The following is a 144,179-nucleotide window of genomic DNA, read 5'->3' as shown; positions in this document are numbered from 1 at the left end:
TTACTTTCCATAGCTGTTATGTTAGCCAATCTGCTAGTTGTGAGGTGATACCTCAGAGTTGTTTTGATTTTCATCTCTCTGATTATGAGAGATGTAGAACACTTTTTCATGTGCTTATTAATAGTTTTGATTTCTTTGGCTGAGAACTGCCTGTTCATGTCCCTTGCCCATTTATCAATTGGTGAATGACTTGATTTTTTGTACAATTGATTTAGTTCTTTGTAAATTTGAGTAATTAAACCTTTTTCAGAGGTTTTAATGAAGATTGTTTCCCAATTTGTTGCTACCCTTCTGATTTTAGTTATATTGGTTTTGTTTGTACAAAACCTTTTTAATTTGATGTAGTCAAAATTATTTATTTTATATTTTGTGACTCTTTCTAAGTCTTGCTTGGTTTTAAAATCTTTCCCTTCCCAAAGGTCTGACAGGTATACTATTCTGTTTTCACCTAATTTGCTTATAGTTTCCTTCTTTATGTTCAAGTCATTCACCCATTCTGAATTTATCTTGGTGTAGGGTGTGAGGTGTTGATCCAAACCTAATCTCTCCCACACTGTCTTCCAATTTTCCCAGCAGTTTTTATCAAATAATGGATTTTTATCCCAAAAGCTGGGATCTTTGGGTTTGTCATATACTGTCTTGCTGAGATCATTTACGCCAAGTCTATTACACTGATCCTCCTTTCTGTCTCTTAGCCAGTACCAAATTGTTTTGATAACCACTGCTTTATAGTAGAGTTTGAGATCTGGGACTGCAAGTCCCTCCTTCCTTTGCATTTTTTTTTCATGATTTCCCTGGATATCCTTGATCTTTTGTTCTTCCAAATGAACTTAGTTATGTTTTTTTCTAATTCAGTAAAGAAGTTTTTTGGTAGTTCAATGGGTTCTGGCACTAAACAAGTAAATTAATTTGGGTAGGATTGTCATTTTTATTATGTTAGCTTGTCCCACCCATGAGCAATCAATGGTTTTCCAATTGTTTAGATCTAGTTTTAGCTGTGTGGAAAGTGTTTTATAGTTGTGTTCTGTATTTTAATTTAAAATCTAAGAATTTTGAATTTTTTGCTTGAGATTGTATTTTTACATAAAAATCAAGATTTGATTTTGTTCGAGAAAAGATCTTCAAGAAAGAAGCTTGAAACTTTTATATCCAGAGAATGAACTGTTGCAGAAAGATACCGGAAAACCTACACTTCATCAAGAAGATCAAGAATGAACTTTGGATATGATTGATTGAATTGAACTTTGATTGAACATTTATTGTAAATGTACACATTTATGCCAAAAGGGACTGCCCCTGATTTGGCTTTCTGTCAATACGCCCAGCAAAACATTGGTTTTGCTTTCTTTTCTTTTCTATTTCCTCCCTCACTATTCTAATTTCTCTTAGAAAATTGAATATTGTGTATATCTATAGTTAGAAGTGCATTTAGAACTACAAAATGATTGATTATGTTAAATGATCAATGGGGAGACTAGTCTCCCAATGATCATCAGGGGGGATTGTAAACCTTAAAATTTCCCAGACCCTACTTTATAAGATTGGATTAAGACCATTCCCCATTTGGGCAGTGAACTCTACTTAAAAAATTCCCTAGCAGGAATGTGAGAATTCTACTTTACCTACTTGGGTCTGCCCTAGGTGAAGATAAAGTTGTAAACTCTTTTCTGAACAATGAAAAGTACTTAAACCCATACTTTTCTTAAGCTAAGTACCTATAAAGGTCAAGCAACTTGTGAATTTACAAGGAACAAAGAAATGGAAAACTTACTCAGGGCTTTCCTGGTGTGAATTACTCAAAAATCCACACCTTCTTAGGTGTGGACTAAGAATGGGTGGTCCTTTAGAAACATCTACAGTGATTGGTAGATGTAAGGACTTAGGGGAGGTGACATTTTTGCCCTTAAAAATAAGAGCTCAGAGAAGAGCTGGAGCTGATTTCTGAGGGAGCTCATTTTGAGAAGACTCATTCAGGGATCTCGATTTCTGACTCTCATCCTGAAGGAGAGTTCTTTGAGGAGCTCCTCTGAGGGGCTCTGTCCCTCTGGGGTAGGAGCTCTGGAGGCTCTTGAGAGAGAGGCCCTTTGAAACAATCTCTGGCTGGAAGACTCTTTGAGGAAGGACGATGGCCTGGTGTCATTAGAATTCCTTACTTAGATCTTATGGTGAGTGATAAAAAAACTGACTTGATTTCTCTTTTAAGACTCAGGTCTAGGCCATATTGGCTTGAGGCCCTTCATACTTATTCCTTTCTTACTCTCTCTCTCTCTTTCTTTGATTATTCATTGTATTGTTAATTAAAATCTCTATAAAACCCAATTGACTTGGGTATTTGAATAATTGGGAATATTTCCCTGGCGACCACCTTATATTTGATTTTAAAACCCAAGACACTGCAGTGAAACATATTTCTGTGGTCAAATTTACTCACCCTCTCTTATATCTATCACAATTTATATCTTACACTATTTTAATCACTACAGTTTAAGACCTCAATCCAATTTTAAATCTCACATTTCATATAGTTCCTGTGTTTGTCTCGGCAGATAGATTCCTAAGTATTTTATATTGTCTAGGGTGATTTTGAATGGTATTTCGCTTTCTAATTCTTGCTGCTGAAATGGGTTAGAGATATATAGAAATGCTGATGGCTTATGCGGGTTTATTTTGTATCCTGCAACTTTGCTAAAGTTGTTGATTATTTCGAGTAACTTTTTGATTGATTCTCTAGGATTCCTTAAGTGAACCATCATATCATCTGCAAAGAGTGATAGCTTGGTCTCCTCATTGCCAATTTTAATACCTTCAATTTCTTTTTCTTCTCTAATTGCTACTGATAGTGTTTCTAGTACAATATTAAACAATAGAGGTGATAACGGGCATCCTTGTTTTACTCCTGATCTTATTGGGAAGGCTTCGAGTTTATCCCCATTGCAGATGATGTTTGCTGATGGTTTTAGATATATACTGTTTATTATTTTTAGGAAAGGCCCTTCTATTCCTATACTTTCTAGTGTTTTCAATAGGAATGGGTGTTGTATTTTATCAAAGGCTTTTTCTGCATCTATTGAGATAATCATGTGATTTTTGTCAGTTTGCTTAGGTCAATTATGTGGATGGTTTTCCTAATATTGAACCATCCTTGCATTCCTGGTATGAATCCTGCCTGGTCATAGTCCATGGATTTTTTCTTGGCAAAGATGCCAGAATAGTTTTCCACCTACAAATAAAACCTCATCTTTATTACTGATATTTTACCAATAGTATTATATGTTTTTGAGATTTGGAATACGATGATTTGGAAAGAATTAGAAGTGAATAACAGATGATAATGGAAGTATACATAATGAGTGTGAATAGGCTACAATATAGCTTAAAGAACTAATTTCCTAACTAGTAACTAAGTGACTAATAAGGAACTTTAAAGAATCACAGTAATGTTTTCAAGGAAAATTATGATTAAAAAATGATTAATTAGCAAGGGCAAGGGCTAATAGCTTCATTGTTCTATTGGAATCATAATAATAACAAGAGAAATCAAGAAAGGCTACCAGCATGATCTCCTATGGCAAATATATGAGGAACATATATGAGATTTGCATAGTATGGAGAGCCATGATTGCTTTAGAATCATATCATTAAAAGTAACATCCCAATTCATGAAATCAGCAATGTTTAAGTATCTACTCATTTTTAGTCTTTTAATTTGTAGTTTGTCCCCCTTTGCTCTAATAAGTCAACAACCAATTGTTTCCTATGTGATAAGATATAGTCAGTTTCATATCTTGTGTACCTCTTGACTCTCTTGAAGAAGTATTCATAATACATAGGCACAAGGCTTTGGGATAGTCTAAATTTTTTTACCTCTTTTATTTCTTTATCCTGTGCCACATTTATTTTTTGTGACACATTTTTTTTGTCTTAGAATCAACTCTGTGAATTGGTTCTAAGGCAGAAGAGTAGTAAGGGCTAGGCAATGGGGGTTAAGTGACTTGTCCAGGATCACACAGCTAGGAAATATCTGAGGTCACATTTGAACCTAGGACCTCCCATCTCTGGGCCTAGCTCTCAATCCACTTGCCCCCTGTGCCACATTTTCTAACATTTTTCACCATCTTCTCTTGTGCCCATCTTTGCATCCAAGTGCTTGTGTACTTAAAATAGAAATTCACTTAATTTGAACAATTTTTTAAAGTTTTCATAGACTATCTTCTAATTCTCTACAATATTAAATATTGGTCCATAAGCAGTATTTAGTGTCAGAGGTCTTTTTGTACATACTCATAATGAAACAATTATAAAGAAAAAATAATGTTTCTCGTTGCCTTTGGAAGCATATGTGGCTAACTCCTTTAGGAGAACCTGTGAGCTATTCTTCCTTTTTGTTTCATAGTTTCCTTATACCATCTAGTTTATGTTCTAGTAAGAATGTGATGATATGCTATCTTACACCTCTCAAACATATAACATCAGTAGAATGTTTCTACTAGATGGGCATTTGTTTCCATGGGAAGCTTGAAGTCCTTTAAGGAGTTTTGTAATTTCCTGAAGGCAATCCAGCCAACTCTTCTCTTGGACAATTCTAGGTCCAAGTCAGACTTCCTGTCTTAGACAATTCTATAGGGAATCCATGCAGGCCATAATTCAAATATAATATATATGTGACCAGGTACTCTTTCCTCTAATCATCTGTTCTGGTCCTTCCTTCTCCTGAGCTTGCCTTTTGTATCTTTCTTCTTCTATTTCCTTGGCTTTGGTCATTTCTTTTCTTTTCTTTTTTTTTTTATCATTATTTTATTTGGTCATTTCCGAGCATTATTCATTGGAGACAAAAATCATTTTCTCCCCCCTACCCCCCCCCCCCCCCCCCCCCCGCCTATCCGATAGCCGATGTGCAATTCCACTGGGTATCACAAGTGTTTTTGATTCGAACCTATTTCCATGTTTTTAGTATTTGCATTTAGAGAGTTCGTCAGTCATTGATTTTCAAAGCAGGATTTCTTGTGAAATGACTTACCATTAGGTAATACCTTAGGGTAGTATACCAGAAGCCACATTTCAGCCCAACATCATGTGGACAGGTAACATGCAATTGTCCCACTTACCAAAAAGAGTTACTAGTTAGGAAATTAGTTCTTTAGGCTATATTATACCATTATATTATACTATTTTAGACTACTCACACCCATTATACACATTTTATTATCATATTAGTTATTTCCAGTTCTTTCAGAATTATCCTATTCCAAATCTCAAAGACATACAATACTGCTATTAAAAAATATCAGTAGTAAGTAGAAGGGTCTTTATTTCTAGGTGGCAAACCACTCCACTGTCTTTACAAAGAAAACCCCAAGGACAAAAAGTCTAATAGTGTCATGCAGAATCAGACATAATTGAACTGAATAATAACAACATAGATATCTGCACAATAGTCTTATATAAATGAACCACTAAGAGATGAGACACTTTGGACATATTTGTACATTTTTATTATGCTTTTTCTCAGATTCTCTAAGTATTGTTCCCCTGGGCGGCTATTTTCTCTCTGGTCCTTTCATAACTATTTTCTCAAGTCTTTCTCCTGTTGTGGTGAAAATTTCGCCTTTTAAGATTGCTATAATATTGAACAATGGCTGCCAAGGAATTTACTTATGAAATTCCTAAAATGAAACACTCAAGTCAGAATGGAGTTTATGGAGGTTTAATCACAATGGGAGTAGGGAAAAGGAGAGGGAGAGAAGGAGAGAGGAGAAAAGGGAAAGGATGTTACTCAACCTCTGACCAAGGCAGAGGGAGTTTAGGCCCAAAGGCCAAGGTGGAAGGAATTAGTCCTTGATTCACATGACCGATCTGAAGGGAAGCTGTCTGCGGTCCTCCTCTCTGTTCAAGCTTCTAACACGAACTGCCGTCTAGCTCTCTCCACAGGAAGTGCGCTAATTCCAGCGGCTGTTCCCTACCTCACTTCCTGTGCCTCACAAGTGCCAATGGTGGCTCTAGCTTGGCTTAGGACAGCCCAGGTGGGCAGTTAGTTATTTCTGATTTGTCATTGACTAGCACATGCCCGTGTAGTGTGGGTGTGCACAATTTTTGGGTGCTAGACCAAGATGGAGACTTTTAAAATTCACACTCCCTAGAAGCTGCTTTTCTCAATATTTCTCATACAAGTGTACTTTCCCCTACTCCTTTTGATAAATAAAAATGTCCAAATAAGAAAGGTGCAGTAGACATTCTTTATAAAATTCTCTTCAAACTGTGGGAATAGAAACACAGAAGAAAAACAACTGCTTGAACATATGGGTTGATGGGGATATGATTTGGGATGTAGACTCTAAATGATCACCCTAGTGCAAATATTAATAATATGGAAATAGGTCTTGATCAATGACACATGTAAAATCCAGTGGAATTGAGTGTCAGCTACAGGAGGGGGTGCGGGTGGGGGGAAGGAAAGAACATGAATCTTGTAACCATGGAAAGATATTCTAAATTAATTAAATAAAATTTTCTCCAAAAAAAGTTTTATGGAAAAATGTAAACAATAATGAGGCAAGACAAAAAAACAAACAAAATTCTCTTCTAAGAGAGTTAATATTCTGGTGAAGGTTATTATTATTAAGATGATACCAGTAGGAAAATGAAGCTATTATCCCTTGACCTTGCCAGGTAGCCAATTAACTTTTTAAATCATAATTTTCCTTGAAGACATTACTCTAGTTCTTCTGAGTTCCTTATTAGGTATTAAATTACTAGGAAGGAAATTAGATCCTAAGGCTATTTTGTAGATTACTCAATCCACTCTTCTGGTGTAATATTCTGGCGATGACCCCTCAGTGTAACTATCAAACAGTAGTATCTGAAGAATGACACCACCCACAGGGAACCCATTTCTGACTTGGATTCATGGTAGTGAATTCCTGTAGTGAGTATTGAGCTCCTTGTTTTATGCCTTACCTTATGTTTATAGGTTAGATGGCTATTGAACAATGCTATTTCTGTCATATCTTTCCAGGAATCTTGAATGATTACATGTGCAATATATTCTCCACTGAATTAAAAATTCATATTAACCAGAAAGTAATGGAGAGGTGCATAGTGAGTGTGAGCTGTCTGCAATGTAAACCCAGGAAGAACTTTGAAAAACAAGAACAAAAGATGTCAGAAAGGAAATAGATGCTAGAAAGAGAAGATAAGCTGTTCATGTATTTGAGGGCAAAGGATGAAAGGTGTACACTCAGAATGCTTCCCTTAATGTCTGGAGAATGTGAGGAAGGCATCTGGCATATTGGATTCAGTCAACAATAAGCATTTATGCAGTGTTTAGGTAGTACAGTGGATGTTGGGCCAAATCCAACCTCAGACCCTTATTAGCTGTGTTATTAGGGCAAGTCACATAACCCTGTTTATCGCAGTTCCCTATCTGTAAAATGAGCTAGAGAAGGAAATGGCAAACCTCTCCATTATCTTTGCCAAGAAAACTAAAAAGGGGGTCATGAAGAGTTGGCCATGACTGGAAATTCAGTGTTTACTATAACCTGGCATTGCTAAGGAGTGAGGATACAATGAAAGCAAAAAACAAGGAGCTTTCAAGGAGCTCACATGAGACTATGACATTCACCATGTGGTGAGCATAAGACAGTACCCTCTGAACCCCTTAGAAGCAGAAGGAAGTCACACAGGTCTGAAGACCACCTTACATATTTTTCTTTGTTTTAGAGTGTCAGGTTCATATAGATACAGCTTGTGGCCAGGACATATGTGAAAATTTTCTTTATGATTTTTTTTATCTTGACAAATAGTAAGAAATATAATTGTTTTCATATCAAAAGAACAGAAAAGATATGACTAAAAAGCCATTTATCTCTATTATGTTGTATATATTGGGTTTTTTTTAAGAATATAATTAATTTAACTTAGTAGTCCCAAAGCTGTAAATCCCTTTGGTCTTCCTTCTTTCTCTCTTCTGTGTATTTTAAAAATATTTTATTGATGCTCTCTTCTTCCTTTTCTTATCTTTTTGACATTATTGTCCTTTATCTTGCCTAGACTATACACACACACACACACACACACACACACACACACACACAGAACCTTCCTTTGTAACAAGCAAGCAAGTCAAGCAAAAGGAATTTATACATTGATAAAATTACATTCATATAACATAATTTGTTCTTCAAATAAGGGGCATCTACTTTGTTTTCAGGTATATGCTACAACAAAAACTGCTGCTCTAAATATTTTTGTATGAATGGATCCGTTTCCTCTTTCCTTGACCTCTTTGGTTTATAATCCTATTAGTAATATTGCTAAATCAAATAATATGCACAGTTTAGTAAATTTGGGGATCATAGTTTCAAATTGCTTTCCAGAATGGCTGAACCAATTCACTTCTCTACATTAAATTGTCTAGCTTCCCTAATTTGAATTTCTCTTATTTCAGTAATTTGGAGCGTTTTTTCCTCATATACTTGTTGATAGCTTGGATTTTTTCATTTGAGAATTGCCTGTCAGATATGGTGACTATTCTAGGGAGTGGTTCTGGTTCTTATATATCTGAATCAGTTTTCTTTATAACTTGAATAGAAAGCTTTTATCAGAAATGATTGCTGCTAAGAATTTTTTTCCTGGTTAACTATTTTCCTTCTAATTTTACCCATACTGATATAGACTAAATGATCACCCTAGTGCAAATATCAATAATATGGAAATAGGTCTTGATCAATGACACATGTAAAACCCAGTGGAATTGCATGTCAGCTACGGGAGGGAGGTTGGGGAAAGGGAGGGAAAGAATATAAATCTTGTAACCATAGAAAAATGTTCTAAATTAATTAATTACATTAAATTTTCCAAAAAAGAATAATAATTTTACACATACTAATTTTTTGTATAAAAACGTTTCAATTTTATGTTCTCAGAATTGTCCATACCTGTAATCATATCTATCCTTTGTTCTGTCAAAAATTCTTCCCCTATTTGTCATTGTGAAAGTTACCACATTCTTGATACTTTTTTTATGATGTAAGATTCTTTAGGTTATAAACAAATTTGGAGCTTATTCATAGTAGATGGTATGTAATCTTGATCTAAGCTTAATTTCTGTCCAGCTTTTCAGTTTTTTAAGTAATACTTTTTCACCAATTTTTTGTCCTTGCCCATCTAGTTGATGTCCTTAGATTCGTTAAATTCTATGCTTCTCTTTGTTTCTTTGAACTAAATCTATTCATTCTCAACTGGTACTAAATTGTTTAATGATTAATGCTCCACACTATAGTTGGAGACATGGTACTGGTGGCTCCCTTTATTTTACATTTTGTTTTATTCCTCGACTTTCTTGGTCTTTGTTATTATTTCATCTGCTTCTTTTTTTGGTAATTTGATATGTTACTCAATATGTAAATCAGTTTAGGTAGTATTGACATTTTCATTTTATTGGTATGGTCCAGCCATGAGCAATTGATATCTCTCCATTTATTTAAGTTTGTCTATTTTTGCATTTCTTTATGAGGTTTTTATTCTATAGTAGATGGTCAATTTTGTAAATGTGCCATTTATAGCTTAGAAATATATTTTAATTTTCTTATTTAGCAATCACTAAAGATTTATCACTTCTAAATTTTCTAAAGCTCTATTTAGGTCCTTGACTTTTATTCTTCTTTATATTTTTGTTAGATTAGTCTAGGTCTGAATGTGGCACTTTCAGATTTTCTCCTTCCAACTTGCTTAACTTTTCCATTAGGTTTTAAAATGCCATGCCTTTTGATGCATATGTATTACATATTGATATTGTTTCATTTTCTATGGTGGTTTCAAACATTATGTATTCCTCTGCCTTTTGGTATATTCAGACCCATGAATAACTGAAATATGGAGACTTATCTGATAGAAACAGAGACAAAGAGGTACAGAAACAGAAATAAGGAAAGAGAGAGAAACAGAAGAATAAAGAGACAGAAAATATTAACATATGCTTTTTGGTATCCCAAACTCACTCAAATTAGAACTAATTCTATTTACCCCCAAACACACCACAACATTCTTCCTAACTTTTCTTTTCTGTTGAGAGCATCACTACCTTTTCAGTCACTTAGATCCTCAATCCCAGAGTCATCTTCCATTCTTCCATCTCCCTCACTGCCCACATGTCCGTTGCCAAATCTTGTCAATTTTTCCTCCTCAACATCTCTCATATCCATCCTCTTCAGCTGCAAAGTGTTCACCTTAACCCAGTCCATGATCACTTAAAGAAACCTTTTCACTCCCCTTTTCAGGAAGGTTCAAGAGCCTTCCATTGCTCCAGGTTGGTAGCAAGTGTCAGAAGAGAGGAGGGGACATTTGTCAGAAATAAAAGGAGACTTTATAATAATAATAACACCTAGCATTTACATAACACATTAAAATACTTTCAGAATATCATCTCATTTAAACATCACAACAATTCTGTATGACTATTCATTCTTATTTTAGAGATGAGGATAGCATCTGAAGCTGCATTTGAACTCAGTTCCTCCTGACTCCAGGTCCGATATACTTTATCCACCACACCGTCAAGCTTTCTACTGTGACATGTTCAGGATATTCACCCAATAATGAAATCTTGGATCAAAGAGTATTTTTTTGTAATTTATAATTTATTTTGTAATTTGTAGATTATTTTTGTAATTTTTGTTGTGTGTCAACAAACAGCTAGGGGATGTGGCAAATGAGCTCTAGGCTTAGAGTCAGAAACTCCCTATATTCAAAACCAGGCTCCAACACTTATTAGCCATTTGATCTTAGACAAGTCACCTAATTTCTCTATGCCTCAGTTCCTTAATGTGTACAGTGAGGGAAATAATAGCACTACCTCACAGGGTTGTTGTGAGGATAAAATGAGATAAAGTTTATAAAATGTTGTTATTGTTATTTGAATATTTGTTGTGTGCCAGGTTGTGGTAGGAATAAATTCCTACTGTCCACCACCTGCATACAAATCAGGCTAGTTTTTCCTTAGAAGGTATCAGAACCATCCCTGAGATTAGATTGGCTCAGGAGACCAAAGGCTTTGACTGTTGCCATTACTTCCTGGTCAACTGAAAATGAAACAAACACACAAATAACACCAGCCTTTTTTCAGTTCTTTACTGACAAACTGTGGTGTTGGGCTTAGTTCAGCTGAATCGACTCAATGTTCCAGATAGAATGTCCTTGTTGAATATCCTTCCCCTGCTATGGCTAAGTAAACCTCCTTTAAAAAAATATTAAATGATCTTCAAGTAATTTCAAATGACTTTCCCCCCAGTATTGAGCTTAAACTCACAAAGAACTAGCTTCAATCAGGATGAACCTAGAACACAAATACTATGCTAGGTCCTGAGGTTACAAGAACAAAATTGTAACCATCCCTACTCTCAAGGAATTTACATTCTAGCTAGAGGAGCCAGTGTGTATACAGAGAATCACACATATGTGCGCATGCATACACACACACACACACACACAATAGATACAGGATAACTTGATAATTTGTTGGGAAAGGCACCAGCAGCTCAGCAAATCAAAAAAGGCTCCAATAGAAGATGGCACCCAGGCAACAAACATTTTTAAGCTCTTACAATGTGCCAGACACTGTGCTAAGCATACAAATAAAAGCAACCCCCCCCCCAAACTATCACTACCCTCAAGGAGTTTACTTTCTTTTTTTTTCTTTGTTTTTTTAATCCTTACCTTCCGTCTTGGAGTCAATACTGTGTATTGGCTCCAAGGCAGAAGAATGGTAAGGGCTAGGCAATGGGGGTCAAGTGACTTGCCCAGGGTCACACAGCTAGAAAGTGTCTGAGACCAGATTTGAACCTAGGACCTCCCATCTCTAGGCCTGGTTCTCAATCCACTGAGTTATCCAGCTGCCCCCAAGGAGTTTACTTTCTAATGGAGGAAGATAACAATGCTGGGTGCAGGAGGAATGTACTTGCAGGGAGAGACTGAGTTGAGCCTTTGAAAGAAAATAGAAATCCTAAATGGTGGAGGTGGGGATGGAACACCACATGGGACAAGAGCCTATAAAGATGGAGATGGAGAGCACCAAGCCTGTAGTCAAGAAGACTCATTTTCCTGAGATGAAATCTGTCCTGAAACCCTTACTAGCTGTGTGAGCCTGAGCAAGTCACTTAACTCCGTTTCAGTTTCCTCATCTGTAAAATGAGCTGAAGAAAGAAACAGCAAACTACTTCAGTATCTTTGCTGAGATCATGAAAAGAAAAACACTACTGAAATGACTGAACAACAAAATAAGAAAGACAATTTGGGGACAATGTGCAATAAGGCTAACTAGGTTAAGAACAGGTTTTAAAGGGCTTTAAATTTGTGCTGCAAGGACACTCTTCAAAATGATTCCACAAACTTATAATTCCACCAGCCATAGATGAGTGTACCATCTTGCCAATGCTGAGTTTCATTGTCTTATTTTTCTTCATTTCAAGGATGTTAAATGGTAACTCACATTTCTTATTAGTGAGATTATGTATTTTTCTTTTTTTTATATTTGTATTATTTTTTCCAAATTACATGTCAATAACACTTTAATAATCATTTTCTGACATTTTGCAATCCATGTTCTCTCCCTCCCACCTTTCCCCAAGAAGGCAGGTAATATGATATAGGTTATACATATGTTACAATATAATAGATATTTCCATGTTTGTCATATGAAACAAAACACATATTACACTAGAGAAAAATTCATGGAGAAAATAAAGTGAAGAATGGTGGTTATGGATTTTTTTCAAGTGATTACAGTTTTTGTTTCTTCTGTGAAAATTGTTCATATTCTTTGATTGTGTCTGTGACTTTTAAAGTTAAGACATTTTAGATGTCTGGTTTTTCTATCTTTTTTTTTTTTAGTAGGCCTGTCATGGGTTTTGAGAGTTTCTGATGAGGAATTCCCTACTGATACTTTCTCTGAAATTTATAATATTAGAACATCATCTTGGGGCATTCAGGGACTTTTCCAGTGTCTATTTTATAGATCTCTTGACTCAGAGGCCAAATTTCTATCCTCCATATCATGCTAGCTCTTAGCATGTTGATCTTAAAATTTCCCCCAATCTCTTATTTTTCTTTTAATTTTAATTACATTGTGCTTTGATATATAGATATATCCGTGTATTCAAATAGAGCTACCTTGAAGTCCTTAATTCCTTCCATTAATTTTTCTAATCTCCTCTTTTTCATAATTGGTAACTAGTGAGGGGCAGTGGATAGAGCCCTGGACCTGAAGAGAGGAAGACCTGAATTTAAATTCAGTCTCAAACACTTACTAAGTGTCACCCTTGGAAAATCACTCAACCACTTTAATGTGTCTCAGTTACCCCATCTGTAAAAGATAGCATTTATAAAGCACTTGGCAAACATTAAATGTATAAACATAGTATATTCAGGCTTTAAAAATTGAAATAGATATCTCATGACATTTCTGTAGGATTTTTTCAAGAGTGACAGGGTTCATTGGTGTTTGTTTTTCTCTCTCATCTAGTTGAACAATCAGTGAAGTATATATGTTGGAAGATGTTAATCTAAACTCCTTTCTCATCAGATTGCCATCTCCAAATATACATTTCATAAAAAATGAACCTTTCCCTGCTTTTTCTTTTCTCTAGGTTTATCACTCACTATATATTCTCAGATGGATATCTGAGGCATCTGTTCTATTGCATTGATGTTTCTCCATTTTTTCTCCTCTATTTTATTGCCTTCTTGTTATTACTTTATGCATTCATGATGATTCTTTCTAGTCTCATGAGGAAGGTTCCTTGATATTTTGATTGTGATGCATTTTTACAGACACTTTTGATAAGATGATTTGACTGCTTATGACTGATACCTTGTGTTTGTCCTGAGCCTGTTTGCTCAGTAATAAGACCTAGTTAATTCTTCCAATGACAGATCTTTGATACTTTTCTCAAATCAACTACCTTGTTCATCCAACTGTGGAACAATGAAATCTTTGATAAGCTATGGTTCATCATCACCCTCTAACTATCTTCAGAGCCAAGGCATGGTCTGCCCAGGTTAAGTTAGAACTGTGCTGCCCTCTACTGGCCACTGGTTTTGATAGCAGCAAGAAATGATGGAATTGTGTAAATGCAGGCATATTTCCTTATCCGAGAAGTAATGTGGAAAATAGACTTAGTGTTTCCCAGTCTGGGCATTGAAGTTTAAAATATGATCTAATAGGTGTGTTACTGCCTTTCACAAATCATCATATGTGTTGGAGATTTTGTTCAGTTAAATTTTCAAATGCAAGCACATCCTCTGCTACTTCAATCACTCTATTGAGGAACTTTGATGGATCTTCCCCACTTGCCTGTCTCAATTTTTCAAATTGTCCCCATATCTGATCTTTTTAAAAAACTTTTCATTGCCTCTAATAGATCGTCTCTGACCTTTTTTTAGAGAACATAGGTTTGCATTATTAGATAACTCTAAGTCTGTTCCTTCCTCTGGCCATGATGTTAAATTTGGATTATTTCTAGTTTCATCAATGAATTGTTGTTTTTCCCTTTTTGTAAATAATTCTGAGAGAAGAATTTCAGTGTCCTGGAAATCTGGATCATAAAGTCTAATTGCTCTTTTAAATTCTTTCAAACATCTCACAGGTTCTGAAAACCAGGAAGGCATCCTTTTTTTTCAGACTTTCAAGGTCAGCTGTTATAAATGGTTTATATATTTTAATATGAATTATGCCACTGTCTGGTTGTAGGCTTGTTTGATCTCTTAGTGGCAATATTGGTATTCCATCTTCAGCCCCATCTATATTTTCTTCCTTAACTACATTGTTATTTTTAGGTATGTCATGTTGTGTGTTAATATATTTACCACTTTGTTTCTCCTCAGTCTTAATCATTTGCTTTAGTTACATTATCTCCTCCCTCATGGCTAAAATTATCACAGCCATTTTATTGTCTTTTTCTTTTTTCTCATAAATTAGATGTACACCTTTTTTTAGGGCATAGTATAATTGGATTAAGAAGAATAATGCTCCAGCATATGTGGGAATTAATGAAATCAAGTGATTTACACTTATATTCAGCCATTGCAAACTTTCATAGATGGTAAGCAGAAAATAAATATAATATGGAATCTTGACAAAAAGCAAGTTGTAAAACATATAAAAGAAATGTCCAATCAAGAAGAGATAAACCATGGCAAATAATAGTTTCTTTGCCATCTTGTATCTTCAAAAGCCTTTTGTAACAGTAAAAATGTTTTAAAGTCTGGCCCATTAAGAGTTGCCTCCTCCCTTCAGAAGGAGTGGTTTCTTTGGCTGTGGTGTTGCTAAGCAGATTAGTTGCACTCAACACTGCTCTCAAAATGGCTGCTTTCCACAGTCACACAGGTTTTTGAAATGTATGTAGGCCTGATATATCTGAAACTTCTCTGACAATTCCAACTGCCTTCTTTTTCCCAAATTCTTGACAAAGTCAGTTGGAAAACCTAGCCAGCTCTGCCAAAAACTAATATTTATAGGGAGAGATGAGTGTATATGAAGAACATGGGATATGGAAGGTTTGTAGCAGGGAATGGAGGAGTTGAAGGGAGGGTGGGAAAAGGAGAGAGATGCCCCCTGCCAAGAGGCTATATTTTGAACAAAATGGGGTGTCCAAGAAATGAGCCACTTATGATAGCCTGCAGGGATGTCTTCTCTATGGATTGATGCCGAAGATGCTCCAGAGCAGGTAAACACAGACCCTCCTGAGGGACAAGACTTTCCCCAGACTTTGGTTGCCCAGCAGGGGTCTGATAAGGACCTTTTGTAGTTGGATGACTGAACTGAGGTTCAGTTCCCTCTATGCCCCAGAAAAGATAGTCCTCTTATCTGACTGCAATATTCAAATAAGATAAATTTTAATAACCAGTTTGGATTGAAGAGGTATCAGGGAAAGGGGAAGAGGGATGTCCCTAAATAAAGTTGGAGTCTTTCTCAGCTTTGGAGCTGAGGCCAGACCTCACAGGCTGGTGGAGGGTTTCTCTTATTCCTGTCTACACTATATCTGTGCTAGTTTTCTTAATTTCAAAATCTTAGCACTAGACAGCAAGCAACAAGAAAAGTTCTGACCTTAAGAGCTGGTTAGGCCTGTCTCTTCGGGCTGAAGAAAATAGAGGCACTTCAATCCAGAGACTTGGAAGAAAAGCTCCTCCTACTTCCAAGGCCAGGAAGCAAGTGCTAGTCACAAGACCAACTGCCACTCCCAGTTGCCCTTCTCCCACCAACTGTCAGTCTTGTCAATTTCCTCTCTCTCTGATATTCCCACTGTTGCTTGTTCCAACACAGTGGCAGAAAGTCCAGAACTTGTTTTAGTTTCCTTTCCACAGAAGTAATTTGGAAAATAAGAAAGTAATAAGAAGGATCCCTGGACTTTGTGTCACTTTGACACTGCGGTTTAAATCCCTACACAAGATGTGTGATCAAGAAACTCATTAACTGAGCCAAGGCTCTGTTTTATCATCAGTATAATGGGATAGCAATACATGTACTCCTTTCCTCAGGGGGTCCTTGGGAGAAAAGTGTTTTTTATGTAAATCTTAAGGGCCTATATTCATGTGAGTGACGTTTATTTGTTTAAATTAAATTTATCGTTCTATTATGTACTGTATTTTAATATTCTTTAATTGTTTTTGAGTATAAGATTTGGCTTGCAGCTTTTGGGCTAAGATGGCTGCAGTGTAGAAGGAACTTCACGACTCTTCCTTCTATGATCACAACAAAGTATCTCAAAAGTACAAAAATCAAAATCAGACGAGGGAAGGAGCTCTGTCAAGGGGCACAGCCTTGAGGATAGGCAGAATTGGGCATTTCCATGCTATAAGGGGGTAAATTTACACCTACCAAAGTGTACATCACCTACCATGCCAGAGTCAGAGTGAGGGCCAAGGCAATCTCTAAATTCTCAGGGGCTGGCTGAGGGCACCACAGTCTTACCCCTGAGGACAGTGAAAAGCCGTGGCAGTGAGACTTGGGGCCCAAGAAGCACAGGAACAGAGATAGTGCCCTGAAAAAATAACTTCAGGGTAAAACCTACTCTGTAGCTCCCTATGTGGAGAGCTGCCTGCCCTCCTCAATCAGACTTCTGGCTGAGAAGGAAAGATGAAATTAACACAGCAATGGCCATCAACACCCAAGAACTACAATCCACAAGTACCAAAAAAAGTATGATATAACAGAGACAGCCTCTGACATTGGATAACTTCTATGGTGAAAAGGAGCAGAGTACAGAGGCAACAGCAAAGAGTGACAAACAGACAAACACATCCAAACTTTCCAAAAAAATGGAAATTGATCACAAGCTCTCCAGGAACTCAAATTGGAATTCAAGAATCAAGTAAAAAAGGGGGCAGCTGGGTGGCTCAGTTGATTGAGAGCCAAGCCTAGAGATAGAAGGTCCTAGGTTCAAATCTGGTCTCAGACACTTTCTAGCTGTGTGATCCTGGGCAAGTCACTTAACCTCCATTGCCTAGCCCTTACCACTCCTCTACCTTGGAGCCAATACACAGTATTGACTCCAAAATGGAAGGAAATGGTTAAAAAAAAGAATCAAGTAAGAAAGCTAGAAGAAACTTGGGAAGAAAGGTGGTAAATATCAATTTAAAAAGAAAATAACAGTTTAAAAGACAGAATCTCTCACTTGAAAAAGGAAGCATATAAATCACATGAAGTGATAAGCAAATTAGAGACAAGAACTGACCTGCTGGAAGCCATGAAAAGCAGGTTAGACTAAACCAAAAAGGAAAATCAAAAGATTATAGCTGAAAACCAGTTTTTAAAGACTAGAATTGGGCAAGTAGAAGCTTTTGATCTCACAAGACAGGAAGAATTAATAAAGCAAAATCAAAAGAATGAAAAAATGAAATATCTCATTGAAAAAAGCAAATGACCTGGAAAACAGGTCCAGGAGAGACAATTTGAGAATCATTGGTCTACCTGAAAAACCTAGAAAAAAACAGAAGCCTTGACTTTGTATTACAAGAGATTATCCAAGAGAATTTCCATGATATTCTTGAACAAGAGGGCATAATAGACATTGAAAGAGTCCATAGATCACCCTCTATATTAAATTCTCAAAAGACAACCCCTAGAAATGAAATTGTCAAATCCAAGAGTTTCCAAGCCAAGGAGAAAATATTTCAAGAAGCCAGAAAGAGACAATTCAGATATCAAGGAGCCCCAGTCAGGATTACACAGGATCTGGCAGCTTCTATGCTAAAGGATCACAAGACTCAGAATATGATATTCAAAAAGGCAAGAGAATTGGGTCTACAACCAAGGATCACCTACCCATCAAAACTGACTATATACTTCCAGGGGAAAATATGAGCATTTAACAAAAATAAAAGATTTCCAAGTATTTGTAAAGATTTGGCTTGCCAATATAGCTAAGCATCTTAGGGGACAAGGTATTGTATAATTTAGTTATTTTGCTATATGTTGAATCACCTATGGAACAGTAGGAGGAATATTTTTTAAATGTTTCAATAAACACTTGCTAAGTTGACTGAAATGTAGATAAGCTAGCTGTGGAAATTAGCATTTGTCAATAGCTACTAAAGTTTCTGAAATAGAAATCTAAAATCATATTATATGCCCATTTTTTCTAGTACTAGCCTAGCCTCTGTGGGCAGTTACAGGAACCAATGAGACTTTGAAATGAAGGAAAAGGAGTGCTTCTGCTGGGTCTGTATCCCAAAGAGATAATGGACACAAAGACTTGTACAAAAATATTCATAGCTGCGCTCTTTGTGGTGGCCCAAAACTGGAAAACGAGGGGATGCCCATCAATTGGGGAATGGCTGAACAAACTGTGGTATATGTTGGTGATGGAATACTATTGTGCTCAAAGGAATAATAAAGTGGAGAAGTTCCATGGAGACTGGAACAACCTCCAGGAAGTGATGCAGAGCGAGAGGAGCAGAACCAGGAGAACATTGTACACAGAGACTAATACACTGTGGTATAATCGAACGTAATGGACTTCTCCATTAGGGGCGGTGTAATGTCCCTGAACAACTTTCAGGGATCCAGGAGAAAAAAAACACCATTCATAAGCAAAGGATAAACTATGGGAGTGGAAACACCGAGAAAAAGCAACTGCCTGAATACAGAGGTTGAGGGGACATGACAGAGGATAGACTTTAAATGAACACTCTAATGCAAATACTATCAACAAAGCAATGGGTTCAAATCAAGAAAACATCTAATGCCCAGTGGACTTACGCGTCGGCTATGGGGGGTGGGGGGGAGGAAAAGAAAATGATCTATGTCTTTAACGAATAATGCTTGGAAATGATCAAATAAAATATATTTAAAAAAAAAAAAAGGAGTGCTTATACTGCTTATTTTTAAATAAAAGGAATGGGTTCAGGCCCATAGGAGAACTATACATTTCTATTCTCTCTTGTCTTTAGGACAGTAGAACAATCTTTTGTTTTTGCACAAATTGTTAAGATCAAAATAATGTAAATCAAGACACAGAGTTCCAAGCATGATCTATTTATTACTAAAGTATGAATTTGCCAATAAATAGGATATTGAGTTCCTCAGCAAAGCTAAGATCCCAGAGTAAGGAATGGCTCCACTTTTTAGTTTTTAGGGAAGAACAAAGAGCAGGACACCATAGACAGAGCACAAGCTATAATTGGTTAAAAGAATTTGACATCATAAGTGGTGAAGTCAATGATTCCAGAGCCGAGGCATGGAGGACAATATGATTGGTTGGAAATTAGGACAGAGAGGATAACAATTCCATCCTTCCCTCCTGTGACTAAGAAATGTTCATTGTTTGAGTCCACTGCATGGTTTTAGAAAGTGGGCCAGATTTTTCTGAATAACAAGCCAGACAATCTTGAAGGATAGCTTGGTTTTAGGTCAAACTCCCTGGGATCCATCTGCATCCCTCAAGGATAACACAATTCCTCGAGGCAAGAATAGAATAATGATTAGCAGTACTGGATTTCTAAACTTAACTCATTACAGATCAGCTGTATTTCATGATTTGGGCAATTACAGGACAAAATCAATTAACTATAAATAGGGTCAATTAAAAGATGATACAGGATCAGTCTGATTATTTCAAAAGTTAATGTTGTTAGTTTAGAAAGGAAAGAGAGAACTGGGGCTTGGGGGAGTGGGGAATCTTTGAAACAAGTTTCTCTGATAGAGAATGTATATCTAAAATACAGAAGGAACTCAATGTGTTGAGCCCCAAAAGAAAAACAGTCAAAGGATATGAAATGATATATACATTTTTAGACATGAGCAATGGAATTGTTTTACTGGGTGTGGCATGATTGTTATTTTTTAATTTAATTTTTTAGTTTGGATAGCAGTAAGATGGAGAGATCATAGAATGCTTATAAAATAAATTTCAACTGTTCATTGTTTGTTCATGATAATATTAGTTAAATAGGCATTCTGTGTATGTCTCCTATGTGCTGTTAAGTACATTTTTAGCATTCAATTAATGTCTTAGTGTAATCCCCTTTGCCATACTCATATATGGACTTTTCCAATAATAATAACAATTAGTGGTAATATGATGCTAAAGCACTTCATATACATTATCTCATTTTATCCTCCCAACAATCCTGGAAGATAAGTGATGTTGTTACCCTCATTTTATAAATGAGGAAACCAAAGCAGTGGTTTGACTTGCCCAGGGTCTTACTATCAGTATGTGTCTGAGGCAGGATTCTGAACTCCAAGTCCTTTAGTGCCAGGAACTGGAGGGATTCTTTATTGACAGAAGAAGCTGCTTTCCCCTATGTGTTTAGGGAAGGAGTAGGATAACCAAAGTCTCTCTCTGCTTCTAGATGCGGGTTTCTAGCTCACTTTTGATCAGTACTATAGGTTCATGTAACCAAAGTTTATGTTCTGACTGTTTCTGAATCCTCTTCCCCTGGCCATCTTCACATAAGCCTCTGTCTCCTTCCATAGCTTCTCCTGCAGCTGCCTGTGACGCTTTCTTCCCACAGTCTGTGACTGCACCAGCATCTTCAAGCTACTACTCGTAGGAAATCTGGGTAGTCTGCCCCAGGCTGATTATAAAGACCAGGGAACTAGGGAGTTCTTGGAAAACTGCCCCAAATAGCAGGCAAGTCATCCACCCAAGTCCTCAGTTTCCATGATGTCTATGGATTTAACAGATTAATTTACCAAACTACACCTGAATCCTTATATGTACCTTGCACAAAGGGGCCAAGTTACTGTTGCTGTGGAAACCACAGGTCTGAATTCCCTGATTATGAGAGTATGCAAATTCTCCCCCTCTATCAATGCATTAAAACCACTTATTAAATTTATTTTTGGAGACTCTTGGCTAAGATGGGTATGTGAAAGCTCTCCAATGTACACTCCAGCCAGTGTATCTAAAAGGATATCAGACAAAGCAATGCTCATTAACACTGAAGAGAAGCAGGGTGAGTCCCTTTATCTTCTCCTAGACTGTGCAAGATGACAACCACAAGTCTTCTTGTGCTTGAATTGCAAGATGGGAGAAAGAAGCCAACAAGAGTTTGAAGTGGGTTAAAGTCTGAGCACAGATGAGCCAAATCGGCCTGATTTCAGAACCCAAAGCCTATGTGTGCCCTTGAGTGAACACATCATTCAAACTCATATTGGCAAAATGAGTTCTTATACTCAGCTCAATCATACAGAGGCAAAGGCCTGTCTGTGCTATGAGTAGGAATGAACCAGGGGAACCTATAATAATAATAGCCAGAACTTACACAACCCTGGCATTTTAAGATTTGCAAAACACTTCACAAATGCCATCTCATTTGATCTTTATAACCACTCTGGGATAGTAGATGCTATTTACGCCCATTTTACAGATGAGGAATCTGAGGCAGATTGAGGTTAAGTGACCTGCCCATGGCTACACAATTGAGAAGTATTTAAGGCAGAATTCAAATTCAGGTCTTCTTGACCCCAGAAACTTGGTATTCCCCAAGTGAAGGCATTTGGGGGGGGGGGGAGAATTGTACTCAGTCCCCTCTCAAAGTCTGCAAATACACTGAGTAGGTACACAAGGGAGAGGATATTGACCCTAAATAGTTGGAACAGGGGACAAAGTCAGACCCCAAAAGGGAAGTACAGACCTTGAAGTATAGAGAGCTGTTGTTGCTGTTCGTCCTTGGTTTTGTGCTGATTAAAATAGTGGGAGTTATAAACTGTGGCAGATAAAAGAGTGGTTTGGCTTAAATTGTGACCGCAGAAATATGGTTTCAAGACAGTGTCAGGGGAAAATTCCCAAATATTAAATATACCCAAGTCAGCTGGGTTTTATAGAGATTTTAATTAATACAAATTAGGAATTAAAGAAAGAGAGAGAGAGAGAAAGGGAATAATGAGGAAAAAAAGCTAGGTCAGATTAGACCAGCCTTAAGAGAGAGAGAGATCAGTCAGTCTTCAATCCACTCACCACAAGATTTGTCCCAAGCTAGATTCTAGTGTTCAGAGAGACACCAGGCAGCTTTGGCCAGCTCCATCTCCAGAGAGAATTTTTCTGAGACAATCCCTCTCTCAACTTTTCATCTCCTTTTAAAGGGAATTTTCTCCTATGTCACCTCCCCTAAGTTCTCACATCTACCAATCACAGATCACAGTAGACGTTTTTCCAAAGGACAGACCACTCTTAATTCACACCTAAGTAGGCTTAAACTTTTGATTAAGTTCACACCTGAAAAAACCTCTGAGTAAGTTCTCACCTCTTTGCTCCTTGTAAATTCACAAGTTGCCTGACCTTTATAGGTACTTAGCACCCTTTTGTATTAGATCTAAAAATAGGCACAGCTTAAGAACTTTTGCCTTACTCTAAATATGGGTTTAAGTATTTTTCATTGTTCAGCAAGGAGTTTCTTCCCCTAAAGTATGAGGAATGTTCTTAACCAAACCTTATGAAGTAGGGTCTGAGAATTTTTTAAGGTTCACAGTTTTCAAAGAGGACCAATGACATCATAAGGGCAATGTCTTGATTTTCACTAGAATTGGATTTAAGTGAAGCAGAGTTGTACAAAATCAACCTTCCTCTATCTCCCAGAGTCATCAAAATATAGAGGCAAGAGAAAAGTCAGGATAACTGGCAATGACTTGGGATGCAGTGGGTGACCTTGGCATCTTTGATATAACAGATCAGTATGAAAAATGAACTCAACAACTGGTTGTACTCAACAAAAAAAGTATGCAGAAGTGAGACATTCTCTGATGTCCACTTGTGGCTTGTCAGGGCCACAACAGAGGAAAGGATCCTTGTTGTAAGGAAAGGACAGAGGGCTACAGAAGTCTAATTCCTGAACTGGGCTACTAGGAAAGGTAGCAGTGCCTGCTCCCACTCATGCCATCAAGAACTATACCTGCAATATCATTCAAAGTGTAAAGGAGACACAACCAGATAGGACTTGAGCATCCCATCGAAGGGAAGCACAAAGTCTTCCAAAGAAACTGAAGGTAATGATATGAGAAAACAAGAAAATTCTGAATTCAGTGAAACAAAACCATGGGTTAAAAGAATTCCAAGTGGTTCTCCTAGAAGAGGAGAGTAACTTCACAAAAAGCAATAAGCTAAGATTCAAAGAAAAGCATGGGTTGGCTCCAAGGACTCCAGAAGTGACTGAAAGAAAAAAAAATAAGGTTAAATAATGAAATTAATCTTGAAGGGGAAAAAGTAAGGCGAATAAGTAGATTAGAATGGAAGATGCTATAAAATTCTATCATTCTAAGAGCTTTGTAACTACTACGTGCTAATAAGCTATTATTGTCATTGTTATTATAATAATCACTCTGGGGCATAATTTGTCAAAGCCAGATTAAATGAGATGGGCATTAAGATTCAGCTCCAGGACTTCTGGGAAAGCATGGCGGCAGTCTAGACGCAGGACACTTCCTCTCCTCAGCGCCCATCGATATAGACTACCTCAAAAGACAAAAAAAAAAACCAAATTCATAAGAGTGAAGGGACTCTACAGCAGGGTGCAGGATTGAAGGTATGTGGGATTTGGGAATTTCCACACTATAGGGAGGTGAAAAAGCTCCCACCCAAATGTGAGCTGATCTACCCTCCCCCACCCCACCTATGGAGCCAGAGTCAGAGCCAGCACAGGCCAGAATCAGTGAGTGAGTGAGGGACACCTCTAGAGTGAGCAAGGTGCACCTCTAGGTCTTTGGGAGGTGACTAAGATGACCAAAGACCTACCCCTGAGAGCAGCTACACCTGAAACCCTGATGGGCTGGGGAGCACAGACCATGGGCACTCTCGGGAAGGTGGCACAGAGAAGGGAAGTGAACAGCAAAGGCTGTGGAGATTCAAGAGCCTGCCTCAGGCAAAATCCTTGCTCCTTAATTCAACTCCATACACAGAGAGCCTGCCCATCTCACTCAGATTTCTGACTAAAAAGGGAAGGAAAAGCCTCCAAAGAAATGGCAAGTTGTGCACAGGAGCAACAAATACCCCCCAAGGGAAAAAACAAAAAAGAGACATTGACCCTCGAAAATTTTTATGGAGGAAAAACCCAGGCTACAGAGGAAATACAGGAGGAAATTCAAATAAACTCAAAACCTTCCAAAAAATGAGAATTGTCCACAAGCTCTAGAAGAATTTAAATTGGAGCTTATCAAAAATATGGAAGCCTTCTGGCAAGAAAAGTGAGAAATAGTTCAAAGAGAAAACCAAAAGATTATAGCAGAAAATCAAAATATTAAAGCAGAAAACCAAAAGGTTAAAGCAGAAAACCAGGCCTTAAGGACCAGAATTGAGCAACTGGAAACCAATGATCTTGCAAAACAGCAAGAATTAATAAAGCAAAGTCAAAAAACTGACAAAATAGAAGAAAACATAACATATCTCACTGACAAGGTGACAGATCAGGAAAATGGAGGAAGGAGAGACAATTTGAGAATCATTGGTCTACCTGACAAGCCAGAAATAACAGAAATCTTGATATCATACTACAAGAAATCATCCAAGAAAACTGCCCTGATGTTCTTGAACAGGGGGGAAAAATAGACATTGAAAGAGTCCATAGAACACCCTCTACACTAAAACCTCAAAAGACAACTCCCAGGAATGTAATTGCCAATTTCCAAAGCTTTCAAGCTAAGGAAAAAGTTTTACAAGAAGCCAAAAAGAGACAATTCAGATACCAAGGAGCACCAATCAGGATCACACAAGACCTGGCAGCTTCCACTCTAAAGGACCGCAAGGCCTGAAACATGATATTCAGAAAGGCAAGAGAATTGGGTCTTCATCCAAGAATCACCTATCCATCAAAAATGACTATATACTTCCAGGGGAAAGTATGGGCTTTCAACAAAATAGAGGATTTCCAAGTACTTGTAAAGAAAAGACCAGAACTAAGTGGAAAGTTTGATATCCAAACACAAAGATCAAGAGAAACATGCAAAGGTAAATAAGAAAGAGAGGGAAAGGGGAAAATTTTTCTTTATTCAAACTCTCTTCTTTAAGGGCTACAATTAGATCAAATTATATACATTAATATATAGGGAAAATGTTATTTGTAACTCTCAAAAATTATATTCATTATTATAGTAATTAGAAGAATCACTCACAGGAAGAGATTGGGGCATTAAGGGCTATAAGATGATATGCAAAAAAACAAAGATTCAGTCCAAAATTGTGTGATTCACATGACACCATTTGCTACAAGAAACAGAATAAATCCTTATTTGTTCTTTTTGTCATAGCCTCAAAAAAAGATTATTATCATCTTTATTATTTATTGAGTCAACTTATTCTGGGATTTGGACTCCCCAACATTATTCTTATGGATTTTATGTCTCTCTTTTATATTCATTTTTTATTTCAAATTCCTGCTTTTATTAAAAGATTGAATGATATATGCCATTCCTAAATCTGAGCCCATCAGGGATCTCACTGAAGAATTACTAAGGTTTTTTATGTACCCTATCCTTTGCTTCACATCTCCTACAGAAATGTGAGCTCTCATCATCATTACTATCCTTAATTCAATATTCTCTACCAGGCTCCTCTGTCCAAGTTTTTGCCTTTATTTTACCTGCATATCACTATTCTGCCTCCTTCGTCATTTAGTCATTTCTTCTTAGAAGTGAAATCATAAGGTCTGGATCTTCTTTAAGAAAAGGAACTGCCAGGGTTCAAATTTACTAATTATACTTTAAATTGGTTAAGATAGTGTATCAGGGAGCAGCTAGGTAGCTCAGTGGATTGAGAGTCAGGCCTAGAGATCGGAAGTCCTAGGTTCAAATCTGGCCTCAGACACTTCCCAGTTGTGTGATCCTGGGCAAGTCATTTAATCCCCATTGCCCAGCCCTGACCACTCTTCTGCCTTGGAACCAATAAACAGTATTGATTCCAAGATGGAAGGTAAGGGTTAAAAAAAAAAAGACAGTGTATCATTGTTTTGATTTGATATAGATTATAGGCATAGATCAGGCATTCTTTAGCCTTAGTATTCTACCAACAATCATGTTCTTATTTTTTAAATTATTTTTTAAACCTTTACCTTCTGTTTTAGAATCAATATTGGGAATTGGTTCCAAAGCAGAAGAGCAATAAGGACTGGGCAATGGGGCTTAAGGGACTTGCCCAGGATTACACAGCTAGGAAGGGTCTGAGGTCAGATTTGAATCTAGAATTTCCCATCTCCAATCCTGGTTCTCAATCCACTGAGCCACCCAGCTGTCCCTGGTGGTACATTTTTAAATTTTATCTTAATGTTTTCAGAGGCATCAAACTAGTCATCTTGATCTCATTGAATAGTATCTGTTGGCAGTGGTTCCTAGTGGCTAGTAATCAGGCATATGAAGACTATGAAGACTCTGTGTTTTCTCTGGCATCTGTAACTCTGACCAGATAGGCCTGTTGTAATGGTATTACAGAAATTTTGGTCAATGGCTTTGTGTCACAGGAATTTCAAATTGAGTCAACTACTGAGCTAGATCTACCCTTTGTAAAATGCCCTGTTATAGCACTAGTGAATATTTGGCCATGTAGAATTATTAAATATAACAATTGTTTCAGAAGAGATCAGGTGAAGCTTCTTCAGACTTGAGGAAAGTGTGTTAGAAGCTGCCAGGGTTGCATTTTCCTTTGTAAAAAAGAATTGACAAAAATCCTTAGATGTGATCTTCTTGATGTGAGCCTTAATGGAATTTAGAAACTGTATAACAGTGCCAACTCAGAAAAAAGGTATTGTGCTGAATCCTCCGGGATACTACTTTCTGTAGAGTTTTTCCCTAGGCATGTGGAGAAACACCCTACTCCTCTGAGAAAAAATGAACTATTATTGGCTGTATTTGGTATAGTAATTCACTAAACAATTTGTGGTGCATGTGTGTAAGTATATGTATATGAGAGAGAGAGAGAGAGAGAGAGAGAGAGAGAGAGAGAGGATTATTCAGTCATTTTCAGTCATGTCCAACACTTTTGGATTCCAGATGAGGAAATTGAGGCAAAACAGGGTTAAGTGACTTGCCTAGTCACTAGTGACACAGCTAGTAAGTGTCTGAAGCCAGAGTTGAACTGAGGAAGGGGGAGGAAGGAAGGAAGGAAGCAAGGAAGGAAGCAAGGAAGGAAGGGAGAAAATAAATGGAGAAAATACATTAATAAACATGAAAAAATTAAGTAAATAAATTTAATTATAAATGAAGGGACAAAATGAAAAAATAAGCTAAATACAAATTAATAAAAATATAAATACAAATAAATTTATAAACAAATGTATATAAATGTACTTTTTAATAATTTTAAATATATGCCTAAAGAAAGAAATATCAATATTCATTCCTTTGTTGGTTTTTGGTTGGGACATGTGATTTCATTGGCATAGGGAATTCCCAATAAGGTTACTCCCTCAACTAATGCTGATCTACAATCATTCTGTAACTTATATTCTCAGAAAGGGAGGCAGTAACATAATGTGGTAAGTGTAATAGCCCAAGTCTTCCTAGGCTGTCTCTCTGTCTACTACATCACATTGTCCTTCATACAGTGAAAAGAAAAAAATACTAGATTTGAGGTGGAGAAACTGGGTTCAAATTCTGATTTTTCTTTTTGCCTGTTTGTGTAACTTGTATCATATCTCATTTATAAATATAATTCCAACTATCCCTTGCTCTCAACTCTTTTAATCTTTCTGCGGATTGAGTGGATTGAGCTGGCATTTTCCTTCTTTCTCAACACCTTCAGATGCACATGACTGGTCTTCTTGTTATATCCTTGCTTTCCTCCTCCATAAATTGAGGGGATTAGACTAAATGATATCCAAGGTCTATTCTGTCTGTACATCTAATCACTCTAGGCTCTGATAGGTGAGTTTTCATCTCATGCTACTAGGAACTGTATCCCATTATCTCCAACTCAAAGTTGGGTAGACATTGCCACCAATGAGGCTTCCAGCTCCCATTTTATGTGTTCCCATCCCCAGTTAGAATGTAATCTAGAGGGGCAGTTAAATGACTCAGTGGACAAAGTGCCAGACCTAGCGGTAGGAGTTCCTGGGTTCAAATCTGGCCTCAGACACTTCCTAGCTGGGTGACTCTGGACATGTCACTTAATCCCAGTTGTCTAGTCCTTACTGCCTTTCTTCCTTAGAACCAATTTTTAATATTGATTCTAAGACAGAAGGTAAGGGTTGTTTTTTTTTTTAATGCCAGCTACTTGTGGGCAAAGACTGCCTTTATCTTGTTTGCTTGTATTTGTATACTTAGCACTTAGCACAGTGCCTGATATATCATAGCAACTTAATAAAAACTTACTATCTCTTATGATGAGGTTACATTCAGAGCCCTAACTGGTGCCAGTGAGTAAATACAATACCACTAAGTACTTCTGTCTTCCTACTTGAAAGATACAAGAAGATATTGGCTGCTGGTCCAAGCTGTGGAAGCTGGAAGAGAAATGGTACCCATGGCTGATAGATTATCAATTCCTGAGGTCTCATCTGTGAGCAAGGGTCAACCCAATCAAAGAGCAACAGAGAGGCTGTATGTGAGATTCATTTAGTATAAGCACCTTCATTTGTCTGTTCCTGTTTGTCCCCCTGGCTTATGCATATGATCAAAACTCAGAAATGACTTTGGAGGGTGGGAACCAGGGTATTAATGTGTCAATGACTTTCAAGGGCCTGGCACCAGATGATGCCAGGTGAGAGAAGAATTTGAGCATCTAGAATACATCATGATAAACTTCCTTCCATTTGAATTAGAGTGAGAATTAAGGCATGTTCTTGGATTGGAGAGCAAGAGGGTAAATGGCACAGTTGAAAGAGTACCAGACCTGGAGTCAGGAAGACCTGAGTTCAAATACAGCCTCAGACACTAGTTATGTGATCTTGGTCAAGTCATTAATCCTTCTTGCCTCGGTTTTCTTGCCTGTAAAAAACAAACTAGACAAGAAAATATGGAACCATTCCAGTGTCTTTTCTAAGAAAACCACAAAAGAAACATGAAGAATTAGACAGGACTGAAAGCAATTAAACAATAATGTGTGTGTGTGTGTGTGTGTGTGTGTGTGTGTGTGTGTGAGAGAGAGAGAGAGACAGAGAGAGAGGAAGGAGGGAGGGAGGGAGGAGAGAGAGAGAGAGAGAGAGAGAGAGAGAGAGAGAGAGAGAGAGAGAGAGAGAGAGAGAGAGAGAGAGAGGAGGGAGAGAAGGAAAAAAATAAAGAAGGCAAGGGAGAAAGAGAAATGGGATAGGAAGTGGGGGAAGGAGAGGGAGATTCAAAGACAGAGAGAGAACTTCTTTGTCCTTTTTTCTTTCCATTCAATGACTATAGCATTTTTACAAACCTTTGCTTCTAAGATTGTTTAGATTTCTATTCATTTCTTCTTTGGCATTTTTTTTTACTGGGGAAGAAGGGGAAGTGAGACTTATAATGTAATATTGTAATGTACTGTAATAATGTAATACTGTAATGTTTTGGCATATTATTCCAGGATATTCTGATATAAGTGATATAAAGCTCAGGCCCCTGGTGGTCTATCAGTTTTTATTGTCTTCTGAGGGTATTCCAAAGAGAAGTTCCAGTTTCCAAACTTATTTCTTCCTTCTGTTGCCAAAGTGAGTGTCATATATTTATTTCTGTCACGATTTTCCCTGATCACTTAATATAGTGGGTACCCTCAGATTTTAATAATAGCACCAAAAATAGAATTGCTGACCATAAAGATAAAACTCAGGTACCTCATCTTTCCCTAATGGTCCTAAAAGATAACAAAAATTCATTTATTGAGAATGTTGATGATTCTGCCTGTCTGCCCCAGAAAGAGAAAAACTCTGATAAGAGCATCATTCTCCATCTTTTTGAAGAAGACTTTGAAAAAACTGACCTCCTGCTTTGGTTATCATGCCCATAACTTCCTGTAAGAGAACGAGTGTTCTGTTTATGAAGTTATAAGAAATGGGGCTTCTCTGTCTTGTGGATAAAAGAATAGTCTGTAGGGTATAATTCTAGGCAATAGTTAGGTGGTTCAGTGGATTGAGAGTCAGGTCTAGAGATGGGAGATACTGGGTTCAAATTTGGCCTATGTCACTTCCCAGCTGTATAACCCTGGGTAAGTCACCTAACTCCCATTGCTAGGTGTATTGATTCTAAGATGGAAGGTAAGGGTTTAAAAAAAAAGAAAAGAAGAAATGAAGCTGATTTATAGGGTATAATTCTAGGAATATTACTGTTATTTTTAACAAATCATAATAGCTAGCATTTATATAGAACTTTGAAGTTTGCAGAGCACTTTATAAATGAGTTCATTTTATCCTCAGAACAACCTTGAAATGTAGGTACTATTGATCTATTAGTTATATCTGACTCTTTATGACTCTAATTTGGCATTTTCTTGGCAAAGATACTAGAGTAGCTTGACATTTCATTTTCCAGCTCATTTTGTGAATGAGGAAACTGAGGCAAAAAGAGTTAAGTGACTTGTCCAGAGACACACAGCTAGTAAATGTCTGAGACTGGATTTGAATATAAGTTTTCCTGATTTCTTCTTGGCCCAAAACTCTATTACCTGTACTACCAGGAAAGTATAAGTATGGTGGAACACTACCACCCCTAAAAAAGTGAATTGTATTTGTCAGGAGGGGATTGTTAGTAATCTCTCTCTCTCTTTTCCCTTTGTGTCAGTGGAGCAGGCATGGATGGGAAGAAATGCAGCGTGTGGATGTTTTTGCCCCTTGTATTTACCCTATTTACTTCAGCGGGACTATGGATAGTGTAAGTAGTTTGCCATTCACTCAAGTATTGGGGAATACAGATACAAGGGTAAACATGGGAGAATGAGCATGTAAGCGTTCTCAATTCCATCGCATTGTACACTAATACTTTCTGTCTTTAAAAAAAACCAACCTTTTTTGGTTTAATAAGGTTATTCACTTACAAAAATAAACAATATGGAAATATGTTTTGCATGATAATACATATATATCCCAGATTGAATTGCTTACTACCTTTGGGGGAGGGGAGGGAAAGAGGGAGACAATTTGGATCATATAACTTAAGAAAAATTTATGTGGAAGCTGGTTATTACATGTAATTGGTAAAAGACAAAAATAAGTAAATAAAAACCCCTTATCTTCTATCTTAGAATTTATACAAGTATTGGTTCCAAGGCAAAAGAACAGTAAAGGCTAGGCAGTTGGAGTTAAGTGACTTGCCAAGGGTCATACAGCTAGGAAAAATGTGAGGTCATATTTGAACCCAGGACCTCCCATCTCCAGGCCTGGCTCTCTATCTACTGACCCACCTGCCTCCAACCCCTTCCACTGTATTTCATAGCCTCAGTCAGATTGAAAGGAACCTGAATGATCCCCTCACTAGAAAAAGCCCAGAGAATTATGAATAGCTTTGCAAAATAGACTCTTTATTCTTTGCTAAACTCCCTTATTAGGGGAGGGACAGGGGAAGAGGAAAAAAGTTACACAAGGCATCTAGTAATAAAAACTGATTATTTCTTTAACTTCATGTGTAATTACAAAACATTTTATGACCTGATTACATTCTTTAAATTGTCTTGCAGGTGTGGTGTTACTTCTCTGACATTGGAGGAACACAGACTTGTTCCATAGTTGCATTCCTAGCAAACTAGAACCCTCTAGCTAGTCGTCCACCCAGAGGGTAAATCCAGGGCATCGTGGGTTGTCACCAGAGCTTGTAGGGATCTCAGAGGCTCTCTGTTCCACTTACAGGAAAGATGAGGAAACTGAGGCCCAGAGAAATGAACATACTTGCCCAAGATCATATAGATAGTAAGTGACAAAGACAAGATTTGAACCCAAGGCTTCTGACTCCAAAGTCAGTGAGTGCTCTTTCCTTACACTATTACACATACACATGCCCATATGTTTATGTGTGTATATACATATATATTTCCACATACAATATTATAATAAAATCATGCATACAGAAAAATATGTTAAATACATTTGCACAAACATATCATCCAATAAACCAATGTCATTAGAGAATTTCTGGCTTAACTTTTATTGAAAAGGAATTTTAAGGGGGCAGCTGGGTGGCTCAGTGGCTTGAGATCAGGAGCTCCTGGGCTCAAATCCGGTCTCAGACACTTCCTAGCTGTGTGACCCTGGAAAAGTCCCTTAACCCCCACTGCCTAGCATTTACCACTCTTATGTGGTATTGATTCTAAGGTGAAAGGTAAAGGTTGAAAAAAAAGGAAAGTGAAAGTAGCCAACTCCATTTCATTCTATAATCATCCCTGCATGAACTGAAAGACCAATGACAACAGCTTCTTTGTTCCATTAATTTTGTTACAAAGAGACTTAATTGGTTTTCGAAAAGGGTGGATTTCAGTCTCTGCAAGGTCCCCTTCCCTTTTCTAGACTGTGGTATCAACAGGAATATCTCCTTTCTCTAATGATATACATTCTCCTTAGTAAACAAACTTGCCTTTTATTACTAGCTATACTATAATGAGCAACTATTTTTTCTTTATTACTTCTTCATGTAGAAGTACATATATATGTATATGCATACATATATAATAATATAAATATATAGTACATTTACACCCAATATTTAGAGCACTGTTTGTTTATTGTAGCAAAGAACTTGAAACAAGTAGAGGCCCCCCTCAATTGAAAAGTGATCAAAGAAGTTGTGATATGTGTATATACAATAGAAATATGTAACAAAATAATCAAAACTGAATTATAATTATATTTATAGTTTATATTATATTTATTAAATTATATTTATATATAATTATAATATAATACAAAACTATAATGACCAAGCTTGACTTTAAAGAAGAGATAGGAGAATGCACAGTTGTCCTCCCTTCTTGCAGAGGTGGGAAGCTATGGCACTATGAATGTGAAACACTACAATGTGTGGATTTGTATTTGCTGTATCCCACACACACACTCTTTTATATTCCTCATCATAAAAAATGGCTCTCCAGAAATCAGGAAAGGGGGATGGGAAATGTAGGGAATGTAAAAAAAGATAAGAGAAAATGTTAGCTATGCTCCTAGTTCCTTGGGAATGGCCACTAGATTTCAAGCAACATTAAAGATAAGAAAAGCTCAATTTAACCAAAGAATGTATGGCAGTTAACTGAACGTCTAATCCTGGTTTTGCCACTTGCCATCATGTGGTCTATTCTCTTCATATCTTTTCAATAAGATTGCTTGTCATCCAGGTCAGGACTGAGATATTAGTACCAGCTTTTGAGCTTCCACTGACTAAATGAAATCAAGTGATAGCAGTTGACAGATCAGTTGATTGGATAAAGATTTGCAGTCATTTTTCTAATAAAAGCATTCTTTTCTCTCTTTTTAAAAAAAAAATTCTCTCGTTTCTAGATATTTTATAGCTGTGGAAGATAACAAAATTTTCTCTTTAAATGCTCCCGAAAGGTAAAGTTTATCTCTACTGTTTCACTTTTGTTCAGTAAACTTAGCAAAAAATTCACCAGTGGGTGAAGTTCCACTGTGAACAAAAAAGTCAAACCTTTAATCTGTGTCTTCTTTGTTTTATGTTCTCTAGGAAACCTGGTCAAAAACATGCACCCTATATAAGGTAATTTGCTATTTCAAGTTGTGGGCTTTTGGGAAACTGGTAGGGAATCGGCCTGCCTATAGGGAAGGATAATTCTAGTTCAGTTCTAAGGAAACTTTTTTTTTTTAAAGTATTGCAGGTGATGAACCTCCTGCAAGTTGTGTGTTTAGTCAAGTCATGAACATGGCAGCATTTCTTGGTAAGAACAACATGGTAGAATGGTTTCTTTGTTTGTGGGAATATTTATCCTTTTTGAAAATTCTTCTAGGCCCAAATTAAGGAACATTTCATACTGCTGCTCTTTCAATAAGCTGAAATAGCCTTTTGGTCTAGTTTTGTTCTGCACAAAAATGCAATTTAATGTGAATGCAATTGCATTGCAAAGAATGTCATTTTTATTCTTTTCTCCTCCCGTTCCCTGTCATAAAGATGAAAACAGTTCCAGGGTTCTTCCCAATGTGGCAAATGAATTCAAGGGGAAAAAAGTGATTTGTATAGATATCATTAGTTCTTGGTTATTAACATTGGAGTGGCATCCCCTAAAATGGCCCAAGGCAAAGTAGCCAAAAATATTTTTTTTTGTTGTTCATCACTTTCTCTCTAATACCATCAGTCCTTCCTCTTTCCCAGAATCCAGTAATCCCACTGACTAATCGACCTTTATGACTAATGGAACCAGCAGGTGTCGCTATGGTGGGCAAAATTGGCAAACCAATATTCACCTTTTATGGAAAGGGGCAGAGGGAAATCCTGCCAGGCGGCGCTCCTTATTGGCCATGGACCAGCTCAGAGGGAGGACTTTCCCTTGTATTCTCCACCTTTTCTTCCCCTCCTCCCCCCCATCCCTTCCTAAAAGAGTAGAGAGAAGGTCTCCTGATCTCTGGCTTCCTTCACCCCTCTGCTTTCCTCCTTCTCTTTCCCAGGGGTCTGGGCTGAGGGACATTGAGATAGCCACACCTTGTCACAACACCGGGCACCCTCTGCTGAGTTTAGAGGCAAACTAAAACCTCAGACTCACTTAAACTCTGCTTATTGGGAAAGGAAGAGTGACTAAGCCCCCAGGAAGCCACTGACTGCCAGGCTGAGAAGGAAGTTTTCCTGGCCGGTGAAATTCTGCAGTCAAATAGTCAGCAATTTTCCAGGGAAGTTCGAACCTTCAAGACACAATTTTCATGGCCAGCCATGTGTTTTCCCTGAGGAAAAAGTAAAGTCACTCTAACAAAGATACAAATCATAAACTGGAGCCAGGTCGAAAACAAGCCTAGGAAAGGAGGACATGGCAAGAGAAACATTTCTGAAGCTCATAAGATCTCGAGATGGTATCCATCCCCTGAAGAAATACAATCAAAGACAGAAACTTTTGCAGCCAGAAGCACCCAAGCTTAGTCCATGCCAGACCCGCTCACAGGCCAAACCAGAGAGATCTTTTAAAATCTGCTATTGCTCAACCATATCCCTAAGGTGGTGAATGGCAGCTCCCAAAATGCTTAGCTAGAATCAGACACTGAACCTGTAGGACAATCAGCCCTAGGTCTGTTTACAAAAGCCTCTTATGCTCCCTACCTGATCTTAAAACCTGGGTTTCAGGGCTCATTCCTTTAAGCCGAAATTTCATTACACCTTCCACAGTGAGTATCACATTTGTAAAACACTTAGCGCTGTACTTGACACATTTTCCTTGTGGCCTTCCTCCTTCCTTCTTTCCTTCATTTCCTTCTTCCCTCCTTCCCACCATCGTTTCTTTCTTCCTTCATTTCTTCGTTCCTTCCACCCTGTCTTCCTTCTTTCCTTCCTTCCTCTTTCCTTCCTTCTCTAAGGGTAATGCTCTTTCCATGATAATATAAATGAACTTCCCCCTACTTCACAAAGTGGTCCAACTAGATACAAACTCAAATGCTGGACATTTGTAAAAGCTGCCTTATCTCAACTCTGTTTCAAGGATAATAATGAATATGTTGAAATCATAAACTGTTCCCTTCATAGTCTTAAAAATAGTTCCCATGGTCACTATTTTCCATTTTTTTCTTTAGTGTATTGTTTAAAAATCATAGTTTATAAGGGGCAGATGGGTAGCTCAGTGGATTGAGAGTCAGGCCTAGAGACAGGAGATCCTAGGTTCAAATCTGGCCTCAGACACTTTCTAGGTGTGACCCTGGGCAAGTCACTTAACCCTCATTGCCTAGCCCTTCCCACTCTTCTGCTTTGGAACCAATGATTCCAAGATGCAAGGTAAGGGTTTATTTTTTTTAAATCATAGTTTATAAACAATTCAACCAAATTACTAAAAAGTATTGCCAAAATTCCAATACCAAAGATATCCTTCACTTTCTTTTTTTTTTCAATCATTCTCTGCTTCCTTAAGAAGCAAATAATGTAGATTTGACTTTTCCTAACTTTAGCACTAAGGTGGCATTTGGTTTTTGTTTTATTCCTTTGTATCTTTCATGCTGAGTGCCAGAGGGTACATGCAGAACTCATCACAATGAGTATTTGGAGAGAATGGGACTCAAGGGTGGTGTATCTCTATTGATGTGGAATATAACTCTTCTCCAAATGATTTTCCTGCTCTAACTGCAAATAGTCTCCTGTCTCTGGTCATATCTCCCTTTTTTTTTTTAAACCCTTACCTTCCATGTTGGAATCAATACTGTGTATTGGTTCCAAGGCAGAAGAGTGGTAATGGCTAGGCAATGGGGGTCAAGTGACTTGCCCAGGGTCACACAGCTGGGAAGTATATGAGGCCAGATTTGAACCCAGGACCTCTCATCTTTAGGCCTGGCTCTCAATCCACTGAGCTACCCAGCTGCCCCTTCTGGTTTTATCTCTTACTTGGGATTATATCATGGATCCAGAGCAGAAAGTACCTCTGAGATCACCTAATCTAATAGAGTTGATCATTGAATCCAGTTACTGATGAGATCAAGTGAAATAGTGCAGGCAGAGGAGAGAAAAGGAGTGGGGGTGAAGCATGACCTGAATCTAATTATTAATATGTGAGTGCTTTTAAAAAAGGGAAAGTGGAGAAAAAAGACTTCGTGACTCTTTACAATCTCAGTCAAATCACCATTCCCTTAAAATACATTAAATTTAATATTTTAAAAATACCAGCTGTCTAGAGGACAAAAATATAAGTGACTTGCCCAAGATCATGCAAGTAGGAAGTGGAAGAGCTAAAATATGAACTCACATCCTGTACCTCTAAGCTTTCAAAGACCATTTCAGTTGGTCAGTCATTTTTCAGTTGTGTCTGACTCTTCTTGGACTCATTTGGAATCTTCTTAGCAAAGATACTGTAGTGGTTTGCCATTTGCTTATAGAGGAGAAACTGAGGCAAATAGGATTAAGCTGCAATAAAACGAAGTGAATGTCAGCATCAGGGGACAAGCATCTCCTGATCCTAGCTGTTCTGCACTGACCTTATTTTTGAGAACTCTGCAGATGTTATTATGCTATTCTTTCTTCCCTGCAATGCACAAACCAAGATACAATCAGATTTCCCAAAGGTGGATGAATGACTATTTAGTAATTCACCTCAAGCATCAAATGAAAAGTTCCTGAATAATTATCAGCTTCAATAGTATGATGAAAAGTATGCTGTATGACTTTTTCTGTTTTCTTTTATATGTGTTTGTTTTTATTTTTAGCCCTTGTGGTGGCAGTTCTACGCTTCATACAGCTGAAACCCAAAGTTTTAAACCCTTGGCTAAATGTGAGTGGATTGGTGGCACTATGCCTGGCTTCCTTTGGAATGACATTACTTGGTAATTTTCAGGTACTTCCTTTTCTGCTTTTTCTCCTACCCTGTACTAGTTGTGCTTCTGTCTTGCCTTTCCTTCCAGTAGAACCAATAGATTACTGCTTACTTAAGTGACAGTCAACCATTTCCTTTTCCAGTCTCTCTGTGAGTGTCTGGGATAAAGCTTAAGGATGCTAATGGAATCTCCCTTCCCCTCTCCAGTGGACTGAGAGGTCTGGAAGGAATTTTTGGTGGGGTGGAGGTGCTCTTTCATTCTGTTCTGTCTTTGTTATTTATGTGCAGTTCAGAACTAGCACTGGGCATAGGATGCCTCAGGGTCATCCAATCCAGCCCCTTCATTTGACAGCTAGGAAAACTATCAAATGGATCATATGGAATCATAGAGGTAAAGTCAATTTCAAAGCAACTTGCTACCAATAAGTTTCCGAGTTAGAATTTGAACTCAGGTCCTGTAATTCCAAATCCATGTTATACTAATATTGTACTGTATTAGTGATGTCAAACTCAAATAGAAATGGACCCCTGCTAACTGTATAATGACTTAGAAAACTATAAATGAGCACTATTTTTTAAATTTTGTTAACATTTCCCAATTATATTTTGACCCAGTTCAGGATGCATCCTGGAGTTTGGGGTCATGCAAGTCTGACACCTCTACACTACTCGACACTGGCTCATAATACAATGCACTTCCTGGAAGGTAGCTAAAAAACACCCATTATCAAAGGCAGCTAGCTGACTCAGTGGATAGAGAACTAGGCCTGGAGTTGGGAAGTCTTGAGTTCAAATGTGACCTTAGATACTTCCTAACTGTATGACCCTGGGCAAGTCACTTTAACCCTAATTGCCTAGCCCTTATAGCTTTTCTGTCTTAGAACTAATACCTAGTATTGATTCCAAGACAGAGTCATTGATTTATTTAAAAAAAAAAAAAGAATGGGTACCACCACCTTACTTTACTGTTACATGTTGATTTTTTAGAGTTACTTGCTTTCTAATTACAGCAGTTGGTAAAAAAAAAACCCAGTTTCTCAACAAAGATGGGACTTGCCAATTGGAAACAATCGTACTCCGCAATATTTATATTCATCTTCTATATTTTCCTAAAAAATGTAAAATATCCTCCAGAAGCATAGTGTAAAAATGGAGATTTGAACCCCAGACTTCAATTCCCAGAATTGGTACTTGGTACTTGGTACTTCCCAGAATTCCCTATAATCTCACCTGAGTCTCCAACTGGGCGAAATCACAATTTAGTATTTAACAAGCGCCTCTCTTCCTCTACTCGGACATTACAACATGTAGTAAGTAGGTTATGAATGGGCTAATCAGCCCTAGGCACATGGTTTATTATTTTGTATCCTTGATTTCTAATAATCTTTAATAAACCTCATAAAATATAACCTTTTATTACTAGAAACTAATTTAACTGTTACAATAGCCTTTATGGGTGAAAGGTTTGCAAAGTGCTTTACATATCTCATTTTAATCTCCCAGTCAATAGTTATTAAATGCCTACTATGTGCAGGGCACTGCTTGAAACACTCTAGATATAAAGCAAAGGAGAGTGGCACCTTGGGAGAAAGGTACTATTATTATAGCTGCTTTATAGTTGATGGGAACCAAGAGAATATTGTATATAGTAACAACAATGTTGTTCAAGAACTTCAAGCTATATGAACACTCAAATCAGCTACAAAGGATTCAGGAAGGAAAATGCTATCCACCACCAAAGGAGGAATTGATATATGTATTGTTTGGTTCCATTAACATATCTATATTGAATGTTGGCCTTCTCTAATTTGGAATTGGAAAGGTGATGGGAAGATAATTCAGGACCCAAAATATAACAAATAAATAAACATAAGATAATTTTTAAAATTGACTATGTTTTCTATTTAAGGAAGGAATATTGTTTAGGTTTTTTAATCAAGTGGCACCAAGAGATGACAGGACACTGTGATAATTTTTTTTTAATTTTACACAATGCATTGGAGGCCTTAATGCTACATGATTCCACAGACACCTCCAAGGTCTCCAAGTACATCTTCCTACCCAGTGCACATTTTTAATGTTGGCTAATGTTCTCCAAAAGAAAACAGGAGAACAGAGTCAGATTGAATCACTTGACTATGGAGATCTCTACTGAAGTTTGGAGGGCATAGTGAGTGATCAGTTCAAAGGAAGAAGAGACATGTAAAGCATGGAAAAATCTGGCATGTTATTCATCCCTAAAAAATTTAACTGAGATCTATACAAAACTTTAAAAATCAAGGGCATCCATGGTAAAGGTTCAGAGTAAACTGACCTTTGTAAGTGTTCTACAATGGACTGTATACTTACCATTTCACAATTGACAGAAGAATGTAGAAAATATAAGATCCAGCAATGCTTATGAAAGCATATTGATTATGAAAAATTATGAGTTGATTATGAAAAAAGCATTTGACTAGATTGAGAAAAATGCCATCTTATAGTCTTGTCTCCATCAAAATTAAGCTTCATCAAAATAATTCAAGAAAGATATGGTGCCAGAAATAATCCTGTTGGATGACTCTCTGACCATCAACATCTGGCAACAAGGCATAAGACATTGAAGTGTCTTCTTGCCACAGTTGTTCACTGTTGTGATGAAGGAGATCCAGTACAGTTTCAAAGCTGAAGAGAAGGATTCCTTGGGAATGTTGAAGCCCTCAAGAGGATTCCTGTTAGCAGATGGCTTTCTGTTGGAAAACTATAATTTCCTAGAAAGATAGATGCTCAAAACTCCTCAAAAGAGTTTTTGATTCAACCATCCATAGAGGAAAGATCAAGGAGATAAGGAATGTCAAATCCATGAAAAGGGAAGGACAACCTTATATGGCCTCTATTTTAGTATGTATATCTAGGACAAACAGGACAAATGGACAACATGGGCCCAAAACTCAATAGTAAGAAGAGAACATACCAGCTTGCCTTGGAGAAATATGCTCTAGGGGTTGTACTCTTCCTCTGGCTACCCAGCCCCCCACCATCATTGTACTTTTTCTTACATTAAATACTTGCTGACATCAGCAAGTCAACTAAGCCCTTGGGGACAGTTCATTTCCAAAGGAGGCAGGCTAAGGATCACTTTTTGTGTTTTGGTGGGAAATTGGGAGAGAAATAATTTCTTTCTCTTCCTTTCATCTTATTGGTTATGATGCCTAGAAGTGATTTGCCCAGAGGCTGATACCCTATCTGGCAATTAGAGAGTAGGTCTAAAAGTATTCTAAGCCCAGCCGAGGGACCAAGACCCACACTCCAGACAAGCATGGATACAGAGAGATAAGAAGCAGGACCTACAGCATCAGAGAAAAGAGCCAGCTCTGAACTCAAAAGAAAGCTAACCTTACCAACTAAAAGCTGGACAATAGAGAAGACTATCTGAGGAAATGTGTTTCCCATCAAAGCCCCTCAAGTTGTGTTCATTTTTTCCATGGATGCTATGTGAAGAATGCACACTTGGTGTCTAAGAAGGAATGTTTTTTAGTTAGATTTTCTATAGGTAATCTTAGTAAATATGTCTGCTAAAATCTAATTATATCCACTGACTGTTACTGGGAAGCCCATCAGCAGTGTCTCATGAGCCACAGGAACATTAGAAATGGGAAGCCATTGGAAGGTATTCTTAATCCAATCTCTAATGTGTTTTCTCATATTCCTGTTTCTTATTTCTCTTCTCTCATATTTTTCCTAATAATTTTCCCCCTCTCTGGGTGGGGTTGGATTGGGTAACACAAGAAGACTTTGTAATCATGAGAGATCTATATTTCTTTTTTTTTCTTTCTTTTGCAAACGAGCCTCCACATGCTATATTGTTTATTCTTCTCCAAGCTCACCAATGATGAAGAAATCCATAATGTAGGCACCTCCCTAACTTTTGGATTTGGTACACTGGCCTGCTGGATCCAGGCTGCTCTGACACTGAAAGTCAACATCAAGAATGAGGGTCGGAAGATTGGGATTCCGAGAGTGATTCTAGCAGCATCTGTTACTCTTTGTGTGGTCCTCTGTATCCTTTCAATATAAAAAGCTTTTGTTTCCTTTGGGAGGTTAGAATACAAAGCAGACATAGTTTGACTCTAGATATTAGGACTCTCCATCCACAACAGCCTAAGGGCTGCTATAAGACCAAATTATTGGGGGTACAACAAAGAAGAGGTTAGCTTTGTTTCTATTTTTTATCAGTAGCTTTATCAGGTCCAGAAGAATGATGAGTTAGAATATTGTCTGTGATGTTCCAAAATTGTTTTAGAGTTTATTTATGGGAATGGTTAATACCTTCCCCCCAAAACAAAAGATGACAGGTTTTTCCCCTTTGAAAAGCAAACCAAAAAAGGAAAATATCCTTAATCACAAAAATATTATAATTATTTTTTTCCTAAAAAATACTTCCATTGATTTACTAGTGGAGGATTCAGTTGTTTCATTTAATAAATTATCCACTATGAGGGTCAAAAGCAAGCAGATTTATATCTTTCAGGGGAAAGTGTGCTATTCTAGGAAATGAACTCAAGAAGCATCTGGTACATTTGGTCATCCCAGATAGAATGAACAATTAGTACTATACAGTATTTGTTATAGTAATTTGTTTAACAAAGACAACAAAGTCAGCTCTTCATTATTTGGAGGCTGATTTTTCCAGTTTGTGAGTTCTCCAAGCCTTTTAGTTCTCTTTTCTCAGACCACCTGCCCTTTGGTTATCCCACTAATTAATCATCAGCATCCTTTACTGGTCAAGTGGGACAAATGGATTAAAGGAGCTGAAACTCAAATCAGCTATTATTTGCCCCTTGTCTGATTGAATTGATTGATTGGAAATTTGATTGATTGAAAAAATAAGTTGGAGTTGAGAGGATAAAGGTTTTGCTACTTTCGTTTCAAGAGCTAAATAGGAGGAGAGGGGACAAAGGAAAGGATATATATGTTCCAGAGAGCCAATTGTTAAATCTTTAGTGTGAACATTTCTACCTGAGAAGTCAAAAAATGCTACAAATGATTTTTTTTTATTTTGATGACTGTCTAAACTGAAAAAAGTAATGGCAAAAACTTGAATAATGAAAATTAGGCTTAAAGGTGTATCACATTTTTCCAAGGGCTAAGTTGTCAAACATATACCAGTAAGTATATCCTTTGAAGAAAGGGCCAATCATAATTATTTGCAGATTTCTGTGATCTAAGCTACCCTGTGCCAAATTAGCAAAACAGTCTTAGCTATATTTATAACATCTGAACACTCCATCAGAAAAGTAGTGGGCAGGGTCCAGATGGCATTGAAATCATCCTAAATTCCATCTGAGTCCTAAGGAGCTGTTTATTAAAAGTTCCTCAGAACAACAGGAATCCCAAGGTGGATAGACCCAGATATGCCCACTTTGGTTAGGCTCAAGTGATTCCATCTGACATCTTTCTATTTAGGAATGCCACTGGAAACCCTTTTGGTACCCAGAACAGAGGAAAGGAAGAAGTACAGGGCCAGTGGCTTCCATCCCATTAAAATGTTGATATTAAATATAATCCTGGAGAAAGAGCAAAGTTCCAAAGTTCCTTAATTTAAAAAAATTTTACCTTCCTTGATTCTTTAATAGGAATCTGATGTGAACACACAAATGAATACCAATGACATTTGAGACCTTTAGTAAACCAAGTAATAGGTGGTACTGATTACTGCTGAGGAAACTCAAGGTACAACTGTCCTTTAAACAATCATTCTTTTTGATCCTTCTCCCTAAAAATCTCATCCTCAATAGATATTGGGGAAAGTAAATAAATAAGAAGTATTTTTTAAAAATAACAAATAATAATAATATAAATAAATAATATATTATAAATAAATATAATTTAATTTAATATAATAAATAAATATAAATAATATAAATAATAAAATAAGTAAATAAAATAAATAAGAAAGGGACAGGGTCTCAACCAATTTTTTTCCATAGTTCACTGCAAAAAAGGTTGAATGTGGCTCTTAAAGAATAAAGATATATTTTCTGCTTCTGATTAGGGGAGGGAGAGGGGCCATTCCTAACTCAGAGTATGACAGCTGATAGCATTTCCAGGTTTGACTTGTGAATCATTACACTCAAAGTAACTTCAGAAATGTCTTGTTTTTTCCTCTAGCTGTGTGACCCTTAATTTACGTCACTACTGCCCGCCTCAGCTTTTTTAACAGTAAAATGGAGCTAATAATTACTCCCTCCCTCCCAGAGTTGCTGCAAAGATCAAATGAGATGATATTTGTAAATCACTTAGTGCAGTGCCTAGCACATGGTAGATACTTAATAGTTATTCGCTCCCCTTCTTTTCCCCTGTTTGTTATTGATTTTAAGGAGTTCTTTGGGTACCATTCAGGGCAGTCTACCAAATCATAATGATGGTGGCTTTATTTTGAAAAGGGTAGTCAAACAATGCTGCCAGAGAAAGAACTGTTGGAGTCAGAATGCAGATGAAAACAGACGATTTTTCACTTGTTTATTTGGGTTTTTGTTTGGGGGGCTTTGGTTTTATAATATTACCCACTTACAAAAATGAACAATATGGAGATATGTTTTACATTATAATATATATATAACCCAGATGAAATCATCTGCCAGCACCAGGAGAGGGGAGGGAAGGGAAGGGAGGGAGATAAGTTCAATTATATAACTTGGGAAAACTTGTGTGGAAATTTATTACATTATAATTGGTAATATATGTATGTTGTGTATGTATGTATATGTATATGTATATATATATGTATATACATATATATATTTAAAGAAAACTCCAAATGGGGTCACAAAGAATCTGACATGACTGAAAATAAACTAAACAACCACAAAATACTATATAAATGCTAGCTATTGTTATGAAACTCTAATTAAAAATATATTTTTAAAAGCAGAAGTTCTTAATTTTAAAGTTAGAGAGAGGAAGGAAGGAAGGAAGGAAGGAAGGAAGGAAGGAAGGAAGGAAGGAAGGAAGGAAGGAAGGAAGGAAGGAAGGAAGGAAGGAAGGAAGGAAGGAAAAGAAAGAAAGAAAGAAAGAAAGAAAGAAAGAAAGAAAGAAAGAAAGAAAGAAAGAAAGAAAGAAAGAAAGAAAGAAAGAAAGAAAGAAAGAAAGAAAGAAAGAGAAAAGAAAAGGAAAGAAAGAGAAAAGAAAAGGAAAGAAAGAAAAGAAAGAAAGAAAGGAGGAAAGAAGGAAGAAAGGAAGAAAGAATGAAAGGAAGGAAGAAAGGGAGAAAGAGAGAGGAAGGAAGGAAGGAATAAAGGAAGAGAAAGAAAGGAAAGAAGGAAGGAAGAAATAATAAAAGAAAAAAAGGAAGGAAGAAAGAAAGTCACAACATGGCCAGTCTTTTAAGATGTGTGCTGGAAGTTCCAGGAGTGTTTTCCTTGACTTCCTCTTTTCCCCTAGATTTTATTCTCATGGCTCAAGAAATCCACATGTATGCAGCCCGGATTCAGTGGGGCCTAGTGATGTGCTTCCTGTGTTATTTTGGCACCTTTGCTGTGGAGTTCCGGCATTACCGTTATGAAATCATTTGCTCTGAGTACCAGGAGAATTTCCTGAGTTTCTCTGAAAGCCTATCAGAAGCATCTGAGTATCAAACTGACCAAGTGTAACTTGCCTCCCTTTAAAAGCTCATTGGCGGCAATGGGAGAGAAGGGTGAGGGACTGGCACAGGCACAGAATGTCACATATGACTTCACGACACACATACACACAAACATGTCTGTTCACAGCCACAATCACTAAAGGGGCCTCTTTACAGGGTAGATTGTTTCTTTAAAGGGGGGGGGGGGACACAATCTTACACAAGGATATTGAAACTCTTGCTCTTCAATACACACGTGGCAGACCCAGAAACTTTTGGGAGATCATGAGTGTTTCTCTCCTTGCCAGTCTCCTTTTTCCAGCCCTCCCCACTCTCCTGTCCTCCTCACCTTTTATGGTTGCATCATTCACACCCTTTCCTATTAAGCACGGTCAGTCAAATGGGGAATGGAGAAGGCACCAAATCTCTCAGTCTTTCTTCAGGTCTAAGGAGGAGTTGGAACAAGCCAGTCAGAATCTTCAGAGTTTAGATCCAGATGATTTTCAATCTTCATAATAGATGACCAAGTAACACTTGTCTGGATGGAAATTATACACAGACCAGTGTCCAAGCATTTGGGTGGGGGGTGGGTAGAGGAAGGAATTTCACAGGTGCTGAGCCTGTCAAAGGTAGGGTCACATGTTCTAATGAAAAATTATATTTACAAACTATAGAGAAAAAATCTACAAGGATGCTACCATTGATGTGGAACAAGATGAAGATGTGCTTCCATGTTTAAATGCACTTCAATTAGTCTATCCTGGATGGTATTTTGGGTTCATTTGTTTCTTGACTTCTGAAAAATAGCCTCTTTGGATTCATCTTGGATCGCATGGACAAAAAAGGGCTCTTAATATACAGATGTCTGACTTGTATTGGACTCAACCATAACGAGGTCAGATTTTTAATTCCCCGAAGGTTCAATTTACCAGTTTTTCACCCACATTAAAGGAAGCTAAGACGATTTCTAGGAAATTTATAGGATTTATAGGAAAAGTTAAGTTAGATTAAGGAAAAGGACCAAAAAGAGCTAAAGGCTATCTCAGATGAGCTGATTTACGAAAAGGCGAGTTGTCTTAGTCAAGTTTGAAAGCAAGTGTGCCACTCTTTCAAAGACGCCCCAATAATGAATGTTTATTCTTTTTATTCAGTTTATTCAGACTGTTTATTCTTTTTCTTGGTGCCCTCAAGAGATGGAGGAGGCCACAACTCAAACATACTGTCTAGAATCCCCTGGAGAGCTCATGGGAACTGTAGGATTTCACAGAATACAGTTTTTAAAACCCCTGTTTTGGATGCACTGAAAGGAAACATTACCAAAAATCACTTTAAAAAACAACAAACAATGAGAATTTTTATTTTAAGAATGGTGCAAAGGTCACTGTCACTGAGGTGCAGAAATAAAGTCAAACACAAAAGGTGTTTAGAGAAAAGTGAGTTTGGCTAAATATCAGCATAGACAGGAAAAATGTCAAACAAAGAATAGTCTTTTTGTTCAAAGGACATCTACTTGTAAATAGTCCAAGGTAACACTCTTTAAACAGGAAAAAAAAACTGCTTTTGTTTTTATCATTTTTATATTGTACAATTTTATCAAAGAGACAAATGAAGGTTTGTGACAGATTTCTTTTGCTTTCCACAAGTAAAATCAAACTTGACTTTGGGTGGTGGGGTATTGTGTTCCATGCTACAGAGTCTGTCTGATGGCTCCCTCTAGCAAAGCCAAGCAATTACCAATATCACACACAGGGTCATGACCACTAAATAAAGTGCTTTTATGATAAAGCAGGCTTTGTTTCTCCCTTCTCAAACATCCCACTAGTCACAGCACCTTCGGAAATGGGAGTGAGACCTGGGATGACACTGGGTAACAAAAGAAATTTCTGTGACACAAAGTTGACTCCAAGAGCAGACATCCCACATTTAGGAAGATAGACAATCTTGAGACAAGATAGAATCCACCAGCTAGGAAAAGGTCATAGTGCTCAACCAGGTCAGCCAAGACTCCTGATAGAAAGGGAACTAGGTGCTGCCTTACTCGGGAAAGAGATTTTACTCAAAATATTGCAGGATGTGGGGCAGCGAGAGGATGCAAGGTAGAGAAGACAGAATTTAGAAGCAGAAAAACCTGAGTTCAAATTTAGCGGAAGACCTAGCTCTGTGACCCACTCTGTCTGTTTTCTCATCTCTAAAATAATAATTGTAGCATATACCTCAGAGAGGATCAGAGGCACTGAAAACCTTAAAATGAATTACTATCATTTTAGCAATGGGGCTCCTTGTGATTTAGTGGACAAGTTCTAGGGAGTTGCTTGAGGCACACACAAAAAAAGACTTGGCTAGGATCATACAGCTATTATGTATCAAAGACTGAATTAGAATACAGTTCTTCCTGATTCCAAACCCTCCATTCTTCCCAAGTAATCTAGGCAACATGCTTAGTGGAGATTCATTTTTACCTTGAATGGCAAGTTTTCTTTTATGGTGCATTCAAAACCACCATTTATTATACCTTGAAACTGGAACTCAGTGAAATTTTTCACTTCAGTCATTTTAATACTCATTTGAAATTATTTTTATAAAATACCCCTTAATGGGGGCAGCTCAGTGGATTGAGAGCCAGGCCTAGAGACAGGAGGTCCTAGGTTCAAATCTGGCCTCAGATACTTCCCAGCTGTGTGACCCTGGGCAAGTCACTTAACCCCCACTGCCTAGCCCTTTCTAGGCAATGCCAATACACAGTATTGACTCCAAGATGGAAAGTAAGGGTTTTAAAAATAAATAAAATAAAATATCCCTTAAATATTAATTACATACTTATATTTAATAGTGGATAAAATTTTAATAATTAATAATAGTGTTTACTGTAGGGCAGCTAAGTGGTACAGTGGATAGAGCACCAAGCTTGGAATCAGGAAGATCTAAGTTCACATCTGACCTCAGACTGAGGGTCACACAGCAAGTCACTTAACCCCTATTTGCCTAAGTTCTTCATCTGTAAAATGGGGATCAATTGGAGAAGGAAATGGTAAAACACTCCAGCACCTCTTAATTATGTCTCTAGCACTGTGTGCGTAGTGCTTTGCAGCTATCTTATTTGGTTCTCACAACAATTCTGGGAGGCGAGTATTCTGTTGACTTACTTTGGCATCTTTGGAGGTGAAAAACAATGGTCTACTTTACCTTCCAGATCTGAAATATGTCCCCTTTGTGTTGTATTTGAGGATTTTGCATTTCTTTTATTTCTCTTTTTAATAAGTTGAATTCTGAATTGGGCTTGGCAAAAAGTACTTTGGACTCAACTAGGCTGCTTCCTACATCACAGTCTGAGGTGGGAATTCCATGGAAATGTTATAGAACCTGTTCTCAGACCAAAATGTGCAAGAGGAAGATAGGACAATTGTGGTGGAATGAACCCTGGTCAGGGAAGGCAAGAGACAAATGAAGCAAGAGATTTCCTAAGAAATGAAAGTATAAAGGAAATAAAAGTGCTAGAGGAAAATGGAATGTGAATAAATAGCTCGCAACAGAAGATGGAAAGCCTTACCCAAGTAGCAAATTGCATGAAAATTAGAATGGAGAAGTCAGAATTCAGTGATTCCAGAAGAAAACAAAATGTGTTAGAATGAATAATAATAATAGCTAACATAGGTGCCAGGCACATTTAAAGTCTTATAAGAAAAGCATGCTTTTATTGTAGAAATTAGAGAAGGAAAGAAGCATTTATTAAGCACCTATTATATATGATGGGCCAGTCACTGTGGTAAGTGCTCTACAATTATTTGATTCTCACAACCATCCTGGGAGGCAGATACTACTATCATCTCCATTTTTCAGATGAAGAAACTAGGACAAACAAGGTTAAGTGACTAGCTAGTAACAGAGATGAGATCTGAATCCAGGTCTGGGGAGGATTTTTTTCACTATAATGAGAAGAGGACAACTAGATGGCATTGGGGATAGAGAACCCGGCCTACAAAAGGGTGGTCCTGTGTTCAAATGTGGTCTCGGACACTTCCTAGAGCAGTGATGACAAGCCTTTTAGAGACCAAGTGACTAGACTACAACCCTCAGGCCGCATGGGAGTCTCCTCCTTACCCCAGACAGGGGAGGGAGGAAGCATTCCATTGCGCTGCTTGGCAGAAGGGCAGGTCATGTGAAAAATGTCCTCGGGTGCATGCAGAGAGGAGGAGGGGAGCAGCCCCCTCCAGCAGGCTCCAGAACCTGTGCCATAGACCCTGGGCAGGTCATTTAACTTCATTTGCCTAGCCCTTACCCCTCTTTACCTGATTCTAAGACAGAAGGTAAGGGCTTAAGGGAGGGAAAAAACCAAAGCAAGTCCCAAATGGGGTCAGAAAGAATCATCCTAGACTGAAAAGGCCACAGCCACCAAAATGATTAGAAGGGAAAAACAATAAAGCCATAGCTTTTCAGAAAGAGCCCTAGAACTAAATAGTCTTGACTCCTGGTTCTGTTACTAAGTACTTGGGTGATCTTAAGGAAGTAGGGTCAATGGGCATCCAACTCCTCCTGAGTCAAAGAGGCTAGTCCAAGAGTCACAGTCTCAGAGCCTAATCTTCCATCTAGGTTGGTGTGGTTTAACAGCCCTGGGTCCCTACCTCCGAGGTTACCTGCACTAGCACCCAGGGTAGGCCCTCCTTCCAGTGCCTGGAGGGCCTGGAGGGAGTCTGGATATCGGCTCTGTAAAGGTCCCTGAAGCTCTTGTGGGGCCCAAGCCTTGCCATGCAATCTGCAGTCCTGGTTGTGCTCCCAGCACCCAGGTACACTCTCTTGCCTGCCCACACATGCATGCATGCACATATTCCCCAGAGGCAAGCATGCACGCACACAATCCTCAGACATGCATCTGCATACACATTCTGCACTTATGAAGGAGGGAGAGGCCTAGCAACAAATACTTAGATGTTGGAGGCTTGGAGGCAATTCAAAGTTCACAAATGACTTCAGGTCTTTAAACACCAGTATTCCCAGTGGGCTGCTCAGGGGCAAACGGATGACCAGCCATATCACCAGCACACAGAGACCCTGCTGGTTGACTAGGACAGGGGTGTTCAGTGTCTTATAGCTCCTTGCCCCTAGAGCTTGAAGGCATCTCGAGCCTGGGTGTGGGGCCTGAACCCCTGAGGCGTGTCCCACCTGGGGACTGGCTAGCTGAGCCCCTGGAGCCTGTGGACTTCGACTCCTATTTCCACCATGCCAAGCTAACCAAGGCCCTATGCCTCCTGGGGGATGGAGGAGGGGCAGCCACCAATGGGGACCATCAGCTCCTGCTGGAGGCCCATGTGACATTAAGCCTGGAGCCTGCTGGAGAAGGGTGTGGCAAGAATCTGGAGGGACACTCCAATACCTTTTCTACAGGCCCCTTGCTGCCAGGGATTGTGGGTTTGAGTTCTATCTGGGGTGTCAATCTGTAATGATGGATAATTTGAGAGTGTATATTTGATTGATACTAAATGACTAATGGATCAAGGTTTTCCTACCCTCCTCCCTCCCATTTTCCTCCCTCTTCAGAAGCCTTTCAGCTCCCCCCCCCCCCTTTCTTCACTCACTCAGTGTGAGCTATGAGATTTCAGAGGAAATACTCTTTTCTCAAGTAAGGGTTTATTTGGGGAGGACAGGACAAGGGTAGAGGATAAGGTAAGAGGGATAGGATTTCCCTATTCTCTATAGAGAGTGTTAGATTGGAGGATATTGAGGGAAATGGCAATTGTCTCACAAGCATGAAATAGAGTCAGTCAGAGAGAGATAAAAGGACCACTGTCCTTCTTCCTCCGCCAATCAGCCAGGTCACCTCCAAATTGATTAACTCAAGTCCCAGAGATACAACTTAGCTTCTTTCTCCACCTCATCCAGAAGCCAAAAACCTTCAGCTTTAGTCACCACCATCAGCCAAAGACCGTTCAGCCCAGTTCAACAATTGGCTTGGCTCCAACTGTTTTTCTCGGTAACATTCCAAATGGAATTTTCATTTGATTGACAGATGATCCATCCTCAGCTTTCTGTCCTTTGCATGCATTGTAAATTCTCTCCTCCACAGGGTAAAGGTCCCCCAAAGGCAATGCCTGCCCTATATTGTGAGAAAAGGCCACTGTAGCTTCAAGTAAGACAGGAGGAACTTACCCCAAAGAGATAATAAGGAAAAAGACTTGTACAAGAATATTCATAGCTGCACTCTTTGTGGTGGCCAAAAATTGGAAAATGAGGGGATGCCCTTCAATTGGGGAATGACTGAACAAATTGTGGTATATGTTGGTGATGGAATACTATTGTGCTAAAAGGAACAATGAACTGGAGGAATTCCATGGAGTCTGAAACAACCTCCAGGAAGTGATACAGAGCGAAAGGAGCAGAACCAGGAAATCATTATACACAGAGACTGATACACTGTGGTACAATCGAAGGTAATGGACTTCTCCATTAGGGACAATGCAATGTCTGCAGGGATCTAAAAAACACTATCCACAAGCAGAGGATAAACTGTGGGAGTAAAAACACTGAGGAAAAGCAACTGCTTGACTACAGGGTTGGAGGGGAAATGACTGAGGAGAGACTCTAAATGAACACTCTAATGCAAATACCAACAACATGGAAATGGGTTCGAGTCAAGAACACATGTGATACCCAGTGGAATCATGCGTCAGCTTTGGGAGAGGTGGGGGGTGAGGGGGGAGAGGAAAAGAAAATGATTTTTGTTTTCAATGAATAATGTTTGGATTGTTTGGAATGTTTGGAAATGACCAAATAAAATAATGTTTATTAAAAAAAAAAAAGACAGGAGGAACCCCACACATACCCGTGGAGATAAACCTGCAATAAAGAGAAACTAAGACACAAGAAGACCAAGCATAATCTTAGAGCACCTACCAATAATAGAGGTCACTTCAGTGACCAGAGACAGAGAAGTTTTTGAAATGGAAAAGTGACTCAAATAGTCTAGTGGCGGTGATATGGTGTACCAAAATAGCTTAGTGATGGAAAACTAAACCAAGACTCTAATTGGTTCTTAGGCTCATAGACTTGTTAGGAGGGATTCTTCCAGGGTCCAGCAGAACAATGGGGCATAGAATTACTCATCATCCCCAGAACAGATTTTGTACCAGTGGAAACCAGCACTAGGAAAAACATCCATCTTCTTTTGATCTCTCCCAAGTGGCATTGTTCCTGTGTAATTAGAATCTGTTACCCTAAAAACTACAATTTCCAGTATCCTACTCTCCTCACATTCTGTGCTGACATAGGAAGGATACAAATTTGATGTAGCACTGCCTCTTGCTCTCTTCTCTTCCTGACACGGCTTTGGTGGAGTGGGGCTTTTAAGCAGGCAAGGAGAGCTTGGTTATGTAGTCTTATTTTGTTACATAATTACCTTATATTTCTTTACTTCTAGTGATTATTAATAAATTTTTGTGAAGTATAACACTTGGAGTATTGAACATTAATTTAAATACATTTATGGTGACTCTGGTGGGATTTATGGCGACCTGAAGTGGGGATTAGAACCCTTAATTCTCTCTCATTAAATAGACTGAAACCACATTTCTCCTGCCACGGTTTTTTGCCTCTTCCCTCTGGGGAGTAGTGGCATCTAGAACTTACCTGTCCTGTGGCTGCTACCACTACTGCTTATGCCTCCCTCATTAACTGTCTGGGGCGGGGTGGGGTGAGGGGTCCTTGTTGAACCTGCAAGTCCCTCCTACTGCTACTGCTTTCTGTTGCTGTTGCTGGTAAAATATTACCCCCACTTTCCCTCTTAACACCCCTGCCCATATGGCAGTGAAAGCAAGTGGCTCCCTAGCATCTTTGCTCCTGAGGGGAGGGGAAAGAAGATTACTCTTCCAAACCTCTTACCTTTACTCCTAGCCAGTACATACTAGAGTAGCGCCACTTACAAACAGGAAGTAGATTTGCAACCAGTTTAATAAGTAGAATTGCAAGCATGGCCTACTCTATGAAAGAGCAGTATATTATCAAAGTTTTAAGAATGTCTTTTCTTCCTACTGTTCCTGAGTGCACTTATGAATTTTAAAACTATTCCACCCTAATCAGACCGTACCTTAGAAGATCTGATTTAGCTATTTCCTAATCAATAACAATAGAGATACTTGGACTAACAGAATCAGGTCTTGGGAACCCTGCACCAAAACTCAAGATTTAATTATCTGAGGAAATGGCCTTCAACAGACATGTGCAGAAAAAGCGGACAGACCCCTGGGCTGTCCCAAGTCAAGCTAAGCTATCATTGGTACAGATGAGACGCAGGAAAGTGACATAAAATCATCTATATAAGGCATGTCGCTTCCTCTCTCTTTCTCTTTCCCTGGAGAGGTGACTCTGGCTGGCAGCTTGCTAGGCGTTCCGACAATCTTGGAGTGGTGGCAGTTATTTTGTCTGGGTTTGGTGGTGAGTTTGCCCTGGAACTGATTTCAGGTTCGGGCATCTTGGCTTAGCCCTTTCCTTTTTGGAGTTCAAGCTGACTCCTTCCTCCTTCATACTCCAAAACCTTATCTCCTAATCTCCCTGCTTGGTAATAGCCAAGCCTGGGGATGGGGGGGGGAGGGGGGAGGGGAGAAAACCTACTCCTTTCCTTTTTCCTTCTCCTTAATCTCCTCCACTATCAATTAAATCACCATAAAATTTCCAGCTGACTTGGGTGTTTCATTCGGATTTTATAAATAAAATCCTTGGCGACCAAAATAATTATTACATTCAGTCTCAACCATAATTTTAACCTTTACACACTTGTCCCTGCAATTAGCTTAAGTAATCCTGGGATTCAGAAGAAAGATTCATCTCCCTACACCCCCTTGACATTTTGGCCTGCCCAGGCTCTGCAACACATCCAATATGGGGTTTGTCTACACTATGCCCAGTATGGGTATGGAGAACCCCAGAGGTATGACCAAAGGAATCTAGATGGATGACGATACTCAGGAGGGGAAGGAACCTTTAAAGAATCTGGAGGTGAATTTTTAAACCTTTTCAGATTCCATTGCTTTCTTGATGTTAACTGTTCTAGTTTGTTCCTCTCCAAATAGTGAAGAAGTCTCTGTAATGCAGCTATTGAAATTGGAGAATAGGACTCTAATTCAGTGCCTGTATCATGTCATATATATTGTATTTGCTGATTATTTTAAGATTTAATTTTGTTTAAGTTCACATATTGATCTAATCTAATATGTTCTGTTACACTATGTCACTTTTTAAGTTACCGTGTTTTGGCTATTAGGTATATGTTCTGTAATACTTTTTTTCCATTTCTAAATTTACTTTTATTGTTCAGTTATTTCATTTATGATTGACTCTTCATGACCCCTTTTAGGGATATATTTTTTAATTGAAATTTTTATTTAATTAATTAATTTAGAATATTTTTCCATGGTTACATGATTCATGTTCATTTTGCATTAATATAAGTTTAAAAAATCCATTAGTCTTAATATTAATGCATACCCAAAAGCTTTAGGCTATGGAAACCTTCCATTGATTGTTAAATATTATCAGACTTTGATTAATGATTGTGTCTGATTCCAGAAGGGATCACAAAAGAGCCATTATACAGTGCCAAGGAAGCACAAAATTAATCTGCACAGTGCCTATGAGCACAAGGTCAAGGAGACCAACCAATCCCAGTGGGCTTGATGAGAATCTGCGCCAAGACAAAGGACTTGTTTTCAAGTTTGAGGAAGAGGCTGTTTGACAACATCAGACACAGGATTTCCTCGTGCCATATTCCGAAAAGTACCTCAGTTTGGCTAGAATATTGACTCCCCTATCCCTGAGAACAAAGGTAAGACCACAGAATGCTAATTCCCATATGCTACAAAAATCTAGTCCTTCTTCTGTATCTCATAAGTGTGGCAATTTTCCATTTCCTGGCTGCTGATTGGGTAAGTGCAATATTACTGCTTTTATCCTACAGACTTGTGGGATAGAAATCAGTTTATTGGGTCCTGATTCTAGAACCTGATATAGGCTTATTCTTGCCTACTCAGAATTTTTATATACTATTTAATTTTGATTTTTTTCTCTTCTATTTGTTTTTTTTTAATGCTTTTGACTTCCTTTTAACAATTGATTCACATACTTCATAACTGAATTTCAAAACTACTCCACCCTGTTCAGACCATTCTTTGGAGGATGGGATGTAGCTATTTCCTGATCAATGACAATGGAGATACTTGGAGTAACAGAGTCAGGTCTTGGAAACTGCAATCTCCACCCTACTCAGGTAAAGATTAGGAAGAGCTGCAGCAAAAAGCTCAAGATTTAATTATTTGAGAATATGGCCCTCAACAGACACGTGCAAAAAAGGACAGACCTCTGGGCAGTCCTAGGTCAAGCTAGAGCCACCATTGGCACTTGTGAGGCACAGGATGAGGTAGAGAACAGCCTCTGGAATTCGCTCACTTCCTGTGGACAGGGCGAGAGGCCAGTTCCTGCAAGGAGCTTGAGCAGAGAGGAGGCCCACAGACAGCTTCTTTCAGATCGGTCATGTCAGTCAAGGACTGATTCCCTTCTTTACCTTGGCCTTCAAGGCCTAAAAACTCCCTTTGACTCTATCAGAAGGTTGAGTTAACCTCTTTCCCTTTCCTCCTCTCTCCTTCTCTCCCTTTCCCTTTTCTTAGTCCCATTGTGATTAAACCACCATAAACTCCATTCCCACTTGAGTGTTTCATTTAGGGAATTACATAGCTGATTTCCCTGGCAACCATAAATTAATATTTTAACAACCTTTAAAGGTGATTTTCACCACAACATAACTCAGCCATGTATCCCTGGGTGATCCATGTGTTTATCAACACCCTTCTCAGAGAGATTGTATAATTAATTTAAATTATAGTTTTATGAAAAAAAATTTCTTGTTTGAGTGTAATTTTAGGATAAGAAACCTGCTACCTCCCTGAATCAAGAAAGTGAACTGCTGTTCTCCTCTCCACTTTTATTCTGGTGGCCGTTGGAAAATGGCGACTGTTGCGGAGCTCAAAGCAGTTTTCAAGGATACACTGGAAAAAAGAGGTGTATTGGGCCACTTAAGAGCAAAGATCCGAGCTGAAGCTTTTAATGTACTAGATGATCAAGGTGAAAAACCTCCACCACTGTCTCATGAAAACCTTCTAATTAATGAATTAATTAGAGAGTATTTGGAATTCAACAAATATAAGTATTCAGCATCTGTCCTTGCAGCTGAATCTGGTCAACCGGCAATGCCATTGGAAAGACAATTTCTCATTAAGGAATTAAATATATTTGAAGATTTGAACACAAAAACAACCTCTTTTATATGGAATTATATCTCATTTCTTACATGCAAGTAAAGATGGCATCCAAACCACTTTCATGAAAGGATCTTCACTTCAGCCTCCAAGATGAAACTTTGACAGGCAGTCCAATTAAAAAAACATGAGATGTGTATGGGCATTTAGAAAAGTGAAGGATAACAGGCACTAATACAGAAGATCATCATGTTTCTCAAGCTGTGAAGAAATGATAGCTTTCATTTGGTGCAAATACACATCTTTTAATTTCCCTGCATGTATATTAAATTGCTATTTATTGTCACAATATAACACTATACAAATAATATGTGTATTTTGTAGAAATGCAAGTTTTTGGAACACATTTAGCCATCTCATGTGTTTCTACATTTGTGAATAAAGGTTAACTAAGCTTAATGAATTTGAATTGAAAAAGATAAGCATTTTGTTTTTAAGCAATATTTTAGGATATTCCAAACTAGTAGAAAATGAAAATGCATTCATTTGCCATGAAACTCTCCTCTTTCCCTTTCTAATTCCTCCTGGAAAACCGAACTATATTATACATCACAGTGTGTTTTTCAGTGTACTTCATTCAGTATATTTATTCCTCCAACTAAAATTATGTTACATAGCAAAATTCATTTAAAATACATATAAATGTGGAACAAATTTGAAGTGCAAAGGTTACTTTAAAAATACATTAAAACAAGAAAAACTTTGGTTAATCAGTAATTTTTGAAATATATTATGATTTTCCAGGGAGCTGGTTTTTAATAGTTAAGGATTTTAAAATTCTTTGAATATGAATTTTTAATTACTCACCAATCTCTTTCCTTGAAAAGTTTATGCTTTTTTTCAAAAGGGTTAATCTAGAGATTGGACAAGAACTAGCTTTTTAAATTTCCATTAAGTAAAACAAAGGGCTATTTTGTAGTATGGAAAGTGTAGGCAATGAAGAGACAGGCTTTGGGTTAAAATACCAGGATGTGTCTACCTGTTAAAAAGATGGTACTATTTAGCCTTTATATAGCTAAATACCTCGATGATACATTTTAAAGATGAAATGTCCAAGTATCTACCCTGTATTCACAAACTTTAAAAGTTTTCATTAAAATTTATTTTGGCTTCAAAATAGGATACTTTGAAATTTTCTTGTAAACTCTTCTAAAATGTGCTTTCTCCCATATTTATTAGAGCAGTTATATACTTAATGTGGAATTAACATATTTTCCCAGTTGCTCTAAAACATGTATCTGATTATTACAGAATATGGCACCTGGCCAACAGAAGCTACATATGCAATCTAATAAAAGTAAAATTTTGAAAAGTATTTTTTTGTTATAGAGAACTTTTAGCCTTAACTGTAAACCCTTGTTTATTGGGAAAAATGTTAAGGGCTTTATTTAGTTCAAGCAAGACTCCAATTGAAAATACTTTGTACTGATTTTATATTTGGTGATAAGAGATATAATGTTTAGTGTTTTGAGATTAAAAGATCAAAAGTGTTACCAGAATACAAAAATAAATACTATCATTAGCCATCATCTTATAAGTCTTTAGATTTTAAGTAGATCAGTTTACTGAAAAGTTAGAGTTCATGTACAACTGATCTAATAAAACCATATAAATGCAAGAGTATCATAAGAACTAGTTTTAAAATAAAATTTGTAGTCTGATTATAATTATGAGTTGCGTTGTATGTGGGAATTTAAAATGTCTGGATTCTTCCCAGAAGATTAACTTCAGACTTCAAAGATGTTGGCAGTGAACATTGAATTTACCTCAGGATTTTCAATCATGTAAGATTATATATATTCAATCAAAATTGAGTACTGTAATTTTGGTACAGATGTCAAAACGGCAAAAGAGTAGCTAACTAGAATTGTGTTGAATAGAGACTAGTGCTTTTGGATGCAATGTTTTGTAATAATTTTTATACTAAGATGACTGATAATTTAAATGTATCTTTCAATAAATGAGGTTAAAGTACCTTTTTTTAATAATAAAAAAAAGAAAAAGAAAGTGAACTGCTTGGAGAAGGCACCATGGAGATGCCTGCAGAAACCATACACTGCACCAAAAGATCCAGAATGAACTTTGAGATGTAGTGAAATTGAACTGTGTGTGGGTGGGTGGGTGGATGGGGGTTGAATGCATTTATTTTGAATGTAAACTCTTATGATAGGACTGCTCCCTAATTGGCTTTTTGTCAATGTGCCTAGCAAACACTGGTTTTACTCTCTCTCTTCTATTTCCCTCTTATTTCTAGTTAGAAGATCTTTAGAGGTTTATACCACTAAAGTTATGTTTATACCTCTATAGTTATGTTTAAATGATCCATTGGGGAGACTAGTTTCCCAAAGGATGATGGGGGGGGCTGTGTAATTAGAATCTGTTACCCTAAAAACTACAATTCCCAGCACCCTACTCTCCTATTATGTGCTGACATAGAGAGGAAATAAATTTGGTGTAGCCCCACCTCTCACACTCTTCTCTTGTGATTGTAGCTTTGTTGGACAGTGGGGGGGCCTTTTGAAAACCAGGAGAACTTGCAAGTGGGCTTTTTTGTTAGATAATCAGGTTTTTATACTTCAATTTTTCTATTTATTCCTTCCACTTCAAGGGATTATTAATACATTTTACAAAATTAATACATGGAGTTGTTGGAAATTAATTAAAATCTTACATTCCTTAACAAGTTATATTCACCTCACAAGTATCCTAAGGCCTCCACAAAATTGCTCTGAATCTAAGCCTTGAGAAATTGGCTAGAATGGTAAATAATATAATATAATTATATATATATATATATGCATATATATAATAAAGCTCAACTATTAATCAATCAATAATCAATTTCACCCCCCCTACCCCAAGGTTGGGGCTGAGGAATAGCCATAGGGTCTCAGGTTAATTATGGTCTTCTTGGTCAAAGCAGTGGAGATGACTTCACAGAGGCAGGCAGAAATCACAGGAAAGCCTGGTTGTTTCATCTTCAATTGGATGGCCAAAGAACACAGCCTCAATCCAGACTGCACTGTCAATAGTGGGAGATTGTCCAGACAAACACATTCTCCTTGGGGCCTCAAAACCATCTTGACTCTTCCTAGGGTCTCCAGCTTAGAGGATGTGAAAGGCAACCAGGAGAGTGTTCCAGAAACAAATTGATTCCAGACTTCTAACTTGACAACAGAGGCAACATACCATCTCTTAAAGATTAAAGAATTAGAATGACTTTAATCTCCAACATAAAAAAATCAATCACTTTAATTAATGAGTAGACTTGAGCTTGTACTTATCCAGAGTACAAAGAATAGATTGGAATTTGAGAAATCTTAATCTGTAAACCCTGCAGTGAAGCTTGGGTGAAGGGAAGGGATGATTTTGTTTACAAATTCTTCCATATTAAGATGTACTTTGAAAAGGCCAGGGTGGCCCTATAGTTGGGAAGGAAGTTCTACCACAATGACTACCTTTCAGGGATTCAGTCAGCTTCAAAGTTGCGAATGAAGGGCCTATTTTAGACTTTGTTCAAATTTATCCTTCAGAAAAATGTGGAATTCAAAGTTTATTCAGGTATAAGCCTTTTTTTTTTGTTTTTCAGGCATGGAGGTAGGGGATTTTGTGACTTCTGAAAACTGATACAAACCAAACCAGGCCCAATCTCAACATCTTTTGTCCTTGGTGAAGTCGCATCTAAGAGGCCTTCACCTTAGGTTTACCAGTATTGGGGGAAGGAGAAGAAAATATTCTCATTTGGAGACCCTCCATTGAATTCAGCCAGTCCTCCATCTTTTCCTTCAACCCTTCCCTTTTCAAGACAATTGCACTCTGCTTGATGTCTCATATGGGCACTTGTTGCATTTTGAACTCAGGACCCTTGGACCTAGCTTTCTCTCTATCCAGATGAAACTATAAAATCTCAAGACAATTCAGAAGCCTGAGAAAGACTCTATTCCATTTCAGATATTTATTTAAAATATTAAAAAGAGAGCAGCTGAGTGGCTCAGTGGATTGAGAGCCAGGCCTAGAGATGGGAGGTCCTAGGTTCAAACCTGGCCTCAGACACTTCCCAGCTGTGTGACCCTGGGCAAGTCACTTAACCCCCATTGCCAAGCCCTTACCACTCTTATGCCTTGGAACACAGTATTGATTCCAAGACAGAAGGTAAGGGTTATTTAAAAAAAAAAATATATATATATATATATACATATATATATATACACACTGAAGTATAGAGAACATTTTATTAAGTGCATACTAGAGAGAATGTAATTGGTGTCCACCATTCCCCTTGTTTGGTACTGCTGTTTAGTGAACTGAAAGTGGATTTTAGTGCCAAAAACTATTTTGTTACTTTCGATAAACTTTGTAAAGTAGTGGAATTAAATCTTAAGTGAAATAATTACTGTGTTCATGTCCTAGGAAAAATATTTTTAAAGATTTCAAATACCAATTTAGGAAAAGTGCTGGTAGTGATCCAGTAAAAGAGCTTTCAGGACTCCTTTAGACATGCCAAGGAACTGACTCCCACACTGGAAAGAGGCTTAGACCCACGATAACGGTGCCATGGAACAATTTGCAAGACTTGTTTTATATTTTATATTTTATAGTAGGAACAAGACAGTAAGGTTGAGGTCCTTTTTAAAAGCAGGGCAAAAGACTATCTTTCACATTAGTGTATTTGCAGTTTTATTTGGGATTTGGGTTATTATGTATGAGTGTGCTCTTACAGCAAAGACCAATATGGAAATGGGTTTTGCATGGCAATAAAAATAAAATTAAAAAAATAAAAATAAAAGCAGGGCAAAGTAGCATAGGGCTATATATAGTTTTGTAGCTTTTTCTTGTCTTTGTCTGTCACACACACACACACACACACACACACACACACACACACACACACACACACACCTTTTCTCTTAGAGTTTAGATGTCCCTGTAATGTAAATTTGCTACTTGCCCAGGACTGTGAATAGGAGGCTCATGGCCTATAAAACCAGCAGTGCATATCACCCTGGAGCTTTCTGTGGAGGCTGATGGGACATCTGCAGCTTCTAAGCCATCCCTGAGCTATGGGGTACTTCCTTAGGGTGGAAATGCAGTTCCGCATTAGAAAAAGCAGGATTCTAATACACAAACTCTCCAAAGCAGGGTTAAGAGGATGGTGGCAGAACTTTACAAGAAAATTCACACTTCAAATATGTCTTTAGAGCTTTGCTCCCATAGTAATAAGAAACGCGTCCAGACAGTTCGCACATTTTACAATGTGAGCCATCTTAGAGATCCATCTTATTTGCAAACATTCCAGTCCTGCCTGGACAACAAGCTGTCTGCCAAGGGACCACTCACTGGAAGTTCAACCGAGAAATGGAACCAGTTCAGAGACGCAGTGAAGGAAACATCAAAGGCAGTCCTAGGCCCAAAACAACGCAACCACCAGGACTGGTTCGACGAGAACAACACTGCTATTGAAGACCTATTGAGCAAGAAGAACAAAGCCTTTATGGAGTGGCAAAATAACCCAAACTCTACTCCTAAAAAGGAGAGATTCAAGTCTCTCCAAGCCACGGTGCAGCGTGAGATCAGGAAGATGCAAGACTGATGGTGGAAAAAAAAGGCAGAAGAAATCCAGCGGTTTGCTGATACGAAAAACTACAAACAATTTTTCAGCTCCCTCAAGACTGTCTATGGGCCATTAAAACCCATCCCCATTCCCTTGCTATCCTCTGATGGTGACACTCTCATAAAAGATAAAAAAGGCATCAGCAACAGGTGGAAAGAACACTTCAGTCAGCTTCTCAACCAACCCTCTTCAGTCGACCAAAACGCCCTTGATCAGATCCCCCAAAACCATTCCATTGAACAACTTGACGTCCTTCCTTCAATAGAGGAAGTCCAAAAAGCCATTAAACAAATGAGTGCAGGCAAGGCACCTGGTAAAGATGGGATCCCAAGCGAGATGTACAAGGCCTTAAATGGAAAAGCAATCCAGGCATTCCACATAGTGCTGACCAGCATATGGGAAGAGGAAGACATGCCCCCAGAACTCAGAGATGCCTCCATCGTAGCCCTATACAAGAACAAAGGCTCACGAGCAGCCTGTGACAACTACAGAGGCATCTCACTACTCTCCACTGCTGGAAAGATCCTCGCCCATGTTATACTCAACAGACTCCTGTCATCTGTTTCAGAGCAGAACCTGCCTGAATCACAATGTGGCTTCCGATTAGATCGCAGCACCATCGACATGGTCTTCACAGTGAGGCAAATGCAAGAAAAATGCCTTGAGAACCTAAGTCTCTACATTGTCTTCATAGACCTGACAAAGGCATTCGACACAATGAATAGGGACTCATTGTGGGTGATCCTCAGCAAGCTCGGTTGCCCAGCAAAATTCGTCAAACTGATCCAGCTCTTTCATATCGACATGACAGGGGAAGTCCTATCTGGTGGAGAGACTTCCGATTGCTTCAACATCTCCAATGGCGTGAAACAAGGCTGTGTCCTCGCTCCAGAACTATTCAACCTATTTTTCACCCAAGTATTATGACATGCTGTGATGGATCTAGACTTGGGCGTCTACATCAAATACCGTCTGGATGGCTCACTATTCGACCTTTGCCACCTGACTGCAAAAGCAAAGACAACAGAGAGACACATCCTGGAAGCTCTCTTTGTAGATGACTGTGCTCTCATGGCCCACCAAGAAAATCATCTCCAAACCATTGTGGACAGGTTCTCCACCACAACAAAACTATTTGGTCTGACTATCAGCCTCAGCAAAACAGAAGTGCTGTTCCAACCTGCACCAGGGAGGCCAACGAACCAGCCGTGCATTACAATCGACGGCACGCAGCTTTCTAATGTCAACATTTTCAAGTACCTGGGCAGCACCATCGCCAACGACGGGTCCCTAGACCACGAGATTAATGCCAGGATCCAAAAGGCCAGCCAGGCACTCAGGAGGCTGCGCTGCAAAGTCCTCCAACACAGAGGTGTAAGCACTACGACAAAGCTCAAAGTGTATAACGCAGTGGTCCTCAGCTTGCTCCTGTACGGTTGTGAAATATGGAAACTGTACCGAAAGCACATGAAACAGCTGGAGCAATTCCACCAATGCTCTCTCCGGTCAATCATGAGGATCCGATGGCAGGACTGAATCACCAATCAGGAAGTCCTCGACAGAGCCAACTCCACCAGCATTGAAGTCATGGTCCTCAAAACCCAGCTACGATGGTCTGGACACGTCATCCGCATGGACCCACAGCGAATACCAAGACAGGTATTCTATGGTGAACTGTCAGCTGGACTCAGGAAACAAGGCCGACCAAAGAAAAGATTCAAGGATCAGCTAAAGTCCAACTTGAAGTGGGCTGGCATTACACCAAAGCAACTAGAACTCGCTGCCTCTGACAGAAGCAGCTGGCAAACCCATTAACCATGCCGCCGCCACCTTTGAAGATGAGCGACGTCGACATCTTGCCGCTGGAGTGAACGCTGACACCAGGCCACAACCGCACCTCCCGTAACAACTGGAGTCCCATGCCCCATGTGCCACAAACTGTGCGCCTCAGTCTTTGGACTCCAAAGCCACATGAGGGTACACCATAGATGAAACTGCACAAAGACAATAGTCATTCTCAATCACCAAGAGACTACCACTATACTATAATAAGAACACATGACTTTTACCTCTCTTCATCTTCTTCCATAGTCCCAGTTATGCTCTGATCCAGCCATAGCACTGCTGGGTTTGTACCCCAAAGAGATAATAAGGAAAAAGACTTGTACAAGAATATTCATAGCTGCTCTCTTTGTGGTGGCAAAAAGCTGGAAAATGAGGGGATGCCTTTCAATTAGGGAATGGCTAAACACATTGTGGTATATGTTGGTGATTGTGCTCAAAGGAATAATAGGAGGAATTCCATGGGAACTGAAACAACCTCCAGGAATTGATGCAGAGCAAAAGGAGCAGAATCAGGAAAATATTGTATACAGAGACTGATACACTGTGGTACAATCAAATGTAATGGACTTCTCCATTAGTGGCAATGCAGTGATCCTGAACAACTCGGAGGAATCTTCAAGAAAAAACATTATCCACATTCAGAGGAAAAACTGTGGGAGTAGAAACACCAAAGAAAAACAACTGCTTGATTACATGGGTCGAGGGGATATGATTGGGGATATAGACTCTAAATGATCATCCTAGTGCAAACACCAACAACATGGAAATGGGTTCTGATTAAGGACATATGTAATACCCAGTGGAATTGCATATTGGTTATGGGAAGGGGTGAGAGGAGAGGGAAGGAAAGAATATAATTCTCATAACCAAGGAATAATGTTCTAAGTTGACTAAATAAATTTTTCAAAAAAAAAAATAAAAATTTAATTGAAAAAAAGTATTTGCATCGTAGTCCCAGTTACGGACAGTCAGTAGGTATTGTTCCTTGGGTCTGTCAGCTGTGTATATCATGCATCAATCCCATCTTCTTTTTTATGTGATTTATATAGAAAGTAAATCTTTTTTGTTGTTCAGAAGCTTGGCTCTGCTAAGTCAGGTCCTTAACAGGTTTATTCATGTTAAAGCTCAATCCTGGAATAGGTTTAATGTCACTTATCCTGTTTGGAGTAGTTTTCTACGTCAAAGGTTTCAGGTCCTTGGTTATCCCACCTGTCATGGAACTGGACTACTGGAAAGGTGAACCTTCCATACCCCTTGGGGCTCAACTCACTGTATTTATCTCAATTCATATTAAACTTACAAACCTAAGAAAAAATAGCACCAGTTTTAAGTATTAACAGATTCTCTGTTTCAGCATGATATATCTCATTGTTGTCAAGTGTCACTTAAATACTTAGAAAAGAAAGGACACAGAAGTCTTGTCTACCATCTTTCATTTTGGTTTTCTCCAATGAAAAGCAAAAATTTAAATGGCAGACACCCTGAAGCCTAAAGGGTCAAAAAGTGGTTATCGTAACCCAATGAAAAAGTCAGAATGAGGAAAGCAGTTGTCCTTTCACTTAGCCCAGGCAAAGTTTATCTTCCATTCCTAATTTATTCAGCTCATAGTATTTTGGAAATGTGGTAACTCAATGAATTTCAGAGGACTGCTTTCTGTGTTTTAAGGGATGTAATTTGGGTGTTTACTTTAGGAACATTTTTTTACACACAAATTTCAACCAATATAGTCCAAAACACCTGAAGGCAATACCATGTCTAGAAATAGACCTGAAGATAAAAGCTTTTTCCTCTCCCTAAACCCTTACTTTCTGCCTGGGTAACAACTCTAAGACAGAAGTGCAAGAATTAAGCAAACAAGGTGTGACAATTAAAAATTCTGAGACTGACTTGCAGGTAAGAATATAAGTTTGATTAGGCTTACATTTAACCACAAATTAATGATCTATGAGCCTCTAAATAACCAAAGACCCCAAACTCTCCTCAAGAAGATCTATAGACAACTTTGGGAGCTCATTATTTAGCTCTCCCTTGGACATCCCAATACACCTCTAACTAGTGAGTAGCCAGTCTCATTGTTGTCCCCTAATTATTAGGTAGGTCAGTCACTTAAAGATCTCCTGTTGCTCAGCTACCCAGGAGAGAAATCCAATTCTACTCAGTCAAAACTGAGAAGCTGAAGGATCCATTTGGGCTATGTATGGAGACATCTAGCATCAGCTGGTTCTATTAACTGAATAAGCTAGACTCACAATCTCTTCTATAATCTTGTTTTTCTATACTATGATGGATAGTTCTTTGGGTAGGCATAAAGGAATAAATACCAAGGCTTATTTGAGTCTCTAATTCAAAACCCAAAGTTATCAAGTTTAACTGGCATGTGCAAGAGGAAAAAAGGTAATGAACTTAGAACAACAACTTTTGTTGTGATTGAGTTTAACAATTACCTTTATGGAAGAGCCTCCAAAGGATGGCCTCTTCCTCATCCATTCCCTCACTTAAGCTAAATTCTTTTTTTCCCATTAACTTTAGTGTCTTTATCTTCTTTCTTAAGCACATACTTCTTCCACCCCATCCAACCCAAGCCCTCCAACTTTCATGGTTAAAGATAGATTTACTTGATATTGAGGAAATGTTCATCACATTCACATATTATGAAATTAGCTTTGGCTTAATTGCATAATTACACATCTTAAGTTGGACTTGGGAGTTATCCATGTTCTATAGAGCCCATTGTTTCTTTGTGGGATGGAGGTGACTGAAACATATGCTGTGACAGGTCCACAAGACAGAGAAGCCCTAGCAGAAGGTTTGATGAAGGTTCTTAACTTGGGAGGTCATCAGACCCCTAGCCACAGGCTGGGGAATTTTCCTGCCATATCAATTGCTTAAGATCATTTAACTAAACAACCTTAAGGAGGAATAAAGTGAAATTCCACATTCCCAAAGCAGCTAAATATTTAATTTTTTTTTTATTTTAAAAAATGAGGAATTTTTCTCTTTTTGGTCCAGATCTATAGTTAGTGTAGGCAACTCTATTCAGAGAAACTCCCTCTGCCAAAGCAGATCAACAACTCATCTGTAACATAGAGTGTAAAGAGCTTCTTGTGGGGCTGCTTGGATACTGAATGGTGGCTTGGCTGATGCTACACGGCCAGTTTGTGTCAGAGGCCAGATCTGAACCCATGCCTCTCTGATCCCTGGGGCAGCTCTGTCATCATTCCATGCTGCCAATCCATTTAGATGTCTTCTTTGGGCACACGAAGGCAGATGCCTCCCATGATGAGCATTCAAGGAGTAAAGGTCAATGTCAACCAATCAGCTATTAAGGTGATAAATAACCAGGGGAAAATTGTTATTTTTATTAATGACAACATGAAATATTACATGAACATGTACCAGAACCAAAATGGGATAAATATTACTTATACAATTTACATTTCTTCTCTAACAATTCCAAGAGAAAAGAATACAAAGTTTTCTTGATCTTAGGGATAACATGCCAAGTACTTTAAGTCTAGGATAATACTGCTATGCATCATTAAGCTTTCTGATTATTAGAAGTTAATTTACAGGTTTGTTTTGCACCTTGATAACAGGTAAGGTTATTAAGGCCCACTGTCACAGCTGTGGAAATTACAAGCTCTATTCTAATGACATATCCACACTTGGTTAATCAGTCAAGCCTTGGGAGTGGTTTTCATTCCTAATTGTTTTCTTCTTTATTCAATGTGAACAGTAGACTTTGGCCCTGTATGTGAGACTGGCTACACTTTGGTCACATAAGTATTTGCTCCCTTCACCACAAAAAGAGAACAATGTAGAAAGGTTCTAAACTCATAGCAAGTTTCCAAGAAATAGTAAAGCTTTAGAATGATTTTTTTCCAAATTAGCTTTCCACTTGTTAAAGAACCAGATAAAATAAGCTAGGACATTTCTTCCTTTTTCCAATAATTTTACCCTTTGTGCTTAGCAATAGCCACCTCCCGTCCCTAAGAGAACAAATATAGCTTCTCAACAATTCCTATCTTCATTTTTTTTAATAGACTTTTGTTTCACTGAATTAAAATTCCCCTTTCCCTCTCCCTTAGGGACACCTGGGGAAGGAGATCTGAATATACAATTCTCTTTAGATGTGCTATTTTATCAGTAGAATAAAACTAGCAAATAAGAGCAGAGGTACACTTCCAAGGAATAGTTTTGATCTCCCCAAAATCAGGAAAACTTCTTCTAAGATGCTGCAGGTAAGAACAGTTCACTGAAAGAAGTGATGAGGTTGAAATATGATTTTTCATCATCTGTTAATCCTGCATTGCCAGGTCTCACTACCACCGCCACATGGACATCTGCCTCTTCTGCTGCGTGGGCCTCTGGGAAAACAAAAAGAAGTACATCTTCTGGAGGATGGATGAGCAGACAATAGAAATCACAGTCATGCCTGTGTAGAGTCACAATTTAGATGATGCTCTTTAGCATCATTAGGTAATTATAGTTTAGTTGTTAATATGGTCAATAATGTGAATGTTAAGTCAGCCTTGCATTCCTGCTATAAGTTCCACCTGGTCATAGTGAATAATCCTTGTGATGACTTGCTGTAGTCTCTTTGCAAATATTTTATTTAAGATTTTTGCATTTATATTCATTAAGGAGATGGGTCTATAGTTTTCTTTCTCTGTTTTAGGTCTTCCTGGCTTGGGAATCAGTGCCATATTTGTGTCGGAAAATGAATTTGGTAGAACTTCTTCTTTACTTATTTTGTCAAATAGTTTGTGTATATTTTTGTTAATCTAGGCATTTTACATTTTTGTAAATATTTACCCATTTCACCTACATTTTCATATTTATTGCCATATAATTGGATAAAATAGTTCTTAATAATTACCTTAATTTCCTCTTCATTAGGTGAGATCACCCTTTTCATTTTTGATACTGTTAATTTGATTCTCTTCCTTTTTTTTAAAATTAGATTTACCATGGGGACATTAATTCATTGCTGGTGGAGTTGTGAATTGATCTGCCCAAAGGGTGATAAAAGACTGTCTGCCCTTTGATCCAGCTATAGCACTGCTGGGTTTGTACCCCAAAGAGATATTAAGGAAAAAGCCTTGTACAAGAATATTCATAGCTGCACTCTTTGTGGTGGCCAAAAATTGGAAAACGAGGGGATGCCCATCAATTGGGGAATGGCTGAACAAATTGTGGTATATGTTGGTGATGGAATACTATTGTGCTAAAAGGAATAATAAAGTAGAGGAATTCCATGGAGACTGGAACAACCTCCAGGAAGTGATGCAGAGCGAAAGGAGCAGAACCAAAAAAACATTGTACACAGAGACTGATACATTGTGGTACAATAGAAGGTGATGGACTTCTCCATTAGTATCAATGCAATGTCCCTGAACAATCTGCAGGGATCTAAAAAATACTACCCACAAGCAGAGGATAAACTGTGGGAGTAAAAACACCGATGAAAAGCAACTGCTTGACGACAGGGTTGGAGGGGATAAGACTGAGGAGAGACTCTAAATGAACACTATAATACAAATTCCAACAACAGGGAAATGGGTTCGAGTCAAGAACACATGTGATAACCAGTGGAATCGTGTGTTGGCTATGGGTGAGGGAAAGGTGGGGGGGGGAGGGGAGGAAAAGAAAATGATCTTTGTTTCCAGTGAATAATGTATGAAAACGACCAACTAAAATAATGTTTAAAAATTAAAAAAAAATTAGATTTACCAGTTCTTTGTTGCTTACCACTATTTGTTTTTTTTCAAAGTACCAGCTACTAGTCTTATTTATTACTTCAATAGTTCTTTTACTTTCAATTTTATTAACTTCTTTAATTTTTAGGATTTCCGATTTAGTTTTTGTTCGGAGATTTTAAATTTGTTCTCTTTCTAGTTTTTTAACTTACAGGCCAAATTCATTAATTTCCTTTCTCTATTTTGTTGACATAGGCACTCAAAGATATAAATTTTCCCCTGAGTACTGCTTTGGCTGTATCCCATAGATTTTTTTTTTTCAAAACCCTTACCTTCTGTCTTGGAATCAATGCTATGTATTGATTCCAAGGCAGAAGAGTGGTAAGGGCTAGGCAATGGGGGTCTAAGTGACTTGCCCAGGGTCACACTGCTGGGAAGTGTCTGAGGCCAGATTTGAATCTAGGACCCCCTGTCTCTAGGCCTGGTTCTCAATCCACTGAGATACCCAGCTGCCCCCTATCCCATAGATTTTGATATACTCTCATTGTCATTCTCCTCAATTAAATCAGTAATTGTTTCTGTAGCAGTCCAGTCCATAGGTATTTTGGAGAGACAAGGATTGTGAATGGGCACATGGCCATTCTGCGCATGACAATGAACTCTGTTCCCAGTGTGGCTGGAGTTAGGGTACGAAACCTTGCTTCCCTTTGTCTCACTCACCTGAGGATAAAAACTCCACCTTCACCTTGTCGTAATTTGCAATTATCCAATGGCAATACACTATGTAACTCATCAATATGTATTGAGGCATTCTGTAACTTATCAATATGTATTGAGTTCATTTGCGTATCAAAGAGATTAAATTGGGAAGCCATGGCCAGTTCCTCTCTCCTTGGACAATCTCACAGGTTTGCTCAACACTGTCTTTCCACCTTTCTCTCTCCTCTCTATCTCTACCTGAGGCCTGGCCTTCGACCAGGTGTCTCTTTCTTTTCCAATGCTAATACCTAGCATTCTCTAATTCTCTCTATTAGTCTCTATTCATTCTCTTAGCCGAGTTATATCATCCTCTGACCAGTGAAGTGTTAAATTGGAATCTCTGGATGGAAATAGCCTTTCAGTGACATCCATTGATCGGAGCATGGCTGCGGCTCCAAAACTGATCTCTGACTCATTATTGACATCTCAAAGGTTGGCTCCTTCACGCCCTTTGCGGGATACAGAACTTCTATCCCTTTTCTATTTTCCTACCATAAGGCTTCCCGCTGGCAGGGAGGCTTTAGTTTCTATTATTTCTTTTTTGACCCACCAGTTTTGAAGAACTAGATTTTGTTTCCAATTAATTTTAAATTTGCCTCTCCATAATGCCATACTAATTATAATTTTTATTGAATATGATCTAAAAATTTGCATTTATTATTTCTACTTTTCTGCATTTGTTTGCAACATCTTTATGCCCCAGTACATGGTCAATCTTTGTATATTTGTACTATGTACTGCTGAAAAGAAGGCATCCCTTTTTATCCCTGTTCAGTTTTCTCCAGATATCTATTAACTCTGATTTTTCTAATATTTTATTCATTTCCCTTACTTCTCTCTTATTTATTTTTTTGGTTTGATTTATCTAGTTCTGATAGGGGAAAATTGAGGTTCCCCCACTAGAATGGTTTTACTATCCATTTCCATCATTAGATAATTATAAATGAACGAAAATGGGCCCTCTAAAATCCTGACAAATAAAAACATGTTTCCACTCTTCTTCCTGCTCATCTGAAATATAAAAATGCTGATAGGACATCTTAAATGGGTCTGGGACAAAAAAGGAAAAATTTTATTCAGGGAAACTTTGGCATAATGTGGAGGCATTTTGGTACTAAATCTTGTTCTACTATCTCTTATGCATCACATTCTTCCACAAATAAATGGGCTTCAGAGATCTCAAATCATGCCTTAGTATATCTCCACACCTATCACCAATCTAAAAACAAAACAAAAAATAACACTTCTTAGCTAACAAAAGCATTCTCAGGCTGGCACTACTAAATCAGAAGCTGTAACTGATTAAAAACTCAACTCATAACTTCTTTCACCCAAACTTGGTATAACCATGGAAAACTTCTAAAAAATCTATGGGCATTTTGGCAGGAGACCAGAAAGCTCTGGCTTGGGGTGCTAAGTGGAGTCTGGTAGGATGACCCCAAGTGCTGAAGAGAAGAGTGAAGCAAGCAGACAGCAGATGCGTCAGTCACAAGGGGGCTAGGAAGCCCAGAAGACATGCTTACTTACTGCCCGGTTTTCCATCATGAAACATAAAACCTTGCAACTTTATCTCAGTAGCATCGAAACAGGTTCTAGTAAACTAGAACACTAAGAACCTCAACCAACTGTATCTTATCTGTGATCTATGGATCCTACAGTTTTCAATAAAATCACTTAAAGTATTTGTAGGACTTAAAATAAAAAAGGAGAGATCAGGAACATGAAGAATAAAAACTATTGGAGAAAAGAGAAATTTGTGTGGGAATAAAAAAGCCAAGTCATTCAAGGGGCATTTAATGCAAACACATTTTCAATTCAATTTCACAAATATTAAATGTACAAGACACTGCTAAGTGATGGATAAACAAAACACATGTTGATAAAAAAGTTATTACAATTTAATAAGGGGAAAAAATCTAAGGAAGAAATATGGGCCAAGGATTTATTTAGTTTATCTGACGAGTCTGATGACAACAAGGGGAAGGACTAACAATGGCTGTTCCATTGATCAAACCAACTACTTTATCCAAACTGGGAAAACCTGTTCCTTTTCTTAAGAAAACTAGAAAGGTTAAGAACTTTTAATTTCCCATTTCCTGAAATAACCATTGCTAGTTCCCTAATCCAACACAGAATTAAAGAAAAACAGACAGTGTCCAGATTTCTTATAACCAGGAGGAAAAGTAGAAAGAGAAGGAATCCACTAAATGCTTGCTCTAAGAAATCCCCAAATGAAAATTCCCAAGAATATTGTAGACAAAATCTAGAGCTTCCAGGCCAGAGAAAAAAATACTGCAAGCAGTCAGAAAGAAAGAATTTGAATACCAAGGAGCCATAGTCAGGATCACACTTAGTAGAGCAGCTCCTGCTACAAATTGATGGAGAACTTAGAATATGATATTTCAGAAGGCAAAGGATATGGGCTTCCAACCAGAAATAACTTAGTCAGTCAAACTGAGGATGATGCTATACAGGGGAAAATATACTTTTGATGAACCAAAGGACTTTTAAGAATTCCTGACAAAACCTTCTTTTCAGTAGCACATGGTACATTTACAAAAATTGACCATGTATTAGGGCATAAAAACGTTGCAAAGAAGTGCAAAAGAACAGAAATAATAAAAGCAACCTTCTCAGATCACAATGCAATAAAAATAATAATCAGTAAGAGTACATGGAGAGGTAAATAAAAAATTAATTAGAAATTAAACAATACGATTCTCCAAAACCAGTTAAAGAACAAATCATAGAAACAATTAATAATTTCATTGAGGAAAATGACAATGATAAGACATCCTTTCAAAATCTATGGGATGAAGCCAAAGCAGTATTCTGGGGGAAATTTATACCCTTGAGTTCATATATTAACAAACTAGTGAGGGCAGAGGTCAATGAATTGGGTATACAAATTAAAAAACTAGAAAGCGAAAATCCTCAGATGAAGACTAAATTAGAGATCCTAAAAATCAAAGGAGAAATTAATAAAATTAAAAGTCAAAGAACTATTGATTTAATAAATAAGACTAGAAGATGGTACTTTGAAAAAACAAATAAAATAGACAAAGTACTGGTCAATACAATTAAAAAAAGGAAAGAAGAAAACCAAACTGACAGTATCCAAGATGAAAAGGGAGACCTCATCTCCAATGAAGAGGAAATTAAGGCAATCATTAAAAACTATTGTGCCCAACTATATGGCAACAAATATGGCAATCTAGGTGATATGGATGAATATTTACAAAAATATAAATTGCCTAGACTAACAGAGGAAGAAATAGATTACCTAAACAACCCCATATCAGAAAAAGAAACTGAACAAGCCATCAAAAAACTCCCTAAGAAAAAATCCCCAGGTCCAGATGGATTCACAAATGAATTTTATTAAACATTTAAAGAACAACTAATCCCAATATTATACACACTATTTGACAGAATAAGCAAAGAAAGAGTTCTACCAAATTCATTTTATGACACAAATATGGTACTGATTCCAAAGCCAGGTGGGTCAAAAACAGAGAAAGAAAACTATAGAACAACCTCCTTAAGGAATATAGATGCAAAAATCTTAAATAAGATCCTAACAAAAAGACTCCAGCAAGTCATCACAAGGGTTATTCACTATGACCAGGTAGGAGTCACACCAGGAATGCAAGGATGGTTCAATATTAGGAAAACCATCCACATAATTGACCATATTAACAAGCAAACCAACAAAAATCACATTATTTATCTCAAAAGATGCAGAAAAAGCCTTTGACAAAATACAACACCAATCCCTATTGAAAACACTAGAAAGTATAGGAATAAAAGGGCCTTTCCTAAAAATAATAAACATTATATATCTAAAACCATCAGCAAATATCATCTGCAATGGGGATAAACTAGAAGCCTTCCCAATAAAATCAGGAGTGAAACAAGTATGCCCATTATCACCTCTATTATTTAACATTGTACTTTGTATTTAACATTGTATTGTACATTGTAGAAATACCAAGATATCACTCTTTTGGGATCATATGATGGTCTACTTAAAGAATCCTAGAGAATCAACTAAAAAGCAAGTCGAAATAATCAACAACTTAAGCAAAGTTGCAGGATGCAAAATAAACCCACATAAGTCATCAGTATTTCTATATATCTCCAACCCATTTCAGCAGCAAGAATTAGAAAGATAAATTCCATTTAAAATCACCCTAGACAATATAAAATACTTAGGAATCTATCTGCTGAGACAAACACAAGAACTATATGAACACAACTACAAAACACTCTCCACACAACTAAAACTAGATCTAAACAATTGGAAAAACATTGATTGCTCATGGGTGGGACAAGCTAACATAATAAAAATGACAATCGTATCCAAATTTATTTAGTGCCATATCCACTGAACAACCAAAAAACTTTTTTACTGAATTAGAAAAAAACCATAACAAAGTTCATTTGGAAGAACAAAAGATCAAGGATATCCAGGGAAATAAAAAAAAATGTGAAGGAAGGAAGACTTGCAACCCCAGATCTCAAACTATATAAAGCAGTGGTCATCAAAACAATTTGGTATTGGCTAAGAGACAGAAAAGAGGATCAGTGGAATAGACTTGGGGTAAATGACCTCAATAAGACAGTCTATGACAAACCCAAAGATACCAGCTTTTGGGACCGAAACCCACTTTTTGATAAAAACTGCTGAGAAAATTGGAAGACAGTATGGGAGAGATTAGGTTTGGATGAACATCTCATACCCTACACCAAGATAAACTCAGAATGGGTGAATGACCTGAATATAAAGAAGGAAACTATAAGCAAATTAGGTGAACACAGAATAGTATACATGTCAGATCTTTAGGAAAAGAAAGACTTTAAAACCAAGCAAGAGCAAGAAAAAAATCTCAAAATGTAAAATCAATAATTTGATTACATCAAATTAAAAAGGTTTTGTACAAACAAAACAAATGCATCCAAAATTAGAAGGGAAGCAACAAATTGGGAAACGATCTTCAAAACTTACACCTAGCAGATTGGCTAACATGACAGCAAAGGAAAATAATGAATGCTGGAGGGGATATTACAAAGTTGGGGCATTAATGCATTACTGGTGGAGTTGTGAATTGATCCAACCATTATGGAGGGCAATTTGGAACTATTCCCAATGGACTCTAAAAGACTGTCTGCTCTTTGATCCAGCCATAGCACTGCTGGGTTTGTACCCCCAAAGAAATAATAAGGAAAGACATATACAAAAATATTTATAGCCCTGTTCTTTGTGGTGGCAAAAAATTGGAAAATGAGGGGATGCTCTTCAATTGAGGAATGGCTGAACAAATTGTGGTATATGTTGGTGATGGAATACTATTGTGCTCAAAGGAATAATAAAGTGGAGGAATTCCATGGGAACTGGAACAACCTCCAGGAACTGATGCAGAGTGAGAGGAACAGAACCAGAACATTATACACAGAGACTGATATACTGTGGTACAATCAAATGTAATGGACTTCTCCATTAGTGGCAATGCAGTGATCCTGAATAACTTGGAGGGATCTACGAGAAAAACCACTATCCACATTCAGAGGAAAAACTGTGGGAGTAGAAACACAGAAGAAAAACAACTGTCTGAATACATGGGTCGAGGGGAAATAGTTGGGGAGGTAGACTCTAAATGAACATCCTAATACAAACACCAACAACATGGAAACAGGTTCTGATCAAGGACACAAGTAAAACCCAATGAAATTGTACGTCAGCTGTAAGAAGGGTGGGTGGAGGGGAGGGAGGGAAATAATGTGATTATTATGACCAAGGAATAATGTTCTAAATTGACTAAATAAATTAATTTTTTAAAATAAAAATTACAAAATGCAAAATAGATAATTTTGATTACATTAAATTAAATGGGTATTGTGCAAATAAAAGCAATGCAGTCAAAAATTAGAAGGGAAACAACAAACTGGGAAACAATCTTCATAACAAAAACCTCTGATGAATGTCTAATCACTCAAATTTATAAGGAACTAAATCAACTGTACAAAAAATCAAGCCATTTCCCAATTGATACATGGACAAAGGACATGAATAGGCAATTTTCAGTTAAAGAAATAAAAACTATTAATAAGCACAAGAAAAAATGTTCTAAATCTCATATAATCAGAGAGATGCAAATCAAAACAACTCTGAGGTATCACCTAAAACCTAGCAGATTAGCCAACTTGACAGTAAAGGTAAGTAATGAATGTTGGAGAGGATGTGGCAAAATTGGGACATTAATGCATTGCTGGTGGAATTGTGAACTGATCCAACCATTCTGGAAGGCAATTTGGAACTATGCCCAAAAGGCACCAAAATGCCCTTGAGCCAGCTATAGCATTACTGGGCTTATACCCCAAAGAAATAATAAGGGAAAAGTCTTGTACAAGAATATTCATAGCCGCGCAGTTTGTGGTGGCAAAAAATTGGAAAATGAGGGGATGCCCTCCAATTGGGGAATGGCTGAACAAATTGTGGTATCTGTTGGTGATGGAATATTTTGTGCTTAAAGGAATTCCATGTGAACTGGAATGTCTTCCAGGAATTGATGCAGAGTGAAAGGATGTAAAAAATAGACTCGAATACAGGACTACAATCCCCACAAGCCTTTGCTCCACTTCCCCAAAATGCTTTGTAATCTCACGTTAATTCTGAGGTGGGACGAGATCGAGGAAGGACTTAAGCTGGTGGCAAAGGTTTTGGGGGGCTCTTTTGGACTTCCGTTTTGGAGCAGGCTCGTCTTGTAAACCTTAAAATTTCTTAGACTTATAAATGTTGGAAATTTCACCATTGGGAAATTTCATACTTGAAAAATTTCCTATTGAGAGTGGGAACTCTATTGAAATGTGAACCCCATTGGCATGGGAGGTTCCTCCTCCTCCCTTCTTAAGATTACTTTAGGACAGAAACCTTTTGCTGAACAATGGAAAGGGCTTTGACTTATGCTTAAGCATAGAACAGGAATTTCTTTGAGTCATGATTGATTTTAGAATTGATACACTGGAGATACTTGGAATGACAGAACCAGGTCTTGGAAATTGCAATCTCCACCCTACTCAGTCCTAACAGGATTTAGGAAGGGCTGCAGCATAGATCAAAATTTAATTATTCCAATCTCTACCCTACTCAGGGTAACAGGATTTAGAAAGGGCTGTAGCAAAAGATCAAGATTTAATTATTTGAGAATATGACCTTCAACAGACATGTGCAAAGCCACAGACCTCTGAGCGGTCCTGGGTTAAGCTAGAGCCACCATTGGCACAGGGAGACATGGACAGTGATTGGTAGATGTGAGAACTGAGGGGAGGGAACTTGGATGGTTTCCTTAAAGATAGAGGGGTCTGAGGACTGGGGGTTGGTTGGAGAGTTTTGGCTCTGAGTAGTTGGAGAGGTGCTCTGAGAAGCTTGCTCTGAAGGAAGCTGGAGGTGGAGGCCCCTGAGACTGTTTCTCCATTTTGGTCACGTGAGTAATAGGGACTGATCTCCTTTCTTTGCCCCAGCTATCTAAGGGCTTGGGCCTTTTGGCCCAGCCTAAACAGAAGGGGTATTTAAGCCCTATTCCCTTCTCTCCCCTTTCTCTCTCCCTCTCTCTCTCTCTATCTCTAATACCTTTTTTCATCCTGTTTGTAATTAAACTCTATAAAAGGTTGACGGCTGACTTGAGTTTTCATTTAGGAATTACATAGCTGAATTCTTTGGTGACCTTAAATTAATATATATCAGTCTTTTAAAGTGATTTCCTTGTCACAGTCTCTTGTGTGATGTGAGGTTATTTTGTCTAGGCCTCTGGCCTAGGCACATGTTTCTTACTTGTATATTCTTTAATCTTTAACCTTTAATAAACCTCTAAAAAATATAATACTTTTTGCAGAGAGAAACTAATTTCTACCTGCCTCAGTCTCCCCATATTCCTAAATTTTAATCTTTACAGATGGTGACCATGAAGGGATGAGAACTTCTCAAATTTTTTAGCCTAGATAATGATTTTTTTAAAGCCACTGTTCTCCAAGATGCTCTTTAGAAAACCATCTTGATCAGCTCCTGCCTGCGGCCCTCTCCAGCTCCTGCTTCTGCTCCTGGCCTCTCACCTGGTGCCCGAGCTGCTCTCCAGCTCCCAGCCCGACCTACCCCGGCGGTCTGTCTCTCACCCATCTGGCCTCCAACCCAGCCAGCTCATCACCCAGATCCTTGGAGCAGATTGCTGAGGCCTCATTGCGACCAGCTAGTAACAGTATTGGCCACGTGGGCGGAGGGGAGAGACTAGAGGGAAAGGAGAACGGGTAATTTTCCCTTAGGCTAAGCCTCCACGTGGATGGGGGTATTGGCCACAGGGGGATCATATCAGGGGAGAGAGAAAAGGGAGAGGAGAAGAAACAGATTTTTCAAACAGAAACTTAATGGCAATGGGCTGTTTAAAAGGATACCTTTTGACTGTTCTGGTAATTTCATTGATTTCACCTGCATGCCAGAAGAAAGATTCAGCCCAAAGATTCAACTTTGAATTTGCAAATGGGTGGCTCAGGGCACTGAGAGCATGGTTCTGGGTTAAAATCTGGCCTCAGATACTTCCCAGCTATGGGACCCTGGACGGGTCCCTTGAGACCCATTGCCTAGCTCTTACTACTCTGCCTTCGGACAATACACATTTAAATGGATAAATGCACCTAAGGAACTTTAAAGACTAAAGGCTATATTCTAAGGCATTTCAGATCCCAATGGTTTATAAAAATCTCTGTATTCTATTGCATTTTTTGTTATGGTTTAACTTTGTGATTTTAAGTTCATATATTACTGGATTCAATATTATTCTGATTGAACTGAAGGTTGATTGAATTTATTTTGAATGTACTTAGTTTTAAAAATTCTGTTGTTTTTCCCCTATAACTATTGAACAAATATTATTGTGAATAAGCCCATCTATGAAAAAACAGCCTTTTTCTATTTTGCCAAGGATAGATGGACTTCAGAACTGATTATAATTGTATTAACAACCTTGGAAAATTTAATGTGCTAAATACCTCAAATAATTTGATTTTAAGGGTTTTTTAAATATGATTTTGGGAATTTTTTTTTAACAATCTGGTTATTTCTGTCTGCCCTACCACGAGGTAAGGCCTAGTAGCTGAAGTGAAATACATTTTATAACCCCCAAACTTCCCGCATTTCTAAATATGTGAATGGAAGTTGGGCAGTTAATCTCAGGGCATTTGTATCCCTAAAAGCCTCCAAAAAAGGAGCACCCCTTTATTTATGCTCTTCAGCTCACTATTTAACTTCCACCAGAATGATATATAGATTTCTTGATTATGTTCTTAACCCAAGATGAGTTTTACTTTGTTTAAAAAAATATGTTTAAATACCAAGGTTGAAAGATTGCTATGTTTGTAAAAATTGTGACAAATGTCCATCAATTCATAAGCTTTAAAAATGTCATACAGCAACTTATGTGAAATATGAAAGTGTGTTTGTTTGCTATTGTAATTAATTGGGCTATTGAGAATTTTGGGGATTTTGATATCTACATATTTGTACCTACTGTATTTTTAAAAAATGAAAAATTGTTAACCTTGTTCAATTCATTTGCCTTCTACTCACAGTGATCATGGCCAGATATTAAGAGGAAATGGATCTCATTTTTGGTGAGAAAGCCTTGCATTTTATATTTTCTTAGCTGACACAGAGTGTCAATGATTATAAGCTATATTTTTGAATTTTTAAAGCTCTTTTATTATTATATTTTTCTTGCATGTGCAGTATACTTTTTTAGTTTTTTTATTATTTTTCTCTCCTTTTTATATTTGAAGCACATGTCACCAGCATTAAGATTTTCTTTAACTTTTTGACTTTTCAGTGCTACAAGTTTGAAATACATTTGCTAATGAATGCCCTAAAAAGCTTGTGACTATAAAAATGATGCCACTAATTATTTAAAAGTTATGGGACTTTGCTTAATGATTCTGTCTGATTCCAGGACAAGATATACACAAAAGAGCCACTGCGTAGTGCCAATAGAGCATAAGGTCAAAGAGACCAACCAATCCTGGTGAAATTGATGTCACTTTGAGCCTAGACAAAGAGGACTTGAATGTGTTTGGGGTTCGAGGTTGTGGCTGTTTAATATGTGTTAAAAGCAGGTCTTCCTTGTTCCACATTCTACCAAGTACCTCAAACTTGGCTCCCAGAACCTTGGCTTATATACTCTGGTCCCCTTTTCTGCCTCTCATAGTGTGGTAACTTTCTGTAGTCCTGGCTACTGACTGGATAAATGCATCATTGCTTAGATCATTTTAATTGGGCCCTGATTCAAGGACCTGTTATAGATTTATTTTTCTTTTACTTGGAATTTTTACACATAAGACTTTGATAGTCTATATTTTCATCCAGAAATTTTTCTTTTCCTTTTGATTTTTCTGATGTTTTTTTTAATATCTCTTGCCAATTGATTCATACCTCATACCTCAGCCATGCATCCCTAAGTAATCCTTTTTTTTTAATTACCCTCTTTTTTTAATTTTAATTTTAATTACCCTCTTAACGGGGGGAATGTAAAAAATGTCATTATTTAAATTGCAAAGTTTAAATTCCTTTTGAGAAGAATTTTAGGTAAAGAAGATGCTACCTCTCTGAATCCAGAACTGAACTGTTGGAGAAGCCACCATGAAGAAGCCTCCAGACCACAAGTTGCACAAAATTGAACTTTGGGTGTGGTTGATTGAACATTTATTTGTATCTGTACTTTCATGCCAAAGGGGACTGCCCCCTAACAGGCTTTTTGTCAGTGCGTTCAGCAATTATTGGGTTTGTTTGTTTTTTTCTCTTATCATCAAATTATTGTAATCTTTAAATTGATTATGTTTTCATGATCCTTTGGGAAAAAAAATTAATTTTTTTGCAAACGATCAAACGGAATTGGAAAAACATTAACTGCTCATGGGTAGGATGAACTAATAATAAAAATGACCATCCGACCCAAACTTATTTATCTATTTAGTGCCATACCCATTGAACTTCCAAAAATTTTTTTTACTGATTTAGAAAAAAACATAGCAAAGTTCATTTGGAAGAACAAAGGATCAAGGATATCCATGGAAATAATGAAAAAAAAATACAAAGGAAGGGGGTCTTGCAGTCCCAGATCTCAAACTATATTATAAATCAGCAGTCATCAAAACAATTTGGCACTAGCTAAGAGACAGAAACGAAGATCAATGGAATAGACTCAGGGTAAGTGACCTCAGCAAGACAGTATATGATAAACCCAAAGATCCCAGCTTTTGGGACAAAAATCCACTATTTCATAAAAACTGCTGGGAAAATTGGAAGACAGTGTGGGAGAGATTAGGTTTAGATCAACACTTCGCACCCTACACCAAGATAAATTCAAAATGGGTGAATGACTTGAACATAAAGAAGGAAACTATAAGTAAATTAGGCGAACATATAGTATACATGTCAGAACTTTGGGAAGGGAAAGATTTCAAAACCAAGCAAGACTTAGAAAGAATCACAAAATGTAAAATAAATAATTTTGATTACATCAAATTAAAAAGCTTTTGTACAAACAAAACCAATGTAACCAAAATCAGAAGGGAAGCAACAATTTGGGGAAAAAATCTTCATAAAAACCTCTGACAAAGGTTTAATTATTCAAATTTACAAAGAGCTAAATTAATTGTACAAAAAGTCAAGCCATTCTCCAATTGATAAATGGGCAAGGGACATGAATAGGCAATTTTCAGATAAAGAAATCAAAACTATTAATAAGCACATGAAGAAAGTGTTCTAAATCTCATAATCAGAGAGATGCAAATCAAAACAACTCTGAGGTATCACCTCACACCTAGTAGATTGGCTAACATGACAGCAAAGGAAAGTAATGAATGCTGGAGGGGATGTGGCAAAGTAGGGACATTAATTCATTGCTAGTGGAGTTGTGAACTGCTCCAACCATTCTGGAGGGCAATTTAGAACTATGCCCAAAGGGCAATAAAAGACTGTCTGCCCTTTGATTCAGCCATAGCACTGCTGGGTTTGTACCCCAAAGAGATAATAAGGAAAAAGACTTGCACAAGAATATTCATAGCTGCGCTCTTTGTGGTGGCCAAAAATTGGAAAATGGCTGAACAAATTGTGGTATATGTTGGTGATGGAATACTATTGTGCTAAAAGGAATAATAAAGTGGAGGAATTCCATGGAGATTGGAACGACCTCCAGGAAGTGATGCAGAGCGAGAGGAGCAGAACCAGGAAAACATTGTACACAGAGACTGATACGCTGTGATACAATCGAACGTAATGGACTTCTCCATTAGTGTCAATGCAATGTCCCTGAACAATCTGCAGGGATCTAGGAGAAAAAACACTATTCACAAGCAGAGGACAAACTGTGGGAGTAAAAACACGGAGGAAAAGCAACTGCTTGAGGAGAGACTCTAAATGAACACTCTAATGCAAATACCCACAACACGGAAATGGGTTTGAATCAAGAACACGTGATACCCAGTGGAATCGCACATCGGCTATGGGATGGGCAGGGCTGGGGAAGGGGGAGAGAAAATGATCTTTGTCTCCAATGAATAATGCTCGGGAATAACCAAATAAAATAATGTTAAAAAAAAAGACATACCTACATATTGCTTTCTCTTTGAGGGATGGCAAAGAGTGGGAACTGAGGTGAGTATCAGTTGGAGAATGGATAGAATATTATTGTGCTGTAAGGAATGAAGATGAGTTTAAAGAAACTCAGAAAGCCTTGCACAAGTGATTCAGAGTGAACTGAACTAGGAAAACAATACTGTAAAGACAATTAAAAGCTGATCATTGTATATGATGAATAGTCACGATTCCAGGGGGAATAAGGAAACATGTTACCCACCTTTTGATAGAGCTGAAGGACTGATTATATAGAATGAGACTTTTTTTTGGATATGACCAACACAGAAATTTTTTGCATGACTACACATGTTTGTAACAGGAGTTTTTATTATTCTACTATATTCCAGTTGGGGTTAGGGAGGTGGGAGAAAAGGTGGATTCTTGCTGATTGAAAAAAATAATTTTTGTAAAGATATTTTATTTTATCAACTACATGTAATAAATTTTCACTTAAGTTTTCCAAAGTTATATGATCCAAACTGTCTTCCTCCCTCCCATCCCTGGGCTGGTCAGCTAAATAATATATATATATATATATATTTTTTAAAGCAAATATTAATTTATGTGTTCCTGTAGTTAACTAAGAAAAAATATGTCCTTTATAAAGCACCATTTTCCCCAAAGTAGCCATACAAATGAGTTTTGAGGCTTTGAGCCACTCTACATTTCCATATCAGATATGAGAAAATTCTTTACCTAATATCTAAAACTCGCCTAACTTGCCTTTCCCATTATTGTGTTGCTTTCTTTATATACTGACCATATTTATGAATGCATAAAAAGTTTAAAAACAAAAAATATCACTTACCTATTTCATGCTGAAGAAAGAAATATTGTATGCAGACTTGAAAAAGAATTGGTTTTCTTAAAAACTCAAAATTTACTCTTTGTCTTTTCTGTTTAGGGATGGGAATATTTCTCTCATTTCAGACAAGAGTCCCCCAAGTATTCCCCAGGCAGACATTTGAGTCTACATCCCTCTATTACTTAAGAAGCTTCATTGTGTTATCTTGCCCCCAGGCTCTCTCTTCCCACTCACATTTCCTAGACTATGAACTCTATATCCCCTCCAGTAGTTATCATTTTCCTTTTTCTTCAAATTAGACAATCCTAATAGATGCTCAGAGTTGTCTTGTTTGCATTTCTCTAATCATTCGTGGTTTATAGCATTTTTTCATATGAATATATATATATTTTTTATTTCTTCATCTGAGAACTGCCAATTCATATTCCTTGCCCATTTATCATTTGGGAAATTACTTGAATTCCTATAAATTTGCTTCAGTTCTCTATATATTTGATAAATTAAGCCTTTGTCAGAGATACTTTGGTATAAAATTTTTTTTCCCACTTATCTATTCTAATCTTGGTTGCATTGGTTTTATTTGTACAAAACCTTTTTAATTTAATGCAATCGAAATTCTACATTTTACTCCTCTTAATGTTCTCTGTTTTGTTTGGTCATAAATTCGTCCCTTATCCATAGGTCTGACAGGTTGTGTGCTCTGACTGTAAAGCTGAAGACTTCGAGTCCCTTCTTTCCTCTTCACTTGTTTTCCCTTTGTTGGGATTTCATTGGGTTTTTAATTAAAATATATATATAAATAATATACTTAATAATCCCTACCACTACCACAAAACATTTAACTAAACCAGTGCCTGAAAAAATTTTGTACAAAACCAAACTCCACAATGTTTACAATTTGTTTAAAAATCCATAAATTATATGCTAATTATAACTATCCTCTGCTTTTGAATTCCCTTTGGATTTGTTTTACTTGGATACTTTTCTCTCTTGATCTTATGGCTATTATTTTTTAAAATCATAGTATGTATTATTCTCTTTTTTCCCCTTTTTATCTCTTCATATATAGTTCCCTTATTTTCTTTACATTTCCAATATCTGTCATTTCTAATAACATAATATCACAATCTCTTCAGTTATTTCTCCCATTCATTGCAATTATGTTATTTTGTCATTATAAAGCTTCCATGGATATATTCATACATGAACGGCTTTTTATCCTATTAATAATATCCTTTAGGCTTAATCCTAATGGGATTCCTAGGTCAATGAGTATGAACAGTTTAGAGCTCTTAATGTGTACTTCCAACTTGTTTTCTGAAGAAAAAAAAAAACACAGATGCTCTAGCAATATAATATTAGACCTATTTTTCCATGTTCCTATCAGCATTTCATTTAATCACTAATCTGTCTGGTTCTCAGTTAACAAAATTATCAGGACCACATTTAGCTAGATTGGTACTTAGACAGCAGACACAAGTTGTTATCAAGACCATACTCTTTCCAAAACCAAGTCTTTCCCATTGGTCATATTCAGTGGAACTCTCCTCCCCACTTTTAACTATAGTTCACTGAGTTTAAAGCCAGATTTTTGGAAATTAGGCTCTCAGGTGTAGCCTGTATTCCATACTCACACACCCTTTTGCTCTCCCAGAACAGTTTAACTAAGCAGCCCTAAGCAGTTTTTTTGTTTTTGTTTTTTTACCTTCAATGTGCCCAAAATAGAAAGCTTTTGCTTAACCCCAATAACAACCTCTGACTAAAACCTTTCAGCCATCCTCCATTTTTTAAAAACTAGCCAAGAGGGGCGTATCTAAGAAAGGCATTTCTAATCATGCTAGCAATGAAATAATGGCTTTTTCTAACTCTAGATAAGCCTATACTGCCAGAGACTTTTACTGAGTTCCAACTGTTCAACACTTCAGAATGCTATTTAGCACTGTTCCTGGCAGGGCTCCTATTCATAGGATATTTTCTCCTCAAGAGAAATCAACACAAAGTTACTTTGATTAAACTATAGATTCAAATAGACAAACTTGAGGAAAACTTGAGTAATTTTAAAATTCGAAAGTAAGATTCCTCTCCATTCAAACCTGCTGAGCCTATGCTTCAAACTGATTTATACCTATCTCATATTGTGTAGTTTTTGGAAGCCCATGACCTGATCTCTCCCCCTGGCTCCTCCCCACCTTCCTCAACCTCTCCATCTGTCTCTCCTTTCCCCTACGAAGCCCCTGCCTCTTCCTCTCACCACTTCCACTCCTACCAGATCTCCCTTTGCCCTGCCTCTTCTTCCCCTCTCCTGTCCCCTCCCTTGTCCATGCCCCTCCTGTCAAACCCCATGTCTGTTCTTCCCAACATGCCTCCCCATCCCTAGACCAACCCCTCCCTCTTAGCCCATCTACTCCTCCCCCTTCCTTCACCTGTTCCACAACAACCCAAAAGACAGAAATCACAAACAATTCAGTTAAAATCCTATTCCCTTTAAGAGAAGTACCTTCTGGTGCCCTTAAGACACTATACACCCTTGAGCCCTCCCACCCCCTAGATATTGAGAGATTCAAGCAAAAGACTCCTACTTTCAAAAATGAATCTATCATAGTAATAAAAAAGGTTGAAAATATCTGTAAAACATATGATCTGGTATGGCAGGACATGGAAAATTTACAGCAAGCTTTCTTGATAGAAAGGAGAGAAAAATAAAATCATCTCTTTTACTCATGAGGCCCAATGAAGGAGAGCAGTTCATTGGTCCCTAGAGGCCCCGAAATGGAACTTAATTAAAGGGGAAGATTACTTAAAACTATTCCAGGCAAGAGATGCATTACTCACAACAATGAAAGCCTGCTCTGACAGACCTGAGACATAGGCAAAATTTGAGGATTTTAGACAGAAACAGGAAGAAAATCCCTCCCAGTTTATGGATAGACTTATAGATATATAGACTTAGACTTGTCCAGAGAAAGGGATGTTACACAAATAAATAGGCAATTTGTTAAAAATTGCTGTAAAGTGTTTAGAGACTATTTTAAGACTAGCTACCTAAACTGATACTCTATGGATTTCGAGAAATTGAGGAGGGTAGCAGTCTATGTGTTTAAGGGCCATGAAGAAAAAGATGAGGAGAAAGGTACCTTAGTCAAAGATTTAAGGAGAGAAATGAAACTTTTAAAGGAGGAAAATAAAAGACTAAAAGAAAATCAGGGAGTGACCATAGCCCCTTTGCAGGAATCCACAAATCAATCATTAACATGTTACTTCTGTGGGAAAAGGGGTCATGTAATGATGGTCTGTAAGAAGTAGAATCAGCTAATTAGAAATAATAACAACTTCAGAAATAATAATACACAATAAAATACCCAACAATATATTAAAAATGGGACTTATTCACGCTATGCTCAGGGTAAAAATGCCCCTCAGCATGGAGGACCTCAGAGAAATATACAAACATCTTTATGAAGATGTGATGGGGGTAAGGGGGAAGTGCCCTGAAATCAAAGAGTAAAACCTTGGATTTCCCAGACCCTCATGTTTTAATGCAAATTATCCCTATTCATTCACACACACCCCCAACAGGGATGAACCTCATGTAACCCTAAAAGTTGGAAACTCGTATTATAATTGCCTCTTAGACACTGGAGCATCCAGATCAGTATTAATAAGTAAACTTGATTCTGAATGCAATTCTATTAGCTCACTAAATGTGGTAGGGGTCTCAGGACCACCCCTAAAGGTACTAAAGCTTTCCTCTCAAATGGTGTCTGTAGGACACTTACTAAGAGTAGAACATTCTTTTCTCCTAATGCCTAATTCTGATTAGGCTAGGAAGGGATCTTTTTTTTTTTTTTAAACCCTTACCTTGCATCTTAGAGTCAATACTGTGTATTGGCTCCAAGGTAGAAGAGTGGTAAGGGCTAGGCAATGGGGATTAAGTGACTTGCCCAGGGTCACACAGCTGGGAAGTGTCTAAGGCCAGATTTGAACCTAGGACCTCCCATCTCTAGGCCTGGCTCTCAATCCACTGAGCTACCCAGCTGCCCCCCCAGGAAGGGATCTTTTATACAAGTTTAGAACTACAATAACTTGCTCTCCAGATGGTTCTGTCATGAGAATTGCATGCGGAATCCTTAATTTTACTCCCTGTACTTCTTTCAGACAGTCAGGAGATGAAGGGCCCTCCCACCTTTGAAATTCCAGCTGATACATCCAAGTCTCTTTGGGCCACATCGTGTTCTGATGCCAACCTACTTAAATCAGCTGTTCCTGTTCAGATTAGGACAAAAGCTGGGCCACCTCCTTCCATTCCTCAATATCCTTTATCAAATGAGGGAATTACTCCAGTAAAAGATTCATTAATTGAGCAAGGGATAATAATTCCATGCAAATCTGAATATAATATCCCCATCCTATTTGTAAAAAAAGCCAAAATTTGGCCCAGATGGAAAAGTGGTCTATCGATTTGTCCAGAATTTAAGGGCTATAAATAACCATGTCATAAAAAGACATCCTGTATGGTTCCCAGCCCAAACAAAATTATCTCCTATATTCTAAGAACAGCAAAATATTTTACGGTGGTAGACCTCTGTTCAGCATTCTTCTCAATCCCTGTTCATAAGAATTCAAGGCATATATTTGCCTTCACCTAGAAAGGTTCCCAATAGACCTGGTGTTATTTGCCCCAAGGGTACATGGAAATTTCCACCCTGTTCTCACAGCTTTTAAGCCAAGATTTGGAAACTATTAAGTCTGAGGAAAATCATTTGATAAATTTTATGGATGATTTGCTCTTGGCCTCATCAAATGCCACAGCGTTTCAAGAAGTCAGCAAATATCTACTTTTGGAAGTACATAAAAGAGGTCACAAAATCTCTAAGGCAAAGGTTCAGTGGTGTCTCCCTAGAATGAAATATTTATGGTTCATTTTAACTACTGGTGCCGCTCCATTTCCCCTAAGCACATTGAAGACATTCAAAAATTGAGTGCACCCTCCACTAAAAAGCAGTTGAGGGCAATTCTTGTAGCAACAGGGTTTTGTAGGCAGTAGATCCCTTGCTATGGGAAAATCATCAAGCCCCTTATTGCTCTACCAAAAATTTCAGTCCCTGAACCCCTTAAATAAGAGGCAAAACACCTGTCAGCTTTTTCTAAATTAAAACAGGCTATCATGTCTGCCCCTGCTCTAGGCACCCCAGATTACAATAAGCCATTTACTTTGTATGCACGCAAACAGAGAGGGGTAGTTTCAGGTGTTTTTCAGGTGTAGTTTCAGGTCAATCTTTGGGACATGCTCAGTGCCCAGTTGCTTATTATTTGGCCGAGCTGGACCTAGTAGCTTCCAAAGCACCACAATGTCTTAAAGGTGTATCTACCACAGCTTTATTGGTAACTAAATCTGCTGATGTGATCTTGGAATGCCCATTAACCATAATGTGACCACATGAAGTTGAAGCATTGTTGCTAAGACAAAGAACAGGCATTTTCTGATCAGAGACTTGCAAGGTATGAGGTAACTTTGTTAGGCAATGAGAATATTACCTTAAAAGACTGTACAGTTCTAAATTCTTCAACCTTGCTTCCTGATTTACCAGTTTCAGGAAAACCATTGCAGTTGTGAATCTTTAGTGTCCATGACTAAAAAGCCTCAAGGTAATCTCCTGGACACTCTTTTAAATAATCCAGACTTGGTCTTATTCACTGATGGTTCTTTCATGAGGAATGGCATACACTACACTGGTGCTGATATAGTCACAGAATTTGCCACTCTGTGGTCAGTTTCACTGCCCTCAAATATAAGTGCTCAAGGTGCAGAACTGATAGCTCTAATGCCTATATAATTACCAAAGGTAAGAAGAGAACAATTTAATGTCATATGGTAGGAATGTTATGGCTTCAAAGGGGTTTTTTAACATCAACTGGAAAATGTGTAGCAAATGCAGAAATTATTAATGAAGTTCTTTCTGTCCTTCAGCTTCCTGAAGCCCTAGCTGTAGTTCATTGTCCTGCCCAAACAGGTGGCACTGACCCTATCTCTAGGGGGATGGCCAGGCAGATACCGTTACAAAGCTAGCAGCCTTAGAAGGGCCTGAGTTAATTTTGTTATTTGCAATCCTTATTGACTTAAATTTATCTCTTTCTTAAAATCAAAAGGAAGTAGAAAAATGGAAGCAAAAATTTAAGGCTAAACAGATAAATGGAGTATGGGTGTCATCTGAAGGAAAACTCATGCTCCCTAGAAGTTTTTATCACCAAATTTGCCAAGCCATACATAAAAATGGTCACTTTGGTAACCAGGGCATTGTGGACTCTGTTAAAAGAATATGGATAGCCTTGGGCAAAACTACTATAGCTTCTGAAGTGTGTACAGCCTGCCCTACTTGCCAAGCATTCAATCAGCACTCCTTTTGTGGCAAATCTTTTGGTGGGGGTCCTCTAGCTTACATACCTTTTGAGCATCTGCAAATTGATTTTATCACTATGCCAAAGGCTGGACAGTATACATTTTGTCTAGTCATAGTGGATCAACTGACCATATGACCAGAAGCCTTTCCTACTACCCAAGCACAGTGGCTTTTGTTGCCAAGGTACTTTTAAAAAGAAATTATTCCTCACTTTGGCCCGTATGCACATATTGATTCGGACAAGGGAAGTCATTTTACTGATTCAGTTTTATCTCAGGTATATTCTTGTTTGGGGATAACTCCCAAATTCCATGTACCATATCATCCCCAGAGCTCAGGCCAAGTTGAGAGAATGAATAAAGACCTGAAAACTATGACTGGAAAATTGAGCACAGAGACTCATTTAAAATGGCCTGAAATTCTCCCTTTGGCCCTATTTTATCTTAGAAGCTGGCCCAGGGGTGATCTACAAATCTCACCATTTCAGATGCTTTTTGGACATCCCCCTATGCAAGTCAAGCCTTTCTCTCCTGCATATACATCATTACTAGGGGGAAGACACTTCTATTGCCTCATATATTGTGAGAACTACATGAATCTGGAGCTGCTGTGTAAGTAGGTCCTATAGACTTCTTGCTCCATGACCTACACCTAGGAGACAAGATGTATATAAAAAAATTTCCAGTACACTGGGACGACTCAGCCTGCCTGGGATGTTCCTTTTCAAATCCTGTTAACTACTCCAACAGCTATTTAAATTGGAGAAAATAACAATTGGATTCATTACTCTCATATAAAAAAAGCACCTTCTACTAACACTGAGTGACTATATCCTGTCATGCTTAATGTATTTGCTGATTATTTATTTTAAAATTTAATTTTGTTTTGTTAAGTTCACATGTTGATCAAATCTAATATATTCTGTTACACTATGTCATTTTAAGTTACTGTGTTTTGACTATTAACTATATATTCTGTTACACTGCTTATTTGTACCATTCTACTATCTTTATTTGTAATGTCCTATACCTGGACTGGAGATAATACCATTGTAAAAGTCCATAGTAAAATTGGGCAAACTTTTTCAGTTGCAAAAATAGAAGTCCTTAGGGATAGTGGGTTTGTCAACAGATCCATCAAGGTCACATCTTGCCTATACAACCTTTTGTAAATTTTTTGTCTTTGGTAATTGTGTAAAAATTAATATCTTCCAGTTATTATAATAAAGGGTTTTGGTTCACTGGTTAAGATGATATACCAGTGAGATATTGAGTGAATTGTGAGAGCAGGTACAGGGGGTGAAGGAATGCCTATATAAGAGAAGGAATGGCAGTCCCTTCTCTCTCTCTCAAATGATAGGCTGCCAGTTATCACCTGAAACCTCTTGATGAAATGGCTGAAGGGATAGATGCCCCTTTCCCTAGTCAGTCCCACTAGAGGAAAAGTTACTATCCCCTTTCCTCAAAGAGAATTAGTAGCAAGTCCTGTCTGGGCATCACCACAGAGGGACTGGTCTCAGGCCCAAGACCTGTCCCCAGTTTCTTGAAACACCCTTCCTACTATGATTAAAATCCAATACAGAAATCTGACTGCTTTTGAGGGATTTATTAATGGGCATAGTTACATTGATTAAGAGGAGTGGGTGCAGGTAACACTGTCAAATACCTACGCAGTTCGTGGTCCAATGGCCTGTGACAGTGCCCACGGATTTCTCCACCCCTTTCCCAGCTAAATAGTCCCTTCTACTGACTAAAATACAAGTATGTCCTAAAGAAATAAGTAAGAAACAGTTCAGGGTGACAGGGAGGACCAAGGGAGGTATGTCCTCCTTTGAGAGTCCAAGCAATCCCCTCTTTGGGGACTGAAATGTTTTTCTTCAGAAAGAGGAAGCAGTAGTTGTTTATTTGATGAGAGATCAGCAACAGGAAAGAGAAAGAAGCAGGCTCTTCTAGGGTGGCTTCAGTAACCTTAAGCCTCCCAAAACTGGACTCTCAAGCTCCTGGTCCCTAGGCAAAAGACCAAGAGCTTCTCCAGAATCCTCTCAGAACTGTTCGTTTCCTCCCACAAGTCTTTGCTCCAACTGTCACTCCACTTCTGTCAGTCATCCTCAGAATTCCAAATGTCCCTGCTCCATTCTAACAATTGTCACATAGATGATGAATGTACTCCATCAAACTGGTTACAACTTGTATCAGTAACCTTTGTAGAATTTATGAGCTTTTATGATTTCAGGGATTTTGATACCTCTTTAAACGTGCATTAGCTGCTATAATACTGTTTTACAAAACTGTTACTTGGTAAAAATCATTTGCACTCACACTGTGGATCATGGCCTAGTTAAAAAGAAAATGGATCTCATTTGGGGTGAGAAAACTTTTTATTGTGCCTCACCTTGGGCAAACACAGTGTGTCACTGACTGTGAACTATATATTTTGATTTTTAAAATTTTATTATTGTTTTTCCTAATATGTGCAATAGAATACTTGAATTTCCTTTTTTCCCTCATCTTTTATACTTGGAGCACGTTACCAGTATTTTTTTGTATTTTGCACTAATATAAGTTTATGATATCCATTAGCCCTAATATTATTGCATACCCAGAAGCTTAAGAAAAAAGCTTATGGAAATCTGCCATTAACTGTTAAACATGATGGGATTTTGATTAATGATGGTGTCTGATTCCAGAAGGGGTCACAAAAGAGTCATTATACAGTGGCAAGGAGCACAAGTTCAAAGAAGACCAACCAATCCCAATGGGATTGACGAGAATCTACACCAAGACAAAGGACTTGTTTTGGGGTTCCAGGTTGCGGCTGTTTGACATACGTCAGATGCAGGACTTCCCTGTGTAAGATCCAGACAAAGTATCTCAAAGTCTAGCTACAATGCTGGCTTCCCTATCCCTGAGAGCAAAAGTAAAATCGGACCAGGAAATGACATTTCTCATTTGCTGTTAAAATAGAGTCCCTTTTCTGTCTCATAAGTATAGTAATTTTCTGTAGTTCTGGCTGCTGATTGGGTAAGTGCATACTACTGCAATAGTCATACAAGCTTGTGGGACATAAATCACTTTATTGGGCCCTAATTCTAGGACCTTCTACGGGCTTATTATTGTTTACTCAGAATTTTTATATACTATTTAATTTTTTTTTCTTTTCCTCTATTTGGGTTTTTTTTTTATGTTTTTTGATTTCCTTTTAACGTTTGATTTTCACATACCTCATAACTCAGCCATGTATCCCTGAGTGATCCATGTGTTTGTCAACATCCACCTCAGGGGAGATTTTATAATTAATTTAAATTATAGTTTTATAAAAAAATTTTCTTGTTTGAGGGTAATTTTAGGATAAGAAACTTGTTACCTCCTCCCTAAATCAAGAAAGTGAACTGCTTGGAGAAGGTACCAAGGAGATGCCTGCAGAAACCATACACTGCATCAAAAGATCCAGAATGGACTTTGGGATGTAGTAAAATCAAACTGTGGGGGATGGTGAATACATTTATTTTTAATGTAAACTCTTATGCCAAAGGGGACTGCCCACTAATTGTTTTTTGTCCATGTACCTGGCAATCATTGATTTTGTTCTCTTTCTCTTTTATTTCCCTTTTATCCCCAAATTATTGTAATTTCCCCTTAGCAAGTACAATATTGTATGTACCTCTAGTTGAAGACACTTAGAGGTATAAACTGGTTATGTTTAAATGATCCATTGGGGAGCCTAGTCTCCCAAAGGATCACAGAGGGATTGTGTAATTAATTTCTGTACCATAAAAATTACGATTCCCAGCACACCAATTATGTGTATTTCCATCTCTTTCTCTCTCTTTTTTCTGTAAATGGTAGCCACAGCCGCCAGTCTTTTTAAATAGGCAAGAGAGTCTAGTCACATGGTTTTATTTTGTTAGGTAATTACCCTTTTATTCCTTTACTTGTAGTGATTATTAATATACTTTATAAAATATAATAGTAGGAGTATTGGATATTAATTTAAATTTTACATCTCCCAGATGCTCCTCTGTGAGAAATGAACTTTAAACAGCCTCCCTCCTAAATAGTCTTGTTTGTGCCAAGCTGTCAGAAGGGTATATAGCCAAGGGGAAGCAATGTGACCAAGAACTACTGAAGCACAGTCTTCTGGGCCTTAAAGTGTGAATTTCAAAACTACTCAACCCTATTCAAACCATTCTTTAGAAGATGGGATTTAGCTATTTCCTGATCAATAACAATAGAGATATTTGGAATAACAGAATCAGGTCTTGGAAACTACAATCTCCACCCTACTCAGGGTAACAAGATTTAGGAAGGGCTGCAGCAAAACTCAAGATTTAATTATTTGAGAATATGGCCTTCAACAGACATGTACAAAAAGGACAGACCTCTGGGTGGTCCTAGGTTAAACTAGAGCCACCATTGGCACATGTGAGAGACAGGAAGTGAGGTAGAGGACAGCAGGAGTTCTGGGGGCTTCCTGTGTGGAGGGAGAGAGGTTGTTGGAGCTGGGTGCTTGGAGTGGAGGAGCCCTCAGACTGTTTCTCCATTTTGGTCACATGAGTGATAGGGACTGATCTCTTTTCTTTGCCTCAGCTATCCAGGGCCTTGGGCCTTTGGCTCAGCTTAAGCAGAGTGGGTATTTAAGCCCTATTTCCTTCTCTCCCTTTTCCCTCTCTCTCTCTCTTTCCCTCTAATACTTTTCTTCCTTCTGTTTGTAATTAAAACACCATAAAAAGGTTGACAGCTGACTTGAGTTTTCATTTAGGAATTACATAGCTAAATTCCTTGGCGACCTTAAATTAATATATATCAGTCTTTTAAAGTGATTTCCATATCACAAAGTGATGCAAACTACATTAAGCAAGGAGAGATGATCAACACTAAAAATTACAACTGAGTTTGAGGATTAGTTTATCCAAGCTTTCAAGGTTGGCACTAATTCATAAGTAACTGAGTTTGAATTGGCTCTCTTGACACCGAAACCCTACCTAGGTTACTTTCTGCCTTGGTCAAATGTTTGATATAAAATGAACCTGAAGGCACAAGATACATAGCACAGAACAGGAATTAAAAACAAACTATCCTGGACAATTAGAGTTTAGCCAAATAACAATGACACCCCAAGAATCTTACCCAGAGTGATACATTGGCAAAATCTTGGGTGCTCCAAAGGGCAGCTTGTAAGCACTCATGTATGATTATGAAACTACTATTGGACATTTTCAGTAGACTCTGGGCATTTGAGCTCTAAGAGAATGGCTAAGATATAGAACTCCTGACGAATCTGGATAGTTCCTAAGAGGCCTCTCCCAGAAGAGAGGAGGCAGTACAACTGTGTGGGACTGAATGCTTCTAGAGTGGATATTCCTCCCTATGCCTTTTCACCCTGGCATTTATCACCTCTCCTAAAGCCTTTCATCCCACCTGGAAGCTCCGGGTTCTAGAGAGAGGTAGGAGATAAAAGAGAAGCTCACCCTAAAGAAGCTCTCTCTAAAGTCAAGATGGGACAAGCATAAAGCAAACATACAAAACTACTTTCAAATATGTAATGAAATGTAAATGTACAAAAATTCAAGAGAGGTACAGATCCAGAGATGAGCCCAAGGCTTCTCAAGAGGTATGGTAATTTAGGAAGTGCCCATCTGATCCCCTCAGGCTAATGGCAAAGGACTTGCTCTAGGGCACAAAGATTTAAAGTCATACAGACTCACTCACTCCCATGTTCTTTCTACTAAAGATTTCAAGAGTAGATGAATTTTTTTAATCACATGTAGAACCATGATAGTTCCCACTAGCTCTGCATTTGGCATACTTTTATGCCCTCTTATGCTCCTTAGATTTGTTACCTCTAAGCTTGAAAGAATTGAGGGAAAGATGGTTGGGAGTTGAAATCAAGAATACAATAACAGTATTCCATCAATCTAAGGAATGAGGAACTAACCTAAATAGGCAAACTGATTAGGCTTTAAATTTTCTTTGGACATATTTGCATTAATTTTCTAAGACTCCACCATGTGAAACTCCTCCTCATTGCATGGCATCGAGGTATTTCCTCATAGGAATCTGAAAAGGAGAAGAGGTACCTACCTCGGGTAACATCTGTCAGAAACAGGATGTTGTTGGGGGAGCACCCAATGCTTGCTGCAATTCTCCTATAACTTTCACTTTCTATTTTATGTCCAATCTTAGTATCAAAATGGCCATCAAAAAGCTGCATGGAGGAAATGGAAATTAAGAAACTTTAAAAAACCAAATGAAATGGGTAAAAAGTAAATTCTCAGTCATATGACAGTGAGACAGAAAAGATGAAAAGGATACTTTTATTGAACTTTCAGTTCCTCGAAATGAGTAACTATCAGTCTGCTCTATACAAACACAATTCATATGGTGATGTTTCCAAACAAAAGTTTTTAAATATGTAAACTTTTCTGTCTTGAACATTCTCTGAATTGGGACCAGTAATGTGTTCTGTGGAAAGTGCTGAATATAGTTTGTTCTCGGACTGCATTCCTTTTTCCCCAGTTTTCTCCAAACAACAAAACATTATCTATCTTTTTGGATACCTTTCTCACACTCTCTCTTCTCTCTTTCCCTCCCCATCTCTCCTCTGTCCATCTCCTTCTTTCTGTCCCCAGTATCCACCATAGAGTTACCCATAACTATAGAACTGAACAGACTCAAAGATTTAGAGCTCAAAGGGACCTCCTTGTCATTTAATCCAATGACCTCATTTTACAGAACAGAAAACCAAGGCCTAGAGATAGGAAGTGTAGCAAGACAGACAGGTAGTGAATCACCTATCCAGGACCTGAACACAGATCCTCTGATCCCAGACTCAGTGCTTTTTCCATTGAATTACATTTTGATTTAGGAGAAAAATTACCAAGGAAAACTAGAATCTGATGATCTCAGACATATAAATAAATATCTTCTATAATAAGCACTTGAAAAATGGTGTTTGAAGTAAAGGATGTATATCATTCTGATAGCTCTATCACTAATACAACAGTCTCCAGGAATTCAGGCCCTAAAAGTATATTTTAAATTCCTGTGTTTAGACTTAAACATAAAGAGTGATATTATAAGTAAATTAGGTGAATGTAGAATAGTATACCTGTCAGGTCTATGGGGAAGGGAATTTTTTCTTTTTTTTTTAAATTAAGTTAATTAAATTAATTAATTTAGAATATTTCCCCATAGTTATATGATTCATGTTTTTTCCCTCCCCTCTTCACACTACCCTCCCATAGCCAATGAGCAATTCCACTAGGTTTTACATGTGTCATTGATCAAGACCTATATCCATATTATTGATATTTGTGCTGGGGTGATCATTTAGAATCTATGTCCCAATCATATCCCCATTGAACCATGTGATCAAGCAGTTGTTTTTCTTCTGTGTTTCTACTCCACAGTTTTTTCTCTGGATATGGATAACGTTCTTTCTCATAAGTCACTCAGAATTGTCCTGGATCATTGCATTGCTGCTAGTAGAGAAGTCCATTATATTAGATTGCTGCTCAGTGTATATAATGTTCTCCTGGTTCCACTCCTTTCACTCTGCATCAGTTCCTGGAGGTTGTTCCAGTTCACATGGAATTCCTCCAGTTCATTATTCCTTTTAGCACAATAGTATTCCATCACCAACAGATATCACAATTTGTTCAGCCATTCCCCAGTCCAAAGGCATCCCCTCATTTTTCAATTTTTTGCCACCACAAAGAGCGTGGCTATAAATTTTTCTTTGTGGTATAAGCCCAACAGTGGTATGGGTGGCTCAAAGAGTAGACAGACTTGTAAAACCCTTTGGGCATAGTTCCAAATTGCCTTCCAGAATGGTTGGATCAATTCACAACTCCACTAGCAATGCATTAATGTCCCAACTTAGCCACATCCCCTCCAATATTTATTCTTTTTCTTTGCTGTCATATTAGCCAATCTGTTAGGTACGAAGTGGTACCTCAGTTTTGTTTTGATTTGCATTTCTCTGATTATAAGAGAAATAAAAGAACACTTTTTCATGTGCTTATTGATAGTTTTGATTTCTTTATCTGAAAATTGCCTATTTATGTCCCTTGGCCATCTATCAAATTGGGGAATGGCTTGATTGTCTGTACAATTGATTTAGCTCCTTATAAAATTGAGTAATTAGACCTTTTTCAGAGGTTTTTGTTATGAAGATTGTTTCCCAATTTGTTATTTCCCTTTTAATTTTGGTTGCATTGGTTTTGTTTGTACAAAACCTTTTTAATTTAATGTCCTCAAAATTATTCATTTTACATTTTGTAATATTTTCTACCTCTTGCTTGGTCTTAAAAATCTTTTCTTTCCCATAGATCTGACAGGTAAACTATTATATGTTCACTTAATTTACTTATAGTTTCCTTCTTTATATTTAAGTCATTCACCCATTCTGAATTTATCTTGGTGTAGGGTATGAGATGTTGATCTAAACCTAATCTCTCCCATACTGTTTTCTAATTTTTCCCAGCAGTTTTTGTCAAATAGTGGGGTTTTGTCAGAAAAGCTGTTATCTTTGGGTTTATTGTATACTATCTTGCTGAGGTCATTTATCCCAAGTCTTTTCCTCCAGAAGGGAAGAATTTAAGACCAAGCAAGAGATAGAGAACTGTGAACTGATCTAACCATTATGGAAAGTAATTTGAAATTATGCCCAAAGGGCATTTAAAAGAATGCATGCCTCTTTGATCTAGCAATACTACTATTAGCTTTGTACCCCAAAGCGATAAAAAAAATTAGGGATGGACCTGTTCACACAAAAATATTTGTAACTGCACTTTTTGTGGTAGCAAAAAATTGAAAAATGAGGGGTTGTCCTTCAATTGGGGAATGGCTGAACAGATTATGGTATATGATGGTGATAGAATACTATTGTACTATAAGGAAAGATGAACTGCTTGATTTCTATAAGAACTGGAAAGACCTTCTGATGTGGAGAACTGATGTGGAGTGAAATGAGAACCAGGAGAACATTATACACAGTAACTGAAACATTGTGGGATAATCATATGTGATTGACTTCACTGCTAAAAGCAATGCAATGATCCAGGACAACTCTGAGGGACTTATGAGAAAGAATGCTATCCACAACTAGAAAAAGAACTGTGGGAGCAGAAATGCAGAAGAAAAGAATATGATTTATTGCTTGTTTATATGGGTATATGATTTGGTGTTTTGGTTTTAAAAGATTACTATTATTACAAAAATGAATAATATGGAAATTGGTTTTAAGTGATAATACACATATAACCCAGTGGAATTGCTTGTCAGCTCCAGGAGGAGGAGGGAAGAGGGGATGAATCATATAACTATGGAAAAATATTTTTAAATTTAAATTTTTTTAAATGTCTATTTATTTAACATCACCCAATAGGTTGGCTCCATGCTTTTTATTTTACTGGGGGTAGGAGATACCAGGAATTATTTTTCTTGTCCATTTCCCTCTATACATATGCCCCATCCTCTCAAACAAGGCTCTTCTCCCTGCAGTAAAATCTGACTGTCTTTAGGGAGCCAGGAGTATGCTACTCGCCTGTATCCTCAAGAGAGTGTGTGTTTCAGAAGAAGGCCATTTTCTTTAACCTTTCTAATGAAAAAGGACATATGGCTCATCATAAATAGAAAAATCAAACATGCTTTTCCGTTCTTTTTGTGCTGGAAGGAATGAGTAGTACATCAAAAGTCCCAGATTTAGGGTAAAAGGATTCCAAAGCTCAGGTTTCTTATAAGGGATGACACTTTGGGTAAGTGCCCCTCTATGCACTGCTGTCTCCTCATCTGCAAAATGAGGCCAGCTTAGAAAGTCTCCAAGCTTCCTTCCAGTTCTAACTTTACATTTTATTATTGATCTACAATTCATAAGAATATAGGATTGTGGGTTTAGAAGCAGCACTGTTTGCTATGGAGTCGACCTGCTTATTTTAAATATAAGCACACAGAGAGGCCCAGAAAAATAAGGTACGCTGTTCAGGGTCATAGGACCTACCTACAATCAGGTCCTTCTGACCCTACTGCACTGTAGCTGATCTTCTGGATTCTTCCTTATAAAATTTTTCACTGTATTAGAGTGAAATGTAGACTTTCTAAAACATCGGTACCACAGTAACCCATTCTTTATCTTCCCCCTTCCATGTATCCCAGCACATATAGCCATCTACTCTTCTTTCTCCAGACCTACCCAGAGGTGAGGCAACTCTCCAAATTCTGCTTTGTTTTACAGCATTGACTTACACTTTGCCATCATCTATGCCTTGGGGACTCAAGAAAAGAAAGCAGTTATGTGCCTCACCTCGAGAATGTTTCCTTCTGTGGAATAGCCAAAGAGTAGCTTTTGTGCCTCAACACTGCCTGAGGAATAAATATACACCTTCATGCCTGCTTGTCTCCATTTCCTTATTGCAGGAACCACATCTTCAAAGAATCTGGGGGAAAAAAAAAACAGTTAACTAAGAACCTCTCCACTATCCTCACCAAAGTGTCAGAGGTCTCCTGATGACCAGGGCAGGGTGGCACCTTCAGGTCACAACTTGCCCAGGATTACCCGGCTTCCACGTGACAGAAGCAGGTCTTTGTCTGTCTGTCTGTCTGTCTGTCTGTCTGTCTGTCTGTCTCTCTCTGAAGCTGCTTCTGCCTTTCTTATCTTACTTTCTTACATGCCACTCATCTGGCCCTCATAGCTAAAACAGAAAGAATAAAGCAGACAAATGACCATTGAACTGTGTTTACTTTTCCCAGTTTATTTATTATTTATATTATAATTTATGTATTATTATATCATATATTCTATTTATATATCATTATATATTATTATTTATATTCTCTTTTTTACTTGACCCTACTAGAAAGAAAAATTAAATTCCACTTTAAATTATTACAAAATGTTTCCACACCATAAGGGGGTGAAAAAGCTTCCACGAAAACTCAAGCTGACCCACCCTCCCCCACCCCACCCCAAGGAGCCAGAGTCAGAGCCAGTGCATGCTAGAATCAATGAGCAAGCAAGGGGCACCTCTAGAGCGAATGAGGGGCACCTCTAGGTCCTTGGCAGCTGACTAAGACTGCCAAAGACCTATTATTGAGAGCAGCTAAACCTGAAACCCCAGCAGGCTAAAGAGCCTAGACCGTGGGCGCCCATGGGGAGATTGCACAGAGAAGGGCAGCAAAAAGCAAAAGCTACAGAGAGCTGGTCTCAGGCAAAATCCTTGTTCCTTAGTTCCATACACAGAGAGCTTGCCCTCCTCACTAAGATTTCTGACTGGAAAGGGAAGAAAAAACAAACATTGTGATGGCAAACAGTGCCCAGGAACAACTTCCCAACACCAAGAAAAACAAGAAGAAGGCATTGACCCTGGATAATTTTTACAGAGGAAAAATTCAGACTACAGAGGAAATAGCAGAATAGGAAATCAAAATAAATGTGCCAAAACCTTCCCAAAAGATGGAAATTGGCCAGAAGCTGTTGAAGAATTTAAATTGGAGCTTACAAAAAAGATGGAAGCCTTCTGGCAAGAAAAGTAGAAAATGGTTCAAAAAAGAAAATAGCAGTTTAAAGGACAAGAACTCCCAATTGGAGAAACTGCTGGAAGCCACGAAAAGCAGGACAGATCAAACTGAAAAGGAAAATCAAAAGATTATAGCAGAAAATAAAAAGATTATAGCAGGAAAACCAGGCCTTAAAGACCAGAATTGGGCAATTGGAAACCAATGATCTTGCAAAACAGCAAGAATTAATAAAGCAAAGTCAAAAGACTAACTTTTAAAAATAGAAGAAAACATGAAATATCTCACTGACAAGATGACAGATCAGGAAAACAGATCACAACAAGACAATTTGAGAATCATTGGTCTACCTGGAAACCCAGAAATAAACAGAAATCTTGACATCATACTACAAGAAATTATCCAAGAAAACTGTCCTGATGTTCTTGAACAAGGGGGCAAAATAGACATTGAAAGAGTTCACAGAACACCCTCTACACTAAATCCTCAAAAGACAACTCCCAGGAATGTAATTGACAAATTCAAGAGCTTCCAAGCTATGGAGAAAGTTTTACAAGTGTGAATTTCAAAACTACTCCACCCTATTCAGACCATTCTTTAGAAGATCTGATTTAGCTATTTCCTGATCAATAACAATAGAGATATTTGGAATAACAGAATCAGATCTTGGAAACTACAATCTCCACCCTACTCAGTGTAACAAGATTAGGAAGGGCTGCAGCAAACTCAAGATTTAATTACTTGAGAATATGGCCTTCAACAGACATGTGCAAAAAAAGGACAGATCTCTGGGCGGTCCTAGGTCAAGCTAGAGCCACCATCGGCACATGTGAGACGCAGAAAGTGAGGTAGAGAACAACCTCTGGATTCTCAGGACTTCCTGTGAAGAGGGCTAGAGTTAGTTTAGTTTGAGACTAGTGCTTGGAGTTGGAGGAGCCCCGCGGACAGATTGGTCACATGAATGATAAGGACTGATCCCCTTTCTCTACCATGGCTATCCAAGGCCTTAAAGCCCGCTTTGGCTCAGCCTGGGCCAGAGTTAAACCTCTCCCTCTCTCTCTCTCTTCTTCTCCCTCTCTCTCCCCCCAATACTTTCTTCCTCCTGTTGTAATTAAAACCACCATAAAAATTTGGCAGCTGACTTGAGTGTTTCATTTTGGAATTACATAAGTGAATTCCTTGGTAACCTTAAATTAATATATATCAGTCTTTTAAAGTGATTTCAATATCACACAAGAAACCAAAAAGAGACAATTCAGATACCAAGGAGCACCAATCAGGATCACACAAGACCTGGCAGCTTCCACACTAAAGCACCGCAAGGCTTGGAATATGATATTCAGAAAGGCAAGAGAATTGGGTCTTCAACCAAAGATCACCTACCCATCAAAACTGACTATGTACTTCCAGGGGAAAGTATGGGCATTCAACAAAATAGAAGATTTCCAAGTATTTGTAAAGAAAAGACCAGAACTAAGTGGAAAGTTTGATATCCAAACACAAAAATCAAGAGAAACATGAAAAGGTAAATAAGAAAGAGAGGGGAAAAGGGAAAAAAATTTTTTTATTCAAACTTTCTTCTTTAAGGGCTTCAATTAAATGAAATTGTTTATATCAATATGTAGGGAAAATATTATTTGTAACTCAGAAATTATATTCATTATTATAGTAATTAGAAGGATCATTCACAGGAACAGATTGGGATAATAAGTTGTATGATATGTAAAATAATTACAAAATGTATAAAACACTTGAGAGCCTCAAAGCACACACAGGAACCACTTTACATAATTTGAGGAAGATTAATTGTTCATGGTGTGAAGATTGGATTTAGCTATTTCCTGATTGTAACAATGAAGATACTTAGTTTAACAAAATCAGGAATGTCTTGGGAACTCTAAATTACTCCACCCTACTCAGACCATACTTTAGGGGAAGATAAAGTTGTAATCTCCTGATTGAACAATGAAGGTACTTACCTTATTGTGAAGCTAGAACTTTAAGCTAAGTCTATCTTAAGATCTTAATACAAAAAGGTGTTAAGTAACTATAAAGGTTAATCACAAAAAAGGTTAAGTAACTCACAAAAGGTGAACTTAACAAAGAAGTTTTAAGTAACTCTAAAGATATAATCTAATCAAAGAAGATGAGAACTAAAAAGAATGGGCATTTAGAGGAGGAGACACAAGAGTGAAAGGTCTATATATTGGCTCATTTCCTCTCTCCAGTACCTTTTGCGGCAGAGAGTTGGCTGATAGCAGCATGCTGGGCCTTTCGGCATCTTAGTGTGGCTACAAGCTATTGTCCAGTTTGGTGATGAGTTTCTGGCTGAGTTTCCCTCTTTTACTTTTCCAACTTTATCCTCTTAGAAGCCTCTAATCTTCTTCAGAGACCTAGAGGCGGGAATTTTAAACTCTCCCTGGCACAGGCCAGGCAGGAGAAATCCTATATCCTTAACTTCTCCTTAAATTCCTTCCCTCTATACTAATTAAATTACCATAAATTTCCAGACTGACTTGGGTATTTTATTTGGGATTTCCCCTGGTGGCCAATTAAATCTAGATTTTAAATCACAACCCTAAAATTATCTTCATAATGGGTAGGCTGAGGCAATATGATAAAAATGGCAATGTTATCTAAACTTATTTATTCAGTGCCATATCAAACTATCAAAGGATTTGATTGTTGAGCTAAAAATGACACAAAATTCACCTAGAGAAATAAGAGGTTGAGAATTTCATGGGAAATAATGTAAGAAAAGTACCAGAATTAAAACTATACTACAAAGCAGTAATCATCAAAAAAAGTGGTAAAAACAGAGGTTGATCAATAGAATAGACTAAGGTACACAATAGAGAGAAATAAATAAACCTAGTAGTCTGGGTAGTCATTGTACAATCACTTTTTTTGGTCTTGACCAATTTTTCACAATCCCATTTGGGCCTTTCTTGGCAAAAATCCTGGAATGGGTTGCCATTTTCATCTCCAGATTGTTTTTCAGATGAGGAAATTGAGGCAAAGTCTTGCCAGGATCACACAAGTTAGTTAGTGTCTGGGCCCAGACTTAAACTCAGGAAGATAAGTCTTCTTAACTTCAGATCTGGCATGCTATGCACTGTGCTACCAATCTGTCCCTACCTAGTTACTTACTGTTCAACAAGCCCCTACTACTAGGAGGAAACTGGTAAAGTCTTCTGGCAGGAAGACTTTATTAAGCCAAATTCTCAACCCATATGACAAAATTAATTCCAAAAGGAGACCTAACTTAGATATAAAAGGTTACATCATAAATAAATTGTGGAAAAAGATGAAATTTTCCTTTTGGATTTATAGAGCCTTCATGACCAAACAATGAACAGTAAAACTCACAGAAGATCAAATGGACAATTTTCATTACATAAAGTTAACAAGTTTTTGTATAAATAAAATCACTATAGCTAAAGTTATTTAGTTATAAAGTTAAATAATTACCTAGGGGTAAGGTGAGGGTGAACTTTTGTAGTAAATGGCTATATTATATATAATATACATAAGAAACTAATACAAATTTGTAAGAATAAGAGCCTTTCTTTCCCCATTGATACATGAACAAAGAATAGGCTATCAAGTTTTCAAAAGGAAGAAATCCATACTACCAACAGATATATAAAAAATGACAGAAATCAATAATAATATGAGGAATATAAATTAAAGCATCTCTGAAGCTACATTTCATACCCATCAACAGTGGGGGAGATGCCAAAAAAGGATAATGACAAATACTGGAGGGGCTGCAAGAAAACATGCATTAATTCACTGTTGAAGGAGTTGTGAATTGGTTTAGCTATTCCATAATGCAATCAGAAGTGTGCCCTTAAATTCACTAAACTGGACATATCCTTTGACCCAACTATATCATCACTAGGCCTAGCCCCCAAAAGAAATCAAAGGGGCAAAGATTCTACATGTATATATACATAAATGTACACATACACACACATAAAAAATACAATTCTAGTCATGGTAAAAAACAGGAAACTAAGGGAGTACTCATCAGCTGAGGGGCGTCTCAACAATATATGGCACACAAACACATAATACTATAATACCATAAGAAATGATGAAATGGAAGGTTTCAGAAATACCTTAGAGGACTAAGATGAACTAATTTGGAGAGAAGTGAGAAGAGCCAAGAGAACAATTTATATAGCAAAGGCATAAAGACAAATTACTTTGAAAGAGTTCAGAACTTTGATCAATGGAATGAAAGTAATATCTAGCTACTGACAAAAGATGATGGATAAGGGTCAAGGTGGAGGAATGAAAGGAAGCAACTGAGCTTAGCTTAACATTATCCCTTCTCCACAATGATCTAAAAAATCTAGACCAGTCCAAGTTCTGATTGGAAATACCAAGAAAAAAAATTAATGAGTCCTGTTTCCAGTTCAGGCAGAGACAGATATAGAGGTCAAAAGCACAGGCTATAGAATAGTCCATTAAAAGCACAGGCTATAGAATAGTCCATTCCCTACAGGTTAGAAAGTAAGCCAAAATAGAGCACTGGGGCTGAAAGAGATCCTTGAGGATCCCTGAACTATTAGCATTGGGCATGAGAATGGGTCCTCTCTAGCAGCTCTGTTGCCCACTACCCAGTTCTGGGTCACAGATCCCAGGTGTAGAGAAGTGGTCACAGTGTGGGCCCTAGCTATGCACTGGACAAAAAGAATAACTTCTGGAAATGAAACTGGGTGTCTCTGATTCCAGGAGCAAAGGAAAGACTCAGTTCTAGACTTTGGCTCCATGTCTAAGCCTACAGGGGCAGGAGTTTCAGACCAAAGAAAAGCCAGCAATTCAGTCACTCTGATCCTACTGAGCCTCCAGGGAGCTAACTATGACTGAGTCAGCAACAATCTATAGATACTCAACTCCACAAGAAGCCAATAAACCTGTCTAGATCAGGAGCTTATAGAGCTCTGACCAAGCAGTCAAGAAACAGACCTCTCTCTGATCATAGCACTTGAGGAGCTCCAAAAATTTGCTGGCCTCCAGAATGAGTTGGGAAAGCAGCATGACTTAAGAGGACAGAAGCTCAGGTCAAACATCCTTCCCAGAAGTGTGTGCAGAGAGCCCAGCAACTATTATTATATCAAATCCAAATTCAATACATAAGCTGGAAGAACGAGCGAACGAAAAAAAGAAGCAAACCACCAAAAGATATTAAGGCAACCAACTTGAGACAAACACAAAAGACAACATGACTCAAACACAGCTACAAGCAAATCCTCCCCCACCGAAAGAAAAGGCTAGACATAAACCCAACAAGAATTCATAGAAGAATTAAAGCAAGAGTTTAAAAAAGAGCTAAAAAATATTTTTTAAAGTCAAATGAAAGTTATGGAAGAAAAGTTATGAAAACAGAATAGCTTGAAAAAAGTTACAAAACTTTACTGAAGAAAACTCCTTAAAAATTAGAATTGGCCAAATAGAAACAAAGGATTTCATGAAATAATAAACGACTAAAAAAGTGAAATATCTTATAAAAAAACAATTAACTTGGAAAAGAGATCGAAGAGAGATAATTTAAGAATCACTAGATGACTTGAACTAAAAAGCCTAAACATCTTATTCCAAGAAATCTTAAAAGAAAACTGTCCAAATATCTTAGAATCAGAGGGCAAAGTAGAACCTGAAAAAATTTACCAGTTATCTCCCCAAAGAAACCTTAAATGGAAAATCCCAGGTACATTATAGCCAAAATCCAGAGCTCCGAAATCAAGGGAAAAAATACATCAGGCAATCAGAAAGAACAAAGTACTGAAAAAAAAATCAAGATCACATAAGATTGAGGAACAACTACATAAAGGAGCAGAGAGCTTGGAAGATGATGCTCCAGACAGCAAAGATCACAACTACATCAAAGTAAACAGTGACTTGGAATATAACAGATTGAATTTTGGCCTCTTTTAAGACTACTAAGGGCTTTTTTATGACCACATAGTGTATTTTAATGAGGCTCTCTCTGTGAATACTTGTGTAGTCTTTGCTTCTCTAATTAATTTGTTTATTCATTCAACAAGTCATATTGGTAACTTCTTTGATGTTCCTTTTTTACCAATTTATCATAGATGCTGAGAGTAGGGGAGAAGAGAAAATATGGAGCCAGTCAACTGGTTTCTGTTTATGTTAGAGATTCCAAGGGAATCAATTATTTGCAGATCAAATACAGCTGGACAAGAAGTAAAGTAATATTCTATCATGAGAAAGGACACTTCCAGAGGAAAAGAAGGATGGTGAAGGATGGGCTTAGGATCAAGCCATATTAGGATCAGGGTCAAGAAGGAACTGAGGAGGTTTGGACTGGGGAAGGGGAAAAGGGGTGATGGGATATGACAGGACATGACAGTTTAAAATATCTGAAAGGATTAGAATCATTCTGCTTGTCTTAAGTGGACAGAACTAGGAGCCATAGATAGAAATAACAGGATCAAATTTAACTTCACATAATTAGAGGTATTGAAAAGTATAACAGGCAGGCCTGAAAGGATATGATTTCCCTGACATTTAAAGTTTTTAAGCAAAGCTTGGCTGGCCGCTTAATTTCTGTTATATAAAAAAGGTCATGACTCAGGTACAGTAGGCCTAGAGGGCCTCTGATGTCCTTCCTAACTATGTGCTCCCACAACTAGGCAAAATGAGATTGAAATTAATTCCAGAAAGTTCTGCAGCCTTCTTTTATCCCAAACCCTGAACAACCCCAAATAGTTCCTATTCTGATCATATGGGGTTATTTAAGCATTCAACACAATAATCACTTTTTCCCTCCCACCTCCAACATTTGCATTTCCAACTAGAATGAAAAAAATATCTTACTGTTTCTGCAAAAACCGATAGGAAGGATAGGTTCCGTGTGACATAGCATTCAAATTAAGAAGGGATAAAACCTTGTAATAAGGAAAACAACCTATGCATAGGAAGGCGAAGGAATGGAGGTCACCAGAATAGCGAGTATAAGACAGTCCATTGGTAGGTCCAGAGGTAGGAGGAAAAGAGCCTTGTGACTTCCTCAGGGGCTAATGGCTTAGGGCCTTCCAAATGTGGTTTCAGGGTCTCTGGCTCAAGGGGAATGACCAGGGGGAGACCAGTAGCTTCCCTCTTCCTGGGCATGATTCTGGGTCATGCTGATAAGATATTCTGACAGAATTTTCAAAGAGAGGAGACAGGGAAGAGGGAGAGGCAGTTATGAGATCACCTACTCTGAGTCTTCACATTATAAATTAAGAAACAAGGGCCCAGAGTAGTAGAAAGATGCCCACAGTCATGTAGTCAGGTATTAGCAGTGCTGGAACACCCTCCTCAGGTTTAATCCAGAATTCTTCAACCTTTCAGAAATCTGACATGGACAGACCCAACATTGGCCATTCCTAAACTTTGGAGATTTCTCCAAAAGCTAGAGGACAAGCACCACAGATAACACAACATTCTTTGTCCTTTTGTGCCACTTTTAATGCTGCTTCTACAGTGATCTGGTACTATATGATTTACATCCACAGGGCACCAGAGTGGACATCGGTGTAAATGATAAACTTGGGGGGATTAGAAACGACTTTAGAGCATTAAAAACTCTGCTATCTGCCAAAGATCAGCCAAGGTAGTCAACTGGGGTCCTAACCAGACTGGAAGTCCGGACCAGGACAAGGCTGGTGGGCACTTTGCCCTCAGTCTCTCCTCAGGACTGTCCCACTGAGACCTCAAGGGGCTGAACTGTAGCTGGTGGAGGGAGGGTCACAGGTTCCTGCAGACCTGAAGTAATTACAAATGGTCTTGGGGAAGAGGAAAGGCACATGGGAAAGGGAGCAGGGGAGGAGGGCCTGGCCAATTATTTCTACTGAAATGAAAAGCTCTTTGGGCTGTTTGGTTTAGTCACTTACTCGGCCTTCACTGTCCCAGCTGCGAAGGCAGTACGCCATATGTGGCCCTGGAGCTGCTTCAGGGCTGGGGTCTTCCTGTCCAGAGACATCTGCCAATATACATTGTCTACCACAGCCTGAATCATCCGCTCCATGTCATCAGCTCCAAACTCAGATTGGGAGGGAATTGGCACAACTCCATCCAAGTGAGAATCCGCTTCTGCCTTTAAATCATTTTAAAAAGGAGTGATTTTGTTAAACTTCTCTCAAAAGAAAACTCAAAACCAGGCCAGTATTTTCTTTACATACTTTCAGTCTTACTATCCCAAATTGAAACATGCCACTTTCTATTAGATTTAGAAAAGGTCAGGCCATAAACTATATAAATGAAGGAAACTGACCATTTTATAAATGAGGTCCTGGACAGTGACAGAACCAAGACTAAGCCACAGTCTCCTAACTGTCCATCCAGAGCACTTTCTACTAGATTACACTGCCCTCCTGAGATACTCCAAACAGAAACAGAATGGTTATAAGGAGGGAGAGAGAGAGAGAACAATAAAGAGATGGAGAGGGAGAGAAGAAGGGAAAAGAAGAGAAAGGAAGAGGGGGGAGGCAAGAGAGACAAAGAGACAGAGAGATGGGGGGGGAAGGGAGATGGAGAGAAGGGAGAGGGGGAGAGAGAGAAGGAGAGAGGGATTTAGTTCACTTTGTTCATAATAAAGCATAAGGAAAAAGGCAATAGATGGGAGACAGGGGGAAAAGGATTTTTTTGGAGGCTTATAAGAATGTCATGAACAAGAAAGTTTTAGATAAGAGACAAGTACAGGTCAAAAGTTTGAATGCAGAGTTACCATAGGAAGTGAAGAGAAAAAATGAAAAGTATGCCACTCAAGCAGGAGAGAGAGGAAAAGGGTGATAAAATGCTATAGTGCATAAACATTAATTAAAATGAAGGGGTGTCTACAGAGACAAAGTAGGTGCTCTCATGTGCTTCTGGGGAGTCTATACCATTATTCTTCACAATTTTGGAGCCCAGGAGAAATCTTCCAGGAAGAGGGCATCCTAAGAACTGCCCCCTTAAAGGATGGTATCCTAAGAGCTGCCCCCAGAACATCATGTTGTCTGAAGAGGGGTGAAGCACCTAGTTCCAGGGGAAGGGGATATCGTGCAGGTAGGTGGGCCACACCAGTTTTCCAACCTGTTTTCTCAGTAGATTCACATCCTGCTGACACTCTTCTTCTCCCCAGTGAGTGAGCAGATAGTCTCTAATATTCTCACGAATGTAGGAAAATAACGTGTCCTAGACAAAAATAATCATGGAGAGAAAAAAAAGATCACAAAAAAAGATAATTTCAGGCCTAGGGATAAAGTCAATTTTTCTTCCATGATCTCAGTTCAGCACCTAGACTATTTGCCAAAAATGAGACCAATGTTCTATTTATAGGAGGGATGATGATCACTTGAGGAAAAATATTAAAAATAGAGAAGAGGGGGCAGCTAGGTGGCTCAAAGGATGCCTATTAAATTATATTAGAAGGCAACTAAGTGGTTCAGTAAATAGAGATGGGCTTGAAAAGAAGCTTGAGATACTTGCCAGCTAAGTGATCCTAGACAAATCACTTAATTTCTGTTTGCCTTAATCCACTAGAGAAATGGCAAACTACTCTAGTATCTTTGCCAAGAAAACGCCATGGACAGTATTGGTGTGCTCTGGTCCACAGGGTCAGAGGTATAACCACTATTATGTTCCAAATACTGATTTATTCATCAGTTTTAAATAAACATTTAAAACTTTAATAAAAATATAGCATACACAGAATTTAAAGAGCACTATGACTTGGAATCATTCTAAGAAAAAAACAAAAAGGCAGAAACATATTCTATTCAGAGCCTCCTAATAATAAACCAAAGGAAAGCCTCACATGTAGCAAAATGACTTATAAAGGGAAACTGTAATTCTTAATAACCTACTTTGGTTTTTTTCTCAGATTTTTTCAGACTTCAGTTAGAGAGTAAAGAGATTTTTCAGAAGAACCAATGCATAAGAAACAAAAAGCTCCTTATATTATTTTTTCCGTATAATTTTAAGTTTTATCCAACAGCCTGATTCTGTTTTGCAAATGATTACCTTGAATTCTGCATTCAGCTTTATGCTCCCTCCTCCACTCTGAAGGGGATTATAATGAACATTTAAATAACTCATCACACCCTGTGGCTGAAGTAGAGTAGGGGAGTAATTTGTCTCATCCAGCTCATTTTACAGATGAGGAAACTGAGGCAAACAGGGTTAAGTGACTTGCCCAAGGTCACATGGCTAGTATCAAATTTGAACTGACTCTACTCCCAGCGCTCTATCCACTGTGTCACCCAGCTGGAGAATAATCATGGGAATGAAGGAATCTCAGGGACCACTGGTCTGAGTCAAACCATACGTAATCTGGGCACCTCCATCTAATTCAAAGTCTATCACTGGAACTTCCTCTAAAATGTTCCATTTGTGTTAGGGAATTTTAAAAAATCTATCAGAAAAAAGGATACTACATCACATTTCCACATAAGCAGAAAATCTAGGCAGGTGGTACAGTGGATACAGCACCAAGCTTAGAGTAAGGAAGCCCCAAGTTCAAATACAGCCTCAGACACCTCCTAACAATGGGACTCCAGGCAAGTCACTTAACTTGCCTCAGCTTCCTCATCTGTAAAATAAGCTAGAGAAGGAAATGGCAACCATTTGAACATTTTTCCCAAGAAAACACCAAGGGGCATCACAGAGGGTCAGAAAAAACTAAAATAACCAACCAAAAACAAATAACATGCTGGGTTTAGCAAATTGTGATTTTTTTTTTAACTCTTACCTTCTGTCTTGGAATCAATACTAGTTCCAAGGCAGAAGAGTAGTAAGGGCTAGGCAATGGGGGTTAAGTGACTTGCCCAGGGTCACACAGCTGGGAAGCGTCTGAGGCCAAATTTGAACCCAGGACCTCCCATCTCTGGGCCTGACACTCAATCCACTGAGCCACCCAGCTGCCCCAGAAATTGTTCTTTATTTATACAGCACCAAACAGTTATAATATGCCATTTTCACAGTCTATGAAAATTTAAACTTAATCCTCTTCTGTTCCAACACTGAGTTCGCCAGGGCACCAAGGGAACACAATTCTCAAAACTGTAGCAGGGCACCCTCTCTGAAGAGGCCAGGGTGAAGTGAACAGATAGAGGATTTCCTTAGCTTGGTTTTTGGTTTAAGTGGTTAGAGGGCTAGAAGCTGGAATGTTTTTTTTTTTTTCACAAAACAATGTCATGAAACATGATGTGATCCACATAAATGGTCATTTATGCTATGGAGGAGAATATCGAATCTCAGAAAGAGTGACAGTAGGGCTGCTAAGGATTTTTGGAGAGCAAACTGAGAAATGTTATCTCACCTAATTTGAGAGGTTAAAGTTGCATCTATTTTACAATCACATAGCTGCTTTAAGCTGCACATTTGATAAAAAATAATGAAGTATATTCACATTTGTACACATAGCCATGCTATTAGTTTATTTTACTTTTATCTTCTAGAATACAAGGGAGAGGTTTTGCTCAATGTCAACTTGTAAAAAAAAACACAGAACCACTAAAATGGTCAGAAAATTCAAATCTTTAATCAGCATAAAAGACAATTTCTTAATATTCAGCCCCACACATAGTCAAGTGCCAAATATCCCATAGAGTCAAAGCTCTGAGACTCTGAGAAGTGTCTCTGGGAGAATGTACCATCAAAGATGTACCTCCAAAGACTGACAGAACTTGGGGGTCATATATATCTTTGGGGGGAACAAAGGAAGGGAAGTAAGATTATTTCTAAATTAGCAAAAGGAAATGATGAGTTCAGGATTTAAGAGGAAGGGGCTAATGCTTTACAATGAATACAAATGGAGGGGCCTCAGATTACTAAGGGAGAAACTCTTAAGACTTGATTACATACTAATCTTATCTAAACTGGGATTATTAAGTACTTTAAGACCTATTGCTCAGTTTGGAGATAAGGTCAGCCTGGGACTTCCCTCAAAACAAGTTCCTAAAGGACAGGAGCAAACTTGGAGGTTTCAAAAACATAGTTATGGGGATTTACCTGATGCTAAAACTACTGAGTTCTTATGAATGGGATGAAAAATCTTTTTTAAATCAAAGGCATCTAGGGGCAGCTCAATAGATAAGACAGGCCTAGAGATGGGAGGTCCTGGGTTCCAATCTAACCTCAGATACTTCCTAGCTGTGTGAACCTGGGCAAGTCACTTGACCCCCATTGTCTAGCCCTTACCATTCTTCTGCCTTTGAACTAATAAACAATATTGATTCTAAGGAGAAAGGTAAAGGGTTGGGGGAGGAGGGTTATTTTTTAAAAAGAAAGAAAGAAAATCAAGGCATCCAAGAGGATAGAATGCTTTAGCCACTGAAACTCTGACCTAGAGGCAGCTGCTAACTACAAGGCTCTTCTCCCTTGGAGATCCGGTCAGAAACAAAGGCTTTGTATAAGGAGGCAGGTACCAGGACTCCAGGTTGAAAGAGCTTTGATATCCTAATTTGGACACCTGAGAATGGAAAAAAAATTAATTCCACAAGATGTGGCCCAAGGCATTCCTAGCATTCTTGAACACCAGTTTCTCCAATAATTTTTTTTTCTTGAAAGGTTTACCACATGGACAACCAAATGATGCTGAACATAAGTGGACCTCTAAAAACCGATACTATTTAGGCACATCTGTGACAAAAAGAAACAGCTTGGGTGACTGATGGAAGACAAAGTTGTATTTCAAGTTCTAACAAAAAACGTCCCCAAAATAAAATCCTGGTGTGAGCTAAACCAGGGGCAGTTGCTATGTTAGTCAACTCAAGGGCCTACTTTCCAAAGCAGCTCTTAAGAGGTTTCCTAAAGCTGCTCCTAAGGACAGGCATTTCCCAAAGCAACAATAATTTCACAAAGTATGGCATCATCTGTAGCCTGTAGAACAAGAAGTTAGTCTTTTAGCTTTAATTTGCATGGAGATAGTTTATTGAAGGCTCTACCCTCCTCAAAAAAAATCTGAATATGGAGCAAGGAAAGCAGAACCCCAAAATATATATTTTCTGATTTCTAGTCTGGGCTACTAAACCCAAAACTATATCGCCACTAATAGAGGCAAAAACAAGAGTCCTGGGAAGCCCATCACCATGGCTCCCAGTCATGCCCCACCACTCAGCTCAAGCCACCTGTGTGACCCTGGGCAAGTCACTTAACCCCTATTGCCTAGTCCTTAACACTCTTCTGCCTTGGAACCAATACTCAGTATTGATTCTAAGATGGAAGGTGAGGGTTTTAATTAAAAAAGAAAAAAAAAGAATGAAGCAAGGAAACTGAGAGACAACACAGTATGGTGAAAAGAGAGGTGGGCTGGCCATCAGAAAACCTGGGTTCAAATCCTCCTACCCATGTGAAATGAGTGTTAGGACTAGATGGCTTCCAGGGTTCTTTCCAGCCTTCTAAAATGGGAAAAACGCTATACTAATGAAAATTATCAGATTATTATTAAACCAGTAGGAACAGGGCAGCTAGAAGGCTCAATGGACAAAGCCAGCCCTGGAGACGGGAGGTCTTAGGTTCAAATCTGGCCTCACACACATCCTAGTGGTATGATCCTGGGCAAGTCACTTAATCCTAATTGTCTCACTCTTAACATTCTTCTGCCTTGGAGCCAATATTTTTAAAAAATAAAATAAACCATTAGGCACCTTAAAAGAGAACTTCCCTTTCCCTCTCCCTCCCTTTGGTTTGGGGTAGTAATAACAGTAACTGACAAAAGGAAAGAGAGGTCAAAAACTGATATATGCAGAAAAAGAGGAAAAAAATATCTAAAATTATCAATTTATTTGGCTTCCCACTCACTATTCCTTACAAGCTGAATGATGTTATCACTACAGAGTAACTCAAAGTCAGGAATGGGGTCCATGGACCCTGGTCTGAACTGGGCTTGCCTCCGTTCCCTAGTAATTAGGTTCAATTTTAGAAAAAAATATTCCTGGATCAAAAAAATCAATAAAAGTTCTACAAGGATTGCCACTGAGGAAAACCCCAAGTAGACTGGGCTGAGCAAGACCCATTGCCATCTTTCTGACTAACATGGAGCCTTGAGGCTGCTTGGTACTCAGGCAACGAGAACTGAAGTCTGGGCCATCAATCCCCAGGGCCCCCCAAGCCTGGAGAAAGCTTTTTGTTTACAAACCCATACCTTCTTTCTTAGAATCCATACTGTATACTGATTTCAAGGCAGAAGTGTGGTAAGGGTCAGGCAATAGAGTTGTGACTAGCCCTGAGACACCTAGTTAGGAAGTGTCTGAGGTTTGAACCTAGGACCTCCCAATTCCAGGCCTGACTGTCTATCCACCAAACCACCTAGCTGCCCTGAGTTCCATAACTCTGAAAGAAAAACAGGCCTAACTTGCAGGGAGGCAAGGTTTAGGATACAGCTTCTATCAACATAACCCAAAAAAGTCTGCAGACAGTTCTCGGACTGCAGATCTGGGTAGGAAAGGGAAAATGATCCAATTCACTGAATATCTTCTTACTGAAATTAGAATGTCCTTCAACTGTTTAAAAATATCATTATTAGAAGGGGTCCATAGATCTTATCAGAGGGGTCCTTGATATAAAAAAAAAAAAGTTGGTTCTGGAAGCATTATCCAGTCATTTCTCTTACCTTTATCATGCCAAATTTCAACTCCATTTCCAAAGGAGATGTCTTTCCTTACCTAGTTATAATGGTTCTAATAGAGACCATAGCAGTTGGTGGCAACATCTCCCCATTTTGCCTAATGAGGAAACAAGCATCTTATAGCCCCTATGATGTAGGAAGCCTCCTGGCAGGAGACAGAAGCCCCTCCTCAATCCTAGCCTAGACTGGACCTCAGCAAACCTTTCATAGAGCCCCAAAGACCTGTGTGAACTATCCAGATGATTCCTAAATTCAGTCATCCAACCTTTGCTGGATGATCTCCAGGCAAGGAGGAGGAGGAAGGTGCTGTTTTCCCAACTGGGCCTGACACCCTTTTGGATACTGCCAACTAGGCACTTTCCTCCTCACATTTAACTTTCCCTGCAGCATCTATACATTGCTCCTGGATCAAACTTCTAGGCTCAGATATAGGCTCAAAGGTTTAGAGGTCAAAAGAACCTAACATTCACCTATAAGGATAACAGCTTCATTTTACATGGGAAGAAATTATAGATGTGAAAGAGAGGACTATGGATCTCAAATATTCTGGCCAAGTCTAGCTGTAGAATAGGGTTTTATGAAGGGTAGAACAACTTGAAGTGTTGGTTGCCACCATGGCCATATCACTGCCCTCCTTGTCACTCCTCTCTGGGCTGGGGAGGGTGACCCCAGAATTTAGCACAGGCAATTAATGTCAATACTAAGTGAATTAGCATTTCCTTCAACTGTTTAAAAATAGTTTGAGAAGGGGTCCATAGGCCTCATCATACTCCCAAAGACCAACCACAAAATTGGGAATCTTAGTACTTCTGAAAAAATACAAAGAAAGCAAAGTATTCTTTGGTTTCCAAAACAAAAAGAATTTAATTAATCATCCTTGTGTTAAGGTTAGATTTCTAAAAATGAAACATTTAGCCCACGAACCCCTGGTCCCTCTATGAGGTCAGGAGGAAAATCTGGCAAATCTCCTTAGTGCATACATTTGTAAAGACATACTGCAGCTTTTGAAAATTCTCTTTAAAATGAAGGGCTGGATCAAATTGTGGAAGGTTCTTACCAGATCTAACAATACAGCTACAAACTAGGAAGGTTATTCTACTTTCAATCGTACCTAATTTGAGACTCCAGCCATTTAGTTACATCACTCACCTGGATTTCTGGACACTTATTCTGACAGTAACACATTAATATACCTTGTAAAAATAACTTGCTTCCAGCTAAAAGAATAACAACAACAATGATAAGACAACCCTAAGGGATAAGTGATCTCAGACTATTGCAGTTGAAACACAAACCTTTTCTTTATCATAGGTAAACCAGAAGAGTGCAAAGTACTGCATACTACTTTTCTCAATTGTGCTGGGTAGTTTTGCTTAACTTTCTTCAGTATGTTGTATGGCTGGTGTTGTCTCCAAACATCAATAAAAAAGCCATAAAAACTTGCTTCTATTGCATGATTCTATAATGGATTTCAACAAACATTTATCATATTCAAGAAACACAGGCTTGGTGGGGTGAAAACAGATTTCCCCATTGTCTTGCATATTTGTTGTTCAGCTATGTCCAACTCTTCAAGGGGTTTGCCATTTCCTTCTCCAGTTCATTTTACAGATAAGGAAATTGAAGCAAACAAGGTTGTGTCAGTCACACAGCTAATAAGAGTCTGAGGCCAGATTTAAACTCAGAAAGCTGAGTCTTCATGACTCCAGGTCCCATACACTATCCACTGAGCCACCTAAATGCCCTGTGATTTACATACAGCAGGTGCTAAATAACTGTACTTTGCCTAGCACAACACTCAAAATGTGGGTAGTACAGATGCTTGTCTTCATTGGTTTTCTGTAGGATGAAATCCAGTAATACTCCTTCCTTTAATAAATCATGGGTTAACAAATAGCTCTACAGCTGGAGGATCTTCCAAAGCCACCTAGTCCAACTCCTCCATCTTCCTGAAGAGAATCTTCAACACTCACAAATGGTTAAATTTCAGTCTTCTGTGACAGGGACTCCCTCCACTTTATCTGGGGCCATCTTCAGACTCCAGACCTGGAACTGCCTTTGTAAAAGTCCTCTGTGCTAGTAGTTATTTTCAAGCTCTCCTGCCTAAATTTGGCGTGCACATACCAGATGTGCGACCCTCCCCCCCACTTCCCAATTAGACTGGGCTCCTCAAAGGCAGGACCTATTTTGGGGTTTTCTTTGTACCCCCGGGGCTCAGAACGGGGATTGGCACACTGTAAGCGTTTAACCCACGCTGGTTGACCTGCTTTTTGCCACCAGAAATAGGAAGCCACACAAGATAGAGGAACCTTTTTAGGAGAGAATGTCAGTTGGCCATCTGTCAGTTTTCTTGGACTACAGGAGGAAAGCAGGGAATGGAGGGTTTCTCTGGGCATCAACAGGACCTAGTCCTGATCCCAAATATTGAAATTAATCTGTAAGCATTTATTAAGCACCCACTCCATGCCAGGCCTCACATCTGCCCTCGAGGAGTTCGCTATCCAGTGGGAGGAGTTCGCTATCCAGTGGGAGGGACAACCTCAATGCGGGAAGGGGTGAAGACAGTGACCTCGATTCCAGGAGCCCCGTACACAGCAGGCGCTTCCTAGATGCTGCGCCCTCTTTACACCCCCCACACCGAACACCCCCTTCCAGCCCTCCCCCCTCCTCGTTACACCGCAGGCGCTTCCTAGATGCCAGCCGCCCCTCACCTTCACGAAAGCAATCGGGGTAGTGGTACCTTCGATATCCAACAGGATCACGGAAACCTCCGGGGGCACCGAGAGTACCACCATGACTCCACCCCAGTCGCTGCTGCCGCGGGGAACACGGGAGGATCCCCGAAGCCCAGCAGGGACGCAGGGACAGCTCTTCGCGCAAGCGCGCGAAGCTCAGGGGCGGGGCAGGCAGGATCAGGTAGGGAGAAGGGGGCGTGCCCCCACGGAGATAGGCGGGAGTGCCGATTGGTTGCTACAGACCGATCCGGAGGGAACAAAGAGCACGCCGCCACTGAGCGCCAAAGGCTCGGTCGGGAGACTGCGGAAGCTTCCTGGCAGCACGTGTCTAGAGACTTTCCCGCCCCCCCACCCCGCCCTCATTCTGATTCTCTCTCGACCCTCCAGCCTAGCACTTCCATCCCGTGGTTCAAGTTCAGACAGCCACCCCTCCTTCCCCCCCCCACACCCCTAAACCTAAAGCCTCTGTGAGGCCTCTCGTCCCCACAACCCGGACTAGGGGCATTTTCGGGGGGGGGGGGTAGCTGCGCTGGCGTGCAGGGAGCGGGGGGAGGGGAGAGGAGCGGAAGCGACTCCCGGGCAGCGCCACCGCCGAAAGGCGCTCCTGGGCGCGCACGCTTCCTGCGCCGTGGGTTCCATCTCGCCCGAGGGAGGACTCAGCACGCGTGCGCGCTCGCCGGCTAGCGCCGGCCGCAGCGAGCCAGCTCCAGGCGCAGTCTGCCTGGCTTCCGCAGCGGCCCTAGCTGATCCCCGGGCGGCGCAGGGACCGTGGGAGGAGGAGAGGCGGGGCTGGTGCGGCGCCGCGCAGAGAGTGGGCTGGATAGGACGCCGCCGCGCAGATCCAGGTACCCGCAGTCGCTCCCGCCCCAAGGCGGGGATCTGGACCGCTGAGCGCGGCGGTTCAGCGTGGCAGCTTGTTTTAATTGGCGCCTCTACCACCTCCCCGTGCAGCGTGCCCTCGTTCGGGAGGGCTGGCCGTTATGGAGGTCCCGCCCCGGCTCTCGCAGGTGCCGCCGCCATTGTTTCCCTCGCCTCCCTCCGCTCTGGCCCCCCGCAACCTCTCCCATTGGCGGCCCCGGGCTCCCCGGCAGCTTGCCCCGCTGCTGCCGTCGCTGAGTTCCGGCTCCGCCCGGCAGGGGGCGCGCCGAGCGCCGCGCCACGTCACCGCCCCCCAGCCCTCCCGATTGGCGGGCGGGGCGTCTATAAAGGGAGGGCGCAGGCGGCGCCCGGATCTCTTCCGCCGCCATTTTAAATCCGGCTCCATACACCGCGCTGCCGCTGCGACTCCCTCTCCGCGCCACCTGCCCCCGGCCGACAGCCCCGCCGCTATGGAGGACGTGAATGAGTACAGCAATATGGAGGAGTTCGCCGAAGGATCCAAAATCAACGCCAGCAAGAATCAGCAGGACGACGGGTACAGCACGCTTCTATCCTTCCCCTGTGTCCTCCGCCCTGTGTCCCGGTCCCTACCCGCCGGGCCCCCGCGTCCCAGGTTTCGCGCGTTCCGCCGCCGGCCGCGCGCCCTTCCTCGCGCCGGGCCTCCGGTCCTTTCTTGGGCACGGGAGTGGGGGCGGGGGAGGGGAGCCTAGTCCTGTTCCCCTCCCCCTCTCCGCCCGGTGGGGGAGGGGCGCGGCAGCCCGAGGGCCCTGGTGCGCAGGCGCCGCCGGAGCCGGCAGGGGGAGGGGCCCTGGCTGCACCGCATGCTGCAGCCACCACTGCTACTGCCTCATTGTGCTTGTCGGCGGGGCTTCCCCGGAGTGGCAGGGGGGCGGGGACTGTAGGTAAACTCGGAGAGGGGCGTCTTCCCCGGCTCCCCCCGGGGCTGCGAGTCTGCCAGCGGAGCCTCCTGGACCGGAGCGCCTTAGGGAGTACTTCGCAGAGCGTTGTGGGCCGTGTTGTAAAAGAAGCAAATAACTTTGTTTGCAGTAAAATGTTTATTGGAGGGCTAAGCTGGGATACGAGCAAGAAAGATCTCACTGAATACCTGTCTCGTTTTGGAGAGGTTGTAGACTGCACAATTAAAACAGATCCCGTCACGGGAAGATCGAGGGGATTCGGATTTGTGCTTTTCAAAGATGCTGCCAGTGTCGATAAGGTTCGTGGGGGTCTCGTGGACTACCTTGGGGTTTAGGGTGCCTGTGCGCAGCAGAGATCTCTAAGAATAAACATTTCCCTTCTTGTAGGTTCTGGAACTTAAAGAACACAAGTTAGATGGCAAGTTGATAGACCCCAAAAGGGCTAAAGCTTTAAAGGGAAAGGAGCCCCCCAAAAAAGTATTTGTCGGCGGACTGAGCCCAGATACGTCCGAAGAACAAATCAAGGAATATTTTGGAGCATTTGGAGAGGTATGATATATTTAATTTCCTTCCAGGAACCTGTGTCTTGATTTGCAAGTGATAGTGAAAATGAATGTTTTTTCTGAGAAAACAAATAGAGAAGAAAAACGTGATCCCTCACGGAGTTCGATTGGGGGTTTGATGTTAAATGGTCACTACTTACTACAAATAGGAATAACAGGAAAATAGGTTTTGAGCAGTGATACATGTTTAACCCTGGGGAGCTGCTTGTCAATTTCATGGGGGGGGTCCTGTAACCGTGGAAGAATATTCTTAATTTTAAAAAAATTGATGTGAAACTAATCAGTCACGTTGCCAACATTTCAAATAGGGCAGTCTTTAGAAAGAAAAATGAGTGTTTCTTGTCCTGGATTTTTTTTCCCCCTGGGAGTGGGGAATGATGAATCTGAAATTATTGGAACAACCTGGAGTGTCCCTTATATTGGTGCAGTTGGAATTCCTGTGTGTGAATGAGATATGTAAAATAGTGGTATGAGTGCCAAGTTGTCAACAAAACTAGAGAGATTTAACAAATAGTTGGATGCTAGGGAAAGCTGTTTAAAAGGTCTAGTTGATTTTCCTGTTTAGTTGCTATAGGTTTCTCAGTAATTTTAGGAAGTTGTCTTAATTAACGTATTCTGATTTCAGATTGAGAATATTGAACTTCCTATGGACACAAAAACAAATGAAAGAAGAGGATTCTGTTTTATCACATATACAGATGAAGAACCAGTAAAGAAATTATTAGAAAACAGATATCATCAGATTGGTTCTGGGAAGGTATGACTTGTTCTCATTGTATTGTATGATTTAGAGCTTTAAGTTTTAAGTTCTGGTAGTTGGGTGGCATGTAGTGTCTACAACTTGGGAACCGCACTTGTTAATTTTTTTCCTCCTTATTCTGCAGTGTGAAATCAAAGTTGCCCAGCCCAAAGAGGTATACAGGCAGCAACAACAACAACAGAAAGGAGGGAGGGGCGCTGCAGCTGGTGGACGAGGTGGGACTAGGGGTCGTGGCCGAGGTAAGTCTTGGCACTTGATGTAAAGCCATTTTGAATTGCCAAATGTGAGCAAACCCAAAAGAGACTAGAAAATGCTTGTTTCCATGGGTGATTTTTAAACTTTTTTTAAAATTTATTTTTTTTTTACTTTTTGAAAAACTACTGATCTTTTTAAAAGAATAATTGCACTGAAATTTAGTGTCATCACTAAGTAGGACAAAGGTAAAGGTTATTAGGTACACCATGGCGTTTGAAATTTCCTTGGGAGGGGGGGAGTCCTGTAGTCTTAAGTGGAACAGCCCACCATCCATAATTTTGTCCTGGTTTTCCATTAAATTTAGGAAGCATGATACTGGCACAATTGGACTTTCTGCCCCCTTTTACGTCAAATGAAAACTATTGCTTTTAAGCAGATAGCACCAAAGGTGCCTATTCTGCGGTTTAAGATTTGTAGAATGAGGGACAAAAATTATCTATCCTAGAAATTGAATCCACTCAATTATATGTTAGACCTGGGGGTCAGAAGTTATTTCCTAACAATCATTGTGCATTGTTTCAGGTCAGGGCCAAAACTGGAACCAAGGATTTAATAACTATTATGATCAAGGATATGGAAATTACAATAGTGCCTATGGTGGTGATCAAAACTATAGTGGCTATGGCGGATATGATTATACTGGGTATAACTATGGGAACTATGGATATGGACAGGGATATGCAGACTACAGTGGTAAGAATATTTAACTTAATTTCATTGGCATTAAAATTCAGTGTTTAAAATTACAATCCCCCTCTGAAATTGTTTTGGTGCATAGGTTGTCCTTTTATTGAAGTATTTTGCTCCACTAAAAACTGAGCTTTTAAGACAGTCTATAGAATGGTAGCAATGCATACGTTAATTGACAGTGAATGGCTCTAAATGTAATAAAATGCACATTTTGAAAACTAATTTTGCAACAAATATAAAACTTTTTTCCATTTTTTTCTTTCTTTTTTTCTTTTTTTTCTTTTTTTGCTTAATGTTGGGTATGTCAGTTGTGAGCCACTTACTGATTTTTTCCGGCAATAGTATTGTTAGTAGAATCATGCTTAACCCATTGCATATACATCTAATTCTTTTGATCTTTTTAAAATAGGTCAACAAAGCACATATGGCAAAGCATCCAGAGGGGGTGGTAATCACCAAAACAATTACCAACCATATTAAAGGAGGACTTGGAGAAAACAGGTGTGTGTGAGAATGCAAGAAACTGTTTAAAGTGCTTACTGTAATTTAAAGATCAATAGACAAGTAAAAAATAGGTTAAAAGTATGTTTTATGTAGCCTTTTTTTACTAAACTTTAACTTTAAAAAAACCATTTGTTTTTGTTTTGTTTTTTTAATTTGTATTTTTCTAAAGTGTCTATAGATCTTTAACTTTAAAATCTGATCTCGCCTTCTTTAGTACTCAGAAAAACTTAATAGTTTTTCTGTTCGCTTTGTGTGCCAGGTGGTCTAAAGGAATAATTAAACTTTTTTAGAGCTATTAACAGGTAAAGTACTGAAATGGGTACAACTTAAGGAAAACAGGAATGTTGTCTTCTAACTCTGACATTATACCTTGTTTGTACCCGCCAGCGGGAACTTCATTGCAGGCCGTGTGTCACCCTGACCACGTCTCTCTCTGGGGGTCGCACGTTGCGGGCAGAGCGCAAGGCACACACCAGAAAACGCTGTCCTGTGGTATGGTCTCTTCCAACTTCATGTACCAGCGTAAAGATTAAAGTGGAAAACTTCAGACTTTGGCTTCTTTTTTTAATCTTTTTGAAGATTAAGTCTCTTAACTTAAATGGTTTTTTACAGGAGTTAAAATACATAAATGCCTTTTTACAGCTTAATCATTTTGGTCTTCTGTTTAGTGTTGTATTTCAATTGTGGAGCCTCATTTTAAGTGTGTATTTAAGATTTAATGCTTGCTTTTTCTTTTTATAGCTAATAGTGAAATCTGCAAACCAAAACAACTTTTAAATCTGGGGAGAAAATTAAAGATCATATGCACAAACAAATTTTGATATTTTATGATAAGCCTACTGAAAATCTGGATGTTTGCCCAACATTGAAATTTTCACTTACTAGAGATGCTTCCAATAAAGCTTATCTGGTTAACTGCTGCTTATGAATTTCAGGAGGTTGTCTTCCTGGGATCAGAAGAGACTTAAATGGCATTAAACTTAAGATCCCAGGTCAGCATTAAAAACTATAGTAGCGACATTTTTCCTGTAAATATGCATATGATCTTTAACTATTGAAGAAAGGAATAAATTGAGGACTTAAAGCAATTCATGAAAATGGACCTTTGAAAACTTGTGACTATTACACAGATCTAATGGGTCTTCTTTTTATTTTAGGTGCAGATGCTACAGCAACCTTATCTTGCAGGATGATGACATTGAATGGAGAGTGGTCTTCTATTGATCTGAGATGACTATTTTGTAAAAGACTTGTAGTGTACATGACACAACTGTGTCCAATTGTATATAGCGGCCGATTTAGTTTTCTTGTTTTTACTTTGTCCTTTGCCATCTGTGTTATGACAAATGTGGATTTGTGTTTATACAAATTTTATTTGTATAATTTCATGTTAAATGATTCTCAACAATAAATTACTTGTGATTGTTTTTCTGTGTCAGGTACTAAATAGCTCTGTAAAAAATGTAATTTTAAATAAGCAATAATTGAGGCACAGTTTATTTTCTAGGGAGTCATAAACAGTGGGGAGAAACAGTGGTCCTTTATAAATAGCGAGCATCAAACTTTGCCTTAGTCTCCTAATTCCCTCAACAAGGTCTATGCTAAGGATTCATTTCCATGTTTTAAAATAACCATAGATCCTACCATACAGTTGAACAGTGTTTGTCCCCATGTGCATTCTTGGGATCTTTGTAATGAGAAGTGTTATTAATTCAGCATGTTGTGAAATAGCTGAAGTTGTTTCTATTGGGCCATAGATCCCTTGACTTTATTTTCAAGAGGAGCACCTTTTTATTAAAACACCGTTAAATAAGGCATAGTTTAACTTTTTTATGAGTTAACAAGTTGTGCTTTGAGCCTGTTTAAAAAAAAACCACCCATCTATTATGATTATTTGACACTTACATTGAATGTGAGTGTAATTCAAATTGCATATTTCTATATCCATTGAAACTAGATCAAAGATTAATATGGGCAAGATTTTCATTATAGAATTGTAAGTAAATTGTACTCTGAAATAGTGCATTATGTCACTGCCACTGCCAAACCATACATAGCTATTTCCTGTTGGAACTCATACTTGGAAAGCTTTAGTAGAGTTGCGGCTTTTGTCGTGAAAGTTTTTAGGTAAAGTCAATAGTAAATCCCATAAACTCATGTATTGTTTTGTATTCTCAATAAAGGTTATTTTTCCATTTTTTAAATGATATTAATAGTGCATGTGCTCTGAGTAGTGAAGCATTTCCATATTCAGCTAAGGGGGAGGGATATGTGGTAACTAGAAACTTTTAAAGCCTTATTTATATGACACATTTTCTGTAATACAACAGGGCTTCCTAATAGTATACTGCAATAGAATTAGGCCTTCATAGCTCTTGGAGCAGAAGACCCAAATTTTAGTTTGATGTTTAGTTGACATGGGTCTGTATTAAACAACTGGTTTATATTCCCACAGTTCCCCCTATAGGTTATGGTCTTCGCTAGACCTGAAATATCAAGTTTGTTCATTGGACATATTTGAAGGGAATATATCATATGAGGGCTAATTTCTCTTGTACCTTCCTTGAATTTTATTGTAACTTCATGCAATCAAGTTGAACTTTAACGTGAGGCCTATTGGTTCTGTCCACACTACCTTTTTTCCTTCTGTCCTCTGGAGCAAGTCTTCCTTCTCATTCTCCTGGGGACTGTCAAGTTTACTTTGCATTCTGGCTTTGTTTTGTCCCTATGTTGCTGTTGCTAAATTGGCCTTCCATATAAGCAAAGTGATGGAATTGGACTTCACCAGAAATTGTTTCCGTTTGTTGACTTGGAACCATAGGAAACCGAAGGGAGATGATTTGGATTTGTGTTATCAAAGGCAAATAGGTGCAGTGTATTTAGGAGAGTGATTCCTGTAAGTAGTTCACAATTTTATTACTAGGTGACAAGTTGACATTGAAATTGTCCTTTCCCTAACTACAAATAAAAGTTTTTTTATCCTTACTCTTCATTCGAAGTCTTGCTATATTTGATTTTGAGGAAGTACTTTGGAAAATCGACAGTGCTAACTAAATGCTTGCTTTCCCACACCACCATAACCCATCCTGCCAAAAAACACCCTTGTTTTCCAAGAAACTGAAGCTACTTGAATTCTAAATTAAGTTTTAGGTAAAGTCAACCATAGATTGTGTAGGAGATTTTTTTTGTTTTTGAGTTATACCAACCACAAGAACTGGAAGTGCTCTAACTCCCAAGCCTTTAGGTAGCTTTTAGGAAGATAGAATCTGAGCCTCATTTCATGTGATATAACCATAGATTAATTCTTTTAGCAAATTAGATTGCCAGATGTCCATAAAAGCCGTTACTGGTAGTGACTGAACATTACCCAAATGCGCTACCTAAGCAATGCTCTTGTTAAGTGGGCTTACTTTCATATATTGAGATGGGACCATTGGGAGCAGGGTGGTTCTTCATTGCTTTCCAAAGAGAAACAACTTGTCAATGTCCAGGTTACTTGGAATTTTACCACCAAGTAGGGTTTTCCCCACCATTAATCTGACAGTTGATAGGAATCCTGCCCTGAAACTTGTAACTGGGATATCCCAAAGCCATTATAGCCACCATTTAGTGGTGAATGTGGCTCTTTTTCTGGACCTGAAGTCAAGATAGTTGGGTGAGGGAGACCTAACTGAAGTCCATCATTTCAGTTTTAGATGGCAACATGCTGAATTATGGTGGAGTGGGAGATGTTTAAATCCTAACAGCTACATCTGGGATCTGGTAAAAAGCATTTCACCAGGCCTCTGTTTCCTCATCAAAAAAATGAGGGGCTTGGACCATGGTCCAAGCTAGCTCTGAAATGATCCTGAAGAATTTTAACTCAAAATTGCATGATCCATGAGGATTCTGAAGAGCAGAGTTGTTTTGGCTACAAAAATCCCAGTCAATTTTGGATTCTCTTGCTATTGTTTTAGTTTTGTATCATTCTGAGAAATCACAATTATGGAATACAGCTTGAACCCCAATCCTACCTGCCTTCCTTACGAACACGTTAGTAGGAACCATAAATCAAGAAGCAAAACATCTTAGAACAGAACAGCAAAGTAAATAATAGAGGCGAAGGGGAGAAACATTTATAAAAGTGCCTCCTATAGCAGCTAGAGGGGCTGGATCTGGAGTCAGGAAGACCCGAGTTCAAACCCAGCTTCAGACACTTAACCTCTGACAAAAAAGGATCCACTGGAGAAGGAAATGGGAAACCCTTCCAGTGTCCTTGTCAAGAAAGGTCCATGGGGTCACAGCCAGAAACTGAACAACAGTGTCTACAATGATAATTTTTGGAACTATTACCTCCTATGTGTTTTTTACAACCATTATCTCACGATCCTCATCACAGGACAGATGCTACTTTTTTATTCCTATTTGACAGTTGAGGAAACTGAGACAGACAGATGAAGGAATTTGCCCAGGATCTCACAGCTCTTTTCAGTGCTGAGGCTGGATTTGACCTCAGGTCTTCCTATGATCCCAGCATTCATCCTCTATCTCCCCACAAAGTACAGTTTTCTACAAATTTCCCCTTTGCTGTCCTACCCCAAATCCAAAATTGCTTCTCCTGGCTTCCAAAATTACCATTCCCTTCCATCTGTAGGAGTGCCTGCCATCTGTTGCTGTGGCTTTTTTCCTTCCCCAAATTACTGTTCTTTTGTCAGATTACCCCAGGCCTGGAAATGCCTTTTGTTATAACTCCCATATTTTACCTCAGTTTAGCCTCTCAGGTCAGAGGTGATCTTTCCTACAGCACTTAAATCCCACACTCACAGGAAAAAGTCTTCTTGGGCCTCAGGACTCCTAGCTGAGTTAAGGTGAGTAAAGATAGCAACTGGACTCAAATCCAGTCTTGACAGGCGTTTCTTGTGTAACCTTGAAAAAAATCTACCCATCCTCTTTGGGATTCAATTTCTCCACAAAATGAGAGAGTTGGATTAAATCGTCTTTAGTCCCTATAGCCCTGTTATGGGGAGGGGGGGGGGAAGGTTGGTAAACCTGTAAGGGGGAAGGTAGTGAAGGGGAAAGAAATGTTTACTCTGAAAGTCAAGTTCCCTTGCCCTCCTTTAGTCGAGTTTAGTACAGAGCTCTTTGGAGATTCCATTTGATAAATATCTTTATTCATTTTCAATTGAATTGAATCGAATATGAATAAATCATTTAAGACTCACAGAGTAATTCCCAATTCCATTAAGAAATCATTTCATACCTTTCCTTGATGCAAAAAATTAATTTAAAAAATTAAATTCATGGAATTTCCTTCAATTAAAAAAAAAGATCAAAAAAGCCATTCTTGGAAAACACAAAGGCCAATGCTATATTTGACTCCAGTGATCCAAATTAAGAGCATTTGAAAAAGCAAAAGGTGATCTTGACCTCTGAGGACATCATTCTCCTACAAAATTGAGCTAGCTGTTGAACTCAGTGCTCCCTAAAGTCATTTTGCAAAATTCACTCTCTCTGCAAATACTTTACAAATATGAAATCACTATATAAATGCTAGCTATTATTATTATCCCCTTCCTGCCACTGTTTACTCCCCAGTTTTTGTAGTTCCCTATAGGATCTGTTTCCTTCACACTGGGATTTTTCTGAGTTCTTTGTCAACTTAAATTGTAAAAATTGAAAGCTGGTTCTCTGAGTTGGCACAGAGCTGCTTACAAACAATCTTTAACCCTTGGGTCAATATTTATAGCAAGCAAGGCAAGATGCTTGGAATTTGGGCTACAGAGGCAAAAAATGAAAACTATTCTGTCCTGCAAGGACTAACTTGGGACTTTAGGAGGATGAACTCCACGTATACAGATAAATACAGAACAAAATGGTTCTTGTCCTTCATACTCAAAGAAGACCAAAATGACAACACTAAGTGTTTATATATATATATATATATATATATATATACTATTCAGTTCAATACAATACGATTCAATATACTATCCAAATATAAACTGGATTGAAATGAGGCAGAGTTGCACAAAGTCATCAGACTTATTCTCTGTTCTAGTCATCTAAGTCCAGTGGCAAGAAAAAAGTCAAGATAACTGGTGATGGCCTAGGGTAGAGTGGGTGACCTTGGCTTCTTCCGTGCCTAACAAAGCATGCTTTCATGAACTTCTCTGAACACCCTGAACATACATGTAGCACGGTGGTGGAGTACTAGACTTGGAATCAAAAAGACCTGAGTTCAAAACTCATCCTGAGATCAAATCTGGCCTCAGACACTTACTAAACCAGCTGACCCTGGGTCACTTAACCCTGCTTACCTCAGGTTCCTCATCTATAAACTGAGCCAGAGATGAAAATAGAAAACTACCACAGTATTTTTGCCAAGGAAACTCCAAAAATAGGGTTTTGAAGCAGACCAGTGACATCACAGGATGATGTCTTGACTTGCCCATGAATTGGATTGAAGTCTTCTAGAGTCATCAAAGTCCAGAGGCAAGAGAAAAGTCAAGATAACTAGTGATGGCTTAGGCTACTTATTTGAGATCAGGGAGAGAGGAGGGGGCCAAGTAAGAGCCCAGGGTTCTAGTCTTACAGAGTAAGTAGGAGGAACATGGACGAAGGAACAGCAACAAAGATTTAGAAGCAAGCAGAATGAGAGGGAAGTGGTTGGGAAAACAATTGAACTAAAGAAAATGTTAATGTTTTATTCTAATGCATGAAGCTGTCCCTTGGCTAGAAAAAAGTAATGATGAGTTGTAGTGGGCCCTTAGTGGATAAAAGCAATGACTTGTAGAAATAAAAGTAGTTAATATTTATTCAGCACTTTAAGGTTCCCAAGGAACTTTATGTATAGTATATTATTTATTTTTATATTTATATATTATTTATATATGCTATATTTGGTCCCCACAATAACCCTATGAAGTAAATTCTATTATAATAGTATTTATCATCCCCACCTTGTACTTGGGGACATATAACCAGTAAGAGTCTGAAGTAGGATTTGAACTCCAGTCTTCCTGACTCCAAATCCAGGACTTTAGGCAATAACAGCTGCCTTCCTTTAGGAGGGAAAAGTGAAAACTCCACTTAAGACTCTAACCAAAGATATGGCTCTGTATCCAATTATGATTGAATTTTCTCTACCCAGAAGTCATACTGGAAATGTTTTGGGGACCCAGGACTGAATTCTTATTTCCTTCTAGTTTATAAGCAGGTAGTGGGTAATGTGGGGAAAAAATTAATTCATATGAAAAATCTTCCTTATAGAGTTGCTAAGGTCTTTTTTAGTCTCCCTCTTATGCTATTAGATAGAGGTAAAGTGCTTTGTTAAACCTGGTGCATTCTATAAATATCAGCTATTATTATTATTATTATTATTATTATTATTATTATTATTACCTATTGTGGAGGTTACAGATGGCTCAGCAAAAGATTAGGGATGAAGGACAGAGAGGTGGCTCAGTGGATAAAGAGCCAGACCTAAAGGCAGGAGGTCGGGGGTTCAAATCCAACCTCAGTTACTTACTAGCTATGTGACACTGGGCAAGTCACTTAACCCCCATTGCCCAGATCTTAAATGTTCTTCTGCCTCAGAATCAATGCACAGTATTGAATCTAAGGCAGGATAAGGGTTATTTTAAAAAGAGAGAGATTTGGGGTGACTAGGATGGTTGAACTTTGTCAAACTGCAGTAACAGGAACAAGGTAAAGGTTGTGACGGTAGTGATGGCTCTGTGATATGGTGCCAGAAGGAAAGTGCACACGCTAATAACAATGATCATAATAGCTAATATTTGATCATTATATGACATTTTCTCTAATGTCAATATAATGTATAATCATATAGTTAATGATTATTAAAATATTAATCATAGCCAATTAGAACAATGACTATATATTATAGAATGAATATAATTTAGTTAATATATATTAGCTAATATATTAATATATAATATTAGTTATATAATATAGAATTCTGGAATTAATATATTGTATGTCATATAATGTAAATAACTATGTATTCGCTAACTACATATAACATTAACTAATATATGTTAACCAAATTATATTAGTTCTATAAGTATATGTTATATTAGTTCTATTATAGATCTATTATATATTATATCTAGTGTTATTATGTTAATTCTAGAATTATATTATCATTTTTATACAATATATTGTAATTATTACCTGGCTGTTATATAATATCTATATTCATATTAGTTCTGTGATACATAGTTGTTAATATGCTAACAATAACTAAAGGAACATCTCTGATAATAAGAATAATTATTATATTAGCATGTAATTGATATAAATACATATTATATAATTATTATATTTAGGGTACCTATGTGACATAGTGGATAGACCACCAGGCATAGCAGGAAGACCTGAGTTTAAATGAGGAATCAGATACTTAGCTGTGTGATCCTGGGCAAGAGGCTGAATCCTGTTTGCCTCCATTTCCTCATCTATAAAAATGAGCTGGAGAATGGCAAACTACTCCAGAATCTTTGCCAAGAAAATTCTAAAATCAGTCACAAAGAGTTGGACATGACTGAAAATGACTAAACAACAATTTATAATATTTATATGTTATATAATTAATAATTACTAACATATTTAAAATTATTAATTAAGGGAACAACACATAATAATAACTATCATAATAATAACTAATAATGGTATAAAATGTATATACACTCCATATATACACACCGCACTTTAAGATTTGCAAAGTCTTTTCCATACATTTTTAAAAATCTGATCCTGTGAGGAGATGATTGTTGAGAGGCAACCTCTACTGTGATTGAAAGGATGCTGCTTGACCAGGAAACCAGGGTTTGAATCCTGCTTTGAGGTGCACAGGTGACCATGAGCAAGTAACCTCTCAAAGGCTGTTTCCTCCCCAGAAAAATGAGAATGATTGTACTTTTACTACCTCCTCTAGAGCTTGATCTTAAAGAAAGTGCTTTGCAAATCTTAACTATGCTCTCTAAATTCATGTTCTTCTTCTTCCCATTTTTTTGGTTAAGTGACTACTTCCCAATGGTCAGACAGCTGATAGGTGTAGAGATGGGATTTAAATACATCTCTCCAGACTCTAAGGCCAGGACTCTTTCTATTATGTCTTGATGCCAAATATAATGATAATGATGATATTAACTCATACTGTAAGTTAGTTTTTTGAAGTTCATTAAGCCACATGGTCTCACGGGAGCAGGAGGGGGCAAACTCCAAACTTTGAATCAGGACTCTTGTCCTGATTCCACCCTGTCCAGGATCATCAAACATTTATTAAGCACCTTCTCAGTGAGGATGGATACAAAAGAAATACAGAGGACAGTCCCTGTTCCCTTTCTTGCAGAAAATCCCACAGAGCAATCCCAGAAGCATTATAGAAATGTATAATGCAATTAGTTGGTAGATTCTGGGGCAGTGTTTCCATGACAACATGGGTTACAACAGAAATACAAGAAACAAAGACAAGAAAGAAGTCAGAAAAGAATGGAGAAAGCATAGTGTTCATGCATCATCATTTTCCTTGCCCACAGAAGAGAATTAGGTTAGGTTTTCAGACAGGAACACGTGTGAACAGAAGGGAATCATTTCAATTCCTTTTATAAAAATCAAAGACACATGAACAGAGGATATCTTGTGAAAGACAGAAGAGAGATGTAATCAAGGTTAATTTTTATGGGATTGCCCAAACGGTGATAACACATCAAAAAAACATTCGACCTGTCCATCTAGCTCACAACTAAAGGTCAAGTTAAGGCATTCAAGTAAAAAATTTGGGGGGGCAACTGGCCACGAGTAAACATGAGTAAAAGATACAAAGGAGGCCCTAGGATAAGGGGTGCATGGTAATGAATCCTCTTCCCCAGTTCTTTTTCCTCAAGAATTCTTCTCCTTTATATCCAGGAAATTTGATTCATTTTAGTTATTAGTCTCTCTTTACAATCTCTTGTGATTATGCTTAGAAGAGTTTTGTCAATGTCAAGAGTTTATTCTTGGGGGCAGCTGGGTAGCTCAGTGGATTGAGAGCCAGACCTAGAGACGGGAGGTCCTGGGTTCAAATCTGGCCTCAGATACTTCCCAGCTGTGTGACCCTGGGCAAGTCACTTGACCCCCATTGCCTAGCCCTTACCACTCTTCTGCCTTGGAACCAATACACAGTATTGATTCTAAGACAGAAGGTAAGGGTTTTAAATTAAAAAAAAAAAGAGTTTATTCTCCTGTCTATGGCCATCTTCTCCTAGAAATATGTAATTAGAAAACTCCTTCTATTCATGTCAGTTCTGACAAAGAAACCCTTCCAATGAAGGCTCAAATTAGGACCTCAAGAGGGAAACGTCCATGGGGATGGTTTTATGGACAATCAATTTTCTTTTATGTAAAAAGAGGGGAGCTCTTTTGGTACCACCAATATGGTATTCAAGCGCTACATGGGCGCGTGGCCTACATCTCCTTCAGGCCCCACGCCAGCAAGCTGGTGGCTATTCTGGATGTCATTGATCAGAACAGGGCTTTGGTTGATGGCCCATGCAGTGGTATGAGGAGGCAGGCTATGCCATTTAAGTGTATGCAGCTTACAGACTTCGTTCTCAAGTTCCCACACAGTGCTAATCAGAAGTATGTCCGGGCTGCTTGGGAAAAAGAAAAGATCAATACAAAATGGAAAGCCACAAGATGGACCAAGAAGATTGAAGGCAGAGAAAGGAAAGCCAAGATGACAAATTTTGACCAGTACAAAGTCATGAAAGCCAAGAAAATGAGAAACAGAATTATCAAGCACGAAGTGAAGAAGCTCCAGAAGGCATCTACCCAGAAGGGCTCTCTTAAGAAGGGAACTGCCCAGAAGGCGCTTGCCTCCAAGGTCTCTGCCAAGAAGATCCCCTCTAAGAAGGCTGAGGGCCAGAAGCAGGGGCAGAAAGCTGCAGGCCAGAAGGCCCCTGCCAAGAAGGGACCTGCTCAGAAGGGACCTGCACAGAAGACTCCAGCCCAGAAATCAGCTGCTTCAAAGGCCAAAAAATAAGAGGCTGCCAGAAATCAAATAAAGATTTTACTATATACCTAGTGTCTGCAGGGTTGTTTTTTTTTTTTTTGGTGAATTGGAGTCTGATCCCATGTAATTGAGGCAACTTCTGTCACAGCTGAAAGGGTAGCTTTGGAGTTAACCAGTTCAAATCCCAGATCTTTGCCGCTTGGTTCCTCTGTGACTTGGGCAAATGCCTTCTCTGCTTCAGTTTCCTTATACCAAAATTGGAGGATTGGGCTCGGTGACCCTGTGAGCTCTAAATTTGTGCTCATCTCTACCTAATTTAGTATAGACAAATTTACCCTTGATGTACATTCCTCCTAAGGAGGCCAGGATGAGTGTGCATGAAGAGCTTATTTTCAAGCACTTCTCTGACTAGAGACTTTACTAGTAGTTAGAACAGCTTGTGCTGTTTAATGATGCAGCTGGTTTATATTGGAGGTATTTAAAGGGGTAGCTTTAAGGTTAGAGGATGGTCTGTTCAAAGGGCCCCCTTGTAATCCCTTCCTGACATCTCAGTATTCATTCCCTGGAATATGCTAGTTGTGGGCAGCTAAGTAGGGAAAGGCTCAGGGAGCTCCCGGTTGGTCGGTTGGTCGGAATGGGGAGGCAGCATAGACACAGGAGCCACAGACCTGGGGGCCAAGAAGGCAGGAAAACTAACCTGCCCAAATTCAAATTGGCCTGGGAATGAATACTGACTTAAGACCAAAGGCAAGAGCTTTGGGAAAAACCGTTTGGGGAGAAATGTTAATAAAATGACATTGTTCATTCACGTTCGACTCTAAAAAAAAAAGAGGGGAAATGAAGCAATAGCAATGGTCAGAGAGCAAAGGGGACAGGTAAAGTTTATTTATTATTTGCAGAAGGCGAAATTATCTTCTGCCTTTAAGACAAAATTCTGAATGAGTAGGGTAGTTAAAAGGAGCTGCTGCTATCCTTAATGCAGATGCATTACTCAGGTCACTCTAGCCTCTCATGAGAGCAATGACCTCTCAACAGGAGTCAGAGCAGTCAAGCAAATTATCTGTAGGGCAGGGAAGAACAAACTTAGAAGCCCAGCTCAGGGCATGTTCAAATGGCCAAATGGAAGATAAACTCTTCAGCTCCAGAACCAGAATCAAATTTTGCAGTGCAACTGAACTCTTCCTAATCTTCTCTCTTTTCCCAAAAATCTGCTTAACAGGTGTGTGCCACAGATTATATCAACAAAAATACTCCAGAAGTCCAAGTTCCAAAAGTTTCAAAAATGTCACAAACTGGTGGACTCTGAGATAGTGCCTACTTGAGCAACTTTCATTTCTATAGCAGTGCAGCTTTACATATGGATTGTGATATAATATTTTTCTAAATTCTTCAGTTGAGGAGGCAGTTGGGTGGCTCAGTGGATTGAGAGCCAGACCTAGAGATGGGAGATCTTAGGTTCAAATCTGGCCTGAGACACTTCCTAGCTGTGTGACTCTAGGCAAGTCACTTCACCCCCATTGCCTAGCCCTTATCACTCTTCTGCCAAAACACAGTATTGATTCCAAATCGGAAGGTAAGGGTTTAAAAATAAATAAATAAATTCTTCAGTTGATCTAACTTTCTAATGAATAAAGGTGAGACTATTGGACCATACTCTTTAACCCTACTGTGATTTTGGTCCCATACTAAAGGACATGTATCTTTTCTTGTCCCAGGGCAGGACTTTAAATCAAAGAAACTTAGTCATCAAGCCAGGAAAAAAGAATCCCTCAATAGACCTTAAAAAGAGAAACTCCACTCTCTAGCACTTTCTTGCCTATTGAGCATGTGGAAACTCTGACCCTCAGTCTCAGATTTCTCAAGATATGGGAATGGCTCACATTGGTATTAAGAGCAGGTACCATATTGGTGAGCTGGAAACTGGATTTCAAGGCCTTGGGGCTTTCCTCTGCTTTACATTTCTTTCTCAGAGGCTAAGGAGCAGCAGCACTGAGACAGATGCTTCTAGCCTTGAAGGCATTTGTATGAGTTTGAGAGGTTGAGAATTTCTGGGTTTCTCTTTCAGAAGGAGAAGATGACCACAGACAGGAGAATGAACTCTTGCCATGAGATATGGATCCTAAAAGGAGCTGTTTGGACAGTTCATTGACCTTATGAAGGTGAAAATGACCTGTAACAGTTTCACTTGGTGTCTCATGTTTTAAATATTAGCCTTGCTGGAGAATATAATGGAGCTATGAGTTGCTAATTCATATTTTAATTCTTTGTCAGTGTACATCATGAGTCTTTTTATTTTAAGTATTTCTTTTGTGTGGGGAAAAATAAATAGCTGTCTCATACCTAATTCCTTAGGTATGAGCCTAACTTGAACTTTTAAAAAATTTTCTTGGGGCTCTGGAGTGTGGATATGAAGATATAAGAGAGTTCAAGAAGAGCATGAGTACTCTCTCTTTATAAGCAACACTTCCCTAAATTGAACCTGATCCAAATGAATCCAGACCACACCCTGAGATGTGAACATTAGAGGAATGTTTGGAAGCAATAGTTTTTAAGTTTGATCCCACTCTTCTCAGAAAAGAAGGTGGTAGAAGTATGTTCCTAGTTTGGGAGATTTTATGTTCCTATGACCCTGATTCTCTCTCCCGAAACCTAATTAGAGATAGAGTCCAAAATCCAAATAGACCATTCTTCAATATCTCCACCAACTCACTGAGTCAAGCAAGTAAGGATGAAGGTTGAGAGAGAGTCCCAACATAGAACCTCAATACTAGAGATGAGGGGTGGCCTTGTTGCTCACTTTGAATCTCAGGTCAGGATCTTGGTAAAGGGAAGGAAGGGAGGGAGGCAGAGATCAGAAATCACTGTGATTCCATTTTAGGATTTCAGGAGGTGGAGGAAATGGAGATTATGATCCCAGACTCAACTAGCTGCCCCGTTCAAGACCATAATATTCACCTGGGTGTCCTAGTCAAAGACTGCTGCAGAAAATGGGTCCAAAAAGCTGTTATCCATCTGACTTCTCTCTCTAGGCTGAGTTTGTTCACTCTCGGCTATTCACTCCCCTCCTGGGCCCTTTTTCAAGGAACGGCGGTAACAATAATTTTAATAGTTGTAAAGAAAGCAATGTTGGGGGCAGCTAAGTGGCTCAGTGCATTGTGAGAGGAGGGCCTAGAAAGAAAAAAATTAAATGTGAGAATGTGAGAGAGAGAGAAAGACAGGAGGGCAGAAAGAGGAAGAGGATAAAGAAAGAGAGACAGTTACTCACTTTCTCACAGATCTACTGAGTCAGCACTGAAAATTCAGTTCAGTTCCATATTTCATGTTTGGAACATCTTCACCAACCCCTGTGCCAGACCATCATGCTGATTCCCTCTCAGGCAGCTTTTGTGATGTCTTTTGGCACTCTGGCTCCTTTATTTCCCACAAACCTCTTCTAGCTCAAGGTCAGGGGATCTTGAAAATGTGTGTAAAACCACCCAGGCAGCAAGTCAGTTTCCTCTCCAGGTTATATAAAGAAACCATTCTCAAAAAAGGTAGTACCCCATCTAGGCTACTCCCTAAGTTACACTTGTACTTGTGGGGTTGGGTCCTTAGAGAGGAGAGGATGCCCCCAGGGTTCAAAGCTCAGTAGAGGACACTACTTCCTGCTTTCTGTTAGTAGCCAGCCTGTAAACACAAAGGGAAAATTGAATAACCATCTACATATTCAAGACACTGACTCCAGTTTGCTTCAGATCATTTTGCTTTCTCTTTGGTAAATTGAATTTACATCACAAATGAAACTAAACAGCAGCTTGATTCTCCTTTTTCTCCCCACAATATCCCCTTGGGGGCACTACTCCGGGCCATTGCTAGGCAGGTGTTTATTATCTAAATTTTAATAGCAAAGGAAAACTTAATTGTCATGGTCTAGTGACAGATTTGTTGAATGCCCGCATTGTACTTAGAATTGTCCTCAAAACACAGTCACTTTTAGCCTCTTTCATTCCCTGGCCTCCTAGCCGACATCACACAAAATATACTTGTAACATACTCAGGCACTAGGGGTTGACATCCAAGCTATGTACATAAGAAGTGCTCAGAGCATTTTAGAGCATCTCTATTTTCTTTGTTTTAGCTTGGCATTTATTTTCTCTGGATTTTCTAGCAGTTTAGTAGCCCTGACACATTTTTGCAAGACAACCATGGTTTATTTAAACATATTAAAATTAACAAGCATTTCTTTTTTCTTCCTCTCTCTTTCACCTCCTCCTGCTCCCTCCTCCCCCATTAAAAAAAGGAAAACAAAACAAAACTCTTGTGTTTGCAAAATCCAGAAAAATACTTTCCCATATTGGCCATGTCCCAAAATGTTTGTCCACTCTGCATCTTGAATCAAACCTTTGTCAGGCAATGGGAAGAGAGCTTCAACATCAGTCTTGGATTCATCGTTTGTCTTTTTATTGATCGGAGATTTAAGTTGTTTGTCTTTATAAAGTTGTTATTGTGTAACTTGTGTATTTGCTTCTGCTTATTTCCCTCTACAATTGAGTTTTACAATTTCTCTGAGATGGCCATTTTGGTCATGTCTTATGGCAAGATGGTATTATTCCCTTATATTTGTTGATTGGGAAAAAACAAACAAACCCAGAACTATTAAATAGTCAGAAAATCCTCTCTTTAATTAAGGAAAGGGTTTCAGGGCTGAGTTAGGTTTCCACACAGAGCTGCTCACCACGCACCCACGCAGAGTCCAAGGCTTGAACTCTGGCCTCTCTGGTCACTGACCCCGGGGAACACCAACTGCACTAGATTGGACAATTCCGAGGAACAAAAGAATTTGGGGGACCTCTATGCCATTTGAGGGATCCAGGGACAGGGAAAGATGATTGACATTACCACAGCTACAAGGAAATGGGAGTGTTCAAACTATACAGACAGGATATAATCAGGCTTGGGAAAGGAATCTTAGCTGGAGGCTGGGAGTGTAAGGGAAGGGGCTATTTATAATGGATACTAAAAGGGTGGTCCCTGAGCTTGTGTGCGTCTTCTTGGGAAGAGTCTCTGAAACCGTGGGGAAGACTACCTAAGACAAAAAGAGTACTTAGCATTTGCTTAGCTTCACCTAACTGGGATTGTCATTTACCCCTGGTCCATTATTCAGTCTGAAACTGCTAGCCTGAGATTCCCTTCAGGGTGGATTCTCTGGAGAACAGGGAACCTGGACAAGTTTTGGGGTCTCCAATTTACAAGCTAGTCCTAAAACTTGGGGTTCATCAGATCCTAATAGGCTACAAGGTTGGGGTTTCTAGATTCCATGTTGACATATTCATATAACATAATTTGTTTATTCCTCAAATGATGGGTACCATTAACCATCAACCACATTAATAGACTCTCCAACAGTTTGGCATTTTTCTTTTTTGGAAACTTTGTCAGTCTGATGGATTTGAGATAGAACCTAGGAGCTGTTTTAATTTGCATTTCATTGATATGGCTATTGAGAGAACAATTAATTTAGCTGAAGATTTAGTCTCTGTCTCTAAATCTGGTAGCCCAGGAAAGACTTTGTATCTTTCTCAGCTAAGTCAAGCTAGATTTGAAATTTGATCCCAAAGAAAAACATTTTAATATTTAAATGGGTCTGTGATTTTATAAAAATGTGCCGATTGTAACTCATCCATCCCTTACCCTCAACAGTTCTTGTCTATAGGCTCCCATCAGTTTTCTAAAATGATCCAGCAGATAATATCTTCTTTTGGGGTAGGAGAACCAAATGTACATCTATCATACATCAATACAAAAAAAAAAACATACAAAGAAAAGTACCTGTATATTGCCCCTTGACACTTGGGGTACTTTCCCACAAATAAGCAGAAAATAATTTTTGTCATCATGAGGTACATGTCAAGCCAGCTCATATTCTTTTTAAAAGCTGGAAATCAGTAATTCAATGCCATAATTTCCCCTAACATTAAAATACTTTTAATAACAGGTTTTTATTTTCAGCATTTCTATCTAAAAATAAGTAACCACACCAAAAAGTACACTGCCTCTATGATCCTGAACTGTGAAATTGTCATCTCTGATCACAACTTCCTGTTCTTTGATTTTTAAGGTTTCTTACTCCTGCTAAACCTATTCTTCATTCTCACTGGGATGTCCAGTCCTCTGTTCTTTCTATGATTGCCCTAGTTTCAGTATACTTTCCTCTTTTCACAATCCAATAAAATTTAGCCATAATTATCCTTTGTGCTTTTGTTCTTCTGGCTGGCACTCACCCCCTATGAATCTTCAGTCCTCAGTTACTGACATTCATCCTTATTCTTAGCCTGCTTGCTGAAGACTGACTGAGGAAGTCACACAACTACATCAATGGCATTCTTCTATGAATCCATGTTATCTAATATCAAAGATTTTCTTTTCCGTTTTTTCTTTGCAACACTTCACTACTCATCAACATTATTTGGTCTTCATCATACTGCAATCCTTTTATTGTTCCCTAGTGAATTCTCTATCCTACTTGCCATTGCAGTTATTCCAAACTTTTCTTACTCAAGGCTCCAATGGCATATACCCTCAAACCCCATTGCTCCTCAACAAAAACAACAATGACAACAACAAAACCTGGTCTATATGTTAATTAGAAAATCAAGGTCATCCATATTGAACTCCCAGTGCCACACCTCCAAATGCCATTATATTTTTCAATCTGCTGAGGAAGAGGTGGTCCTTCCTGTTCATTCTCTCTGGGTAACTTCATCAGCTCCCATGGATTTAACAACCATATCTGTGCAGATGATTCATGGATCTATATATCCAGTTCATAGTTCTTCCCCCACACTTCAATCCTGTGGAGGAGAGAAAAAGAAGTCTGCAGAAAATCATGATAACAATAAACTGTCTATTGAACATTTCTAAGTAGTTGGCTCAGAGACATCTTAAAATGAGCATGTCAAAAACTGGTCATTATTTTTTCCTCTAAACTCTCCTCGCCTCCATAATTTTCTTATTTTTGCTGAAGGCACCATCCTTCTTCAGGTTCATAATCTCAGCAGTATCCAGGACGCCTCACTTTCCCTGTGTTCACATAATTAGTTGGTTGCCATAACTAGTCGGTTGCCAAATATTGACAGTTTTACCTGCATAGCTTGCTCATGAAGCTACTACCTTCATATAGTCACTTCTCACCAAAGCCTACCTGGTTTCAAGTTTGCCAGTGCTGGAATTCATCTCCTATGTTATTAACAAGGTAATTCTTCCCAAGTGCTGATCTAACCATTTAACTCCCCTTCTGAATAGACTGCAGTGACTCCCTACTATCCCTAAGATAGAATATAAATTCTCTCGTTTAATTGTTAAAGCCCCGCACAACCCAACCCCAGCCTGTCTCTTCAATTTCACTGGATATTACTCCTCTTCCTGCATTGATTTAGCCAAACTCTGTTTCTCACCTGTATTCCGACTTCCACCTTTGTCTTTGTATCAGCCACCCTTGTGTTGAAAATTCACCACTTCCTTACTCCTGGCTCATAGAGTTTAGTTTGTCTCTTCCATTAGTTTAGCAGTAGTCTCTTGGTAACCGAGGATGACGATTGTCTTTGTGCGTTTTCATCTATGGTGTATAGATGAGTGTGCACAAAGAAACTTGTGCGTGAAGGAGATTTAAGTGGAAAAGTCGATGCACAGAGACAGTCCCACTCTCTTGGCGCTGGAAGCCTGGGTCCAGTGGCATGAAAAATCATTACACCTGGAGACTTTCTCAGCTGCATTGGATGGCCATGTTGTCTTTTGTGCTCCAACATGCCCTAAGCACTCCACAGTGCTTTGCTGTGTAGCCATCTCAGCAGTTGAACCTTCTTATTGGTTTCTTCCGTCTGTTCAGCAGAAGCAGTCTTCACATGCTGGGTGAGCAAAGCCCTGGTTCACCAGGGGTCCACAACGACCCGATGGCTACCCTCACAAGGTTTAGCCGGCCTGTCGAAGCCGTTGCCTGGGGTGTGGCTGCTGCCGCATGCTAGCAGCTACTAGGAGCCACAAGTGAGAGCTGGGTGTCAGGTGAGGGTCAGAGGCTGGAGAACTGCCCTAAGTGGGCACGACAAGCCCTCCATACCAGAGATACTACCCCTCCCTGAGCACCCCATACACCCCTCTCTTCCATTAATATGTAGTTCAGACACCATCTACTGGAAGTCCTTAGTGATTTTCCCCCTGCCCTCCAAAATGCTTTCCAAACTACCTTGTACTTAATGGCTTTCTGTTTATTAACTTTCTGTTTATGCTGCATATACATATGCTTACATATAGATGTACTTGTTATCATCCCTATTAGAATGTAAACTTCTGGAGGATGAGTATAGTTTCATTCTTTGTACTTATGGCCTCAGTACCTAGAATAGTGTCTGACACATAGTAGGTGTTTAATACATACCTCTTGCTTGATTAAGGTCACTGTTTCTATTTCTACCCTTGGATCCCATCTGCTCTAGTTTTCCCTATCAAATGTTCTTTCCCTCTCTCTCACCTTCTAAGCCTCCCTTCCTACTAGATCCTTTTCTGCTTCCTATAAATAACCCTAGGCTTTGACTATCATAAAAACAAAACAAGGGGGCAGCTGGGTAGCTCAGTGATTGAGAGCCAGGCCCAGAGATGGGAGATCCTGGGTTCCAATCTGACCTCAAACACTTCCTAGCTGTGTGACCCTGGGCAAGTCACTTAACCCCGATTGCCTAGCCCTTACCACTCTTCTGCCTTGGAACCAATACCCGGTATTGATTCTAAGTCAGAAGGTAAGGGTTATAAAAAGCAAAACTTCACTTGTCTCTATCTTCCCTTTGAGCTACTATCCTCTAAAACTTCTACAGAGAGGAGAGCTAGTGGATTGAGAGCCAGGCTTAGAGGTGGGAGGTCCTGGGTTCAAAACTGACCTTAGACATTTCTTAGTTCTGTGATCCTGGGCAAGTCACTTAGCCTAGTCCTTATTGCTCTTCTGCCTTAGAATGCATCAGAGTATTGATTCTAAGAGGTATTAAACATTTAAATTGTGGTTGTACTCTAAATATTTATATATGTGGTCGCCAGGGATTTAATTTCTAAATTCCAAAATGAATTACTAAAGTAAATGGAATTTATGGTAGTTTATTTACAATAGAGGGAAGATATTAAGGAAGAGAGAGAAAGAGAGAGAGAGAGAGAGAGAGAGAGAGAGAGAGAGAGAGAGAGAGAGAGAGAGAGAGAGAGAGAGAGAGAGAGTAAGCTCTGTGTTCCTCTGATACCAGT

The 144,179-nt window shown here is 38.7% G+C and overlaps 5 protein-coding genes across 15 annotated transcripts in view; 4 read left to right on the top strand and 1 right to left on the bottom strand.

Annotated features, from left to right (window-relative positions):
* Positions 1–47,187, top strand: part of TMEM150C (transmembrane protein 150C) — a 60,131-nt gene extending 12,944 nt beyond the window's left edge. For 2 of the 4 annotated variants that reach the window (XM_001362416.5, XM_056803269.1), the window contains exons 2-8: positions 31,154–31,243; positions 33,853–33,906; positions 34,037–34,069; positions 34,180–34,247; positions 37,693–37,820; positions 41,661–41,838; positions 45,222–47,187. In XM_001362416.5, coding sequence (XP_001362453.2) covers positions 31,164–31,243; positions 33,853–33,906; positions 34,037–34,069; positions 34,180–34,247; positions 37,693–37,820; positions 41,661–41,838; positions 45,222–45,430 — 750 coding nt within the window. In that variant the 5' untranslated portion in view covers positions 31,154–31,163 and the 3' untranslated portion in view covers positions 45,431–47,187. Of the gene's footprint in view, positions 1–28,878; positions 29,015–31,153; positions 31,244–33,852; positions 33,907–34,036; positions 34,070–34,179; positions 34,248–37,692; positions 37,821–41,660; positions 41,839–45,221 lie in introns of all 4 variants that reach the window. The other 2 variants (XM_056803267.1, XM_007495809.3) reach the window with 2 other exon arrangements.
* Positions 47,188–56,303: 9,116 nt separating this feature from the next.
* LOC107649280 (centrosomal protein 20-like) lies at positions 56,304–58,670 on the top strand. The gene has a single exon (XM_056803266.1). The coding sequence runs from the start codon at positions 56,385–56,387 to the stop codon at positions 56,736–56,738; it is 354 nt and encodes a 117-aa protein (XP_056659244.1). The 5' UTR covers positions 56,304–56,384; the 3' UTR covers positions 56,739–58,670.
* A 606-nt stretch (positions 58,671–59,276) lies between these two features.
* On the bottom strand, positions 59,277–119,616 carry ENOPH1 (enolase-phosphatase 1). Of its 3 annotated transcripts, none has more exons than XM_056803265.1 (6): positions 119,337–119,616; positions 111,090–111,191; positions 109,910–110,112; positions 100,792–100,924; positions 96,570–96,693; positions 59,277–59,890 (listed from the first exon to the last, which is right to left on the bottom strand). In XM_056803265.1, exons 1-6 carry the CDS (start codon positions 119,418–119,420, stop codon positions 59,802–59,804), a joined length of 735 nt encoding a protein of 244 aa, XP_056659243.1. In that variant the 5' UTR covers positions 119,421–119,616; the 3' UTR covers positions 59,277–59,801. The 3 variants fall into 3 exon arrangements, with proteins under 3 accessions (XP_056659243.1, XP_016278487.2, XP_001362374.1); XM_016423001.2 differs by lacking the exon at positions 59,277–59,890 and adding an exon at positions 67,475–68,546; XM_001362337.4 differs by lacking the exon at positions 59,277–59,890 and adding an exon at positions 67,475–68,519.
* Positions 119,617–120,340: 724 nt separating this feature from the next.
* Positions 120,341–126,913, top strand: HNRNPDL (heterogeneous nuclear ribonucleoprotein D like). Of its 6 annotated transcripts, none has more exons than XR_468420.3 (9): positions 120,341–120,774; positions 121,287–121,455; positions 121,544–121,705; positions 122,345–122,476; positions 122,604–122,718; positions 123,257–123,427; positions 123,834–123,925; positions 124,316–124,420; positions 125,086–126,913. XR_468420.3 is itself a non-coding variant. In XM_001362250.5 (8 exons), the coding sequence occupies exons 1-7, from the start codon at positions 120,341–120,343 to the stop codon at positions 123,902–123,904; spliced, it is 1,254 nt and encodes a 417-aa protein (XP_001362287.1). In that variant the 3' UTR covers positions 123,905–123,925; positions 125,086–126,913. The 6 variants fall into 6 exon arrangements, 2 of the variants coding, with proteins under 2 accessions (XP_001362287.1, XP_007495870.1); XR_008913022.1 differs by having other exon boundaries at positions 124,316–124,920; XR_008913023.1 differs by lacking the exon at positions 123,257–123,427.
* Positions 126,914–134,343: 7,430 nt separating this feature from the next.
* Positions 134,344–134,987, top strand: LOC100010725 (60S ribosomal protein L14-like). The gene is given in 2 exon segments (XM_056803851.1): positions 134,344–134,359; positions 134,362–134,987. Coding segments are annotated over 2 exon segments (606 nt in total). The 3' UTR covers positions 134,952–134,987.
* Positions 134,988–144,179: the final 9,192 nt, after the last annotated feature.

This window comes from Monodelphis domestica, chromosome 6 (genome assembly GCF_027887165.1).
Source record: "Monodelphis domestica isolate mMonDom1 chromosome 6, mMonDom1.pri, whole genome shotgun sequence".
Classification (NCBI taxonomy): Eukaryota; Metazoa; Chordata; class Mammalia; order Didelphimorphia; family Didelphidae; genus Monodelphis; species Monodelphis domestica.
The sequence above is the reverse complement of the archived record's forward strand: the minus strand, read 5'-3'. Positions and strand labels throughout refer to the sequence as shown.

Bases quoted from the DNA above. Each gene is read 5' to 3' on its own strand.
- HNRNPDL (XM_001362250.5), top strand. From the start codon at position 120,341: ATGGAGGTCCCGCCCCGGCTCTCGCAGGTGCCGCCGCCATTGTTTCCC. The intron at 121,456-121,543 runs GTTCGTGGGGGT...CCCTTCTTGTAG, and splicing joins ATGCTGCCAGTGTCGATAAG to GTTCTGGAACTTAAAGAACA. The intron at 121,706-122,344 runs GTATGATATATT...TTCTGATTTCAG, and splicing joins ATTTTGGAGCATTTGGAGAG to ATTGAGAATATTGAACTTCC.
- ENOPH1 (XM_016423001.2), bottom strand. From the start codon at position 119,420: ATGGTGGTACTCTCGGTGCCCCCGGAGGTTTCCGTGATCCTGTTGGAT. The intron at 100,925-109,909 runs GTAAGTGACTAA...TTTTTCCCCCAG, and splicing joins GCTGGGACAGTGAAGGCCGA to ATTCTTTGAAGATGTGGTTC. The intron at 68,547-96,569 runs GTAGGTACCTCT...TCCATCCTCCAG, and splicing joins TCTGACAGATGTTACCCGAG to AAGATGTACTTCTTTTTGTT.
- LOC107649280 (XM_056803266.1), top strand. From the start codon at position 56,385: ATGGCGACTGTTGCGGAGCTCAAAGCAGTTTTCAAGGATACACTGGAA.